Here is a 144,179-nt window from a genome sequence, read left to right as displayed (position 1 = left end):
GAATCAGATGGTCCTTATGGTGCCTTATGCGGCAAGGCTCCTAGATTACGCTGATACGCTTCGAGTTGTAAAACCCCGCTATTTCGACTAATTTGCGTGCAGCGGTGGAAGCGTTGCCTTCGGGCGGGTCAAAGTTGGGAAACTTGCGCCTTGCGTAGCGACAGAAGATACGTGATTCGCCCTCATCCTCACCATGGAAACACAGTGGCAGACCAGTACAGGACAAACGCTGGACATTGTTCCCCGCTGCGAGAAACGGGGAACCTGATACGAGTAACCTTGATTGAGCCGAGCGACGGGACGTCCAGTCGCCGTTTCCACACTTAATGCATGTGTCGTACGTGAGTTATCTTGCCTTTATTTCTTTCCCCCCTTCGCTCTCCGACCGCGTCAGTTACACAGATCCGCCAAACGTCCTGCACGCGGCCTGATTTCTTCTCCCGATCACGACCCGCGCACTTGCTATTAACATGGCCGACGCGCCGCCGCTGGTGACTAGCTGTGCATAATGCACCGCTCTCGGATTGTACGCACGCCGCTCCTTACTGCATGTCCCCGGCCCTGCTTCCTCGTACGCAACCCGGTGTGGTAATTTGGGCGGGCACACGCCAAACGAACTCTGAAAGCAATTAAGCTATCGTTAGACGAACGCCGATACACGCTACGTGAGTCTGCCTCCACTCTGATATGGAACCGGTGGTACGATGACCGCGAGGTGACACTAGTCTCTGACGACGCTAATCGATACCTGCTGTGTTACTGAGACGAGTTGCGATTTCGAATGTGCCCGCTGCTTCATGTTTGGCAGCCACGATTCTGCAGCTGATGGAAGAAGAAGAAAAAGGAGAAGTAGCTGCAGGGGCAGCCTTATAACTATTAGTAGTAGTTGTAGTTAAGCAAACATACGCAGACTACCGCAAACATGTTTCGCCGCAAAACATAGAGTCAACGGGAAGATGCCGACTTAAAAACAATTTCGAGACTAAATTTCGTCTTCACCGTTATGCAGCGAATACATGTTGGCTAACAAAATGTTTAAACCTTATCTGTTCAAGCGATCTGCGTTTTGTTGACGAGGACATCAGCATCGTTCACACACACAAAAAAAAAAAAAAAAAAAAAAAACAGTATAAACGACATACGCGTGGTTTCGAAGAGTAGTGCGAAATCGGAGAAAATTGCAAAAGATTAAACTGTATGTGAAGAGCACAAAGTACAAAATTTGTAGTAGTATACAAGGTAGTGTTTCGATGTGCTACCTCTGTGACGTGGGTACCGCGTACACAATAAAGTTTCTACGTATGAGCCGTGCTGAAAACCCTCACTGCGAAGGAGGCGGGGCAAATGAGGATGTACAAGACCTTCCTAAATAGAGCGCCCCAAATACATTGAACCAAGAAATCGACTGATATATAAACTGATGAGGCTTGGTCAAATACCAGTGAGCCCAAAGAAGCTGCTGGGACCGTGGCCAAGAGCTACACACGCTCGCGGCTCTTAAGGAGTTTTTGGAAGTCACTCATATTGCGGATAAAAACTCCGCGCGCATTTTTGCCTGGTGAAAATGACATTGCATGTATATGCAATACATGTACATATGACATTATAGGTACTTTTTATTCAAGACAGAAGTTCAAAGGAAGATGGAAAGTTGAAATGATGAGGAGGTAGTCAAACAAGTAATGTCGCTTAAAGCCGACGTTTCGACAAGAGGGCTTGTCTTCGCTTCCCTGACAAAAACAAGTCCAATTTGCTGCCCTGACAAAGACAGGTCCCCTTGTGGAAACGTTGGCTTCAAGCGGCATTCCATGTTCGACTACTCGTCATCATTTTATATGTACGAGTACTTTTCTCTTTTGTGACATCTTGTATGTATCTGCTGTGCCTGTAGTGTTTGTGAAACTTAAACTGTATTTCTATATGGCGAAATTTTGGGCTTTGAGGACTTATCGAAATGTCATTTTGGAATGTGTCCTTTTTACCTTTGTGATGTTGTGTGACTTGTGACACATTTACACGTGAATCATGCGGAAACGAGTAGCCGGTGCCGCCTTTTGGTTGCCAATATCTCTTTATTTATTCACGCATAAGGAATTTCAAGGCAGTGTTTATGTTAACCACGAATATGTAGCACACGCTGAAGATATGAGCAGCTTTTTTAATCTTGTTGTTCATGAGAATACGCGTATGTTCAGATGTAATAAGCAGCTTAACAATTGCGATTGCATGCTTAAAGATATCTTCTCGAAGGTGGTTGAGGTGTGTTTTATTTACAGGCTGGTTTACCCAGGCGATCGAGGCCGGCAATTGCTGCGCCGGAGCATCTTTTACAGTATCATCGGGGTATTTTTACCCGTTCAGGAAGTAAGTATTTCTGAGCAATGTATGAATAAGGCGTGAAGCTACCTTGCGGGCCTATAGCGGATCCTTCTTGAAACCCAAGTTATTTGACACTGAGAGTTTCGTATTGTATTCGGTGTCGGCGCATTGAATCCAACTTGTAGAATGCTCATTGTTTCATTATCTAACGACTTAGTGAGGGGTCGTCCCGTGACCAGGTCAGTGAGACATCTGGTACAATTTCAGGACTATATACTATTTGACTGAGCGGAACAGCGTTACGTGCTCAGCAACATGTGTCGGGATTGTTCATGGTCGTTTTTTTTTTTTTCCGCAGTTGGAGGCAGAATAGATGCCTACGGCACTGACCATATGTTATCCGGATGAAAAAAAGAAATGTTACAGAAACCACGTTGCGTAAAATGCATTATTTCCGATGAATGCTTCAGGCACAGTGTGCAATAATTACATCATTGGAAGGGGATAGTTATTAGTTCAGAAAAAGAGTCTTTCTTTGTGTTTTAATCAAGACCAAACGGTGTAGAAAGAGCGCGCGCGCGGGGGAGAAAGTCGGAATGGCACGAGCTCCACATTTCTTTTCTTTCTTCGTTTTCTTTTCTGAACGCACTAACTTGTGGCGAGTGTTCGCAATCGGTCTTCTTGCAATTCAAACAGATTGCTTTATGGGCTAAATGTCGGCGCGCTTGAACTACTCTTGGCGCTCTCATTAAACATATAAGAAATAGAGAGAGCAGAAAGCTTTCGCACTTGCGAAAGTTTGAGTCGCTTTCGCAACTTATTTCGTTCTCGTGGATGAGCAGATGTGTGCTGAAACCAGAGCCTGAATTGCTACACGTAAGTTCCCGAAGCCTGAGCGTCTTCATTGGTAGTTTTCTACCTGGGGTTCTTTTTTTTCTTCCTTTTCTCTTGTCCCTTTTGCCCCCACAGACAATATCTTTGTGACCTACGTGATCCTTTCCAAATCTAAAACTAATTTCTTGCCACTTAGAGGTTAAACAGGTAGCATTTCCGTTGTGCTCGGGCGCGGCAGGCGTAAATCACGCCAAATTTACGCGCTCAAGCAGCGCGGTACGACATGTTGGGAACAAACGAGAAACCATGTGTTCTGGCTTTCTTTGGTAATCGCGGGGCTCCCTTTTTTCTTTCATTTCTTTGTTTTATACTCTTATTTCCCTCTCTTTTCTGCGTGATCCCGCTGCTCGGCAGGGAGCCTGCGGTTGCATCGGCTGAGAAACGTGCCGACCGTATTGGCGACCACACGCGAGCGACTGTGACACCGCCATTAATTTCAGCGCGCGCGGTGCAACCTGCTCCTTCGATTCTCCCGGTTTCCGCGTCTCTGCGACCGTCTGTCCGTGCATGTACATACGTGTCATGTGCACGCGAGTGTGTGCACGTGACGCTCGCGCATGCGCATGAACGTGTGGTTTCGTTATTCTAACCGTTAGTTCCCCGCGAGATAACCGAGAAAATGACGATCTTTTGACGATATTTTTCTTTGCGAACATTGAAGGGGGATTAAGTTTGATGTTTATTAAAGCGCGAAAATGTCGTACGTATACAGTACGTTGCCGCTGAAGTTAGTTTTCCACTTAGCCAAGGCCGGCAATATGGTTACAACACGCATCGCTTAGCGACGAGAAATGTTGCCTTTGGTAAACAAAGGGTCGAGCGCGTGACAGCGTGTGGGCAAACACTTGGCATAAACTAGCGTTACCTGGCGGCTCTTGTTGGTACTTATCTATTTTGTAGGCCGTTGAGGCCTTACACATTTGTAACCTATCTGAGTGCCAGTGACCACATCACCACCACAAGGCTTTACGTATATATCCGGTCTGGCGGCAAGCGCTTTGACCTGACAGCTTTTGTGACGAATGCACGTTCTTCGTGCGATGCCAGGAAAGAGTGTTGCAAGGAGGCCCTCGTAAAACAGAATGCTTTTACATGTCGTATTTTGTAACAAGAACGCGACATGTCTTTGAGTAGGCACTTTCTTTACTACGGAGTTAGTTCTAGCAATAGCGACGGTTTTTCGAGAAGTGAGCATTTCAGCGAAGCGTACATGGAGCTCACCGCTACAGTCTTTGAGTAGGCACTTTCTTTACTACTGAGTTAGTTCTAGCAATAGCGACGGTTTTTCGAGAAGTGAGCATTTCAGCGAAGCGTACATGGAGCTCACCGCTTGCTTGTCTGTGCGCTCGTCCAAGCGTGACGCGTGTTGCGCGCCTGCTAAATGTTTCTGGCTCGCATTTGCGTAAGTACGGAAAGCCATCAACTTCTAAGGAGAGCACATTTACTGGCTTTTCAGTTCAGTACATTTAGCCACACTCTTTTACTTACTTGGTCTTCTTTTTTTTTAGAGAACGCCCAGTCTTAACCTCGGTTGACACGACTACTTGTGCGTCTGCCTGGTCGATTACACAAGAGAGTCGAAAGAGAGATATAGACACGGAAGGCGAGCCAATAAGGAACATTTGTAACCCTGGTGGTCGGTTAGAGCTGTAGTAAACTAAGTGCTATTAGGAAGATTATAATGTGCAAAATAGTGGAGCGCTAGCGTTTTTATGTCTGTTTGTTTGTGGGATTGGTTCAGATCACTGCCTTACAGTCGCATATGTACTCCAGTCTTTAGCGTCAGTTGGCAAAAGTGGGCCAAAAAGAAGAAAAGGCTGCACTGCCACCACATCGCATTCGTTGACGTCACGTGCGTATACCTTCGTGTGGCTGACCTCACCGCCAGCTAACGGTTGTCGTTGTATATATAAACTTCTGGCGCAGTGTCTGTCGACCATCGTAGCATTTTCCTTTCTGGCCTCCAGTTGTCAGCTGCTGCGGGCTGTACCCGAGAAACGAGGCGTTGAAAAGATGTATTTAGCTGCGTTTGCTTTTTTGCATTGTGAATGAAAGGGTTTATCTATATTTCAACTGCACATTTCTTCTGTGCATTCTAAAGGCCACAAAAGCGCTACTACGATTCCTGAAGGCAACCGGACCGAGTGACCATTTGTGACACAGCGCTTCCATTACGTCGGCGACTCAAGTGCCCACGAAATCATGATCCCTAGTTCCCTTCCCCCAGTGAAGGGCAGCCAGTCGTGCTCAGCGCTGGCTAATCTGCCGCCATTCCTTTATCCTTTCTTTTCTCCGTGATTTTTCTGCGCATTTTATGTGATTTATGTACAGTGCTCAGCGGTTCAAACGCGATACTCGGAGCCGATACTTGGAGGAGGACATCCAGCTGATGCATTGTAGTATACGACGAAAGCGAGAGCCGTTGTTGCGCATTGTGACTGCATTGTGACTGTCGGCAATCTTCAAGCGCACGTCGGTGCGCAAAAAGCGCCGACCGCTATGCGGTCGGATTCTCGCGTTACAATCGCTGAGCGCTGCACATTGCGCGCACTTTACTGTAGCGCACCCTGCCGGAAGTCTTGATGAATAATGAAAAAAAAAAAAAAAAGACAAGAATCAAGACCGTAATGCCGAAAAGAGCAGCTTTAGCGAAAATGACGTAGTGTTCAATTTTTTTGACAGAAAAGAAGAATCTATGGCAAATTGCCCGCGTACTAGTACCTAAAATCGCAAAAATATCTCCCATTTTTTGTTTCAAGGTTATAGTGCGTGGCGTGTGTCACGCGACGCTCATCCTGTAGAAAATCTAGTTACGTCACCGCCTTTTCCAATCGCCTTTCTCGGAAAACGAAGGTGGGGACATCGTCCTCTCGCGAAGCATCCGAGTCCCAAGGGAAAGAAAACATTTCGCCGTCAAAACAGCGCGGGCTCGTGCAGCCCTCATCTCGTCCGTGCGGACGCAAGGGGTATATACGCGGCGACCTTCTTCATCGGTGCTCTCAGTCATTGTATTCGTAATGGATGACCAGCGAGCCACCGTGACCGGCCCTATAGTCGTCGAGCGTGCTCGAGGATCCCACGTATACCTGGACTGCGACCTTGCACGAGGATCTATAGCTGCACGATGTCGGTACGCGCTCCGTATGCTCCGCGCCGTGTATTGCGTTGCGGAGGTTATTGCACGCCGTGGTGTGATGTGGCCGGTGAAAACAACTCCGAAAAGGACCTGCAGCGCTGGAGAAAGTGGAAATAGCATGCGCCGCAGTCTGCGACATTATATATCACTGACACGAACGCGTTGCGATGGCATAGAGGAACGCCCCCGGTGGTTGCAATGGTTCTTTATACTGAAGCTTGTTGTGACTGAGTGCTGCGTTAACCTGCGGTGAGCAAACAGCGGTCTAAAGACAGTCAGACATTTCTATTGGAATTCGAAAAAAGGCTGAGGCCCCCGAAGGACGTTACGCCAGACTCTCCTGTGTACAGGAAAAAAGGTTATGCAACGTGGTGAAGCAGCTTCATCGTAACTGAGCGTGGTGACGCTCTAAACACGACACAAACAGTTTGCGGCGTTATGCATCGCTAGCACGAACATACCTAGCGCTTTATAACGAAAAGCTTGCGGGCTGTCGCAAGATATATATTTAGCTGATGCCGTGTTACGCCAGGAAATTGCGGTAGTCCGTCACGGTACTCCAAACATAACTCAACACTGTCATTCCGATTGTCGAGTGCCAGTACGGTAAGGTGTGACTTGCCTTGGACAAAACTTCTTAAATCAGCTTTTTCTGCGCATATAAATCACCGTTTAGGTTTTTGTAGCGTATAGGCTGGCGACACACTATCCGCGCTGTAGAATGCAAAACCGTTGCATTAAATTGCCAGTAGGAGTACTGGACGCACCGTCACATTACAAAGTTCGTACTGTGCAGAGAAGCCGATATTTTCAGCGGAGACGCCGACTGGCAGCGTCTCCGTAAGGGCGTAACGTGACGCTGCAGTAGCGGGGAATTCGCATTAAGCTTTGCGCTAGGAAAGACTTCGAGTAATAAAAAAAAATTGATAAGAAAAAGAAGGAAGCTTGCGCACGCAGACTGACGCACTACATTCTAATGCTCGAGTGTCAGTTCGAGCGTCAGGTAATGTTTGATTTCGTTATCTTTACACTAAGGTACACATAATTTACTGGTCTGTTAATGAGATTACAATTTACATTTAATGCTATTTGGTGAATCAGTATGCTAGTATGTGAACCTAGTGAGTGACCTCCATATTTTCGCACATCGAGTTCTATTTCTGCATCAGAAGTGTCACATTGTCTTAAACGACTCTCGTTTAACGACGAATTATCGTTTACACGACTAGTTCCGAATGGAAACTGGCATTATTGCAAATAAATAAATAAATAAATAAATAAATAAATAAATAAATAAATAAATAAATAAATAAATAAATAAATAGAGACCATAATGCACGTGTTAATGTCTACGCCGTATTTTTCTTAAGGCTTTAAGGGACCTTAACGGAAGAATGTGTTGGTGAAGCGTTTTTATTTGCCACAAATCTTGATGGCAGAAGCAGTGGGGCTGGCCTTGTAGCTTACATACGGTGTTGATTGGTGGGGGTGAGTATTGAGTTCCGAATTAAGTTTCCTCACGTTCTTCAAGTACGTGTGCAAAATTCCAGTGCACGGAATTTTTTTTTTTTCTTGCATCTTACACTTGTCCGAACGTGGCCGCTATATGACAGGGGATTGATGGGCAGCAATTAATGCAGTTTCTAAGGCTTTTCCCTTCCCCCAGTGTATGGTAGCGAACCAGACCCTTTTATGTTAAACATCCCTATCTTCTCTCTTTCTTTACTGTCTCTCTTTCTCTCTCTTTGATGATACATGCCGAAATAAATTATCAACAGTGAGCAAACACGAGAATCCTCAGCCTCGAGCCAACGTATCAACAAGGGACAATTGCCTTCGCCGTGATAAAAAGACAAGTCCTCTTGTCGAAACGTGGCTCCGGGCAGAAACATTTCGCCCACTGCTCAGCACTTCAAGTTTCCACCTTCCTGGGAACCATATGTCATGCCGAAATAAACGAACAATCGTTGCTTCGCAACCCTATACGTTTCAACGGGTTTCGTTTATTGCCTTCGACCTCGTTTCGCCGCCCTACCTTCCGTGCAAGCCCCTGTGTACACTTTGCGCTCGCATATTGTATGCAATTAGGCTGACCTTTCCATCGCCATTGATCAACTTACACATCAACCAACGGCGTGCGCGAGAAAGCGCATCATCACGAACTCGCCGAAGCGCGAGCGCTTCGGTTGTGGCCTCCCCGACTACGTGCTCACGGGCGGCAAGTTCGGTAGCGGGCAGCGATCGTCTCTTCTCGCCTGGCCTCCGGCTCCGCCTGCTTCCAGCGGCAGGCCCGCCGTTGCCGCCGAGTCGATCTTGGGAAACGCGTGCGGGCCGAGATTTATGGAGACGCGCTTGAATCCCGACTGACCCACGACCCGCGTCTCCCAGCGTCGAGGCCGGTTCACAGGGGGCAGTGGCGGTAGCGGAGTGGGAACGGCTACGACCACTGTAGTCGGGGGTCGCTTGCTGCCTTGCCGACGCTGATGCAGCGCTTTCTTCGTACGTCGCGGTCGCATCATGGAAGAGGCGATTGCTTTCGGTGTGTTGTCGGCGATCCAACGTTGGTCCTCGCTGATGCTCCTGCGTGACACGTCTTTTGCAAGAGGGAAAGGGAAAGAGAAGAATACAGGGTGATGATTCTGACAGCGTATTTTGCAAGAGGAAGTGCGAGAGAGCGAAATAATAAAAGCACATGGAGGCTACATGTGTACATATTGAGCGATTGAGTTTTGATTTGCAGGCGTTATTTACGGACCTGACGGAGCTTGAAGTGACCGTAAATCACATACACGACAGTGTAAAACAAGCGCTCTGCGTGAAACGTTTACGGCATAGCGCGATGAAGATTCTTTTCACTATTTTGACTTCCATTCGGGGCATAACGACCACATGTCGTATGCTGTGCACTGAAGCAACGCGAAAAATTTTTGTTTGTCTTTAGCTAAAGTTAAGCTTTCTGCCGCTGGTATTTAAGTGTTGCGCTTATCTTGTACCGCCGGCACCTCGGTAGCCGTATTTGGACGGCGAATTGATAGAAACCTACCTCCGCTAGGGCATCGTAAGAGCAATACATGCTAAAAGAAAGTGGATAGCCTTCGAAGAAGCAATGTAACATGCGCTTCCTGTCAGTCTCAGCGACCCCCGCATAAGCCACGTAAGCGCGGTGGTTGAGAAAACACCGTCTGCAGGCCAGCTACAGTGTGCTTCGAAAATAAGTCTCACCGTGAGTCATTCCGCAGTTCTCGCGACATTAATGCCACGCTGGTGAGTTACGGTCGCTTTCACCTTCCTTCCGCAACAGAGGACGGAACAACGCTGGGTCAACGAACATGGCTGGCCTCGAAGCTCACGCAAAACATTTCTGCGGCACCTCTATACGAACGGAAAAAGAGGGGCGGGCGTATTTCTGGCGATTTCTTTTCTCTATTAGCATCGCCGCTTCGATGAAGGGCACGTGCTCATAGCATAATCTTCCGGACAAGGAAAACACTGCATGCTTTGAGTTGTGATGCCACACGCGAAGGAAGTCAGAGAGGTAATGCATTGCAATGGGGGAAGAAAGCTAACACTTAGCATGGTAACGCTCTCATCCTGTTTCATTATGTAGGGGAGGACTCCTGATAAAATTTGGCCGCTTCAATTTTAATATGTTAAGTGTGGTCCACTGTTAAGCAAAACAATTTAATGTGCAGCTCTCACTTTACTGTTTCTCAGGCTGTACGTGCTACTTGAGGCTAAATAATGCACTGCACAGGTGGCAGCACCACCGTCCGCATGTCCTATGGTGCAAAGCTAGGTGATTGTACAATTGCCACGGGGAAAAATATGCAGGTGCTTTGAAAATCATGTGTTCCCTTTAATAGTAGAGCGGACTGTACTTCTCTACCAGTACCTGTACTTCTCTACCAGCACAGTACTTCTCTGGTAGCAGTACCAGTGGTTCTGCGCATGGATGCCATCGGTATGTGGTCTTCGTGGCCAGGAATCGAACGTGCGAACTTGCGCTCAGCGACAGAAAGCCGTAGCCGATGAGGCACTGAAGCAGGTGACTCACTTTGACATTCCAACACGATCAAACAATATTAGAGCAGTTTTACTAGGACTTCGGCACAGCTAGAAGGATCTGAATTAGTCGAAATAAATTCGCTGCAATCTACTGCGGCATCTTCGTTAACTATATAGACATTTCACATGCAACGAAGATAGCTGAAACAATAGAAGTCACCTGCTGTGCGCGGCCACTCATTACCCTAATTTCGCTGCCCGAATTTCAATGCTTTAGCCTTTCAGCCACCAAGACTTGTATTAATGCCACTTGTCTGGCCGTTATGTGAGATCTGTATAGTCAGCATCGGCTTCAAAAGTCAGTGCTCTTGTTGATCGAATTATCATCTCATCCCTTGCGCTGTAAAGACAGAAACGCCCATCGACACGATGCTCCTCGTCGACTCCTTCGACCTGAGGTCAGCGCCGTGGTCGGCGTGAAATGCGCTTTACTAGCACACGTTGATGATTATCATAACTATGAGTTTTTAATTCGTCACTTCCAACGTCTACGCGAAGACACTGGAGTATAGTAGCGTATCTCAAGCCCCGTCTCATGAACGAAGAACGTTACCGCGTAGCAGCATTACAGTAGTCGAGGGGCGTGGTGGAGGGGAGACGTCATTTGGTGGCGTGGTTGCGAGTACAGGGAGCAGAGTACAAATCCTGACCTGCAGTAGTACACGGCAGTGCTGTTGCGAAGGTGCTACTCACATCGGAATCGTGCGTATTCGCTGACTAAGGCTACGAGCGCCATGCAGTAGCCGGCGATCAGTATTGTGCCGTGACTGAACACGTCCGAGAGCTCGATGGCCTCGAAGTGGCTCTGCTTCACCTTGGGTCGTATGGGCTGATCTTCGCGTTCCCACTTGAGAAAGTGACCAGACTCGACAAGCCTCCTTGATCTGCGGACAGTACGAAGTTCAGTATGAGTTCCTGCTAAGACCCCGTCCCTTGGCGTCCATTCAGTTGTATTCAAACGAATCCGTATTCAAATGCAAATTTAAACTATTTTGTCATGGCGCACACGCTCGGGCGCGTGAAGAACTCGTATACTCTGCCTTTATTTTAACGGAAGTTGCAACTAGAGGCGATGGAATTACGAAATAAGAGAGAAAAATTTAGGTAACCAGTGACAGCGTATTTCGTACCCTGAAGTATGCGCAAGCATGAAATGCATTGTTGTTGCTCATCGCTTTCTTCCTCTACTACGACGGAACCAATGGCCACCACTGTCGCCCTGGCTTCGTTTGTGCGGAATATACGGTTATCGCATGAGAAGCAGGCGGTGTTTCACTATGAAATACCAATGGATACCGCCTATTGTTGGTACCGCTGCTAATGAAAGAGCTCATATGCTCTCATAAACGAAGCAATGTAAAGCTTCCCGGCAAGTTCCCTTGTTTACTTTCCGGAAGCGAAAGGAAACAATATAGTTATATGTGCTATATAATTACCAGCGTATTAAATAGACAATTCATGGCTGTTTCTAGTCATCTCCGACGTCAAGACACAAATCCTGCTTTTTAAAAACGTTGAACAGCACATAAAGTACACTGTATTATTCCTTCGAAGGATTGCGTCTACACTTGTAGTACATGCTGAGATAATAGCTCATATTGACAACTAGCGAAAGTTACTTTTGAGATGTGATGTGTGCCTCTTAGGATGCTTCTAATTAGACTGGTGCTACAAAACTCTTTCTTACTGACCCAGTGTACTAAAAGAGGATTTGTAAAACGTACGTTTGAGTGCTTGCAGTTGATGCCAGTACATGTGGCCATGTGACGGGTTCTCTTCCTTCGTGGTTTTTGAGAGGGATGGTTCGTATCAGGCGAACTTATGAAATGAACGGTTGTTTCTAAATTATACTGAACAGGAAATGGTTGACCGCGCTCCTAGGGCTGAGATATTTCAGGCGTTCAGAAGTGAAATTTCCATTTGTGGACACATTGTGTCGATCGCCAGATAATTCGAAATTGTCTTCCTTCTTTGTGTTACTTATTTTTAGAGATGCTAAGTTTATAAGAAATGTGGTAAACCGAATTTTCAGAAAGCAGAATTAATTCGTGTTTGAAAGCAAACACGGAAAGTGGCAATGTACTCTGCATCCAGAGTGCTCAAGACGAGTTGTGATCATTCTGGGCTCCGTGCGAAACACAAAGTTTGCAGCGCAAAGCATTTGATGTAACCGTGCTAGTGCTGCACAATGGAAAGCCATTGCAAGGCAGTATTCGACTACCCAACTCCTCCATCTATGCGTGCAGCAACTATACATTGTACTCCCACAAATCGTAAGCATGAATCAGATGGAGGTTGCTATTTTCGAATTTCTTCGCGACTCAGGATAGTCTGGTACTCCGCGATACGCGTTTCTAACTTCCTAAAAGAAGCGCTCTGCCGAGCAAGGTTGCCTACCCATAGTTCAAGGTTGAACATTCCTGTGGCAGTGTCACGCACTTACACAGTAGAGAAGGCGTTGCGGTAGAAACAGGTCTTGTGCACGGCCAATGACATTATTGTGGTGCCGATGTGACCCGTGGAGACCTCGATACTCGTGGCCTGCCGGTCGTGCAGTGCCGCGCGCAGCCCGCGCTGCGTGTCGATGTAGGCGTAGTTCTCGCGCATTGCCTTGTCCAGGCCCTCCTGCTTGTCCGGTACCAGGCGGTCCGGGTGGCCGACCATGCACGCACGAACGGTGGCCAGCGGGCCTTCGCGGGACTCCTGCGGAGGGACTCGGTAAAGCGTTGCCTTGGGCTAATTTGTAACTCACGGTAACATATTAGCAGCGCAAAGCAAAAGACAAGGACAAAGAAAGTGACGGGACGAGCGCTTACTTCCAACTATATTTTTGTCTTTTGCAGGATGACGGTATATATGATTAAAAAAAGAAGCATGAAATACTAGACACAAGAACCACATGCACAATCATACAAGCAAAGAAAAGCAAAGCAACAAAAGAACATCGAAAGAGCAGTAAATTTTTTTAATCACACGTAGAAGCCACGTAACATAGACGAAGATCTCATTTCGTTTGCTGGTTCTGCTTGTATGGTTACGCATGCTTCTTCCATTTGGTTTGTCATGCTTCTTCTGTAGCTATACGCACAGTCATCCTGAAAAAATGGAATAGTTGGAAGTCAGCTCTGGTCCTGTCGCTTTTTCTTTGCCCGTGTATTTTACTTGCGCTGTTAACCTGTTACCATGAGGGACTCCGTTACTTGGTACGCTATGGGGTCGTTGGCGAGAAGGAATAAAGACACAGTTTTTCACCGGACTGCGGTACACTTACGCAGGTCCACAAAGCACTGTGATTGGGCAGTGAGTCGAGTTTCAGAGCACTTGAAGCAACAACGAATATCCTGCGTCCCAGAGGTAACATGCAGACTGTCTTTCGCAGAAAGTCCTAATCACCTATAGCATGTCTCAGTTGATTTTATGCTTATTGGTGATTAAAGACGTTTGCGGCGGGGTACTCCAAAAAAACTTTGCACAGACTATGAATAAGGTGCCTGGCTTCAGTGAGAAGAGAGAGAAAGCGAAGAGAGGAAAGGCAGGGAGGCCAACCAGACGAAAGTCCGGTTTGCTACCCTACACAAGGGGTAAGGGAAAGGGGGAATAAAAAGAGGAAAAGAGGAAGAGAGTTAACATTGTAAAGCACCATGACACCAAAGTCAAGTCCCATAGCTGGTGATGTGCGTTGAAGACATCTGACATGAACCAAGGGCCAGTGGTCGTTGCGTGAATAGGAGGCTGCGGGTGAGCCATGGGGCTTGCTCGAGACTTGCAAGCACTGGATTAAGAGCATCCAGTACTTGCACTGCAATTCGCGCTGACGGAGTATGCAGCTTCCTTGAGAGTATACGAAGGGTATTTATAAGGGACCGAAGCATCACAACCACTTGCCGGTCTTCTTCGGGCAATTTATCGGAAGTCGGCATTGTGAACTCTACCGCGGTGCACTGTATCATTTGATGTGACTGTGGTGCCGGCTGTGGCATCGGTTGTGGCTCCGGCTGTGGCCTCGGCTGTCCCATGTCGGGACAGGCGGCCACTGTGTGCACTTCCACGGGCTCGTTTCAAGCTTTCCAAAAAGGGAATCTATTTTCTTTCTGCCTTTGCTGTAATAAACTTACGAAGGTTTTATCAAATAGCAAACTAATCGTCCTCGAAGAGATTTTGTACTGATGAACAATGATCCATTTACTTAATTATCTGATACTCACGTTTTGCCATACCGTCTCTGAACTGTGCTCCAAGTGTTAGCAAGGTCTGTGTTAGCAAGGCGCACAATCATCTCTTCCGTATTTAGAACAGGAATGACCTGCTAGTGTGAGCGATCTATATGAAGTATGAATAGTAGTCCCAGCAGCGTACCATGATTAGGGTGTACTGTGCGGTGCCGTTAGACGTGCCTGCAGTGTATTTCCCAGCCAGGATGGCCTCTTGCAGTCGCTCGGACGTGTCGACGCGCGGCGAGAAGGCCGGTACGCTCATGAAGGACAGCAGCAGGCAGCTGTACGAGTTGGACGCCACCAGCGACAGCACGAGCCACGCCGTGAGCAGGCAGCGGAAGCTCAGCGTCCGGAACTCGCTGCCCCAGTCACCTGGGTGGATGTGTAGGTTTCCATTTAATCATTGCTTCAATGAGTGCAAGAAAGAAAGAAAGAAAGAGAGGGAGAGAGAACATAAGTAATAAGGGAAACATGGAGAGCTTATATAACCAGGTGCATCCCCGTTGTCTACCCTACGCTGGCTACCCCCGAGACTTTGTTGGTGTAAAACAGACGCATGGAATCTGGCGACGCTCCGCGCATTAAACCCGAACTACAAGAAACAGATTTCTGACGAATTGGCGTCTTCGTCATCTAGAACAACTGCAACGTCGGGTCAGGTTCGATCGGTGCCAAAGTCTGCCATATCCAACGACGCCAATGTTGGAAGAGGCTCGCGAAGCAACAGACAAGTTAATTGCATAGACCGTGATCTGCGAGAAGATGCAATGCGCAGGTACGGCTGTTGCCGTGAATATACGGTCAGACCTGGAGTTAGCTGATCTCACTATAGATTCTCCTCGTCATTGTATTGATGACTCTGAGAAGCTCCCTTCACCCGGCTCGCAATTTCCTAAACGCTCCAGCCGAGTCGTGCTCCCTAAAGGGTTGCAGAAAATAGCGCCTCGTCCTCTTCACAATCACTCTCTCTCTCGCCGACCGGAGAATGCCTGCTATGGACCAAGGTCAGCTCCCTGTTCGCAGAAAAGTAAGTGTGCACATGCAGCAACGTGCCCAGGTATAATCAAGGAGGTTTGGGTATAACAAATGTCGAGATGACCCCTGCTGATGCTGAGAATGCCGGCCGCGATTAAATATGGCAAGCTTGAAGCCGATGAGCAAAGCGTCCCGACACCGACGACAAACTGACGACGATATGGCTGAGTGCTTATACGACGTTGCCTCCACTTTCCCATTACCCTGTGCCGTCATAAAAAAAGAGAGAATATATATATATATATATATATATATATATATATATATATATAGAGAGAGAGAGAGAGAGAGAGAGTGCCTCAGAGGGAAAGAAGGCCCCACCTGATTGAATAATGCTTAGATGGTGTGTTCGTAAACTCAGGATTCTAGGGGGTGCTCGGAAAGCCTCAACAACGGGATCCAAGTTTCGCTATAAAGGTGGGATTCTTTGTTATCTGCCTTGCTTTCATGTACATACAAATAAGTAAACCTAGTCTTTGCATGCATATTCCAACCTGGTCTCTTTCTTGGTCTACACGGTTTTATGGTGCACCGAGGACTGGCCTCGCTAACCAAACATTTCGATCATTACACTGGGCGTGATCTCAAAGGCGAAGTCAAACCAAGGCCGAGCTCCCCATCTTGCTGCCCTCGAAATGTTTTAAATAAAAGTGAATTCCATGCGTTCCCGCTTTGGTTTCATGCGGTGGCATTACATCAACGGCTCAAAAAGTCAGGCGTGTTTGAAGGATGCCGCCCTGTGACCAGAAAGACGGTTGTTCCGAAGGCTCAAGAAAAGAGAGGTTGCCCACTTTGGCGAATGAGCGTGGCCAGCAGGAGCCAAATATCAGGTGCGTCGCCGACCAGTTTCTCCCGGGGCGTCCAGCGGCGCAGTATGACCACACCTGCCCACGCCACGAGCAACGAGGCGAAGAGTGCCATCCATACCTGCGCATTTGTCGAGACCGCAAGATCTAAGCGTTTTAACTATATATTTGTGTTAGGAATGCTAACGCATGAAAGGCTATTTAAAATGATAAAACTGCCACTGCTTGCAGTTTTCGCTATACTATGATTACGGGTACTTCTGTGGGAGCCAGTTCTTCCTAGAATGACTAAGGTTTGAACTAGTTGGTTGTGCATATTGGAAGAGAAACGCGCCAGCGAGCCACGAGAACGAAGGGCCAAAGGACACACATGACTGCTGGACAAGCGCAGACTGACTACCGTTTAAGAAAGTATCCCTTCGGCATATCGCCTCACCTACGTTCAACGAAGTCCCACATCGTCTTTATCCCCCAAATTAAATGCTACCTCATGTTCAGAGAGTACAATAGATAGTGCACTGATGCATAGTAAAACAGCACCAATCTGCTGCGTGATAACACCTTCAGCGATTTCTCTTTCCATTGTTCCTTCTTCGTTCGTTCTAGTGGCTCACTAGCGCGTTTCGTTTGAACATGTATGTTTTCCTGTCTATCCCGGCCGGCCGTTGCACTAGCCCTGAACGCGAATAATTTATTCTAACTTGCTGGTAACAAAATATCGCAAACAAAAACCAGTAGATGCGGCATAACAAATATCCAAGACGATACCTTCTACTTGGTTTGTGTAGTCAGCGCGATTGTATTTGGTGAGAAGGAGGAGGAGGAAAACAAGAGGTGAAAGGCAGAGAGGTTAACCATGTTAAGTGTCCAGTTGGCTTCTCTGCGCAGGGGGACGGCCGAAGTAAGAGAGAGAGAGAGAAAGGAAAATATAGACAAGGAGGTTAGCCAGTGTAAATACCGGCTTGCTACCCTGTACTGGGGTAAGGGCAGAAAAGATAAGAAAACAAGAGAAGACTTAAAAAAAGGAGGGCACTACTTATAAGAAGAATTGGGGACTTGTACATGTGTATTTTGGTTATATTCAATAGATAAAAGTATTAAAATCTTGTCATAATCAAAAACTTTCTTACTTGCGCGGTCATCGGAAGGAGTTGCGCGAACAGAGCAGGGTTGTGTGTCTTAAAAGCAGGGTTTGTCGAAAGGCATGCGCTGTCTCTTGCCTGTTGCTGGAAAGGGTAGATGATGGCTTGCGTGAGCGGGATCCGTGTGGGCGCCTTGGAAACGAAAGCAAATACGTCCGTGATGTACGGGTAGACGAAGTCGATGAACAGGAACCGGAAGTAGAAAACGCTCAGTCCGCCCAGTGCGATATCCACGTCCTGTGCGGGGCAGAGACAGATAGGCAGGTTTAGCTAGCAGAAACTATGCCAAACAACAAGACCTCATGCAATGAGGTCTTGTCTTCATTTGACTGCATACTTGCGCAGTCAAAGAAAATGACTTTCTGCAACAATACGTGTATTACAAACACGAGCATGCATTGGTCTTCTACATTTACGTTGTGCGCGGACACGCACAGCTTATTGCCTAAGTGGGATAAGCACATGAATACGATACGGAGATCCCCTATGTACGTTCACTCTACAAAAAAGATTCGCTAAGAAGTCAACGAGGCTGGCAACCTTGCTGTGGGAAGCAACTCCGAGCAGCTGCAGCAGCAGCTATAGATGCAGGAGCGCTGTCGAGTTCCTGCAATTGTGGCAAATATGAAACCCGAAGAGCGCCATTGCACAGAAAATTAAAAAAAAATATTGTAGAGCGAATGCGTGATATTGTTAAGACTGTGGGGTAACGCGAGGTGAAGTTGTCTGCAGATGTTTTCGTCTTGTATGAATGACTCAAAGAAACTATGGAATAGACTAAACGTTCTCATGAATTGAAAACAGAGGAGTGATCCAATTGAACAAATTAGTTTAAATGGTAGATTGTTGGTAAAGGAGGGTTTGGCAAACGCCTTCAATGACTATTTTGTACACAGAGACGTTGACTTCAATTACCCCATGCCGCATTATGTGCACATTACTCCAAGCGCAAACGCAATATTTTTTCAGCCACTCATGCCTTCGGATGTATGTTCTGTATACCTAAGACTCAAAACATCTCGCAGCTGCGATGCCGATGGTCTATAGATTCAACCTATAAAATTTGTTATATATGATATAGCCCCTATTTTGACACATAGTTATAACTTATGTATTTCTACAGGCGTATTTCCAGAAAATATGAAGGTTACTAAGGTAGTAGTATTATTTAAAAAGGGTGATAAATTAGATATAAAAAAGCTATCTCCCGATATCGATCCTGTCTGTTTCTTCAAAAGGTATTGAAAAAATTATTCCAAGTCAGTGGTCTTCATTCTGTGAAAAATACAAGATAATTTCAAATGCTCAATATGGTTTGGGTAAAAACAGGTGCACTTAATTAGCTCTTCTCGACCAAAAAGAATTTATATTGGAGAACGTCGAACATAAGCTAATAACAATAGTCATATTTGTCAACTTTCCACAGTCGTTTGATCATATTAATCACAACATTTTATTCTACAAACTAGAGAAATATGGAATGAGAGACATTCGACTTCAATTATTAAAATCTTATCATAATAACAGACGCCAGTTAGTTTCTGTAGGCATTAATACATCGGTAACTAAAGAAATATTTTGTAGGGCCCCACAGGGCAGCATTTTGGGCCCGTTGCTCTTCAACTTTTACGCTAACGATATTACTTCCATCTACGCAAAGGCGAAATCTTTAATTTACGCAGATGAAACAAGTGTTTTAATCTTGTCCGGTTATTGCAGCAATTTAATTACTATGGCAAATGACTTCTTGTGCAGTCTATCCCATTGGTCCATTAAACAGAGAACTGTTTAAAAGTAAATACGGCGAAAACAAAGGCTGTAATTATTCATACCAAACGCAGGAGTCTTCCTGCAGATCTAACATTAGCGTATAGGTCTACAAATATAGAACTTGCTCATTCTGTAAAGGTGTTAGGGGTACACTTCAGAAGTACGATGCAACGGGACGACCATGTAAGCTCTGTACTACAAACACAGCCGCATAACAGGTGTTTAAAATCACTACAGATATACTTTACCCGTCTCTGTAAAATTATTAACTTATAATGTTTTATTTGTGTGTCACATTCATTGTGGGCACCTGGTATGGGGCACCACGACTCAGTGTAAGTTGAGTAAATTATTTTGTATGCAGAAGAAAATAATACGCGTCATCGGGCTAATGTACCGTATGCCGCCCATACTGAAAACCAGTTTGATAAATTTAACATTGCTACAGCCCATAACATCTATAAATGCAGACTCTTACGCGAGTATTACCTTAGTACCAAACGTAACAATACCTTACTTGTAGAACTTGCAAAACTATCCGTCAATTCATACCGTTATTCAACTCGTACACCTGAAGTATGGAAGGTGCCGCGCTCTAGAACTAACTACGGTTGTCAAATGCTTTGTAATAACCTTCCAAGATTACTGAATTCATATGATAGAGCAGGCTACAATTTACAGGATTTATCGCTGTCGGAATTTAAAACTCTATTGATTTCACCTCTTCAGAGCGCGTTTGTGAATGTTTAATAACGTATGTTTTTTTTTCGTGTATGTTGCCAAGTGCATATCGTTTAATTATTTCAATGCCGCCGTGTGTTTGTATTGTTATTACTTGTGGAAAAGTTTCATTTTTTTCATATATTGTATAACTGCTATGCTTTATCGCCACTATCTAAATAGAACATATATGGTGCTTCATGCGTTACTCCATGTAGCCATATTATACCTAAGGGGGTGAGGTTGCCTCAAGCCGCGTCTGTGCGGCTTTTTTCCCTCATCCACCTTAATTTAACACTCCTTTGTACGTGTGTGTGCGTAAATGGAAATCAATGAATCAAATCAAATCAAGTTCACGCTTAGTGATCGTTGATTACAGGGAAATAAATCACTTTTGCGCACCTTTTTGTACTATTGCCGTCATTCGATGACCCAGTTTGTAGCACCCCTACGACTTCTTTGAGTTCCACTGTCTACTTTAGGTATCTTTATCGTGACGAGTCGCACAGTTTGTAACGTACTGCTAAGTAGGTTATCAAGAGAGAGCAATTAATATTCAAGGTACCACAATTTATTGAACCTTTAACAGCATTGTGTTAAAGAACACTTGGCTGGTGGCCCCTTCTTAGAGCATAAATTTCAGGGAACAACTATGACTATTGCTATAGTCGTTCGTATATTTTCGTATTTTTTTTTCATGCAGTGTCGCAAAATACATAGAATTTAAACCCTGTGCTGCACATGAGTGATTGTATAATGTTACAGCAATATGGCGTCCTATCACGCCATCGACATCTCCATGAAATTCGTCACATGATTATCCGTACGTATCACGACATTAAGCTCTACCGATGGTGCCTGTCAGCCGCTTACTCCTCGTACCTTTGTCTACTCACGCTACCTGCCTACTGCTCGCGACCTTGTGATCTACTGATTTTGTTTACTTGTGTTGCATCATATATGTCTCTACCACAGTGGTTATTACACACCATACTCAGAAGTGCACCAATAACACAACAATACAACATCTGCAGTTGGACGCACGAAGCTCCTGATTGAGAGAGGGTGGTATTTCTGGCGTTATCTTATTTTGCTCTCACTTACGTTCCCAACCTCGCCTATATTTTATTGCGATAGCAATTATATGGACACTTGAACCGGATTTCTGCCGTCGGCGTCGTCGTCGCCGTCGTCGTCGCCGTCGTCGTCGCCGTCGCCGTCGCCGTCGCCGTGAGGTTCCCTATAGATAAAATCTTCGCCGCGCGCCGTATGCCCGAGAGGAAGCGTGCGGAGACGCGCGCTATCACGGAGAGCGAACGCACTCAATCTCCCACGCGCAAGCAAGGAAGCAGGAAGCCAGCGCCGGAGGGAGCAGGGGGGGGGGGGGGGGGGGGGGGCGCACTTCTCTGCCAACAACCGCGCTCGTCGCTCGCTCGCACCGTCTCTTATCTCCACACGGCTCTGACCTTTAAGTGCATTCGCCGCTCAGTTTCCGTTGAAGCGATAGACCGCACGTACCTTCGCCCGCTGCGGCGTATGCTTGCTGCCAGCGTTTTGACAGTCGTTGTCTGCTGTCATTCAGTGTGATCTCTTCGTGTTTGTGCGCGCTCACACCACGCTTGTTCATTCAGTTCGTAATAGTCGGGCCACATTTTCCAACGCACGCTACACACGCAATGCTGCCCGGATCGGCAGTGCAGCGCTACAGGTGTGTCCCTTCGCACGCGCTGCCCACGGGAAGCGCTTCTCATCAACACCACCGTTTCACACGCGCCTTCTCGTGGTCATCGAGTCTCTCTTCATGTCGGTCTACTTACGCCGCAGCACACCTGCTTACTTAATCAGCTCATGTTTACTACAATTCATATTGCTACCAAAGCCGCTCACCTTACTTCGTATGACATTGCTGTGTTGCTATCGCATTCATTGCTTCGCCCTTAGGGCGAAACTGTGACATTTTTTTTTCGTGCCTTTGCTTTTTCTCTCCGCTATTCTTTCCGTCTTTCATTTCCCCCATACAATTTCCCCAATGCAGGGTAGCAAATCAGAATCTCTTCCGGTTAACTTCACTGCCTTTCCCACACGGTTTATCTCTCTCTCTCTCTCTCTCTCTCTCTATATATATATATATATATATATATATATATATATATATATATTATTTTGCCGTTGGTTTGTGTGTGTCGCCCTAAAATCCTTGCGCGGATAACTATGACGATCTGATGACGATCTGATATGATTACACTCCGGGGTCGACCCGTTGAGAGTTTTTTGTCGGTATCACGAACGAAGGTCAGGTGAATGTCCTGTAGAACGCTGTCACATTAAATAGCGTCAGTCTCTAGGGGCCTCGTTTGGTTGCATCGTCCGTAGGTTTAATTCTGGGTCGCAGTGATGGAAAAAACGGGCTGCTCTGCTTCGCGTGCCACACACTCTCCTCATCTGCCTGTTCGCATACGTTACGACTTTCCGCATGAAATGCGTGGTCTCCTGCATATTACTCAGTTTTGTGTAAATCAACGTTATACTCCAGTGCTGGCAGGTACACCACCTGCCTGTGTTTTTTGTTGAGTAAAAGAAAAACGTGATGATAGAATTTCGGCTCACGTTGCCAGCTTCATTCTTTTATTGGAATTCCCGAGCGGCATCAAAATGGATTTTAACATGCATAACATTTATATCTCATTCAAAATTCTTTGCACTCTATGCTCGTGTGGTTCTGGTGTGTGAACTTTGCACCATGGTGAAGAGTACTTTAGGCGTACTTGATAAGCCATAGGGAACATGTTTATTGAGGGTGTCTTTGCACGGTAGGTCACATTAGTCGCTAAGAGAAGTCCCGAACTGTTTAGTGGGCATGTGGAAGATCATTGCTACTTAACTTAATGTTTCGAAATTTTAGGAAATGCTTAACTTCAATCGCTCAGGGCGAAGTTAACTGCAATGAAGTGCTGAGGGAGAAATAGTCGAGGAACCGATTCACGTAAATGCATTTGACGACAACAGATCCCTGACTCGTGTATAAGCTTACGATGATTAGCGCAGTCATGTTTACGACTTGCGAGCTCCGTCATAGCCGATAAAATACGTTTTCTCCAGCTTGCTGTTTTTATCACCCGTTCGACTTACATTCAAGGGACGCCCCCCTCCGCCATTTTTTTTTTTTTACATTCTGATTTCTTGGTGATGCCTGAAATTTTAGGCCGGTGTTTCAAGTGAGACTGAAATTATCCCACTACCATTTTTTACAACAATAAGCACAAGAAACTTGTAAAGTTCAGAATAGTACGTATGAGCATGTTTGTTCTCTGCAAGATGCGGCTCAGCAGACGAACCTTGACCTTAACCGTGCGTATTAAGCCGCTTACGGAACGGTGACCTCATTTAATTGCTAAACGTCTTTCTTTGTGTGCCCATTCTCCTTTCGAAACATTGTACAAAGCCCTTAAAACTGCGCCTTTTCAAAAGACCCAATAAGATATATATATATATATATATATATATATATATATATATATCCAAGAAGCAGTTACTCCTGCGTGGCTCACTCTTTCAAGCTCTTGCTGCGATGATAACAGGTCAAGAGAAGCGGCAGTGCTTGAAAAAGACGTAGTGTGACCTTGACACATTGGGTACAAGTCCCGCAGTCGAGCAGGCGTGGGGAATTGCGATATTACATTAACATGTCGAGAACGCGCGACTTTCTAATTGAACCGTCACGTAAGTGAGACAGGCTTAGTCCTGATGCTCAGCGGGGTGGCCTGAGTGGTCATTTCTCATGCTTCGCCTGGCGCACGTGCGCATGAAAGCTAAGTAGCCGCGTCGGGGGCAGTAAGCCTTCATTGTGCACATTAATAACCGCACCTGGGGGTAGCTGACGGGATCTGCGAAGTTTTGTTGAGGAACTTCCCGGCCTCTTTTCACCGTCCTCGCGGTTGAAGGCCCGTTGAACCGGTCCTTGAGCTTCGAAACATTTCTTGGGTACTGAACGAGACCACCTACCTGACGTACGCTCTTTGACGAAGGATGCTGTTGCCTGTTTTTGTAACGTTCTTTCACGTTGCACAACGTTTTCGCCAGGGTCATAGCATGGACTGTTGATGTCATCTTGATTTACGAACTTGGAGATATGAATGGAAATCGGGTGAAAATTTGTTGTTTTAACGGCGAAATGATACTACATCGTGACTCGTCCAACAAGGTTAACCGTGTGCAGAAATTCTGGACGTGCACACCGATCGCCTCAAGCGAGCTGAAGACAGCCGCTGAAACGCGGTTTTTCGCGAATATTTGATCACAGAGGCAACAAACCGGAATGTTATAGTCGACCAAGTAGATTCTATACTCCTGGTTTCACAACATACATGCAGCGGTATTGCCCTTTCGGAGGCCGACAAAAGTGCTAATGCGCTTCTTCAAGGCAACTGGGCTATACGAGCGCTTGTTGCTAATCGGTGAGATAACATTCATCTGCGGGTGCGCGCACACTGATTCGCCTTATTCCTTCGTATCTCTCTTTCCCCCTTTCCCATGTCTAGTGTAGCCAACTGGGCATGACCACGGTTAAACTCTCTACCAAATTCCAATTATTTATTTCTCTCGTTTCCACATTCGCACTTTTGACAGCACAGTCGCAAAATCTAATGAAGATGTAGTACGCATAAACCTTTTTTGGACGCCGAGAATCGCCGCCTATATAAAATGTCAGCGTGACGCGCACTTGACATAATATTCGACGTTTCCACATTATAGAAGAATGCGCAGGAAGATTGCAATTTTTTCGCGAGTGTGCAAATGTCAGCAAATGTCAAATGTCATTGCCTTGCGATGCACTTGGCCGATCATGCCGCTCCATTTGTCACCGTCCAGTCCGCCAAACTTGCTTTCGGCGTCCGGGATGACGTTATACCTGCAATAGTTTTGACGACATTTGGCCTTCGCTTTCAGCATATATAAGAGCTTGGTACAAAATAATACTTAAACATGCCAGTGATGCCCACATTTTCCCTTGTAAGTCTTGTAGCTCCTCAGTTTTATATATGTAATAGTGTCAAAGTTACTTGTTCCTCATAATAGTTGACTGCTGGGCCAGTTGGTGCAGCGTGCTATACTGCTGAGCGAAGGACAGGAATAAACGATGTGGACAGGACAAACGTGAAGTAGACAAGACAAGACCGGACAGAGCTTCCGTCTTGTCAACTTCATTGATTTTCCGTCGTTTCCTTTCCCCTCAAGAATACAACTTACTCTTTCTTTATCTCTTTTTTTATGGTTTTTTAATGCTACATGAGCTATGCGATTGCAGCTTGCACAGACGCTTTAGGCTTCATAACCGACGCACTGGGCACTTAGCTAGGTAACTTTTTGGATTTTGCGCATAATCTCTGCATTTGTACCGGGATCTTTCGAACAGTCGTGTCCTAAGGAAAGTTTGCTTTGGATGGTTTTCTACAAGTCTCGTATTCCGGGATATTCATCCCAAAATTTGTAACTTAGTGTTGGTGTTGCTAACTCTTTTCCGTTTACACGGGGACGGCAGAGGCACGATGTTTACGCAATATTACTATGTTACCAAAGGATTTGGTACCATGATGCTTAATCAATAGAATGGTTTTGAATATATTGCCTGCCCTACTAACTAAAGGGGGTTACGTGCCATCTAGACGGTGAAAAGTTTCGTGATGCAGACCAGCGGGAGTCATATTTATTTGAGGAAACGTTGACAGCTGTTCACCACAAACAATAATTTGAAATTGACTTTTGTTTTCCCTGCGACGAGGAACAGGCGGTGCCACCGAAAGGCGCTAACCTATCATGTAATATCATAACCTAAAATTAATTATTAAAAGATGTGACGTGATATGAAAAACGTTCCTACAATCTGTTTATGCACGTTTACGAGACGCAGACCTATCTTTTGCGCAAGATTTCAGGAACATGCAAGTGTGCACGGGGCAATATTGAACCGTGCCATAACACACAGTGAACCGGAGTGAGTAATTGATTGAGAGACACATGATAATTGAATCACTGACAAAAATAAATACCGTACGCATAACCACACGACACTCGCAAACGCAACGACCCTTAACAAACAGCTTGAGCTATGTGTATTTATTAATTATTCCATTTTCGCCATCTCCACTAGTGATGAGTAGTTTGAGCTGTATAAGTCAAAATTCTGTAACCGCGGCCTCTTTTATCAAAAGGAAGTTTTTCAAGGTCTGTTTCGCGAGCATCTCTAAGACGGCTAAATTTGCAAATGCAGAAACCATTGCAGCAAAGGAAAACGTCACATTGGCTTGCGGCGCGTTCAGAGAATGCGCGCTCAGTGTATGCCTGCTTGAGCAACACCACCTTGATAGCACAAGGCCCACGCACTCCTATCCATGACGTCATGATACCTGGCCCGACTGCCATAGAATCTAATGGGGATGCTCCCGCGTGAGCAACAGTGATTTTGACGTCACCGCTTTCGTCACGCCAGCCTTGGCAATGGAAATGTCGGGCCAGATAGCACGACATCATAGATCAGAGTGCGTAGGTCTGTGCTATCTAGGTGGTGTCGTGCGCGAGGTCATCATAACGGTGGGTTTGGATACTTATTTAGATTCTCAGTTTAGATTACGCAGTGTACACGTGCGTCGTAGGCACGGCGTTACGTAAGAGCATTCGCAGTTTAACCTTATCGCGACAACTTTCAAGCGCCTCGAGAAAGCGGAATTTTTTTTTCATCCGAATACAACTAAATTTAATCCCACCCAATTCTTCGAACACTGGCGTACGATTGTTACTTGGCATTTCTTCATACTATGGGATCATTTTGCCATTCCTTCCTACGTTTCTTGTTTTGGATATCGTTCTCAATAGGGCTTCTAATGAAGTAGGCACATGCAGAAGAATATCACTGTTTTTTTTTTTTATTGTGGATATTTTAAAGGACTGCTGCATCAGCGCTGCCAAAATATGAAACAGCCGGGTGCGGTAAGTTCAGAATTTGTGTTTATAGGAAAAAGAGGAAATGAGAATAACACGTTAAAGGGGCAAATAAAGTTCATTTCACCTCACTTTCAAGGGGCGATTCTTGTGCCATGTAGCTTTGCAACGACTTCGTTACAACTGCCCCGGAATGCAGAAAATAGGGAAAATGTTCACAGGGGCATTTTTGGGTGTGCATATTCCTACTTAATTGTTCCGAACGCAGTCCAGTAAGCTCATATATACTTTCCATTCTGTTTTTGCGAAAACGAAGGTTAAGTAGAAGGCTTTACTTCAAGGCTCAAATATTCACGGTGTAAACAAGTTGGGGCAAAAAAAGCGAAGGAACGTCTCATACGACGACGATGACGACAATGACAACAAAACAACAACAACAACAACAACAACAACAACAACAACAACAACAACAACAACAACAACAACAACAACAACAACAACAACAACAACAACAACAACAACAACAACAACAACAACAACAACAACAACAACAACAACAACAACTATTGCGCTCGTCCTGTCCCGCCTTACACAGAAGCGGGACAGGACGAGCGCAATAGTTGTCTCAATGGCAACTGCTTACGAGTTCAAGTCGCATCCTCCCAATGAAACCTCTGTGTAAATAAACCATATTGTAAAAAATATTTAAAACACTAATATAACTTAATAACACGAACACCCTCTTCCCAATAATGGGGGAGGGGTAGGCGACGAAATTGTGCAGATCTATATTGGTCTTGAGGCGCAATAGTGCAGCCGATTAAAAAGTGTTTGCAGCTGTTACGGGTTGCGGACTCAAGTTACTGTTTTGCATGACTGATTTATCTTTTTTTTTCTTTCTTTTTTTTCAGTGGAGAGACGTGCCTTAAATCAGACACTTGCAACATTTTCTTTTTGTTCGTGTTGAATATGGTCCTATACAAGACTATTCGTTGAATTGGTGCCCGAGTTTCTGTCGTGCGTATATGTTTTTTCCTGGTCTTCTGACAACTGGCGCATGCTTCGAACTCCTCAAGTGGTAAACCGGTCACAATTTCTTAAATTTGAGTTTACAGAAATTTTCTATATTAGAAAGAAAGAAACTCATTACGTACGTGAAGTTGAAGTATTGGGACAAGGCGATGACGTAGGCCTGTTCTATCCCACCATAGCTGTCAGTGCCATTTTGTTTGGGAAAATCTCGGAGCCTCCAGTGGGGTGTGTTCTGTCGGGACGAGGCAACTGAGATCAATGGCAGATGGAACATGAGTTAACTTATATTACTCAGCCATCAGCAAAGAAGCAACCGGCAGCGCTGAAAGTACCAAGTAACTTCGCCTTGGGTATTCAGTATTACAAAACAGAGAAAAAGTTAATAAACATATCTATGGAACACATTGTTCGGTGCCTTGCGACTCCAAGACAGCCCTCAAGTAAGTTGTTGATTCGAGGCACGTTTCCTGGTGGCTTGAGCCTACAATTTAAAGAATTTTGTGCGACAATGTAGCACGTTCACTGCGTTCACTGTTTCGTCGCCTTTTTTAATAATCATAATACACATGTAGTGACAAAAATTCAGACTAAATATAAATGTGGTCCTGCTACCACTAATTTCGGGATAGTGTAGTTCGTGCCACCGGAGTGCTTACCTAGGAGTACTACCTATAGGCGGAATACTTACAGGAAAAAAAAAAACGAGTCTTGTCGGATGCAGGAAGCCGATGGAAGTGCTGTTTGGCATCGTTGGATGCCGTAATTTAGGCACACCAGTAACGCGAGAACCAGAACGACAGTTCCTAACGACTGCTCTTTTGGTGCTCGCTTCAGCAGTCGAGTGCAAAAAGTACGCTTTTAAAAGAATTTAAAGCTGGAAGAAGCTGGCGTCTTGTGTCTATGAGAAGCGACGCGCTTTGCTGCATTTCATTCAAGCGTTGCGGCGAAGAGCTCATATGTAGGTGGATGCTGCTGTGCCGGTAAGTGGCGCCATCGCGCGGTTCCTCTACACACGGCGATGCGCTGGTGGTCATACACGAGAGGAACATCTGGATGACGTTTTTGCAAGGAGCAAACCGGGGTGCGCCGCTGTATGAATGGTAGGAATGCTGGAAAAGGGTTTTGTGTTTGAATTTCCGCTTAAGAGAATTATGTTTTCTCGTATATTCAAATTACGATTCGACGCTATCACGTCTGTAGTTGTGGTTAAGTCGTACTTTACTATTTTTCTGACGCATTTTACTTTTAGAAATTCAATTAGTTTACTAACGCCTCTGCACCACGCGGAGGGCCTGCGTGGTCGGGGTGGTTCGGGATGATTTTTTGGGCCGCGGACGCCGATGCCGGATTTTCTTCGACACGGGGTCTTTAACGCTGTCGTGTTAGTATTGAGCAGGCGGAGTCTGACAAGGCAAGAGCGGAGGGTGAAAGCAAAAAAATAAATAAATAGTAGAAATAGTGTAAATAGTATAAAAGGCGCTCTCCTAAAAGGCACCCTGAGAACTGACGTTAGCATGGTGTCTTAGTGTTGCCGCCGTTGGCTGCCCTGCGTTTCACGCGACTACAGCACACGACTGAAATACGAGAGCAGAAATACGAATATACTGCTCTTGCTTCGCCCCTCTGTGTGTGAGCCCGTAAGAGGGCCTAGTACGCGTTCTTTCTGTTTATAGACGCGCAGACAAGGGCTCAAATCGCGAGAGCTACGCCAGAGAAAGCACTGCAGGCTTGCCAGTACACTTCTTAGACGTCTCAGTGATCGTGCTGTAATCGGAGACGATGTGTGCATGCTTGTATAATTAAGGAATGCGTACTGAATTAGGCACCATGACAGCCCCTAGTCGGAGCAGCGGAGCGCAGCAAAAAAAAAAAAAAAAAGACGATATGAAGAAATAGGGAAAAAGTTTGGGGCGCATATGTAGGTTAAATTGATCTACTAGCCACTGTAAGTCTTGCCAATCCGATATGTGCGCAAACAATTGAAAATATTAAATTAATGAGTACAATGTACCCCTACGTGCCTGGTTCGCCCTTTCGATTTAGCGTGCGTGGCGGTGAGCTCTTTTCATTATTGTTATGCTTCACCGCAATGATTTGTGTCTGTTTTACCGCATTGCATGAGTGTATTGCTGTGAAGCTTACTAAAACACATTTATTGTCATTGCGAGCATAAAAGACCCTTGCTGTGATCCGCAGTTCATATCTCACCGGCTCTTTGACACCAATGATACTACTGCGGCATCGATTATGAATCTACATTACGCAATATCCGATCAAATAATGTGCCCTTTAATTTGTAGGTAGCCTGGCTTGTTCTTTCAGGTAATAAAGTAAATAAATGATATAAAGCAGAGTTTACTTAAGATACGTTTGGTTTCGCCAAATGTATGAGCTGCATAGTGTGTGTCATTCTAAAACAGAACCAGTTTGTGCAGCCTCGCGTCATGAGGCCGCTTGAGGAACAAGACAACTCTCCAGTTATCAATTATCAGCGCCGACGATCGCCATACAGGCGAGACAGCCTTCAATCTCCTCACATGTCTAACTTGTGCAGGGCACCATAATAAACTGCCGCTGCGTGTTCGAGTCCCTTCAACTATAGGCCAGGGAAGAGTAGTGAAGTTTCAACAGCTGAAGGCCGTTAGCGTGAATATGAATGCAAACTGCTACTAGATTGCATTGCACAACTTGCATAAAAACATTGTGAATGAACGACCCGCGTGTGCATATACTTCCGTCTAATGTGAGTGCGACACACGAAGATGCCTGTCACGTGCTACGGTTGCATCATGAACAGTGTTGTGACCTTCTCGCGCTGTGCGCTTGACTACAATGGCTGTGAATTTCGCGCCACTCAGCTTTTGTTACTGAACGTTATTTGCCACATTTTAAGTTTATATGTTCAGACGTCTTGTGAAAACTCTAAGAGGAATCATTCCACTGCTAGGTTGACGTCGATGCTGTGGTAGACAAATGGTTCAAGAGGTAATCCATCGTGTTATAAGGCTGGCGTAGGTGTGTTTGAAAGCAGTCGATGGCTACTTGCGTAAAAACACCCGTGCGTTCTGCTTTAGTCATATACTGCTTTGTTCATTTGTGTGAAACCTGCTTGCATATACCTGCGCACTCTTTGATTCGTCCTATAATGAGCACACACTGGCGCATCCGGTCAGGGGTGCAGGCTTGATATTATCTAGAGGCAGTATACACGGAGCCATTGAGATACGCAATAAAAAACAGTATTTGAAAAGTATTCGCTGTGTTACCTTATGTACCTCAGCAAACAGCGCAAAAACGGGACACAGAAATGGGGCACACGACACAGGCGCTGTTTGCAAGCCCGGCTATAGCCACTGTTCTGAAGTTTACCTTATGTGTTTCGAGTGTCCATCATCTCCAGTAAGAAACCGCTTGCCAAACATCGCGATGAATGAACCGGGCGTTCAACCCCGTCAATTCATTTGATGCAGATAACTTTGCGCGCCGCAAAACTGACAAAAACAGCGCTTTGGAACTCACGTGAACGGCTCCGACATTCAGGCGCAATCCGCTCAGCTTCGTGTACCACTCGAGGCCGCGGTGGTTCTGAATTATTCCACACTGGCTGCAGATGGATGACTGGTCACCCATTGCCCACAGCCGGAAAACGTAGTCACTTTGTTGTTCCTCGACAGCCTAAATGAGAGAAGTTCTCGTACACGTTTTCGTTATCTACTGGAATTCATATCCAACAGTAATTCTCGTTTATCCACTGCGAACAGTACAGGTTCGCAGTGGACGAACAGTAGCGTAGTCGTGGGGCACAGAACATACACTTTGCTTAACGCACATCATCTGTACACTCTTCTGTACTATGCTAAAAAGTGGAACCGTATTCACAAAGTTGTTCGTAAGGAATCACAGTTCGTAGGAATTTGTCTCTTAACTGTAATGGCAAAGGAGAGGATGGGTATATGGTGTCACGTAGTAGTTATGGTGAAGAAAACAGTACTAAATCTGTGAATGACGAAGCTGATTCTTTATTGGGCGATCCTGTGCCCAGCAAAGAAATTAACGCACTTTACAAGATCGACGAGCACAATCGTCGGTCGTCGATAAAAACCTATCAGCGGCCAAACGCGTCGGCTTTTATACATGAGTCATCGAAGGTTCCAGCATATGGTTCCAGAGTAATCCGTGGTGCCCGCGTGTCTTCCAGAAAGTACTACGCAATTCGCGTCGCTCGTACAATCAGATTACATAAGCGTCGGTGACCGCAGACAACAGACAGAAGCATCGATAACGTTCGAGAAGCTTCCCATACATACAGCCGCGTCCTGCGCCGAGCGATAAAGTTTAACATTTGTTAGCCGGTGAAAAGCGGTCACCGGTGAAAGATAAACAAGTAGTACATGTGTCAATAGGGCCGAGAAATGGTCAGCACTTGTTGTTGACAAGTCGGTAAAGACACCAGTGAAACTGAACAGAATTGAACACCATTTCTTTTCAGAATACGAGATACAATTGCATACCACTTCGTGGCGGTTCCCGACGGCGTCCTCGTTGTCAATTACTAGCACATTGCATCGGCTGAATTCCACGGGTGAGTAAACCGGGACCTGGATGTAACTAGCGGTCTTGAAACTCAGCTGGCAGGCCATGCTGATCTGAGAGCTCAGGAGGCTCTATGCGTGCGTAGGAAAAATATGTAAGCAAACATGTGAGGTATCCATACGACAGGTTAACAAAGTAGGCCAATACTCTGTACGCTAAGCCACGAGGACAGCAATAATATCAGAAACTGCCCATTCGCAAAACAGCAGAACTGAGTAGAATGGAGCTTGGTCTAATGGAAGAGTCCTTGATCTGCTGTACTGGGAATATTCTGTCGCAGCTGTCGTCGCCGCTTAATTACTCAGTCCAATAGTGGGTGACGATCATCGTCATGCACGCTATGTAAGTAGTTTTCATTGCGCGGACGAAATATTTGAACAGTAATCACTCACCGTCTGTTGCAGCATTTCCTGTAGTTTTTCGACGCTTTCCCATAGCAACAGGACTTTGTATCTCTTAACGGGATCCGGGAACAAGACCAGGTTCCAGGGCGGCCCTTCGTGCCTTTCTTTCAGGCTCTCTATATTCGCAGATGCTGTCAGGCAGCCGCAGGAGTGAAACATCTCGCCGATGGTTGCTGCGAAGAACATGTGGGCCAAGTATCACGCAGTTTTGCTGGCATTCCACTATGACTATCGCAATCCATATTGAAAACCTGATTTTTTAGAATATAATGTGCCGTGTGGGTGTGCTATCTAGTTTCTTGCGCAGTTAAAGTTCATGTCACATTCATCAATTAGGTTATTACATTGTGAGTCTATAAGGTCACATTAGTGGCTCACTTTGGGTAGAAACTGCCACAAGCACTCCTTCAGGCGCTGCGGAAATGTTTACCGAGTGGTTAACGGAGTTACCGTTTGCATCTTGCGCTGTACTTCCAGCTTATTTACATGAATCGGTACACGTTATCTTTAAACGCTGTGTCTACGTTGCTTGCCTGCTAATTTAGCCGGGAACTATGCAACCCTACTTCTGACTAAAATAGAAGGCTAGGCTACTATGTGTTTCGGCATGTTCTTTTTCCTTTGTGTCCGTGCTCTGGATTTGCAGAAATGTTAGCAAAAACTATTTCTTCGACCTACCCATAGCTTCGTAATTCATTGCATACAGGGTGCCAAGCGTGGGTGGACTGGTTGCTGCGGTTTGCGGTCTAGCTCAGGGCCATATCTGCTTAAGTGACAGCAAACAAACATAGTGCCGCGATGTCTTTACTTACCGCTCGTCTCCTGCAAGGTACTGTTGCTCGGTATCAAGGTTACCTCTTGCTTCCGGCAAAAGTCGCAAATGATCTCGCTCATGCCAGAGTAAGTAGCTGGTTGTGTGGCTTCATGAGCAACGTTGCATCTGACCACTGTTACGAGAAGACCAAGAAATGGGAATAACATGGTGTCAAATAAAGCAGGGCATCAACAATTCAGCTGATGTGATTGTAGAGCTTATAAGTAACTTCGGGACGCAGCTATACTGACCTGACGTCCGATACATGCGACACGTGTCGAGATGTTAAGTATTCTCGTTTTATGACCGTCCTCTTGGTAGGTCTACATTTGAGTTTTACAAAGGCAAGGTTGCTGGTCAGAATACAGCAGCACAGTTCAGGAACTGTGCGAGAACAGTTCACGGCCCGTACTCAAGTACGGTTACTTCATTACCCTGATTGAACCGCGGCTCCGTCTGCGTTATAAAATCCAAGGTGACTACTTTAAGCTACAAGAGAGACAAAGAGAAAAGTTTCTCTGAGAAATACTACTGTGGCCATTGTGCGCCGGGATAAAAGGAAGGAGAGAGAAATAGGGTTATGAGTAATGACGATGTGGGCAGAAAGGTGTGAATAAACAGTCTTTCAGAATACTTTCGGTCGTGAGTCAAGCCCCATGCTGCGCAGGAATGCAAGGAAATACACACATTTCAATTGTATTTGTGATCTCGCCAAGGTCCTAGCAATACTCCTTCAGTAAGCGGTCTATTGCCGATTTCGGATAGAGGATCTGCCAGCGTCTTCCGTTCATGCGCGTACAATACACTCATGGGAAGTATGTACTTTGGAGGTCACTTACACTCAACGAACGTAAGGTAACAGAGAGCCCTTTGTAGCAACATACTTTCGGGTACTTTTCCACTGAGATTCTACAACGTGAAGCAGCCCGTTTGTTGCAGAAGTCTGTACTTCCCTCGCTGCCACTTTGTATCGTTAGCGCAACCTCAGGGTGTTATCGAGCAGTGCAGAGCTGCTGACGTCGACTGGGGTCGACAAGACTCTTGTACGCGAAAAATGCCACTCCAAAAATAACATTGTCAACGAACTTGCCAGCAAGGCGGGACACATGCTTACTTTTTGAACCAGGAGATGCAAGACTCTCATTGGTTATCGATTCTGCCAGCATCTTCAGCAGCAATCGGAAGCGTCCGCGCTCCGGAAACGACTCTTCCCTCGCGAAGTTGCAGAAAAATGATTGCACAAAATAAGCGGGTGCACTACCGAAGGTGTCGCGTAATGGGACACGTGCACGTTTCGCATGGAGCTTTTGGGTCCCGAGAAGGCGTCTAAGTTGTCCCCGGCTGTACGAAATGTGCGGTGCAGGTGCATAACTCACGTTGTTCCGTAGAGGGTGCGCGTTTGCGCGCCCACTCGGTTCGAAGCTTTTCTCAGTGGAAGTGCTTTCTGCACGCGAGCGCGTCTTGCTTGAATTAGAGCTTTGTAGATCGAAACGAAATTCTTCGATGCGTGGCGATGCTTTTGAGTGCGTTGGCGATTAACACATCTGGACACCATTGTTAGGTCACCAGTTTTTTCTAGTTCTCAAAGTTTTGTTGAAAGAAGTTCAATATCGGCTGGAGTGCTGTACTTGGCTTAATGCTTCGGAAAACGCAAAAAAAAAGAAATGCTATGTACGTTCTGTGGCGCTTCTCTTAAGTTTGCGAGGCACGGAGTTATAACTAAAAAGCGCGCCAATTACTGCTGCGTTCGCGCCTTACTTTCTTACTTTTGTTCTCTTGCTGCGAAGCACCTAGTTTTTTGAACAAAAACTTTGTCTACGTAGACGTCGCTGCGTTGATATCTCACACTGCGCAGCCGCCTGATTTGGCATTTGCATTTCAGGATAGTTTGTGATTGGTATGCGCATAAACATTGCATGACATTCAATTTGTGACCTTTGAGGTTCGTAAACATAAACATTACATGTGCCAACACGTTGTATAGTATGAAAGTAAGTACAATAACACTGCTTTACTAAAGCTTCTCTTTACATAACGCAACATGTGCGTTGAATCTGCATCGTTTTTAAAAGTAGGTTATATTTACATGGACTTCCGTTGTGAGTTCCTAATGTAGATTAGCGTAGAAATAACATGGCGACACAGCTGAAATGACTGACCGTAGTTTGGCATAACCGCCGGAAGACGAAATCGACGCCACTTGATTGTTAGAAATAACGCCTCTTAACTAGCATAAGACGTAATACTGCGGGTCTACCACCTTTTGCCCAAGACTGCAGTGCTCAGTAAATGGTCTTGCTTGTTTTCTTTTACTGAAAATAATGCTCACGAATGAATAATTAAGCTTCCGCATACTTTTTTCTGAATAAGGTCATGTTCTCTTTTCCATGCTCTACTTGAGCACGAGTAAGCTTGTCAATACACTCATCTCAGTACATTTAGTCTGAATATACAATCTCCATACATACGTAACCGTGACTTGCAATGCAGAACTGCTGGACAAAAAAAAAAAAACTTTTTTTGTATAGCTTTATAAGTACACTGGAAAAAAATATTTGGTCTTGTTAAGCAGCTCAAAACACACAAGCGGATAAAGAGCGAGCAACCAAGTTTACCTCGTACCATATAACGTTTACAGTTTATTTCTTGCCAAACATCCCGTATTAATTCTGCAGCCAAGAGCCTGTTCTAGTGCGTCTGTGAGCCTCGCACCGTGATGCGACCGCCGGGCGTCACGGTCACCAGAACGTGCACTTTCTGGCCGGATTCATCGGTGACGATGTCTTGCACTTAAAGGCGTCCGCGAAGGCCTTCATGTTCTTCAAAGGCGCGTTGCACCGTTCGCGAGACACAGTGGACGCCCCACTAGCCACAACCGGTCCACTAGTCTGCGTCGCGGATCTCGTTCCCGCCGCCGCCATGCTGCAGAACTTGAAGCAGGACACGGCGAAAAAGGCCTGCTTTTCGGTCAGGTTAGTGGACGGCAAAGTACGGCGCTGCATTCGCGCGGAGAATGTCTCGTAGGCGACGTGTAGGCCCACGAGATCCGCAACGCCGCTGATTCCTGTCGTCCAATCTGCGTTGGCTGCGCCGTCAGCGTCTGGAGCTGAGGACAAGGACTCGTTGATCGGCGAGTGCTGCACACACTCCAAATGCGCCTTGTACCGTTCCAGGTCCGAACTGCTATTCTTGCTGGCGCCGACCAGTCCATTATGGAGCTTGCGGAGCATTCCATGCGCTAGAACGTGTCCGAGGCCGCCGAAGTTGGTCGAAACCAGGCCGTCAGTGGAGAAGAGCGGAAGCAGCAGGGCAGGGGCCGGCAGCAGGATCTTGTTCGACGTGGTGGCGGCGAGAGTCAGCGCGTTGGGCATCAAGAGGTTGTCGAGGTCGAGCCCACTAGCATTCCTCTGCGTCTCGTCGGCCAGTTGGCAAACCTTGATCCAGGTGTCGAGGAAGCTGTCGTCTTCGCGAGCGTAAGGATAGGCTCCATAAAATGCGTCCAGTTGTTCCTTCGATCGAACACCCGAAGCAAAGAACAGCGGCGTCGCTTGAAGCTCCTGGAACTCGGAGAGGACGGACTTGGGCGCGGAGTGCCAAATGAAGGCCTCGTTGCTGAAGAGGGCGTTGTACGTGGCGCGCAGCTCCTTCGTCATCTTGAGAATCTCTTCCGTCGTGTTGGGAGCTAGCTTGTCGAGCAGGTACGCGGCGACAGCAGGGACCTACAGGTAGAAAATGAGGGCAAATGTGCAGTATAGTGAGAAGTCTTTACTATGTGTGCGTCCTTCAGGAAAGTTGAATGAGATACTTAAGGAACAAGCTGCTGCAGTATGTAGCTAAAACCTCGTTACCTTCTCATTCTTTTTTTAATTAAGAGCAGATATTGTGCCTTGGTTGTTTAAAGCCTGGTCACAGTGAGAAGTGGAGCTATTGAATGCAACAAAGTAAAGGAGAATATAACCACCGTTCCAGCTTGACGATGCATTCGAAGGTGAGCTTGCACTGTCTGCCGGGGACGCAGCTGGTGCGAGGCAACATTGCGTCTATTGTTTCTAGTGCGTATACGCTTTTCAAAGGGGACAGGGCGTCGTTTTTCGCGCGTCTCGCTTTTACCGACTTGCATAGCTCCCGCTTTACAGTGACGAAGTGCACAAAGCCAAAACAGTGTCATCAGTCGCCAGGCAGTCGAGCTTTCGAACGAGGGCCTCTTATCGCAGTCCTATTCGCCCTCCTGTCTTTTATGCCAGAAACAAGCTACTGTTAGCACTTGAACACTAGCAAATGCAGTGAAATAAGATGGTGAGAAAGGTTGGTAGGTAATGAAGTGAGAGGACTCAGGTGAAAAAGTTTAAATTCCTGGTGAATACACTACCCAATCTACCTACCGCACAAGTACTGGCTGCAGCTTTCACGAGATAAACACATTGGGTTGAGCAGAAACTGACGGCCGCGTCGCCAGAACGTTTGTGGCCATGTGCTCTACCGCAAATCTGACTTACAATTTTAGAGCATCGTACGCATGTGCAATTTTTACATTTATTCTGCCTCCCTGTCCACATTTCTTTATTGTCTATCCCATTTTAGCAATGAGTATGCACAAAGTAGATGATTGTGCTTCGGAATGTTCTTTGTTTCTATGCGTCCGGCAGGCCACTAGTGAATATTCGCGTCAGAAATCTGCTCCATCTTTTTCAATAAACAAATTCAGTGCATTAAAGATCGCGCTTTGTACGTTCAGTGTATCAGGGATTGCTATTTGTAAGTACATCTCGCTGTTCTTTTTGTACGAATATATACTCTCCATGTTTATCAAGATAGGCTAACTGATTGTTCGAATTTTCTTTGATGTGGAATGGTGTTCATGCGTTGTGGGCTTGGTTAGGTTAGGTTAGGTTAGCACAGCGCAACTTTAATTATGTGTGGTCTCTGACCACGTAAGTGCACGCCTTTAAAAAATGCGCGGACTCTGACCCCGAGGCTGCGCTGGACGAGACTCCAGCAGCGGCTGAAGCGCGTGCCTCCCTCTGCGGGCACAGTGGCCGGGGAGACGAGGGGTGCCATGGTGCGCACCACGTCCCACGACACCAGCAGTTGAAGCGTCTCGGATGGCAGCGACGACCGCAGGCTCGACAGGAGCGCCCTCACGGCGCCATTTCCGTAGTAGTGGAGATCCTTCTCTTCCTGGCGAGAGGACGGGCAGAGTGTTAATGAAAAGAAAGAAGAAGAAAAAAGAGAAAAAAGAGGTCATATTTTGTTTAACGTCCTTAAGCAACTCGCGGTTTATGAGACGCCATGTCGGTGCTCCGGGTTAATTCATCATTCGCAAAACTTTTGAGCGCCAAATGAAGTACGAAGACAGATGTGAAATCACGTAGACAAAACGGAAGAGCGTTTGTCTTGCCTGCCATTTATTTACCCTCTCTTCGCCTTCATTTCGAGCTCATTAATCTTTTGAATAGATATGCATGAAACAATTAGTCCTGCAGGGAGAAATCTTAATTTAGTACGTTATGAGTTGTGGAAGTTGCATAGTGTGCTATGAGGAACAAGTTAGGGGAAGGCTCCCGATTAACGTGATGACCTGGGTTTTTTTGAGCGTGTACCTAAATCTAAGTGCACGAGCACTTCTGCGTTTCACCCCCATCGAAAGGCAACCACAACGACTGCTAAGCGAACTCGCGACATCGTGCTTAGCAGGAGAACGCCATAGTCACTGACACAGCATGGGCGGCCCTGATTAATTTCGACCATCTGTTTTTAGTAGCGATGCTGTTTAAGCCGGTGGTTGTGCCGTTAGGTGTACACCGAAAAACCTCGCCGAGAGATTGTGTCACATTCGTTGCCTAGCAACGCCTCGCACCAGCTGCGCCGAGCCTCGCAACAGCTGTGGGAGCCGAGCCATGACGTCATCGCGCGCACCGCATCGCTTCGCCTTAGCTTTGCCTAGCCATGACGTCACCACACCGTGCGCATTGGTCGCCGCTGTGACGTCAGGGTCCCGCCGGGTATATATAGCTCCGCGTCGCCGCAGTGTTGACATCGCTGCGGAGGGGAATGGGGCGACGGAAGAAGATCGTCACTCCCGAGGAAGAGGAAGCGCGGCGCTAAAGACAGCGCGCCGCTACTCGAGAGCGGATGAGACGACTTCGGGCCGATCTAGAGTGTCGCATCGGTGAAGCGGCGACTAAACGACACGGAATGGCATAAGATCCAGAGTTTTGAGCCAACGATAGGGAGCAAACCCGTTTGAGCAACCAGAAGCGTCGCAAAAACGATCCGGGCCAAAACGAATCTAACGCCTGCCAAGGTGAACAGTTTACTAAAAATACGTGCAGTCTACGCGCCCCAATGAACTTCATTGTGAACGCGACCATATAAAGCCGACAGACAATGAAGCCAAGAAAAGCTTAGGGGAAATTAGCTACGGGAAATTAGCAGTTGTAAATCGAAATGTTGAAAATATGAAGAAAATGAAAATGAATGAAAAGATAACTTGTGGCCGCTGGGATCCGAACCCACAAGAAGGCTATCGCGTCAGGAACAAAACGTTGAGTTTTGAAGAATTCAGTCATTTTGGGGCAGGCGTCAGTTCTGTTTTCTTCATGACATTGTGACGAATAACGCCGTGCACAAGGACTTCACAGATGAACTGATAGCGGAGCAATTCCTCGGAGTTCAGGCACGTCACGCTTGTCTGCCGACATGAATAAGCGATCCAGCCCACCGTGAGGACCCAGCTTTAGAGAATCGAAGGTGGTGCGGATACGTTGGGAGCTATCCATTATCGCGTCTCACGTATCTCACAGTGGAGGATATACCCCACTTCTGTTTGTGCGTATTTTACCGTCTGTTAACTTTCAAATAACGTAGCTACTCAGCTAATGAAGTTATTTTTGGGTTCACGTACGTGCGTACGGCCCGCAGTATAGTTACAGGAAGCGGCGATAAACATGTATGTTACGGTATGTTTAAAACAGCAAAATACTGCAGTAAGAACGCGTTCTTACCACAATGAGTTCGTGCGCCGATGCATTCTTTTTGGTCGCGGCATCCGCTAGTCGGCGCACCACGTTTTCGGTGTCACTTATGCGCTGGACGACTTGGTCCGCGTTCTCCACCTTGCCGTAGACGTCCAGCAACACGCGGTAGCTGAAGGAGACGTTTTCGGGCCTGTCTGCCAACCACCAAACGTAGCGCTTGTTCACCGATGCCCTGAAGGTAGCATAGTAAGCCTGTTATAGCCTATAAGAGTGTTAAAATCAGACCCTCCATGCTTGCACTACGAAATAGTTCTATCTTTTTTAGGTATTATGTTGTGACACAAAAATAATCATCTCCCTTGCGTGCATTTCCTTTCTTTACAGCTGATTTAAACCTCCTTGATACCAGCCATTCCCTCGTGCAAGGCGAGAGAGATGCCTTGACACGCTTGACGCGTGCGTCACGTCGCATATCGACAATTTATGTATAGCAGTGAGGGCGAGCCAGTTTCCTCCACCGTTCTCTCGGGGGAGCTAGCCGTTTCGGACGCTATGTGACAGTCCACTGCCTTCGTGATCGGTCTAGGCCAGTGGCTGGAATGATGTTCTCGGCGTTGCGTGTTATGATACTGTACACAACAAAGGCGATACACATGTTTACGACCAATTTCACGCAAAGACGCGCGTGTCGCTGTGATGTCTGCGCTGGATTGCCAGCTGCAGTCACGCAGAACAATGACGCTTAAACTAAACGTACAAAAAAAAAAAAAATAGAAAAGAAAGCGCAGTATGGTACGAAACGGTATATGATTCGCTTGCTGTGACAATCAATCTTTGATGATTTCTGCACAAATTTGTCTAGCATTCATTCAATAGTTTCTGCAAAAAAAAAAAGAAAAAAAAACTTTGGTTAAGAATTTTGTTGGAAATTCTCGCGAACGGACGGGCTGGATACATTCAGACCCATTTCCTAGCTCATAACTGCTGTTCTTAGTTAAAAAAGCAGAAATTCTGTAATAAGGAGACTTGGTGGTACAATGTTGAGGGGGCCTCGCAATGAGTTCGTTAACAAACTTGTTAACAGCACAGGTGGCGTTGCGTTCTGCTGTATACCTTAGCAACAAACCGCGAGGCTGAGACTTCACGGCGAGCAAGCGTGCGCTGAGGACAGACTGCACGTCGTACAGGTACGAGAGCCGCAGCATGGTCAGCAAGACGTCGGTCGCCGGGACTTTCCCGGGAAATCCGAGTCCCTGGCTGTCGACGAAGGCCTTCAGTGGTGTAGTGGAGTCGTTGACGGGAGGCCGGAGGCAAGACGCGAACAGAGCCTGAATTTTGTTCAGGATGGAATGATGCGAGGGCGGGGGCGTGGTTGTCACCGTAGCAACTGCGACCACACAGATCACACATGTTGGAGATTCTTGTTGCAGCACCATGAATCCGACTGAGGCGTGTCGTGAAGACTTGTCGGTGTAAAGTTACCTGTCGGACTCATTTGAACTCTAGCCATTTGGGTGGAAAGCTGTTATGTTCACGTAAACGAGCCTGTAGAGAAGTGTGTGTGTGTGTGTGGGGGGGGGGGGGGGGGTCGCTTTAGCTTATCGTGACGTCACGAAGCAATATTGAGAGGTAGCAGGTGCGCATGCGCTGGTGCTCGAACAACACAGTGAAACATGCTTCATAACTGAGTAATCAAGTTTTCTGGTGCATAGGGACAGTTGTCATTGCGATGGAAATACTCTGCATAAGTATGGTGCATTTTAATCTGTGCGAAGCTAGGCAGGTTTGGCAGAGGTACTCGTTTAACTTTAACGCGCACATTATTGCCGTCGCTTTTCAACTGCGTTTTTATTAACACTCTGCGTGGTAAAACAACCATTACGATTCCACGTGGATGTGCCTGGCCTGCTGAATATGTACCTTAAACAGTTCAATACATCTAAATTTCGCCATAGGTTCAACGGTGCAAAACGGTAGATGTCAGAATATTATAAATCCACTTTATAGGCTAGCGTCTTCAACTATACGACAAGCGGCTTCCACTCCTCTGAAAGCAGACTACGACAGGTGTTCCTTGCGCCAATATACGTACAGGTCGGGTCAGCGCCTGTGACGACCTTGTCTTTGACAAGCCTCCACAGTTCGGCCTTCATGTCGCTGAAGACGGTACCGGTAGCATGCATTCCGGTGAACCGTCCGCACACGAATGCGTGAAAGTCGTCGCAGGGGTCCAACTCGGGCTGCAGACTGGAGATGAGTGCCCCCGCTAGTCGGTCGCATGCCATGCTGGCACACAGATTACCGCCGGATCCTGCAGCCACTGCGAGCTTGCGGTGTTTGAATACGACCACGACCATGACAAAGAACAGTGCGCTCGCTATAGCAATGCTAAATATCTGGAGAAGGACTACGCCGAAGCTCTTCTCTTTGACGACCGGCGTAGGCGCAACATAAGCTTGCAGCTGAGCCTGCGGCTGAGCCTGCTGCTGAGCCTGCTGCTGATGCTTTGGCGGTGCCTGTGACTTTCCTTGTGGCTGAACCTCTGGCCTAGACTGCTGCTGATCCTGCGGCTCGGGTGGCGGTTGCACATGTGGCTGTGCCTGCTGCTGCGCCTGCTGCTGCGCCTGCAGCTGATCATGTGGCTGATCTTGTGGCTGAGCCTGCGACAGATCCTGGGTTTGAGACAGCTGTTGATCCTGCGCCTGCTCATGTGGTCGAGCCTCTGGCTGGTTCTGGGACTCAACCGTTGGCTGATCTTGGAAGGTGGCCTGCGAACAAAATATTGCTTAGTATAGCAATATCATGTGCGATATAAGCAACACCGTTGATGTTGCCCGCACACTATCACATGAAACTCGCCGAAGATGACGGGGCCGACAAGGCTACCTAGACAGATATGCGTCTGCATATGGAAACAACGTTCAAGCCAGCAGCGGAGCGCAGAACCGCGGCCGCTGGATGGCAGAACACGCTGCCCTGGCCCCGCTGTGTAGCCGATTGAGCGGAACGTGACGCGGTGCATCGACTCGGCTTCGTCGTTTTTGCAGCCAAACGCCCTGTGCATATGTTGCGTCTTTGTCGCGCCGTCGATGCCGTGACAGCACGACAGCAGTGACGTTGCCGACGGCGTGAACGTGCCTCGAGTGTCCGCATAATTGCTATCACAATGAAAAGCTCTTTGACCTCCACTTACATCTGGTGCACTTCCTGAGGCCATCACGATTGGCGGGACTCGCGGCTATTGACGGAGCAGCACAAAAAACCTCGAAAGGCGGGAGGGCCGGTACTGGTATGGTATGGTATGCCTTATCTGATGGCGCATACCCACTGCGGGGGATTGACCAAGATTTGGATGAAATTAGGCAGTCTTTTTAATACTAAAATCGGTAAAGCTAACTGGAGAAAATGAACAAAAATAAAATATTTAAGAATTCAAGAAAATCTATTTGAAGCACTTATAAATTCCTCCACGGCAGAGCAAACATCCCTGTGGCACTTTCCAAGAGAGGAGGTTCCTAAAGAAGGAGGGCCGCTACAGAACACGCGTCTTCCTTTTCTTTGCGATTCGGTACTAGTGGTGGTGATAGTGATGACAATCTATGCTTGCTTTAAGCGTGCGGCGCCTCGTGGGGCATTACTATGCAAGAGCTCTCGGACGTCGCCAACGGGCCAACGGTGATTTATCTTTTATTAAGCCCCTCGCTACTCACTTTTGCCCTCCAATTGAGTGGTCAGAACTTTTTGAGGCTGCAGCTGAGAAAACATTCTTTCGAGTTACGCCTAACATAATGGCGTGTTGGCAGATTGAAGTGCTCTCGCCTTTTCCGCAGAATTCCATGGTAGAAATCCTTACGAGAAATCTGGTGCCGCAGTCCTTGAGCGAATGCAGTCATTCAACCACTGTGGGAATCATGGGTAGTACACACATGAATTTTTCATGGAATCGACGATGCGACGTTAATATATTATATTACGGCTTCTTTAATGTTCTTGGGGCTACACTATGGTTGTGTGATATTTTCTGAACGTTTCTTTAGAAAGAGAAAGAGAGAGAAAAAAACTTGATTTTAAAACAACTCCCCACCCGAGTCGTCGCTGTTTTTTTATAGCTGCTATGTCTTTGACGATGACAAAAAAATATCATTTTAAGTAACTTCCTGTGCAGAAATTATTGGCGTCACTTTTGGGTGTATGTGTCGCTAAGTATCGATATTATTTGAACAGCCACATTCACCAAGGACGAGTTTTACCTGTTGAAGAGTTCATTTTGTTTGTAATAACCTGAAAACAGTCTCATGGCTGAAAATAAAGGGTAATTTCGGATGAAAAATTGCCGTCAAGGATGTCGTTCGGAACCAGAAGGATGAAGTCTACAGAGAAGGGTAGAGAGAAGCGCATGTGTTCTTACACTCTTTCTGTCCTTGGTTATTGCGCTTCACTTACGAGAAGTCTAGAGAAATTCTGGTTCTTTCTTCATTTTCATGATGGATGACTTGTAGCGAACGCATGCGATAACGGCACATTTCGCTCTGCTATTCTTACCCCTGTATTCTCAAACTATCCTCGACTCCACTCCCTAGATGGATGGATGGATGAATGAATGCTATGAACGTATCCTTCGAAACGGGGCGGTGAGTTGCGCCACAAAGCTTTTATAGCGGAGCTTTATATGTCAAGGCGAAATCGTATATGGCTAGGCGAAATCGTCTGTGTACAGAAAATTATCAGCATTGGCTCGAGCGTCGTCGTCTTCTTCCACAGTTGGCTCGTTGGCGCCCCTCGGTTTGCGTGCGTGCTCATGCTCAGCACGTGCTCGTGCCAGTGCTCCTGCATTCGTCGTCGTCTTCTTCTTCCACAGCTGACTGCGTTGCCACTAATCATTCCAGCGTAGAATTTCCCTTCTCTTTTGTCGTCGTAATGGGTAGGTCACGTTTACGGGGGTATGAGCCATTGCTTAAGCGGGTATGAGCCATTGCTTAAGAACTCATGTTCTCGCGTTGGCCTTCTCCAGGTATTCACCCTGCTATTCGAAAGATACTGCACATGTTAACAGGTAAATGAACATGTAGGGCGTCAACGGTGATTTGTTAAGTATGTTGCGACAGGCAGGTACATCAGCTGCGAAACTGACTATTTTCGCGGAATGGATTTTCCATAATGCAACGAGCGAGATTGAGCAATAGAGCCGCTAATGGAACTTGAACACCTGCTGCTTCGATTCACCGCATTTGCAACAGCCCGTAAAACGCTGTTACATGCACTAAGAACTCCGCCCGATTTCTCCTCCTAAACTTCAATAAAGGTTTTGTCTCTCTCACGATTGTTGGTGGCCAAAACCGTGCCGCGCGCCGCATTTACTCAGTGGCTGTAGCGGTTGGCGGCTTTGTTGACGTTGTGGATTCGGGTTGCAGACCACGGTGGCCGGATTCCGACAGGAGCGGAGTAAAACAACGCTAGTATGCAGGAGATTGTGGGCTCGTTAAATAACCGAGGAGGTCGAAATTATACCAAATACCTATGCCTCTCCCCCCCTCTCTCCCCTACGCCATCTCTCATAGCGCATCACTTGCTTTGGGACGTCAAACATAATAACTTACCAAAATCGTACCAGACATGCTTCAATGCTATATTTTGCAGAGACCTACGAAATAAATTCAAGTTGAAGGGGTATGCCTATTGAAATATTCAAGGCAAAATTCTAAATAGCATAGCCAGCGTTTCCTTAGTGTTTTTATTGACATTGTAAAACGGAGATTTTGGCACTCGGATTAGGTTCCGGAGATAAGTCACATGGGGTGCTATAAAGTCTGTAATTCTTGTACATGTAACATGTGATACGTACTGTGCACATCGACACACACACATATCATGCGGCGCATATGCTATAAGATGCCTAATATTAATGCATTTTTCTACATAACAGTGTAAAGAACACAAAATTGCAGAAAAAATCTCAGTATATCAGCGCGAAGCGAACAGCGCTGCCGCTTAGCACACAAAGCGCCAAATCACAGTAAATGTAGAGCACTCATACGAACAAGACTCCGTATGGTGTGCGTAGATCTGTTAATAGTGCCGAACTATGCCACTGTCCCCAAGAAATTTCTTCAAAGCTGTTGGACAGCTCTTTAGCATCGTATATGTTTTGGTTAGCATCAATACAATGACACTTGAACCACAGGTGAAGGACGTTAGTGGTGCCTGTCGTAGGTTTGAGTACCAGAATATCAGTGTTTCTCACTGCATGGTGCCATAAGTCTAGCAGTACTGCATCGTTGACGGCTTCGTATTCGTCATTCCGCTTGTTTGCATGTCCCAAAGACTACAGCCAGAGTCCAATATTCTATGCTTTATTTCAAGAAATAAAATGAAAAGCTCCGCTCTGTCGCTCTGTTCCTTCAACGTGAGGCACCTCACACGCTTTTAAATAGAAAACGTAATTAATGTCATGCATCGGTATTATTAAAATAAGTGCGACACGTAACTCTTTTAAAAAGACACATACGAATTCCTCAATCTGTTAACTTAAGACTCTCAGTTGCGACAATGTATCAAAACATATGTGATACATTTTATCATGGTGATAAAATAAATTAAGTTGTACCTGGTGGAGAACTTCAGTTTACATTTCCCGAATGTCTATGAAAAATCCCAGATGTTCTTTTTACGTAAATATTAGACATTTGTTGTTAGTATATGCTATTACTATTAGTAATCGTGTATTAATTCGAACTGCTGTTACTGTGGTTCGTTGTTGACTTTTAGTTTTAAGGCTTTTAAGCGATTTCTTTTTGATACCTCTATGTGAATAGGAGTAGCCGGCGCGAATTAAAGGCGGCATCGAATAAAGCACCATATAATTAAAGAAACTTCGAATGTAGCGCCCACAACTGCAAATGACGTAATGTTACCATGCTCATGTTATGTGACTGATTAAGGTGACGATTTTCAACGCGCCTGTTTTTTGTAACTACGTCGAGTGTTTCTTGAAATGTTGTAACTGCTGGACTTTCCGAATATTCTTGTGTCCGCTCGTGCTACCAGTGTGTGAGCGGCTACCCGCCAAGCTGCTTTTGGAAGGAAATGTTTGTGGTAGCCTCTGTCCTTGTGTTATTTGAAATAGACAAACAAACAATATGTATTTATACTTCTTGCCACATGCGATGGCCTTTGGTTTAAATTGCTGGATCACGTCTTGGTTATTGTAAGATCGTAATAAATTGTACTATACTTTGTCTTTGTGTGGGGAATTGGGTCAATGTTTGCTGCACGGAAGGAATTTCGTAATTTAAAGAATCACTTCTTGTACTAAGGTTTACATGTTTTTGTAGAAACGGGCTTATTGTAATACCCCAGATCATGGTCTATCTCCGAGGTGTCCTCTTCCCGCCTTTTCTGTCAAAACACCGAGGGATCGTTCACTCGCGCTAAAGTCCAGCACACTACAACGTGTGACATCCCACTCGCGCACATTAGGCACTAAACTTTTTAACGCCCTTAAGAGTGTTAAAAGGGTGTTGTTAAACATTGCACCCTCTAATAACCCATTTAGTATCCATTTCGCTCAACACATCCTATAATAAGGGTGTGAGAAAATACAAACACAATAAAATATTACCACACTACAGGAAAAGTGTTTGTACACATACTAGCACGTTTGCTACCATGGAAAAATGTCCATGTATCTATTAGGATGTTAGGTTTCAAGCTTAACGAATGCATTTCCTGCGATGGAAGTTGCCATCTTAAGCAAAGTTTCCGATGAAATAAAGCAGTTTGAGATTGCAGACAATTTTTACATATAGATAGCAATATTTTAAGCACTGCAAAGTGGATCCTGTGTAGCGCAGTGGATAGCAGTCTGGCTTCGACGTGAAATTCCTGAATTCAAATCCACCTCCGCGATTTCTCTTCGTGACCTCTTTATGAATGCATTCCTTCTCCTTTGATTCGGTTTATGTACTAATGATAATAAGCTACACGTAAACTGTTGAAACTATAACGAGCTGGGGGTGACATTTTTTTTGTCATTTCGCTCCTACTTCAGCCAAACACCTTTTCTGAAGGGTGTTAGTCAAATAAGGGTGCTTGTATTATCACCCTAAGAGGTGTCCGTCTGGCGGCAAACTGATTTACACCCTTAAAGGTGTTAATTTTTAGTGTGCTATTGGCCAGAGCGCCTTGCGGTAGCCACACGGTCTCATTTGCAGCCGCTCATGAAGCATGATATAATTATTAGTCGTTATCTGCAATTTCCCACGCTCGGCTCATGAACTTTGATACTTCTGCACATAAAGTTGCTTACTCCCTTTTTCTCACGAATGTCGTCCATCAATAGACGACATTCGTCCATTACCGGCATGTTGGCGATGGGTGATTGCAGAGAATTACAACGCGGACCCCACAGTGAGAACAAACAAACGCACAAACAAACATAACCAGGAACGGCATTGTCAACGGCGACTTAGCTTTGGAAGGTCTGCTGCTTGATAAGCGTGTAGTAGAGGTTGTTTCATATTCATTGAAACTTTTATATTCATTCTAACTATACACGCTTGTTGCACAACCAAAACGCAGGCCTCTTGTCGTCATCATCTCGTACCGTACAATGCACGCCGACGTCTCACAGCGAGTCATTAAGCGTCTGAAACTGCACCCACGACACTCATCAACGACGCCAACTCTTAAGTCCGTCATAAAGATCACAAGTACGGCGCCGACTTCTAGTGTGTCCATAACGAAGTTATCTGGGAAGGCTTCAACCAAGAGAGGGTTTTGTTGCCTTTTCCCTCGTCCTCTCCGCCAAGGACTTCTGTGGTGTGGTCCGTATCGTTTCTCGCCATCTCCTCGTCGTACCGCGTCCAGGGACTGTCCTTGACGTCCGCCACTCTGAGGTGGTCCCTGTAGGGCTCGCTGTTGAGTACGTACAGCACGTTGTCCGGGCGGTTCGTGATGATCCCGTCAACGCCGTGGCTGCATGCACCGGCCAATTAAAACAAATATATATATACAGGGTGTTCATTTTCAAGTTTTACGGAATTTTTAGAAATCACCTGTGGCAGGTAGCATAATTCTTATCGTTGAGCTGGGTTATTCGATGAGGCGGACATTAGTAGCGCAAGAAATCTAAACACATATTCAACTAATTAATAAAATTCACTAATTAACTACTTAGTTAATTAATTTACGACACATATTGCAATTTGCGAATTGTAGCCGGTGACCTTGTCAGGCGTATCCACTTGGAATGAATTTCCAGAATGACACCAGTTTGGAGATATGCTCCATCAAACTCGCCCTAAAAATGCACTGTTGTTGGACTTACTTTTTCACCAAAATGCTGTGTTATACATTGAAGCACAAAAGTAACTGGAACGTCCATATGTTTCGTCCCACACTTTGGGAAATATCTCGAAACTGTTGTCATCCTGGAAATTCATTTCAAGTAGATGCGTCTTGCAAACTCACCGGCTACAACTCGTAAATCGCAATATGTATCGTAATGTAATTAAATAAGAAGTTCATTAGTGAATATTTGTTAATTAGTTGAATATGTTTCCATTTCCAGTGCTACTAATGTCCTCCGCCTCTTCGAATAACCCAGCTCATCAACGATAAGAATTATACTACCTGCCACAGGCGATTTTTAAAAATTTCGTAAAGCTTAATTTTGAACACTCGGTATACATATAAAGAGAAGAGTAACAGTCGCTCCACGATACATTCGATACATTCCTCGTGAACGGTACATACCGCGCGCCGGAACTATCATTCACCAAGATTTAAAAATATGCAAATGCCACCTAGCTGCACAGAACCAAGGTAATGTTGTTTGCCGTCGCTTGGAGATGCACAGGTTATTTTTTGCCTTTCGCCTAATTACACAATTAGTCTTAATTAAGCAATCCACTTTTCAATCATCCGCTAATCAACTTTTCAACCAACAATCATCCGCTGAGCCCGGAGGCTGGCTCCCCGGATGGTTGTGTGATGTGTGGTGTGGTGGGGTGTGCCCTTGCGAACATGCACTATACCCATTTTGAGATTGTGGCTAATATCATTTCCAAGCAATCTGCTCTGCCGGCAGCCATTTCATGCTTACATCTACTCTCGATTATGTTTTATACCTCCTGGAATTGCCACGCGTGCGCGAACACTAAAATAAAAGGAAATATTTCTAGAGAGTACTACAAACTGGAGATGGATTGATAGCAATTATATTTCTCAAGAGCGGTCCTTGTTTTGCCACCATTAGGGCGCAGGCAAGTGTGATACTATAGACATGAAACAATCTCAAGGACATTGCAATAGCGTTCTCGCTGTGTGCTCTACACGGCGCACGTGTGGTGGGGCGTTGCGTGCATACCCTGTCTTCTGGATTTTGCATTTATCACCTAAACACATAAATGAGCCTTGGGTTGGATGAAATGGCGGTGTTTAGAGCTGAAAAAGATTTCGCGCGTTCCATTCCCGGCTGCGGCGGCTCCATTCTGATTCTCGCGCTTGCAAGAACATTCCCTGAGGTGTTACCATAGGTCAATCTCCCGTCGCAGATGCTTACTCGACACTTTTCCTAATGAAGTGCGGCAGGTCGACGGTCCAGTGGTACACCTTGTCCATGTACCCTTTGTGACTGTCGCGTGCCTTGACCGCCTGTAGCAGTCTGTCAACAGGCACCAGGAAGCGCACGCAGTTGGAGAGACCGTCGCCCTGCCACCGATGACGCTTGATGCCCAGCTGCTTGTACATGACCGCAATCTTTTCCAGTGGGTCGTTCATGCCCACGTCGAAACCTGCGTAGTGAACCCGCGTTATGTATATTCCTATGGGCGTCCTTGAACGCGAGCTTCCTTTTGTGCACCGTATCAGTGATATATAATTAAGAAAAATTAAAACTATGCACGCGACGAGGATTGTGAGAAACGGTGATTTTGTGTGTACAAAAATGAAAATGAAGAAACACTGCAGGGCAACGCGTTAGTATTGTAGTGTTTATTAGGGTTCTGGTTGTGAAATGCGACTATATATTTCTTTTTTTTTTCACTATTTACAAGGCGTATGCGCCGTTTGAGAATATCGTGTTTTTTTTTTCTCGTATTTGAGGTGCCATGTTTAACGTTAGTTGATTAACGTATGCCAGTGTTCAAAAAAGTACCGCTGTATTTAGACGACAAAATACAGTGAACTACAAAATAATTGATTGTGTAGGTCTTACGGTGCAATAAAGCGGAGGTTGATCACACGTGAACGCACCAGCCTGGACTCCTGAATTCATCGCAGAAGTGTTTCATTTGTTTCATCAAGGCGAGGTGTATACCAATATATGTCACACCATCGATATATTTCGCAGGTCTGCATTGATATGAACAAGAATGTCTTTTTTGTGTTACAGTAAACATTGGCACGGTAATGACGTTTATCTGAAGTGAGCTCCAATGAATAGGACTTTTTTAAATGTTGGATTGATCGATTGTTGTTTGAGCATATTATACTGCGATGTGGTTCGCAAGAAAAGCCTTTTTATCTGCAGCTGAAAGCCTGTGGGCTTGTTAAAGCTGCGGCAAAGTCGCGAAGATATTTAACAGCAAGTCCAGAGAAACTGAACCCTGTGGGAACCTGCTATTAGAGCCAGCTTAGTCCCAATTGTTATCGTATCACACCGTGAGTAGTTGAGAACGACCCGAAATATTGTTTCAAAGGCGATAACCTTGGCATTGAACTCGAACAGTTTCCGTAGGCGGCGACTGTCAGTTCGCCTGTTAGACTGTTTGACCGTTTCTGTAACTTCGTTCAATCAAAGGCACAAGGCAGTGTTGGTGCCCGCGTGGTTTTCTCGTGCTACGCATTGTTTAGGTCATAGCTGCTGCTACCGCTTTGACGAGAACGATGTGGTCGGTGTAGAAAGGAATAATCCTGGGAGTAGTAATAACGAGACGACAAAGTAAACAGTAACCTGTCGATGACACTGACGTTTAAGATGTTTTAACAAATGTTTGTTGTTAGTATGGTTGGTTCGTTGGGAAAATAAAACTCAAAGTACACTAAACCACCATGAACGTAAAAATCGCCGAGGCAGACTCCAGCGCATGACTCAATAGCAGATAATAATTGATGTTGTAGTCGGCCCTGTCCACCGGGACATGATACATCTTTATCCCTGTGCAAAATCTGCTTGCCGCTTCTGTCATGGATCCCGCTTTGGAACGCGCCCTGTGTTTAACGCTAGGTTTTAGGGTTAAGAGTGGGCACGCGATAGCCACCACTGCGGCCACATTTGTGGCTACAGTGACTGCATGCTTGGCGCATTCCCTGCTGAACCTCTGACATACCGCGCGAGATCGCAGTCGCTTCTGCGATCCGTACACGCACCGTTGGTGCGGCGAAAGGTGTACATGCTTTGGTTTCCCAACATCCACCCACTCCGCCCGACATATTAACGGATGCACTGTTCTACCGGTGTGTAAGTTAACTTGTGTAAACGTTACGTTATTCAAAACAGCGTTTGAACACTTTCTCTTTTAGTAGTTTGCCAGTGAAGTAGCTGTCAAAAAGAGAAGGAGGGGCGCGGGCAGGAAGGGGGGGGGGGGGGACACCCTAATAACGGTCATTGGTAGTGTCTTAAGGTATGCACATATGGAATGCAGACCTACCTATTTTGTCCAAGACGTGTCTCCTTCCTTTCCTGTTGAAATATGCTAAAACGCTTTTTAAGACTCTCTTGTCATTCACGTACCCAATGGAAAGCAGGACGTTCACCATGTTCTTCGGATTGACTGATAACGGGGAAACAGAGAAAAACAAAGCAGAAACAAGGGAACCAACGTGAATTACTTATTTTGCGCTGATAACAAGTAAAGTGATAGATGCACCAATGTTTACGGTGGCTAAAAGAAGTTTACAGAGGTTCTCAAAACAAATCTTTATTAGCTGCAATGCGGTCCGAGAAAGACGTAGCAGCTAAGTTCATAGTTGGAGCACCCAGTGTGCTTGAATGTCATTAGCTCAGGGCTGCACGTGAAATCTTTTAGACAGGATTTTAAAGGAGTTGTTGACGTCCTTGGTGGCATCGGTTACTACTTGTCTCATGGCAAACAAGGAAAGTTGCAGAAGTTAGCGTTTCGACAAGGGAACTTGCTTTGTAGATTTTTTTGAATCGCAACGTCGACTTCAGTTGGAATCATTGTTCTATCATTTTTAATCACTTGAATACAGTCAAGGAGCACGAATACATAAAAAATTCTGCATACGAGCCCAGTAAGCCACAAAATGGTATGTGGTATACACATTGTAATGGTATACAAGTGGTTATGGTATGCACAAATACGTGTATAAGCACGTACTGTTGTAAATAAAAATAAGGTCACTTGAAATTGTCCGAGAACGTATGCAGAAGTCCATAGCTTTGCGGACAAGCGGACAATCACATATTTACCTGACACTCCACATTGCTACATAGCAGCATATAACAAGCTTATACTTGCATGACATATCTATCATCTGTGCTACTGTGATTATTATAATAAAGGACACTAAAATTTATTGAATGAACCTAAGCACGTAAACGCTACGTGCGCCGCATCAGCGAATATGCTAATCGCTTGTAACTCAAGTATGAGTCGGTTCGAAAAATTAGTCCTTTATGAAATTTACCCTAGCTCACGTCAAAGACTACAATTAGAAATCTTGTTCATATGCCTCGTGTTTCAGTGATTGCTTACAAAAAATAGGTTAATGAGGTGTAGCAGGAACAAAGGGACATATTTTTACAATGTACCCGAAATATTGTTGGTGCTAACAGCATTCTGTGACGCGCTGTAGTCCAGATCGTGGTGCTCACACGTTTTCTCCTCCTTAGCCTGCCTTGTTGTTCTGTTATAAGGCAGTTGGCGCGGAGAGATTGAGGTAGAAAGTACCTTAATTACTAGATTTGTCTGGTTTGTACAAAAAACAACACAAACATATAAAAAGTTTGAAATTAAGAAATGGATAATGCAGATAATAATAAAGATGCGTTCCATCAAATCAAAGTGTTCCATCAAATCGAACTTCTGCCCGCACTGTTGCACAAAGGTAGTTTACCCGTTGGTGCAGTAACCTTCCTTGTACTGGGATGTACGCCATGTAATAGCAAGTCCACACACACATTTTCGCTGTTGGAAGCGCGACCGCATAACCACATCAAAAGGCACATAGACACGCGTCACCGGTGCCACTAACAACCTTATTTAAAGCATAGAGTTTCGATTCACAACGGGCAACGGGCGCGGGGCATTTATCAAAACCCGCAAAACGATCTGCAAAATTTAAAGAATTTGTGCTCCATGTTACACAATGTAACAAAAATCTGACTCACATATGCATTACAATATTTTACGTGAGAGAGATGTCCGTTGCATTATATAACGCGGAGCATAGTTTATCTTAATATTGCAAACGATTTTGCTGGTTTTGCTAAACGTCCTGTGCACTCTGTTTGTCGTGGTTGTTGAATCTGCGCATCGGGAAACTATATAGTGTAGTTATATCTCGGCGCTTCTCGAATGAATATTGTTAGTCGTGCCTGGGACACGTGTCTATGTGTCGTTCATTCTGGCTGCGTCGTCGCTCTGGATTATGCGCTTTTAAGCAAGCGACAACTAAGCCAGCAATATGTCCTCATTGCCGTTCGCTGCACACCAGAGGCCTAGGATGATGCACTGAGGCCACAAGTAGGAAGATAATGCAGCGAAGGCATCCCGCGTATTCAGCCGCCGCGAGAAAAGCGTCTATGAGTGTTTAGGACGTAATATGAAGTCATTGTCTTCGAATTCGCAACTCGTATACCGTCGTTGCAGGAGTGAACAAATAATAAACGAACGTGCAGCCTACAAGCAAAGCAGACGCTCACCGCCTTCCCACAGGTGTTCCCAGAGATTCATCGCCAGCGTTAAACCTGCTTTCTTTTTTGCTGATTGCCCTAGCTTGGCTGTCTTCAAGTCCAGAAGCAGTAGATTCAACTTGTTTTTGTATCTTGAGTCGTCTGTAAATATACACAAGTATGCCTTATCATAAATCTACAAGGAACAGGAGTTTGTTGAGAGATTGAAAGTAAGGAAGTCTTGTACAGAAACTTGGCGTTACACTCTAATACCAAGCATGAATTCTTGTTTCGTTAGAGAAATCACTCTACTATAACAAAAATACAATTTGAATTTCAATATTCGGATCAGAATCGATGCAAGTCTCCATATCGCGAAGTGTGTCCTAAAGTTATTGGACTGGAACTGGTCAGTTTTATGAATTCATCAGTCCCTCCAAAAAAGAGCTGGCTGCTCCTCGTATCAGTGGCAGTTGAGCAGGACATCAAATAACCAAACAAGCCTGCATACGTCAGGCTGCCCTGAAGACTAGTTTAACAGGACACATGGTTCATTCAAGTATAAAACATAATTTTTCGCTCTTGGAAGCAACATCAATGCCAGAAGCTGTCAGCGGAGGTTTAATGTCAGCTGTTGAAGTTTTCTGAGGTAATGCTTGCGTACTGATGAGAGAAGTTAGCGCAACAAAAGGCAACACACACTGGACTAGCTAACTTCCTTCATCAGCAATACAAGACCAATTAGCCTGAACAATTAATTCTTTTGTTTTCTAGAGTGATGCTTGTGTGGTACGGCGAATGAGCATGATTGTTCGAGAATGTTCTCTGATTTGTCAAAGTCGTCTTTCATATGAGCTGCGGAAACGGGTTTGTGAATGCTTAGAACATCGAGAATATGTGATAGCGTGGTGTGCGCGTGATATTAATCGAATTTGTGGGCCTGTTTCTTCTATGACATAGAAGTGATGCACAACAGTACTTGTCTATGCTGAAGAATGAGGTATGGTCTTCAAGGTTCCACCCATGACAACAACGATGAACAAATTCCTTTATGCGAGGTGATGCTCCTCATTTTACGTGGCCCATCCGCATGTGACCCGACAACCACTTTCCCGGACGTTGACCTGGCCACCGTGGTTCACGTGTCTGGCCGTCAGACAGCGTCTATTTGACACCATTGCGATTTCTTGCTGTGCGTGGGGAAAGCAGGGGGTGGGGTGTTGAGGCACAGGTGAAGAATGAAGTACTTCGAACCGAGCTGCTGTACTCTGTAGTTACGTCAACCACGAATCCGAGGTACCTTGAAAAACTTTTCCCCAGAGTTTGCATAAACTCGCGGAGAAGGCTGAGGCTTATTACGAATTTAAAGGTTACGCAGGCTATGCTTGATATTTGCTTTACGCAATCAGATTTCTTTCAGTAAATTTCGAGGTATATATTTGTAATTTATAACGAAATACACAAGAGGTGCTGAATTACCTAAGGCCCTGTATATACTAGTTCACTTGGCGCTTGTAGTACTGCCGTGTGTCCTGCTGTGTGCGCGCAGTGCTCGTTCTCTCTTTCTCTCCCTCTTGTACTCTGTATATCCCCCCTTTCTTGTGTCCCCAGTGTAGGGTAGCTAATAGGACGCTATTGTGTTTGACCTCTCTGCCTTTTCTCTCGTTGTTCTCTCTCTCCCTCATGATGTATGAATGTTTCAAGAGATAATTGTTTGGGATATCTTATATTTTTTTTTCTTGTGAATTTATAATATGCTAATTTAAGCGCAACTTTTGAGTCTTCCTGTCTTGTTGATACTAGTGTTAGTGGCGAGGAGATTGTCTATCTCATTTTTGCACCTCCATTTTCATTCTGTATTAATGGGAAGCAAACATTGTTAAACTCTTGTGTCAGAGATTGCGTCGCTGCGCAGTTAAAAATGTAAATTTTAAGAGAAATGGCTGTAAAATAAAGCGAGCTTCACATGTGTGTTGAACGCTCTTGATGAACATGCCAATTTGCCTATCAAATATCAGAAAAAGGGCCTTTATCCCCCGCTCGGCTCGTACGAATTTAACGCGCGGAAAGTTACGCTCTAGTTTCGCTGAATAATATAGTGCCAACCAATATATTACGAGAAGCTTGTCAACACCGGCGCTAATAATCGAGTTTATTCTCCGTCAGATTTCTCGCAATGGCAGAACGCAAGAAGGGTCTAATCCCTTCAGTTTGATAGATGGGAATAAATGGGTTTCTGGAAGGTAACTTCATGGGGACCGTTCTTGTATTAATAAATTCGTTGCCTGAAAACACGGGGCCAGACTCACTAGCGACACCAAACTGCAGTCGACATCGTTCGCACTTCAGTCGACGCTCCGACATATGCGCTCTAGGACAGAATAAGCTCACCGTAGCCAGTTGCGTCTCGAATGTACTCCAGGTAGTCCACGATGCTCTCACGCTTAAAGCAGCCGCGGAAGCAATCGCACGGGGCGCCGTGGAACGTGCCCTGCACGGTGCCATCGTCCGCAAACTCGATGTCAGCCTCGAGGGCGTTGGCCCCGCCCTCAACAAAGTCGTCCACCTCTTCCAGTGAATTCACCATGTGTCCAATGACGTAGAAGGGCCGCCTGTGGTCTCTGCTCAGCTGTACAGATGGAGTGGTAGCGATAGCAATTTTCAGGCTCAGTTCTTCAGTGACTATTTTGCGAGATCACGCACTGATGACACCGATTTGACGCGCTCACTTGCCTTCAGAGATAGTCCGAACTATTCAGGACGTCGATGCACAGGGTATCGCACGATCAATATCTCTCGCGCACGTCGCATCTTTACCTTTGCTCTTTGGCCTAGTGACGATTTTCTGTCAATGGGATCCTAAATGTTAATATTGAGACGGATGTTGAAAACTTAAGTCCCTGACTTTGGCGATGGAAAAGCGAGGCCTTGGAGATCTTAAACTCAATCATACTGATTATCAAGGCTTGGTGATTGTAACAACAAAATAGTGGTAGATGTTTGTTAGAAAAAAACTATGCACTGATAACATCAAGGGTCATACTTCTTGAGGATTCATTATTATTTCCATTCGTATCGTTCGTCGCACCGAATAGCCGACCCTGTGGCTTATGGCTGCGTAGATATATGTTCGAGCCAGTAATGAGGAGCGAAAACAAAAGTGAAATGCATAATTTAATAATATTGCTCGCTTCTTATGCTGCCCTGACTCAACTTGCTTATATAGCTGTAGCTTCCGCTTCGATTTGAATAAAAGCGTAAACCGCTTGCCAAAAAAAAAAAAAAACAAGTGCGTTAGAACTTACTAGATAACTGTGTACCGCGTTCGCCTCTATTAGCATATTATTTTGCATGAAATAAAACGACCTTACCATCCCGTTATACAAACGATATGTAATAATGATGTTTTTTTCGATAATTTACCTGGTCTTATGCATTTTAAATGTTATGACTCCTGATGCAGGTGATTCGTCCGACTACGTTCGGTCACTCATTGGTTAAAGTCATCTTGGAGGCTGGAAATGGGCTAAGAGTGCAATTCTCTACCTGGACTCCTCTGAGAAACAAAATGAAAACAAAAGAAAAACTAATGCGAAGTAAGCAGCCAAGACGACCCCAACTCTCACACGTGCAAGACTCCACAGCCGACATCGTACGTCCTCTGCGACTGCCCTGACTATGATAGAGAACGCCAGACACTCAGTCCCGTATTGTCTCGTCGTTGGCCTTACCGGTCTCTTAAAAAAACGAAAGATACTGTAATCGCGGAATGAGCTCTCAGCGTGCACTGCGCGCAACAACAGCGCTCTTGACATTTTGAAAACAATATCTTTCTTGGCGAGTTACCGCCACTTTTCCTCATTGGGTATGTCTGTTTCTAACGTCTATTTCCAGCATCTTTCGTGGGCCGATCCAGAATATGGTGCAGTCTAAAAATGTGAGAAAGCTGATGACGTTGACTCATGAGGATGAACCATACAATTTATTCTGAGAGCCGTGCTGATGACGATGATGATGACGATAACTGAGGACAAGACCTTGGAAGGTGATTCAATCTCTAGCTCATGTCGTTCAAAAGTTGTCGCCCCAGCGTGGCTCTCACAATAAATTATACGGTTCATACACCACATTCTCACCGCCAACTCGCAGCGGAAGACAATGTCCTTCATCGGCTTTAAATCGCCTACCAACTCTAGATGACACCGTTTGCAAAAGTTCAAGCCCGATGTGCTGTGTCGTGTTGACCACGCACGGGCTCTCTCTTACACATTTATCTTCCTCCTCTACGTGATGCAACAGCCCAGAGAACAGCCCAGAAAACAAACATATAAATTCTTTTTTTTCCTGCAGTCATTTTGTCCCTATGCTTTAGCTCACTGCTTTGGTTCACTGAGGGGTCAGTTTCAATGCCCGAGAATTACAGGTTTGCCATGTGAAGGACGCGGCAGCGAATGGACCCAGTTTAATTTTCGCGACTAGAGGTTACCAGCGTTGCAATCTGCCTCTCTGTAGCCAGCAATTCAACTTGGCAACTCGTAGCTGACTTCCGTATAGCAATGCGCTAGCAGCTCGCAACAATCGCGAGTTTTAAACCTACCCAACGCGGAAACTCGTCCGTCCTTCCGTCCGTCCTTCCGTCCGTTACGTTAGACGATCGCTTTTCGAGATAGGGCCCACAGCAGCGAGCGAATTCGCCCTTGTGCTACCTTCGCTTCAACGCGAACTAAGCGGCGAGTACAGCGCACACGAAGCTATCAGTACTCGGTGCACCCTTGTCCCCATCGCAGATCGCTTTCAAGATAGGGCCCGCGCGGCCGCGCCATGCGCAGCCGCCGCCGGGGTACGGTTGATCACGGTTCATAATGGTTCGACGCGGATGGATAAGGCGCTAAAGAGCGATAACGGCTTATTATGATCAGAACGTCATCAGCGTACCTGGGGCCGTAACCTGCACTAGTTTGCTTGCGTCATCAGATCACCTTGCGCCGCCGTCCGCAGCCGTTCGTGTCGCCGCAGCGCTGTCGTTTGTACTGGTCGGATCAAGTTTCATAATATTGGTAATGACACCGGACTGCTTGTAGATGATAAAGTGGAACAATGCTTACGCATACGGAGATAACTCCCAGAGGAGTTTCTGCGTGAAGTTTTTTTTTCTCCTGTTGTCAGCAATAAAGAAAAACATTACTAATACAGGATTCGTGCCTTCAACATCTATTCCGAGGATTTTATTATCTCAGAATATTACTGATTGTTTTTTTTAGTATTTTCGGGTAAAACGCAACGATAGAACGATAAAAAAAACGCCATCACATTCGAATTTGCCTGAACAAATATCCTATACAGCTCTTGATGGGCGTGCAACGTCCGAAAATGTGCAGAAACGTCAGATGGCCTAAATTGATCAAACGATCCATGATAATTACACAGTTCGGACATTTACATTCTAGCATGTAACTCACCTGTCTTGGTGCTTCATCTGAGGGATTTGGTTGTAGACTATGCTTTATAACGTTGCTTAATACAGCAAAATAGAAATTTATCAGCAGGAAGTAAAGGAAGAACAAGTTCACGTTCATCGATGTCATAGCGGCGGATTCTGGAAGAAAACAACCAAAACGAGAGAGTTTCGCTATTTATTTTTTTGCACGCGAAGTTATACATGTCAATATGTGCTGCCTATACAGTTGCAGGTTTGGCATTGTTATTAGAGATCGCAAACAATGTACAGAAAATAACCGGTGTTTCATCGAAATGTCAGAACAGGACAAAATAAGAACAAAGTGTCTTTGCTGTGCAAAAAAGAAAAAAAAGAAAGAAAGAGAAATAAAGATGACTAAGACGAAAGTAAGGTGCTATACGGACGGTATCAATATCTATACGGTAACTGTGTTTCTGAATAAACGTTCACTAACGCTAAGTGCACAAGCATTTTCGGCCCGTCCGAATACGACCGCTGCTGCCGGGTATTTAGCCCGCGATCTCGTGCTCATCAGCTGAAAGCCATAGACCCTGAACCACTGCGGACAGCACGAATTCTTCTACAACTGACGAAGCGCTGCCTCCGAGGAATCAATATTGGTTACGATTGCAGGTCTCCTTTGTAGGGTGTATGACAACATTCCCTTTCTTGCTGCTTTGCCGTTACTTCCGGCTTTTAACAGCGGAGCTATTTAAGCTTAGCAAAATTCTGGTGTGCAACGCTAAAACTGGTTGAGCGGTGAGGAGCCACGTCTCTCTCGAGCATAGCGCGCGGCTCGCGAGAGAGGAGCTTGGACATTGACGTCATAGCTGCGCCGGGCACGTATTCAGCAGAGTCATGTGACCGCGCTAATGAAAGCGTGCACGCGCCTGCGCCCGGGCATTTCTCTGCTCTACCGAGATATGGCTCGACCTGAGCGCACCTTGACGCCGGAAGAAGAGGCTGCCCGACGACAGAAGCGACTTCAAGCCACGCGGTTAAGGAATCGTCTTCGTGCCAATCCAGCCTACCTCGCCAACAAAGCCGTCGATATGCGACGTCGCCTTGCCGATCCGGAATACCGAGAACGCGAGAATCAAGCCAAGCGTCAACGCCCAGCCTTGCCCTGATAGCCCAACCGTGCCTAGAAAAAGCCAAGTTAAGCCACGTTAAGCTTACGTGAACTAGATGCTAAGGAACTTCGCCCAGATCTGCTGTTTCCTCAGACTTGGCATTACTAGTGTCAAGCTGGCCACATTTTTTAAACAGCTAAGCTGTTTAAGCCAGCCGTAATTTGTAGTTAGTGGTTCGTATCAAGAAACTATCAAGAAATAAATTTCTTGCCGAGGCGGCATTCGAGCCTGCGTACCCCCGGTCCCAAGGCGAGCGTCGTAACCACTAGGCTATGCAGCCACGCTTGCCGAACATGCATTTATGCGAACGATATGATTGCGTTCCAGCGTCGTCGTCTTCGTCCACAGCTGGCGCGTTCGCACGCTCGTGCTCTGCGAGGTAAGAGGTTTTGCGCGCTATGAGAGCGCGCGCGCGAGAGAGAGAGACGTATTCACGGAGCGGGTCTGCTGGAACGCGTTGTCGGCATTCCAATGCGGTGTCGGTGTTGCAAGCTCCGCTGCAACGCGCAGTGTTGGCCGTAAGTCCGAGACACACGAAAAGAAATTATCATTGTGAGTAATAATATGAAAAGTTAGCGCGCACTTCCGGAAAATGCTGGGCTACGATCGCCCAGCTTCGCTGTTTCAAGCGTTGCGCGGCCGAGTGCAAGGTTAAGCGTTTTTTTTTTAAGATAAAAAAGAAGGCTGCGATGTTAACCAGTCAAGAGTTCGATTGGCTTCCCTACGCTAGGGAAAGGGAAAAGGGGATAAAAAAAGGGGGGAGAGAGAAACAGAAAGAAAGAAATGCGGTGAATGTGAGCATGGGCACGGAAGGCGCTACACAGTGAAAGGTGCTCGCACATGTGTCAGCAGGTAAACGAATAACGTATTAGAAAGTATTGTTTTTATACAAAGTGCGTTTTTTGGACAATAGAGATTTTTTATAAAAAGGCTATAAGCGTAGCGACCGCGGCGGCGCTTTTGCGCAGGAGCTCGGGGCCTAGGCGAGCTGAACATACTTTGCCGCTAATGACGTGAGCTTCAGAAGACTAATTTAAAAATTTATTAACTTCTTTATTAGAGCCTTAGGGAAAGTTGTCTAAATGACGAAATTGAAAGCGGTCACATTTTAATGCATCCTCATTTTTAAAGAAAATCTGGGAAGTCGCCGTTAATTCGAGATTCTTATCATCGAATTTGAGCGGTAAATCCAGGCAATATCGAAACCGAGCACAGAAAAGGCGGCCCCGCTATCATATCAGACCGAAACGCCCCGTGACGGCAAGCGCGCGGAAGCTTGAAACCGAACGTCTAGGGCAGCCGCTGCAGCTACTGATACCGCACGCTTTGCCGGGCAAGCATGCGCGGCTGTTTGTCAGGCCAAGATTTGCCGCGGCATGCTATCATTCAAACTTCACCCCACACTTCTGACACGTCTGACGAGCAGCTGGGCGCGCTAACTCTCGGATATTGCCTCGATTGAGCTTTGAGATTTGATGATGAATATCTCGACTTAGGTGTGATTTTCAAGATTCCTAAAAGATGGGTGTGCATGAAAACTCTACTGTCTCCAAATTTGACCCCCAAGGCACTAATGAACAAGTTAATTAGTGCCTTGGGACACTAATTATCAAGTTAACAAGACTAACAAGTTAGTCTTCTGAAGCCCAGGTTATTGGCGGCAAAGTATATGTCCCCCCTCGCCTGGGAACTCGTCCGCAAAAATGCCGCGTTCCCTGCGCTCATTACTTTTTTTATAAAAAAATATGTATTGTCTAACAAGCCCTGTATATTGTATTCTTGTGAGCTATTAATGTTGGGCATGTGCATGAATTCCTTCCGGTCACACTGGCTTCCCATTTGCAATCTCTTCGTCTCAGTGTCACGTGTAACGCAGCTAGCGATTTGCCGCAACTGTCTGATTAGTATCGAGGGCGAATGTATATGCGGGAGTAGAGTGAACTTTCTGTAGGCAACGTTCCCAATGCAGTGCTTTCTTTGTCACAATATCCTGCGTATTATGCATATAGCTTGGTCGTAGAGAACCCCAGCTTACTGGGTGTCCTCTTTCCTGCTTTTTATTTCAAACTCTTTTTGTTCTAGTTTGTTACGCAACGGCAAATCATATTATGCCAGACGAGCGCAGACCTATTATCTGCCGGCAACGAGAGTGGGCTAACCCTCTTCATTTATTTTTCTTTTAGTTGCCCCTAACAATTGTGTCTCTCCAGGTTTTCAGGACAAGAACATTGTTCCAGTGGCCCCATTCGTATTTCTCATGATGATGAGCCTCAAAGCGTTACGCAGACACGAGTACTATAGCGATGATAAGAAGTCCCCTGCCGTGACTAAAATGTTCAATAATTAATATAATTTATACTGAACATCGACTTCCCTGTCACCTACATCAGGGTTGATAGGAGATTATTTTATATTACATGAAACAGTCCGTTCTCAGCTGCCTGCTTTATTCAGTGTTAATTAGTGGACTCAGATTGATGTGGAGCCCCACTCAGATCTATGCTATATGCGTATCCGCACCGCACGTGCAGCTTATATTGCTACACAAATTCATTCAGTTAAGTTGCTTATGTCAGGTTTTACGTTCTTGCCTAAACTATTCCTCATAATTTTGAGAATGGCTGCCCACAAACACATGTCAGGAAACATCGTTCACAGCGCATGTATTTTATCTTAATTCTTCTCAGACTGTTAAATACGAAAAGAGCAAAACAGTGCTAAAACCTGAAAGTGGTGTAATTTTCACTGTCGCGGCTTTTTACGGGCAGAGTAGTGGCGCCTTTGCAATGCCATTACAGGCCTTACCCGGCGTGTTAAAGAAAACTTTTAAGGGTGCCAAACATTTTGGCGCAACCGCGTATGTTGCGTCCGTCTTAGTCGGACCCGCGTATAGTTGGAACACCGCCCGAGAAGTTCAAACGCAACGCTAGAGCTTGATATCGCATGCAGTCAGTAAGTCACAACTTTTTCGCGTAGAAATGAGCTTTGCTAAGAATTACTGAATACTCGTTTTCTTCCTATTTTTATGCATTAAAAGAGGATTGTAGAAGGTTTTCCCGGCGTCCTCGGTCAACTAAACATCGTTTATATTTCTAAAAACTAAGGAGCATGCTATTGGTAAAGTGTAGGTGAAATTCAAAGTGTGCGTAATTATTACAACCTTTGTTTACTGTAAATTACGTATGCAAGCGATCCGGAGCATTAAGTTTGTCTCAGGAATGTTTCACAATTTAGCCCGCTGTCTCAGGAGAACGATAACTGCCACTAAGATCAAATTTAGTGAAAATTGGGGTAGTATTATGGTCGTTGTGCACAATAAGTTAGGTGGTTGGAGATGAATTAGGTTCTTTGTACAAAAATTGCTTCAGCAAGTGCTCAATAGCGTTACATGGCCGTTATTCGCGCGGTTTCCTAGTATCCCGAGACAACTGTACGTTACACCTAGCTGACATTTGGTAAAAATGAGGGTCATGCTTAGTGTAATGTATGACAAAACATTAAAGTTTTAATTATGAGTTTCGCAAATATTTAAAAAATTTTTTATTTATTTAAAATACTCTCATTGCCTGATGGCGTTACAGAGAGAAGTTGAGTAAACAGAGAAGAGTGAACCTTGATGTTCTCCCATTTTCATGCGTTATACAAGGAGCCAGCAGGTGTCCTCGGTCAACTAAATGAGCTACATTGTCTATATTATGTATAAACATGGGGCAGGGTAGGGTAGATTTGTAGGCAAAGTTCAAAGTGCGAGGCGTGATAACAGTCTTTGTAGTAAATGACTTATGCAAGCGCTCCAGGTCGTTATTTCTATTTTGAGAACAACGTAGAATTCAGTTTTAATACTTAAAGAAACCGTTAAAACCATCGTGATAAAATTCTGTGAAAATAGGGAGAACATTATGGCAGGTGGGCGTGCGATGTTAAAACTCTACAGCCTTTGCTAAAAGTTTCTTAAGCAATTTTTCGAAAGCGTTATATGCGGACACCATTTTAAACGGGCGAGTCATATGCAGGAAACGTTTTCAAGCGCGTGGTTTAGTTACAGGGAAGTGAAGCTCAGAACGCAACTGCTCCAACAAAGCAGCTTCGCTGGAAGGTGGCCTGAAATTCTGCTAGGTCGCACAAGCTTGCTGTCTTTTTATGACTGGAAAAATTCCATTTAAACACTCTTCCTGAGTTTACCTAATACGGGCATGTTAATAAAGAAGAAACCACTTTATTTTCACGGAGAAACAAGTATTTGTAGGTCAAGCATCACTTTTGCGCAGCCTACAGATGAGTTTTATACAGTACGCCTTTGTTTCAACAGCTGCACATTTCGGAAGCATAGGAGTTGGCGAATAAAGAATATTTCATCTGCCCGCAGCTGCTACCAAAGCTTCACCGAGGTTTTAGGAGCTGCTTTTTATAGCACGAAAAGACATCCAGCACAAAGAAACTAAAAAAAGTGACCGCTTATTTGATTCAAAGAATTGCGGCGTAGATAGAAATCCAACGCAACCGTATAATCCAGTCGTTGTTTTTTATTTTAACAGAATTTTAAGGATCGATGGGATGTGGCAGATTCTACTCCAATTCTACTTCCTGAGACAGATTACTCCCGAAGATACATACCAATTACACGAGAAATAGCTGCAAATAATGAGTGAATTTGCATATTTTTCTTGAATAACTTTACTCCCTTTAGGCTACTTGTTGCAACTGTTGAATTGAAGCCGGTGATGGAGTTTTTAAGGCCTGTTCAGTTGGACGGAGTTACTCTGTAAATATTGGAAGTTTATTGCTGCGCAGTTTTTTCACGTGAATCGCGGCAATGAGCATGGCATGAAATGAGATATGGGGCGCTCTAGCGTAAAATGATTCCAAACGGTTTTGATTCCAATTTCTGCAATCAGTCTCCACGATTGGTCAAAACATTTTCGGGCCACTCCCCAACTTCGCCTGTCTGTCACGCGACGTCACGAAAACCGCGATAGCTCCCCATCTGATATAACGTGTACACACTGATCATGCATGATTAAACCGCACAAAAGAAAAAAATAATCATTCCTGATTCGACGCCTTTTCACCATTAACCCTCTGCTATTGGTCCAATGTTTTCTGGCTACGCCCACTTCGCCTGTCTGTCACGCGACCTCACAAAACCGCGAAAACCCACCACGTCAAAATGACGTGTACGCGAAAAAAGAGTCATTAATATGCCGAGCAAAACTGCATTTTTTTTCTGAATAGTCACAGACTGCCCCGTTCCGAAAGGAATAGAAGATGGCTGCCCGCCAATCGCTCAGGCCCTCGCTACTCGCACCTGCCGGTGAGCAGGTATTTATTTGCGCATGATAAACATTTTTGCGTGTCAGTAAAACGTTATCGAGCACTTTCGGCATGCATATGACATCGCTCTGCCAACGCTTGCTAAGGATCTGTTTTAGCGGCATTCGGATCCTCCCGTTGCACGCCGCCGCGATTTTCGACCAGCCACCTCAAGCTTAAGTAAGGCGAAGCGGACCAATCGGAGAAGCCGGCACCACCCTCTTCATGCGGTTATCTATTTTCACTGTGCTGACTCGGCACCATCGAAACCCTCTCCACTAGAGTGTGCTCCTCGCCTCTTGTCAGCCAATTAGATAAGAAAAACCGCTGAGTGTAGACAATGTTATTGGTTTTGAAAGCGAACAAAGGCGACCTCCTATAAATGAGGAGAGTGTTTGATTGGGCTGTTCAGACAACGCTGCGGGTCACAGCCCTGATGCTTGCGTCGGTGGTTACGTAAATTTGACGTCAGGAGTTTGGAATCAAAACAGTTTGGAATCATTTTACGTTATAGCGCCCATGCTTTTCCACTGGACTCGATCGCCCGCCACTTATAAGACTAGTAGAGTTTGGTCCATTGCAGTATATAAGCTTTTCCGGTGAACTCGCCCGCCAATTCTAAAACGAGTATATTTCTATACATTGCAAATCAAGTAAGTCGTTTGCACCATGGAGCGCGCTGCAATTTATTAGCGACGCCGCATTGATATGATAGGGAAAACAAAATGCATACGTATATCTAGTCAAGCCTCGTAACATAGCAATCGTTCTGCGCATGCTACTGTTCATTAAAGAGCAAACGCACGTCGCTCATGAGGAAATCATGATGGCGTTGTTTATCTGATGTGGCATATGCAGAAGCTCCTATGGGGTAGAAAGCGCAATATTTCTTACCTGAAAAACTGGATTCGCGTAAGAAAAACAGTGAAATGGGATTTGTTGTCCCTATTGCTATAGGAAAAGCTCTCTGTACCTGCAGCCCTCTGTACCTTTCGACTGTCAGTGGGCCGGTCACAATAAATATCGCCTATTGTGATCGGTACATAAGTAAGCTCGTCGCGTGTATTGTTTTCGCCTCTCTGAAGGGAAGAAGCCCACATGTCTGGAGACAGATGTTGCAGGCCGTTTGCATATCTTCCTTCAACTGTCATCCCACATCTATCTCCTCTCTCAGTACTTCACTATACAAAAGAGCGATGTTTGTGCAGCTGTAACGATGGCCGTAAGCTACGCCTCTGAGTGCGCACAAACGTTTAAATGCGAAAGTTTTAGCTTTGAATATGTGTTCACAGAGGCCCTACGTGGAAAAGTATTGCCCCGCTGTGAAGACTGAATCTTCCACCTGACGTCAGTTCACGCAGTTTCTTGCAATGGCCGTCTTCTCACTGTTTTCATCGGTACGAATACGGTGACCGCTCCGATGAGCTCGCCGCGTTTTTTATTCGCAAGAAATTGGCTTGCTAGCAGCCTTGTGACGACGACTACCTCAACGCTTGGATAACAATCGAAGAAGATGACGCTTTGGTCGTAAAATTCTTGTGGCTTTCTGGGTTATCTTATTGTGTAGCTAGATTCACCACGTTTATGAAAACTGCGCTTCCTCTAGGAAACAGCACGTACTATATTAAGCATTCGCATTTTATCACAAAAAGTATGATCGCTCTTTTAACGTTTGCGGGCATGCCTGGCGCCGCGCGTTTGAGTTTGAACGTTCACGCGAACTTTGAGAATCCCAGGGCCTTTTCCTGCGAAGAAATGCTGCCCACGAAAGTGAACTTAGTAGCAGGCAAACTTGGGCTAGTTGGCGAACGTTCAAACTTCACAAAGCAGCAATTAAAACAGGCAAGGAGTAAGAAAGGTAGGTATAGTAGAAGCATACGTACCCTAAGCTGAAGGCGACAACAACAACAAGTACAAGCAAGAACGCTGTCGCTCAACTGACGAGTGCGCAGCGCTCACGTCTGTGCCCACGTCTGTGCCCACCTTTCTTCTTCGTCCTCTTTTGTTTTTTAAACGCTGTTTTGTCAAGTATGAAATAAAAATAGTAAATTATTGCATTTCGTCAAGAAATTTTCTTACCTTCGCTATTGTTTCGACAAGCACGGCACATCTTGGCTACTAAGCGGTGAGGCTGCAGCCGTATTATAGATAGCTGCTAAAGCCATCAACCCCGTGACTGTTACGTTCAATTCTATCTAATTCAGATACTTCGTATGTAATTTTTGTGTGGTTTCTGTATAATTATTTGGAATACTACACAAAACCCCGGATGTTTCCACGGCGGGATGAGGGATTACCAGATGGAGGATATTCGGCATCTTTCGAAGAGGTTCGGGTACAATTTATGAGACATGGAACAGTTTCATTTAGAAGGTACTATAGGGCTGGTTGTTGTTGTTGTTGCCTCAAAACATGGCTCGTACAATGCTAGGATTCCTTTTGCCTGGTTCTATTCCTCTCTTATCGTCTACTATTCACGTGCAGCCGATCTCTGTAACAAACTGGTAGGTTCGCTGCTCGAACCAATGACGAAGCGCAAAGGGGAATAGCATTGGAATAGAATCTGTAGATTATCCTGGCCTAATATTCCTAATGTTTTGGGTAGATTAACACGATGGGCCGAGGTCCATGCTTTGGAATAGCGAGAAATACTTTGGTTACTACGATTGATTTTTGTAGTTTACACATCCCAATTTTTTATTAAACATTGCGTTGATAAAACGCGGCGTATGACCGGGTACAGCTGGAATTCTGGCTCTTTGAAAATTTATGCCGTGGTTGTTGTTTCCCTAGAATTGTATTCAGTGAGTAGGTTAAACAAAAGAAAACAGCTCTGCTTGAAGGATACAGCCAACGTGCTGTCGAAAACAAACACACACACAAGGACAAGTAACAATGTTTATTTACAGTCGGTTTGGTCAAACTCAAAGTCATGCACTCAGCAAAAGGATCTGCAGTGCGGATGTTGCAGGGCAGTCGCTAGGACAACTGTCCTGTAGTTCGAGCCCTAACATGGTAGCTGGAGACCGCATCGTCGTGTATTGTTAACGCCTTGTTGGCAGACGCTAGTTGCAAATCTCGCTGTTCAGTGAGAGACAGTTACCTGTTTGCCATGATTCGTCGCAATAAATATAAAATAAATAACTGTACAAGGGGTCGTAAACGAAGCGACACAAATAGCCTGTTCGTTGTCTTGCGGCCTCTTCGCAAAGTAATCACCTAGCCACTACCGCCAAGACGCAGCTGCCAATTGCTTTCATCCTGTGACCGATGACAGGAAACTCTACACTTATGCGTTTGCGGTGAACTGTTTCTTCCTCAATTTAGTTATCCCATAAAAATGTGAATCACACACGCGAAATGTAGCGCGAAGAAACTGTGAAGAAAAAAAAAAAAAACATTTCTTCGTAAGCTCAAGGTTCATTTACAAGTTCGGGGCAAGTTGCAGTGATACATGTATCGAGCATGTGTTCTATATATTTGCTAGTCGGCATCTCGCTGAGTTAACGTAAAGCAAAATCGGAACCCCGTCTTGGCACTTGCCGCTGCGGTCGGGCTCATCATGCTTGCCTTGCTGTCATTAGATGACAAACTGTGAAATACGAGACAACAGAAAAGTGTAATTTCTCAGCGATTAATTAGATGCACAAGTTCTAAAACCTCAATAATGCATCTTTTTTATGTTCCTTTGTCCTTTGGAACTAAAAAACAGTTTTGAAATACTTTCCGAAAATGCGCCGAATGCGTTGTACTGTCCAGTACAACGCATTCTGCCGATCCACCAGATGAGGTGCAGAATTTTCGACCCACCGCTGAGCGCGCATGAGATGTTCGTGCAAGCGTAATTTGAAGCTCACGGTAATGTAGGGGCCATGATTTCCTCGGTCGCCTGAAATTAATTTAGAGTTTTCTTGCGAAAACCTTAATAAAGACGATTTAGAAACAAAATATGGGGCTTTTCAAAGTGTAAGCGTGCATAGAAAGAATGTTGTTTGCCAACATAGAGGCTAGTATTCTTTGTTAGCCACGTGAGACTTCTCGGCGCGGCAGCGCAGTTAGATCACGGATAGATGACGTCACGCTGTCAGAAAGAAGCATTCTAATACCGAGTAAGCGACAGAGAGCAAGCAGTAAACTGTAAATGCAAATATTTGTGCCGGAAGGCTCTCTTCATGGTTTACCTAAGACCCCTCTCTGAACAACGAATTATCTGAGCAAGTTACAACAAATTATCTCACTGTCAGGGTATACACCTGGAAGAGCGTGCAGAAGCAAATGTCGAAAATTTTATAAGCTAGGAGCAGAGGCACCCCGAAAACCGAAAAAAAAATCTACTGATTAGTAGCACTGCAATGCGCAGACGTAGCGATATTTGTCCGAAGTGTTAACTTAAGAGGAGCCAACTCATGTATGTGCACATGCAATCTTACACAGGAGCCGAGATCTATTCTATGAAGGCACCATCGCTCTTACGAAGCGCCCTGAACAAGACAGTAGCAGAGCGCTTTACGTGCTCACCCACCCACCTCCATCAATTATTACTGCTTTTGCTTACTTCCAGTACACGCAGCACATATGAAACTTCATAGTAAGTTTTCTCATTTTTCACTAATTGTAAATTATTTGCGGACTGTTACAGCCATCGACTATGCTTTCGTTGTTTTTTGCAACGGTACAGCAGATACTGAAGCAACTGTACACCTCAGACGTTAGTCTAGACGCTAGTTACATTACGGTTCGCTGGCGTCACGGGGAGCTACATTACACGGGAGAAAAAAAACAAGCCGCTTTTGAATAGCGGCAATCGGTGTCGCTGAATGCGATGCAACCGGCGATCGCCGTCTGTCATGGGGTGGCTTTTGATCGTTCGCTAAAGGCTACGAGACTGCGTGACAGATCTAGACCACTATAGAGACCAGCGCGGCCCCACTAGTGCGGCCTATCGGGCGAGTCCGAGTCGTAGTATTGCGCACGCCGTTTCGTCTACAGTCGTCGCACAGCTCAGGCTAAGTTTTTGTGAAGCCACCGGTAGTACCGCTGTTCCTCCAGTTCCCGAGGACTCATGGGGGGGTCTGCCTCGTTGGCGTCATAGTCTCGAGAGCTGCGCCGGCGGAAGATGTGTCCCGAAAGCCGCGTCACCACGTAGGCCCAGAACTGCTGCAGCACCTCGGACACATCGCCCAGGACGGTGGAGATAGGACCTCCCCCGCCGCCGGGCATGAGCAGTTCGACGTTGGCCTTTTTCCAGGGCGTGTCTTGCGGACTAGCCAGCTTGACGGCCCGCTTGAACGGGTCCTCCATGAGAACCGTCGACACTCGTTCCGGGTAATTGGTTATGATGCCGTCCACTCCAAGCCTGCATGCCAACGGCAAATATGAAAACTATACAGAGAAATGGCCGCCCTGTCGCTACTGCTTAGACACCATTACAACCACATTTCAACGAAGAAGGGTACGAGAAGTAGAGTAAGAAAAGTCAAGCTCGTTGGCGAACGCAGCCCTGGGAAGCTCACGCATGAAGCACTGAAGGCTTCCTAAATTACTCAATGTTGCACGTAAACCCATTTACGTAACTTTGTCTTAAAACAACGCGAAACGTATTTCTGGTCCCGCGTGTGCTGCACCGACGGAATCGTTCGGGAATAAGCCATACGAAGCGAAGATGATCAGGTGAATGAAGATGATAGGCTTTCCAACTAAAACAGGTTTAGTGCGCTGCATGATTTCGTATTCCGCACGGTTTTCGCGCAATATACAACAGGTATAATTTACAGTAGGTGCTGAAGACGCTAGCAGTGCTTGAGGCAAACTGCCCGTGACCTTCAGTAGCGGCTTGTACCGATGTGAAGCGTGAAAATATCCGGTGTGTTATGCATGTCCCATTCTCCCCGTTTTTTTTTTTCGCCCCTTTATAGCGTTACCGCCAAATTCAAGAGCTACGAATTTCCTCGATATACGAAAATAATCCCGGTTTCGTGACAAAATTATAATATATACACTGCTGCTCATACCGTATGGAGTTGCGGATGGCGGAGCTGAGGTCGATGGTCCAGTGGTACACCTTGTCCGCGTAACTGCGGTCAGTGCGGGAGTCGCGGTAGCGCAGTGCTTGCTTGAGACGGTTGGCCGGTCGGAACAAGCTGATGCAGTTGGACACGCCGTCGCCCTGCCATCTGTTGTGATCAATGCCCAGCTCGCTGTACATTTTGGATATGTCTTCCAGCGGGTCGTTTAGGCCCACGTCAAAACCTGCACAAATTATCACAAATCCATTGTCTAATTTTTTCCGTTGCTTCGAAGACGAATGTTGCAGCAAGTAGGAATCTTCTGTACACCACACTACATGACCGCAAAACGTCGAGTTAATTATTATTACCAAGTAAATTTTTATTATTTTTATCATTATCATCATGATCATATTTAAGCTGACGCAGGGTCATGCGCATGGACTGTTGTTGTTTTTCTATCTGCATAAAACCACACTATAATTGAGAGAATTTAATTGATATCATTATTTTAATGAATACAACTACATTATATGAAAAGTGTGCCTAAGGACAAGAAAGAACTCAAAACATGAACGTAGATCAACAACCCAGATTTACTAGGAAAACACATTGCTCGCCTTGAAGCGATTTCCATGTAACTATAGCATGCGCCCGCAAGCTCTGTTCTCTACCGTGTTGAATATTAGCAGATACATTGTGCCGCCCACATGTGAGATCAACAGCTGTTGAGGAATAACAGGATGTCAGCCACTCACCTACTCTTTCTGCTATGACTGGATCGCCATTCTTCATCAAGGTCTCCACGACACCTTTGAATACGTCCTTATCACTGACGTGTCCAATAGACAGCAGCACGTTCACAGTGTTGTTTGGATCGACTGCGAGAAGGGCATCAATATGAAACACCGCTGTGAATTTATAAGTCAAACTTTGGGTACCGCGATATGCGTGTGTGTGAATGTTTACAAAGTCATAGAATAGTTTTCTGCAATAAATGTGAAGTACGGGAAGTTAGGAAATAGATAAGGCCGGGTATCCCAAAATCATAGGTAGAACATACAGTAAAGAAAAATATAACGAATAGGAATCTATACAACACACACACACACACGCACACGCACACGCACACACACACACACACACACACACACACACACACACACACACACACACACACACACACACACACACACATATATATATATATATATATATATATATATATATAATTGCACATGCAGAGCGCCTTGCATTGTTGTGTGGCGTGTCACTAATACCGACAGAAAAGCTCTCGGTAACATCGCTGTGAGGGCATCTTCTGTGCTTTAGAAGCGCCGAAACTGTGCCGGGCAGATATATTAGCCTCAAGGTATTCCTCTCTGTTTCAACGGAAACTGAAGTTTTATACACTGCTTCAGCATTGATGACGTCTTCAGATATGTTGTTCCGAAGGAGTGCATCACAAAAGACATGACGGTAGCTCTGCATTGCGCTACCGAACTCATTAGTTATAGTTTCACTCATGTTCCGACATTGCACTCACTGTTTGCAAAATACGTAGAGTAGTCTCTGGCTGATAGAGACGCAGCATACGGAAAGCAGTTCGCTTGTGGGCATATAACTAAAGATCTAGAAGCAACAAATTAAGGAGTGAATACTTCAGGACATAGACGCAAGCTTTATGGCGTCTTGCAGCGAGAAGAGATTTCGGGTTTCAGTTTCGCTTCTACGTGTAATAGTTCTTGCGTATTCTGCCTGTTATTGCTGCTTGAAATCTTTCAATCTGTACTGATTTTCCCAGACTTCACTGTTTATCAGATTATGGAATGTCAAAACTATATCGCATCACATCAGGTATCAGATAAAATGGCGTGCCCCCGTGCGAGAATATTTGTAGAACTTATGCAATACAGACGTTCGCAGGACATTTATTAGCTCCGAATTCGGTGTTTTAAATCGAGTGCCATATTTGTAGACGCTACAGTTAAGCTCGCGTCATGCGAGTCATTGAAGACCTGTTGTGATACGATTATGCGCAATTCACATATAAGTAAAAAAAAAGTGTATAAGCCTCATTGCAACAAATCCTTTGATGGCAAAAGCAATGAAATGTTTATCTGCTGGGCACTTCATTGTGGGAAGATGAGTACCCAACTGCGGGATAATATATTTACCCGTGGGCGGTCTACGAGAGATCACAATGAAGCACTATATGCCTGGACCGAACCATTTCTACTCAATCCTAAAACCTGTGCTCGCTTTCATAAAAGATGAAGGGAGAAAGAGAAACAAGTTAAAGAAAGGTGTGTGGACCAACCATAGGTTGTATCGGTGTTGCTCTTCAGAAAAAAACAATTGAAGGGAAGAGAGAAACGCGCTGTGAGTACCTAAATTGTACGCACAAGCGTGATTACCACTGGTCTAACAAGAGATGTGTCTGGAGCCATTGTTTCGACAAGGCTTGTCTCTTCTTCAGGGCCCTGACGAAGACGACCCCTTTGTCGAAACCTCTCCAGAAACAGCTCTTAGTCGACCAGTGATGATCATATTTAAAATCATCATTTTTCTCTGAACATCTGTCTTGTTCAGATATTTACGCACAAGCGTTGTGTCATGAGTCACCACGAAACTTTGTCTAAGAGGCCTTCGAACCGCTGAAAGGGAAGTATGTTAGCAGCATTCATCTCGAGCGCATGTGGGGACTCCCACTCTGGCGCCTTGTTTTTCTTAAAAAGGGGCAGTTGTCTACACCGTCATGCGCACTATACAGTACCTGCGTTTCCACAGTGTAACCGGAATAGACACAAGAAAGGTACGAGATTGCCTCACCACAACCAGAAGAAAAGGGTTTGGAAAAACAAGAAAGCGTCTTATAATAGCCAGGTAAAACCAGTGCACTCATAGAGACTGTTTTACTACTGACGTAGTCCTTTTTTGGCGGACATGTATAGTGTTTTTCTTTTGCGATTGTAGCATGCAGGGTTGTTCTTAAAGTAATGTCAACAAAAAACACCAAGTATACCGTGTGGGGCACGAATAGAACATGAAATTAAAAAAAAAATTCTTAAGCTTTTGTCCTTAATGTTAGAAGAAAAGACAGTGATAGCTGCATATAATGTTGCATGATTTGACAATTGTATGAATTACACAGTGATATTTCTATAATTACAGTGAAGCTACTTCGATCGTTACTGTTTGCCGCAGTTCTCCACAAATACAACATGCAATAAAAAATTCCTTGAAATTTTGCCCGCAAAGTGCGAACAAGTGACATTCATAGCTGCGTGATGAATGATGTGAAATCCGTATGAATTATACAACTGAAGCTGTAAAATTTGGCCCCAACTGCTTCAATCGTTGGTGTTCGCTGCGTTTCTGACATCAATCGCAGTGATCTTGCTGTGGTCCTCAGTGAGATTTAAGTCCAGGACAGTCATCTGAAGCATCTTTCGGAACTTCTTGCAAGGGAAGACAGGTCTTTTGAGACTTGGGGTTTGTTCTTGCTGTTGCTATTATCAAGAACCTGCTTAATCGGTTTGTTCATACACGGAATAACGAAAGAAAGAAGATGTATAAAACATTAAGGGAAGACAGGTATCCTCTCCAGTATTCGCGCACAAGATCATTCACCGCGAATACGGTTCGTGCGTCGACCGTTTAATAGTTAGCATGCCGTATACCGTATTTTGTAAGTGTCAGGCTTACAGTGGCTCTCCTATTTATTTAATGTTTTCAACTGTAACCTGAAACATTGCGTTACTCGGCAAAACGTGCATTCAGGCTGTCGCATGGATTGTTGCATACCTGAAAAAATATATAGGGCCAAATCCACAAAAGTTCTCGTTCGCAGGAGCTTTTTGGCGTTGACCAATGGTCTTCGTTAATAATTCGTCAGCAGCAGGCCACGAGTGGCAAGCAGGTCCCAGCCATGATTGGCTAGGACCTGCTCTTACGATCAGTTGTAGTGTAAGAATTTTTTTCTTGCATGGGAGAATACGGACAATGCGGACCCTGCAGACCCTGACGAATGACACCGTTTTCAAACTCAGTTGGCTATCTGCGTTAAATTCATCTGACAATATGTTAGACGAAAAACACACAAGAGTATTCCTCAAATAGATATATCGTAATATCTAATGCTTGCAGCGCTAATACGTATCTTGGAGCGTTCTGTCCCCACGCATAATTCAGTTAGGTGAGTGCGTTGTTGACTATAACTTATAGTTAACAACCGCACTCACATAACTGAGTTACGTATTAAGTCTTTTTTTTCTCAGTGCGCCAGGGCCTAATTCATGAAACATGCACTACAGAAATCGCATTTGCATCATTTCTGAGATATTCGCAACAGCACGCTTACGTAAAATATATTGACGTCTAACGTGTTCTCGTGCATTAGATACTTATAAAACTATCTCGCAAGCCACGAAACCTTGCGACGTGGATCTGTGAAATACGATAAAATGCTGCGCCGATATCCGCAGCGACATGAAATGCCGATATCGGCAACGTCGCACGAGTTGGGCTCTGTGTTTTGCGCGGCCTGGCGATTCTAGACGACCCTGCGCCGTCTTTATGGCCCCCTAGTGAGGAATTTCAGTCCTAGTCATGAGGCCACTGACCGTGAAGCATTTCTTTTAGATAACCAAAAATCTAAAGTATCCGCATGCTGGATGACGTAATCTAGTGGCGACAGCGATTGTTGTCCCTCCTACACTGTATTGTGTCCCCCACTGTGGTGTCCCTTTATTTCATTGACCTGTTGTGGTTGATGGCGCTGGCTGGCTGGCTTATTTATTTATTTATTTATTTATTTATTTATTTATTTATTTATTTATTTATTTATTTATTTATTTATTTATTTATTTATTTATTTATTTATTTATTTATTTATTTATTTATTTATTTAGAATAGCCTCAGGGCCCAGGAGGCGTTACAGAGGTTGCCACATCATTGCCATTTTCTCCGTTTTCGCATAGCTGCACAAAAAGGCCTTCGAAACGTGGCGCTATCTTTCGTTTGCCTACGCAACTACAGATGGGAGTAGTTGCAGAGCAGCAACATAGATGTCGCTCTTCATCAAACATTTAAAACGACAAGCAAGAAATTGAGAAAGAACATTTGTACAATAACATAAATAGCAATTATAGTCTTGCTTTTCTGAGGTCCAGTCGGTTGCCGGGGGGAAAAACATGCAGGAGCAAGTATCCGTACCAGGGTGATGGTAGAAAAATCCGAAGACGACTCGATCAGCACAACGTAATAAAATGCCACCCAGCCCAAGGCGCAAGAAACGTCCATCTTGATGAAGCAGCTGGGTTCAAATCTGATGGGAGCGTTAAATGGTGAGGGGTCGAGATAAGCAAGATATGTTTTAGAGAATCCGTGGATAAAACAACAGGGAAAAGATGGAGCTGTGGTTGTTACAGGCATAGGTAACGTAACAAGGTAACGTAGATATAGGCAAAATGCTGGACTGCAATAGATATGTACAGCAAAACGTGACTAAATGACGCAGGTTAGGACGCAAAATAAAGTGAAATGATAACAGGACAGGAAAGAATGCTCGTTCTATTACTGGTCTTATTTCACTTTGTTTCCCGTGCTAACACCCCGTAATAAAATTAAGAACCAACTAGCCCAGCAAGAAGTAGTAATAGGTGACTCTTTGTCGCTACCCCGTATAAAAAAGGATGCCACTAGAACTTATCAGCATCATCATATTCAAGGATGGCGCGGCTGCCTTATAATCCATGGATTGGAAAACGACATGAATTTCTCAATCTACATGACAGAGGGGGTTTTGTCCACAATGAAGCAGAGAAAGAATGAATGCATTGGTGTCAACGTAGGGATTTGGTATTATAAGTGGGCCAACACAGGATACAAGGTCTGCATTGTCGAGAAGAATGCACACATCGCGAATGAGATTTTAACCGCCTGAGTTGCCATGAGCCGTGATCACACTTGAAGAGACGTTCAGGGAGAAACTTATTAAAAGCTCTAATGTTTGATCACATTTGGCGTGCTTAAGTTTTTTTTTTCAGTTAATTATTTTTCGTTTTTCTTTATTTATAGCTGCTTAGCAAAGAATAACAGAAACTTTAGTAGTGTGGTTTGCAGGGCCGGTTGGTGCATGATGATAGTATATGGGGGTTCTAGCAATCACAGGCGCGAGCACAAGAAAAAGAAACGCAAAGGACGACGCTGGTCCGTAGTACAAGAAACACGTAAAAAGGAGCCCAAGGTAGAAGAAAAGCAGTTTAGTAGTGTGGTTTGCTGGGCCAGTTGGTGCATGATGACAGCACAGGGGGGTTCCGTGCGTTGTCCTGTGCGTTTTTTTTATTGTACTCGCGTCTGTAATTGCTGGAACCATCCTATACTGTAATAACAGCAACATTTCAGGACGCATGGACGTTGCCGAGTTTTACTGATAACATGAGCCGTAGACTCACCGTTATACCACAGATGTTCGAGAAGCTTCTTGGAGATGTCCTTTCCAGCCTTGAGCTTGCTTGGTGCAGGCAGGTCAGTCACCTTCAAGTCCAGGAAGAGCAGCGACACCCGGTTCTTGTATTTCGCGTCCGCTGCTCAAGTGAAACAAAGTCGAAATTAGAATCTTTGCCTCGTGCAGTCTTTCTTGATACAAATTCGCACGTCGCCGTAGGTGCAAGGGTAAACGAGTTTCAACATTATCATTTTTGATCATAAGGACTATACAGCTGCATTTCACGAGTTGCTTTCAGAGTCGAAATACTGCCTAAAGTCTCTTATTGTTTTAGTATTTAACCAGGCGTTCGATTTATACACTTCCAAGCTAGGCTTTCTTCCTTTGGTCCTGCCAAAAACTTATTAGGATGGTTCCACTTTATTGTGTTTGGGACTTAATACTGCCACTTGATTTGGGCGTCTCCTACGCAAAATAACCTATATAAAATACAAGGTTTACAAAAACGGTTTATGAGAGCGGTTACCATAAACAGAAGAGCTGTCTCTCAAATATAACATAATGTTAATAGCAAGAGCTTAGGACTATCGCCTCTGTAAGTAATCTAAACAATAAGTAAAAAAAAAATATTATGAAAGCCAGACGAAACTAAAATGCCACGTACTTGCATACAACACACGAAACGTTTAGCCTTGAAAAGTTGGAAAGTTGACGGACATCTTATGTTTTAAACATGATGAACAGGTTAGGTGGTTAAACATTAGATGAGAAATGCATGAAACCTGAAAACATGAATTTTGAAGACCTACGGAGTAATCACAACGGGCGTTAATGCATAGTGTGGTATCCACCTTGTCATGTAACAAATGTATAATATCTGGAAATGTTTGTCTTTCTAATGGCTTTTGACTGTTTATTGTGCGACTTCCTGCCATGCAAATTGTTTCACGTGAGAGTATAACATTATCACATGAAACCTGAGTACATTTGTTGTATTTATGCTATCCCTTACCTTCTCTTATTTCGTGTTCTGTATTTCATTTTGTCTTTTTCAATCATACGTTATTCTACATACATTGATTTAGAATGTGCAGCAAGGGCTCAAATATTTCAGCGACTATAACTGAATAGAACAAAGTTGTCATTCTGACAGCTTTGTGCACTGGTCTCCGGCATTGTGCATGCCTTTGCATGATGCAAATAAGGGTTATGAATTTTACTAGCAAAGCATCAAGTATTTTGATTTCGTATTCTGTAGATTATGTACCGTTGTGTAATTTACTTGAGGTTAATGAACTTGGTGTACTCTTTCATACAACCTTACATGTTCCTGTCCAGACTAAATGTGTCGCAATGCGGGGTCAGTGCTTTGTCAGCTTTGTTTGCAGACTATCAAGTTGCAGACTATCAAGTTGTACGTAGCAACCTGCCTTCCTCAACTTAATTACACGTCTGTGGTCAGGAATTGCACTTCTAAATCGAACAGTGACATCTATGTACTATTTGTAATCACTTTTACGTTTGCAATATGTGCCGTAAAGTAACTAATTAAAAGTTATTATTGTAATTATGTTAATTATTAAATTCAACATTTTGATTTCTCGTAGAAGTAATGGCCGCCTCATCAAGTAATTTAGCTCAAGGGTGAGAATTGTGCTTTCTCCAACAGCCATTTTTTTAATTTGGTGCAGTTGAAGCAGACTCTTGTAGGACGGGTCCATAAAACGTTTCTGAACATATACCACCATGGCTTCGCTGACATGAGCACTGGATCTTGTTCTAGCACTGTTGAATTATTGTCATTGCCCTCAACCTCGTTGCCGACGTAATAGTGCTGACTTTCTCTTTAAACACCTTCATGGTATCCTCACCTGCCCCGAACTCCTCAGTTGTACCGTGCTTCGAATTCCACGTAAGATTACCAGGGAGCAAGGACCCTTTTATGTTCCTGCCTCCCATAGCCAACAATCAACTATCCGCAGAATAACAGTCTTTATAGCATTTATTTTGTTGACCTATATACTTTTAATAGGTCGCTGCGATTGTTTCTGAGCTCCGCCTCCATTGTAGTACCATAGTAGCTTTCCCACATTCTTGAAGTCTTTTTATTTTTGTCACGAAGCTATCTTGCCATTTGTTTAATGTAAACTGCCCTTTTTCATAATTGGCCTTTTATATTTAATGTGCTTGTTTTCTGGTATTGCCCATTTGTTTCCTCTTATTGTTGTTCTTTTCCCGCTTTTCTTGTTACATTGTTTTGCAGTTGTTTTTTTTTTCCTTTTTTTGTTCTTTACTCGTTCGCCAGCATTCAGACCTTAGGTTTGTTCTTGGGCATTTTAAATAAAGTTAATTATTATTATTATTATTATTATTATTATTATTATTATTATTATTATTATTATTATTATTATTATTATTATTATTATTATTATAGCTGTAATAGATTGTAATTCACTAACAAAACAGCAATTAAGTACTACAACCTTCTTTGTCTACGTTTATGTCGAGTATACAGATACGACTTACGCCCATATTCCTTTGTTGTCATCTTGCTTATTGGATCAATTTTATGCAATTGTAATGCTGAGTTGCAAATGCCATGCAATGTCAGATTGTCTTCATTCCGTTCATGTTTACCTGATATGTTCAGTCTACAAAAGTTGTATGTATTTTATACGCGTAATTTTTTCGAAGATCTTGTATCTGCCGATTCCCACCCTACTAAATTTCCGAACAGGGACTGTAGTATTCAGAAATAAATTATTACAAACGAGGCAGCGAACGTGTGGCTTACCCGTTCCGGTGACCTTGCGGATGTACTCGAGGTAGTCGACGATGTTCTCGCGCATGTAGCAGTTGCGGAAGCAGTCGCAGGGACTCCCATGGAAGGTCTGCTTGGCTGTGCCGTCGCTCTGGAAGGTGACGTCAGCCTCGATGGCGTTGGCGCCCAGTCGGAGGTACTGGTCGACCTCCTTGATGGAGTTCACCATGTGCGCAATGTTGAAGAAGGGCCGCTCCAACTCTTCCAGCCGGATGGCAGTTGTGGGTCCCGCTACGGACCTCTGCATAATAGGAAAAACCCATGTTTTTTCATGTTTCCACGAACACAAGGTGACACCGTTACCATTACATTTGACTGGACCAGTAGATAACTACTTCCACAGGATCATTTTCCCACCGGTGCAATAAAAAGTAAAGAAAAGAAGAAATACACAGTAATAAAATAACATGATAAAAGAGATTTACCAATAGAGAAAAGTGTAGACGATCGAAAGCACTTCACATTCACGACTGAATTTTATGGCGCACAAAAACTGCAGCATTTCATGACATCACAGATTTCGTGCTTTTTTCCTCCCATCAATTACAGGAAAGGCGGGTCAAACCGTTAATGTTGAATTTTATTTTGCTTTCCAATGTAAGGTAATCACTATTTTAATAATAAACACACCACTGCCTACGATGAGTTGAACCTGTAAGTAAATAGCTTGGGAGAGCAGTAAAGTTTCTTTTGAGATTGCGCCTCGTGATACCAGAGATATTTGTACCAGTTTGTACAGACACAAAAACAAAAGTGAGACTTAGATCTTTATAGGATATATTGAAATTAGTAATGCGTTGATGCAGTTCAGTAGCACGTGTATTAATGCGATAGCGTTAAGGGCCCCGTGTCGCAGAAAATTTGGCGTCGGCGCCGGCGTCGCCGGCTGAGAATGTCATCCCCAACCACGCAGGCTCTCATAATATATTTAGGTATATGTATATGCCACGCCTTGCTATATGACGTGCGTTATATGCGGGCTATATTGCCACACCATTCTATCACTAATGTTGCTCATACCTTGTCTTACATTCTTGACAAAGCTATTCCTCGGAATTTTGGGAATGACAATCCACAAATAAATGTCATGAAACAAAACACCCACAGCGCATGCCTTTTATGTTAAATATTCCCAGACAGAAATATTAAAAGTGAGAAACAGTAACGGAAACCTAAAATGTTATTTTTTGGTGTGGTTGTGCACTATGTCCGAGATCGCCCCACGCAAGAGGCCGCGTTTCTACCAGAAAGCTCGCCTTCGTGCATAGCGTTCGCCGCCAGCGTTTCCCGGTAACCATTATGGTTGCATAAGCTGCAGTTGTCTGGAAGCGTGAGAAGCAGTCAGGGATCTTTGAATGCTATCGCATTATACTCTTAAAAGTGAAGCTTAAGCGTCCTCCAAATTTTAAAAGTAATTTTGTTAACTCTGCACGAGTATTTAATAATCCAGCTTCGTTCAGCTTTCAGCTGGCTTTTGTTTCTGCCATTCATTTTTTCGGCAGTTACGGGGAGTGATCTGCAGTGAACTTCATCACACCATGCATTTGACTCATCAATACCGTGATATGATCCATCCTGTTTTGCTCAAGATATTCGATTACAAGTCCTTATATATATATATATATATATATATATATATATAATTTTATTTTTACATTAACATTAATACATTAACATTCATTCTTCTGTGTCTTTATTAGTGACTTAATACCTCGAAAAGGGGAACCACATAAATGGTCAAGCAAGATCGACAAATGATGGCGTGATTTAGGTCAACATAAGATGGGAAGCATAGCAAATGCTTTCCTATTAATGACGAACCTCAACGTTAACAAATGAGAATCTGACGCATGCAGACTATTTACTATAGGAAAGCTTACCTTTGCAACGAAACACAGCAACGCGGCTGCGATGATACGGCTCCTGCTGGCCTGGGCCATAGCTCTCTGGAGAAGCCCTGCGCATAGGGGATTGTCGTTGAATACCAGGAGTCCAAGAAATGTCAAAGCACGCTATCGCAAAATATGATGGCGAAGGCCTGTTTATCCTCATTACTGTACAGGCGATTTGCATTTTGTTTCCTTAAAGCGACAGGACAAATTTAGAATTTCGCATAAGCGCTTCCCGACTCCGGAATCAGCATGGTTTCACAGTACTTGCGCCGTGTACTCAGCGGTGGCAAAGGCGTTACGCCTGCTTATACTGTTACCAAATTCGCCAAGCATTTGTACCGCCTAGACTGCCATACCAGCGGCATTGTGCACCGAAGTCTCAGTTGTAACTTGTATATGTGGTTACAACATCTGGTTACATCTGTTGTAACAGATGTAACCATTTGCTGTGGTTAAATATGTTGTAACAGATGTAACCACGGCAAATTCAAACGTTCAAGATGCCTTTGTCGAGATTGTTGGCACTGGGACATGTTGGCGCTGCACCTTCCGCTGAAGTTTTCCACACTTGACAGAAGCGCCAAAGCACACAATCTAGCGAGCGGTGGAAGCAGAATAGAAGGGACGCTATAAAGATTCGCCGTGACATCTAGGAAACTCGCGCGACCCAATGGACCATAATAAAGTTTTTCCATCCATCCATCTATCCATCTCCGATCGCGTAGTACGACGCAAGAGTGTCCGAGGTCTGAAAATGTTCTAGTGCAGACAATGATCTGAGACAATGAGCTATATCAGACAATGAGGTATACATGCTGAAAAGCCATTTTCAGCTTGATATGCAACTACAATAACGGGAAAAACTGAATGCGCCGTTTATAGGACACCCTATAGGGCACGTGGCTGGTGACATAAACAAGGGCGGTAAGCTTGGCTCTGCGTCATGCGCACAGTACAGCTGAGTACACAAAACAAAAGAGAGACGCAATAAACAAGCATTTCTTAACTACTTGCAGAGGGCTCAAGGCTAGCGCTACAGTTATAGAGAAACTTTATTACTGATGGGTTCCGGAAAAAAAATGACCTTGGAAGAAATGGCCCCGCGTGTAAAGCAGGAATAAATGACCCCAAAGGCCATATGACAGCAGCCAAAATTGCCGTAATCAAACGTCAAGCGAGCATATTAGAATCCACTACAACATTACACGAAATATATTGGCATCCGAAAGATATTTTCCTGTAGAACTGTAGACAAGACGATGGATTTCTTACGTTTATGTGGATGCTGGACGCTCTCGCGTTCTTGCCACTTGAAAACGTCAAAAATGGCAGTTGTCTGTTGAAATAAATAATGTCACAGGAGAAATAATCATCCCGAAGTCTGGAAAAAGCGGTTTGTAAACCTGATCACGCGCAGTCATATCAGCGTCACAGTGCGTAAGGCAACCAACTCCTTGTAGTGTGAAACAGCGACTTCGGCCATGAAAATTGCACAAGACTGAGCTAGTGCTCTCCGTAAAAGGATCAGCAAGTCGGCGCTCGTCGCCTTACAACGCCGTCTCCAGAATTTGCAGAGTACAATCCCGGGCCGACAAGAACAGATTTTGTGCATGATCTTGGACAAACAACTTGGTTTTAAGTAGCCTGTGCGCAAAAACAAAATTGTTCGCGCAACATTTCGTGAATAGCATATCCGCTCATCTTCCTGACGAAAACCGTTAGCTATCTTATCTAGCGGTACTTCTGTTGATGACGGCGCCACCCGTGGCTTATCGGCTCTTATAATGTGACGGCGCGCAGGCCGCTCTTGTAATTTACTTTCTTGTCATTGCCAATTTAGCTCTCGCCCATTAAAAAAAATGAATTCTGGGGTGTAAGTGCCAGAACCACGATTATTTCCTTGAGGAGTCATTTTTGTTTTACCATGGGGCCATTTTTTTCCTGCAAGTCTTTTTCTCGAGGGCCATTTCGTCCGAGGAAATTTTTCCTAGACACATTACAGATAGCTGGCCTTAAGATGTCGTGTGAAAAAAAATTCAGCAGGAAGCGCAAGCTAAAGCAAACAGTCAGACGTACTAAAGAAAGACGATATGCCTTTAACTTTATGCTATTCTTATGTATGGCTCTGCGACAGAGCGGTTGCGTCGATACGAGTGAACGTTAAGATTGCGCTGAGCTACTAGGAAATGTGCGTGACAAGTTATCATGGCTGTCCACGTATAAAGATAACACTGATACAAAGTCCGCAGGGACACTCCTCTCGCTGCGCATGTGCTCGGAAATAGTCGAATGCGTTATTTTGCTTTACGACTCGAAGACAAGCATCCAGGTAACATGCGACGTACAGGTTTTGCTGCGATGGCCGTGATATCCACCTCACGGCAATGCCGAACAGCGTCACCAAAATGTACACGGAACGAAATGTCTTAGCTGAGTAACCCTCCAAGCGTAAAGGGGAACTTATCTCCATTAACATGAAAACACGATTCGCGAGCGTGAATCAGTCCATTGAAAGGCCATACCTGATCGATCAGTCCCGGAAGTGTACAGTCTCAAGGTGCGTTCGCCAAAAGTTTCTCAATCAGAGTGAATATAAATCGCGCCTCGCAACCTGTTGGGAACGAGAGCAGCCGGTGTTCACTTAATCGGAGTTGCTCACGCTATACGCCAACGCAGTGCGGCAAGTCCGATTTTGTAGGGTGGCTGACTATCGCAGTGACATGCACCGTAACGCCTTTAGACGCACAACCGTCCTTGAGATTTTTTGATGAACGCCGGCTGCGACGCCTCTGCGCATTTCTGCACAGCGGCACTTCGCGTGCGCTTCGATGAAACGGCCACCCATCCACTCGGAGAACCCGGTCGCCCGTGTTTCGCGGAACAGGGAACGGCGCCCTTCAATCCCACTCAGAGCATGACGTGTCGTCCGCGGTGGTGAGTGCATAACCGCATGCACGCTGGTGCGTTTGCACTCACCACACACACAGAAAAAGGCGTTAACCTTTTTTTTTTGCTTGCAGCGAGAGTATATATGTATATATAGGGGCGTGCTCGATACCTGGCTTACGGTCACTGAAGCGGTGGCCGAGAGCTGTAGGACAGGAACAGGGGGCGGGAGTGGAATCCACGTGTCAGTACGGAAGCAACGTGGGAACTGTTTGTTCGTTTTCGCGTTGATTATGGAGCATACCCACTATCAGAGTTTGGCCAGGATATGCGTGAAATCCGAAGAAGGCATTCGGTTCTGACAACAAAGCAACGGTACCGCATGGGCAAGAATCAAAGAAACGGGAAATACTTTAACCTATTACACACTTAGCAAGAATATCGCCTTGAAACAAACATTCTTCACCGGCTGAGCACGCACCCCCATCACAGTATCCAAGAGAGGTGGCTCCCTGAGAAAATGTCAGGAGCTGAAAAATTCACTCCAAGTTGACAAACAGTATACTTCCAAAATGCCCTTTTAAATGCGTAAGCATTTCTATGGTTACCCAACGAGAAAACTGTCTGAGCGTCCGTCCGTACTCCGTGTAAGACGATCGCTTTCCAGACAAAGCCAGCTGCGGAAGAAAACGACGACGAACGCGCGAGCTGTGACACGAGCGCGTCTCTGTAACCACGTGACGTGTGCAACCAGGCAAGCAAGGCACGCCTATAAAGTAAGCCAGAACTGTCCAGCACCCGTGGCTTCATATCGGAACGTCGTCAGCGCACCTGGCGCCGCCACCTGCACTGAGCTGTTTGCTTGCCTCATCAGGTCACGTTGAGCCGCCTTCCACAGCAGTTCGTGCCGCCGCGGCGCTGTCGCATTTACCGTAATGGCGCCAAGAGGGCCGCAGCCACCTAGCACTGCTAGGATTACCAGCAGAGTTGAGTGTGAGCACTGAACACCAGGTCGTTACTACGAAGTGCTTACGCATCTGTCAGATAACTCCCTGAGGAGATTCTACATAATTTTCTTTATTAAGGAACTGCGCCAAAATAACAACAACAATAATAATAAATTGTGCAGGTCCAACGCACATGTTGTCAACGCATATGTCAATCGCTTTAAATTTGTTAGTATGAAAGAAATTTCTGAGCCAAGGGTGTCAATACTCTCTAAAATTAGTTATAGATGACACACTTCGTCATCGTCGCGGTTGTTGTTGTTGTTTTGCTTCTTTTTCTTCTTATTCTTATCCTCCTTCTATATTACCCGCCAACACTCCTGATTCTTGGGATCCATATACAGGGCGTTCATTTTTAAGCTTTACGTAATTTTTAGAAATCGCCTGTGACAGGCAGCATAATTCCTATCGTTGAACTGGGTTATTCGAAGAGGCGGACATTACTAGCACGAGAAGTCGAAACACATATTCAACTAATTAACACAGATTGACTAATGAATTTCTTAGTTAATTACTTTACGGCACATATTGCAATTTGCGATTCGTAGCCGGTGAGTTTGCACGATGCATCCACTCGAAATTAATTTCCAGGATGACACCAGTTTCGAGATATCATTTCCCAAAGTGTTGGATGAAATACATGGGTGTTCCAGTTACGTTTCTGCTTCAATGTATAAATCAGCATTTTTGTAAAAAGGTAAGTGGAACAACAGTGCATTTTTGCGGCGAGTTTGATGGCGCATATCTCCGAACTGGTGACATTCTGGAAATTCATTCCAAGTGGATACGCCTGACAAGCTCGCCTGACAATTCGTAAATTGCAATGTGTCGTAAAGTTATATTCACTAAGAAGTTAATTAGTGAATTATGCTACCTGCCACAGGCGATTTTATAAACATTCCGTAAAACTTAAAAATTGAGCACCCTGTATTTGAGGTGTCAGCATTGGGAGCGAACAACGCTAAAAACAGGACACACCTTTCACATTTGTTCTATCTTATATAATTCGTTTTGCTCTCATTTGTTCCGTCTTGTTCTGTGACCCATCTTTAGCGCTTCCCAAAACGTGTACCAACTAGCTCCCCTAGTTGCGTTTATTGTCATTATTGGGTTATAGCGTAAAGTCGTATATTAGGATGTGAACGGCTTCGCGTAGATTTGTAGTCGTTGTTGTATAAGCAGCAGTGTACTTCTAGATAGGCATGGACAAACGATGAAACAAACACAATGCGCTTGTGTTTGTCTGGTTCAGTGTTACCTCTTGTGTATAGATCTGCAGTGCTCCTTCTGCAAGAACAATGACCAAGCCGCCCAACACTTCCTTAGTGAGTATAATAATTTGGTAAACTAATGTCTTTCTTTGGCCTTATTTCTGCTGCGGGCAATTACATCACAAATGTGAGTTTGAAGAATAAACGAAATAATAATGCATACTAACATTATTCTTTTAATCCTCCTCTCCCCAGGCTGCGTGGGTACGCGTTATTTCTAGAACAATGAAGGATCATAGGTGTGGGCGGGCGCCGTGCGGGTAGTCTTAATACTTATTAAGCTCGCATAACGCTTTGCTGTAATACTTAGGTATTTGATTATTCACATCTGCAACATTAGACACCTTAAGTCCCATCTACAAGATACTTATTTCATTTCACCTAACTTTCTTGAAAAAAGAAAGAAAAAAAAAGAAAAAAAATGATAACAGTTTTTTTTTCACCGCCCAATTCATGGCCGATCCTCCAGAGTGGGTTGCGCCATTTCACTAGAAAACAAAAACAAGAATGCGCCACCTGCACCAACTGCACAATGCGTCCCCAGTGTACAGTACATTGCATCACAATTTGGCGACAGGGAAGACATGAAGGAACATGTTGAAAAACGAAATCAATCCTGAAATCATGGCTGCTAATGCATAATCTGAATATTTCCTGTTTATTCACAGGGCGTAAGTGTCGACCGAGCGGAAGTACAGTCAAGGAATATTTGAAGAAAAAGCTGATAGGCCTCGCACTTGGGCATCGTCGTGATCAGTAAAGACCTTGTTTTTCGGCCTAGAAAGGGGTCAAAGGATAAGTAGTTGCCTTCAGGCGAGCAACTTGTTTTGCGAAATGATACAAATATATATATATATATATATATATATATATATATATGTAAAAGAAAACTCCACTTTAACGCACATAAACTAAGGGAGGCAAGAGCAAAAAATGCGGGGCCCCCTTCCTCTGTTCTTGCATTCTTCACCCTACAAAATTTGCATACTGTTTCCGTGCGAGCGCATTGCATACGCCTGTTTCCGCACGCAGCTTTCAAATGCTGCTTTGTAAGAAAGCCGTCTCATAGGTGGACGCATTCCATGAGATGCAGCGACCACCCTGTAATGAACTGTCCCTCGCATTTTTGATGGACGCTGACAAGTGGTGCATTCGCTTATGCTCAGCCAAGGGTAATGCATCGTAACCGCAACGTTCTGTTTCGCTGTACGTCGTTTTTCTTTCTCTTTTTTCTTGTAAGAGCCGCTCTGTGTTTGTTTATATCAATCGCCGTGGGATCAAAAATGGAGGAAACGGAATCTCGACACATGCTTCTGCAATGACTTGGCTCATGCAAAGATGCGTCCATAGCGCCATAGTTAGCGGCAGCCCTCCTCGATCTATATATATTTTATACGTGTGCATCTACAAGTACCGCCTACTCTTTCGCGAGACTCTGTCGTTGCAATGTACACGCTATTGTTGTTGAGCACGCCTGCGAACTCATCGCGTGCGCGTTACACACTGGCAACTGTGAAAGCCCAACTTGTTTATTCTGCGCAAGCAGAATTTCGTGGAGGACCTCACCATTTCCCCTTTCGTAAGCGGCTCAAGCAAATTCTGTAAAAAACCTATTATTTTGCGGCCCCAATTGTTCGCGAACCGCGGACGTCGCGGCCACTGATCTTCGCATATACGACTCACTTCAGCCGCGAAAGCTACTTTGGTTGCTGTTAGTTTTCTGTGTTTTTGAAGCTGTGCAGTCTGTTTAGCCTTCTACGTGGCAGTTCAGTCTTACGTGTTCTTTATGCATCACTTCTCGCCCTATGGCCCGAGGGTTGCATTGGCGTACCTGTGTGCGCCCGCAATCAATGCAGCAAACTGGAGTTTTACAGTATCGGCTCCTCCCTTCCCTTCTCCTAAATAAATAAATAAATAAATAAATAAATAAATAAATAAATAAATAAATAAATAAATAAATAAATAAATAAACGTTTAATCCGATGCGACATTTATCAAAACTGACACAGTGCAGTGTTTAGGCTGCTGTGCTTTAACACAGTAGATCAAGCTGTCGCGGTGGCTAAATGGCTATGACGCTATGCCGCTGAGCACGAAGTCACGGGTACTAATCCTGACCGCAGCGGACAGGCATACCGAAGGGCGCGTAATGTAACACCATGGGGCACGTGAAGGAATAAACCAGGTGATCGAAAATAATCCGCAGCTGTTCATTATATGGCGTCTTACATAGTCCCTCTGTTCGTTTGGAGTATTCAAGCCAGTCAAGCTCACTAGACAATACAGGCCCCGATACTCCAACGTAGGCTACACTTTTCGTGGAACATCCTCTACATCATGCATTGCGTCCTGGGAAGGTAGATGTAGACAATATGGTAACAATTTGTGTCCTTATCTCGGAATGCCTTGCGGAAGAAACAGGGAATCGTGTGGACTATAAACGCAGTCGCTGCAAATGCTTCCGAGCAGCATGAAAGAATGCTCCATTATTTCATAAGCCCATGCCCATTCCACGCGATGGTCTGTCGCCGTCGGGTGCGACGCAGCGGAGCGCGGCACACATCGACGTCGCTGAACCGCGGATGTCACCGTGTCCGGCGTCGTCGCCCGGTCAGACGAGCGGGCCAGCTGGACGGTTCGCTGCTCATACGGTCTAGCCTCGAGTCACCTCTGCTTTATCTTTCTTGTTGTTCTCTGTGCGAACAACACCGACCCGTGCGACCCAGACCCGAATCTCTTATCGTCCCGTCGGCGCTTTCCTGCCTCGCTTCCTTCCTCTTCTCACCCTCCTCCTCCTCTTCCGTATTTCTACTTCCGCTGGCGGTGCCTCACCCTGCGGCCCTTCCCCGCTTGCGTGCCTCGCCGATGGCCCACAGCGATTCCGGAGAGCGCCCCCGAACTGCGCTTTATTCTATCTTTTGCCCCGTTCCCCGGCGCGGACTGTTAAGGCCGTTTAATGATGTGCCCGTGCGGCAGTAGTTCCCTTCCGCAACCGGTCTCAGCAACCCTCTCCTGGCTTTGTAGGAGCGCCATCGGAGAGCCGGGCTGTGCCTTGATCCCTCGAAATCAATTTCGCGCGTAGCAAAGCTGCAGTGAATGGCAGCATGATTGTGCGCAGTTCGGCGCTTGGCAAGTGGCCACGCCATGCTGAAAGCGCTGGTTCTTAGGTGAGATACCGATGCTTTAAACATCGTTGAGCTCGGCCACTCCTTGAGAAGGAGGCCACCTAGAAACACCGAGTGTTCATGGCTTCTATTCTGCTGCACAATAGTTCAGGTTTTCTGCCTTCAGCCAGAGAGTAGGTAGATTTAGCGTATACCGCTACCGCTTGCCGTTACTGCTACTGCTAAGACCACATGTCTGCCAGTATGTGCTGTTGGTTTGAATGCGAGTTGGTTTGACATTGTGCCAGGAGGGACAACCGGATAGTCTGTGCCGGCGCTGTCTTGTTGATCCGGTTGTTCTGTCTTTGCGCTGGAAAATAGCACCTCTTCGCTCGTGCTATTTAATGTGCGCCAACTACAAAGGTGAAAGTATATGGTCTAACACTCGAAAAGCTGACGGGTTGCGGGGCACCGTAGTTTCAACAATAAGCGGTAGCACTGCGCTATCGATAGTGTTCATGTGACGTCACGCAGCCATATCTCACCGCGCTGGTACCCAAAGATGGCGACTACGATGATGTCAGTGCAACGTATTATCACGCGCAAACTGTTTTGCTTTTTCACGGCGATTGTTTTTCACCGGTTTTTCATTGTTATCGCTCCGACGTTCGACGCAAGACGCGCTTTTTGTTGCTGTCATGTTCCTTGCCTACGTCCCTTCTCGACCTGCTGGTACCCAAAGATGGCGTCCGCGATGACGTCCGTGCAACCTATGTATAGGCACCCTGCGCTAAAGCTTTACAGAGTAGACAGCAGCGCCAGAACACACAGCCTAACGAGTGGTGGAAGCAAAACTGGAGGGACGCTGCATACATTCGCCGTGACACTTTGGATCGCTTATCACGGGGCGAGAGTGTCCGAGTTGTGAAAACGTCGAAATTGCGCATGCGCAGGGCATAACACTCAGACGAGCGACGAAATGACCGCTATCGTTTGGAATGTCGTATCATTTTCATCACCTCTCGAGCGGCCGGTGTCGGCGACGTTGGGGTGAAAAATGAAAACGTCGTAGCGCCCTCTGAACAGTGCAGGGTGCCCATAGCTGTCTGGCGTGATACCAGCGAGGCCGGGGTGGATGATCCCTCCACCGATCCTAGGCAACGACTCTTCGCAGCGATTAGTAGCGAGTGGCGGTGAGTGGTTCAACAATGATAAATGGTGCTATTGAATGCGAATCCTCGGGAGACAAGTGAGCCCCTAGACACATATATACTAGAAGGCTATTCGCGTATTATGCGTGCCGGACTCGACTGAGTTCGCGATGTGAACACTTGGGCGCGCTATACGATCGCAAGGAATAAAGACTAGCGAGAAACCGAGAAACCTAGCTGCGTTCACGCGTGCAGAGAAGCTTCGATTGTTGGCGGCCGCGAATCCGCTGAATCTCCGAAAGACGCAAGCGACGCAGACCGTTGCTCATGCTGTCAACGTAAATGAACACGCCCTCAATGAAGGAGGCACGATGCTCAGGAAGGCGTCGAATTGTTCGCCTTATTCCCCTAAGACCCCTTGTACAATATTCCTTGCGCATTGTCTGGAAAATTTTCTCGAAATTCACTCGAAAGTGATTACGCAATATATTCATTCTGGGTATGAAGTACGCTGCACGTGTAACTGTAAAGAAGCGGTTTACTCACATTTTTGTCATCCGCTTTCGAGAAATTTGGCACTAAATTGATCTAGACATCTGTATCGTCCCAGAAGGCCGGACGCAACCGTGAGGTAGGTTTCGAAATCACTGGGATTTCGTGAAAATACCGGACGCTGCAGCAACAAGGCAATGTATACTACACGTAAATCCACCTTCATCTCTGCGTTTAAGCAATGAAATGCAGTTGTTACCATAGCAACGCAGCTTTTGGCATCGAACAGCAGAATATAAATTTTAAAATTGTTTTTCACGTTCGTAAGATAACAGTAGACAATAAAAACCGCCTTGAAGAGTGTTTACGTTCCATAGTTGTGTTCGGGTCTCAGGAGGTTAATCGAGGCAAACCGCCGGCGTGCCTCCTAGACCTTGAATTTTGCTGAGAACTTTCTGCCAACTTTCCGAAGGAAAGCGAATACATAGCGGTTAATTCTGTAGAGTGTGCTCATGTGTTATTCCCGAAAGGTGTGTGACCGGGAGCAAAAATGTATGGGAGGACTTAGGAAAATGAAAACCGCTAAGGAAACGAGAATCTAAATAGCAAGGCGTGTGAAGCATTAATCGCCCGAGCGTTTTAATTGAGGTAGTGATCATGAAAGCAGGAGAGATCTGTTTGTATTATGTAAAGGCTGAACGTTACACTTTTTACAGCTTTCTTTAGAAGGCATTCTCTGGTTTTTTCGACTTCTTTCTGATTCAAACTGCGGTCACAACACTTCTTTTAGAGATATTGACACCATCCCAGAAGTACTTAGAACATGAACACAAAGTTTGCAATGAATGTGGCCTCCTCTTACTGAAGTGTTCCACTGGCCTCACTCTGTGAAATCAAACTGTACATTATAAAAAATAAATAAAGAAAAATGAAAAACAGCTTTAAAGTAGGCTAAGCTTAAGCGGTCTGCTAAATATTTTCGCATTACACCCCACAGGATAAGTACATAGTGAACAGAGGCGCGTCGTGCGTTGATTACGCAGTCACGAGCGTCGACAAACAGAATGCGAAAACACAAGACATTGTTTAACGAGAGCCTCAGCGCGCGCTTCTTGGTGCATTATAATCAACACTTGTTTGCTTGGAAGATGATACCGCATAGATTTCCTCACCTACGTCGCTAATCAGACGGCGTCACATTGACGCGTGCACTTGTTTATCCTTTTTCCGGGGACTGCATTTCACCCGCTAACAGGTTAAAGTTAGCACTCAGCGCAAGACGCGCCTGCATGATTAGGAACTTACTCGAATGTTATCGCTGTTTCTATCTGTGGTGTATGTTCTCGCTAAACCTTGTGTGATCAGATTGTATGCGCGACGCGGATAGTGTTGTAATTCTGGAAGGTATACGAGCATCAGTGATTACCCTAGAGCCTTCGACGAGTCATGTATAAAAGCCGACGCGTTTGACCCGCAGATCAGATTTTCGACGATCGCCGACTGTGCTCACCGCTGTCGTTGTACTTTGAATGTCACTTGCTTTTAGGGGCACAAGTTCGCCTAAGAAACAGTTAGTTTTGTGATACACGTTTTTTTTTTGCTACTGGGTTCTTCACGGTCACTACTACGTGACAATATTGGTCAGTGGCTCTTTGTAGGAACCACAAACGAGCGTCCCTGCGCAAGAAAAGTTATTTTACGTGCTGCCGTAGCACTGTGGCTTAGTCGTACTGTACGAACAAAGGTGAAAATTTTTATGCTGCAACGGCTCCTTTCAGCACAAGGGACATGCACTAGTGGTCCGCGCGCATGCATTTAATACACAGCGCCTTGGTACCGTTGCGAGAATCCGCCTCTATTTAAAAGAGCGCCGCTGAGACAGCGTGTTTCCGGTATGCTCAGGCCGCTTTAGATGACACCACGTTATAATTTCTATCTCGAGGACAGGCCTTGCTGAAACGCTGATGTGATATGATGGGAAATAGGAATGGGAGGAATGTTGCTTACAAACGCTGCTGAAAACGCTGGGACAGGCTTCCTGCTTTTAACACGAATGATTTTTTTCTGGCGAAATTGCCTGAAATTTTATTTTTCCGCATCTTCGTTATTACTCGATACATCTTTAATAATGGCAGAAGTGGTGGAACCGCCCATTACTCTACTTACTCACTAACGGCCGCTAATTATACGCGTAACGTTGAAAGAAAACTATGAGACTTTGCGCATTGCGTGCGTTATGCATTTTTTCTCGGTGTGATCTTGTCTGTTCAGTGCAATTGTACCGCACACTCAGAAGGGAATGATGTTCGTAAAAGGGGCGCCTTTCTTTTGTTCGTTTGGTGTAACTTCGGAAGTGCCGTTTACATTATGATGCTGTCTGAAGGGACACCGCTGATCTAAGATTTACGATAGTAACTTCACTTGATTTCGAGAAGTAAAAAATAAAAGAAAAAAAAAACGAAAAAGTCGGGTAACTAAACGTAGTGATTATACCGAGAACAAATTATGCAGAAAGGTAATGCGGCATACGTCTCTCATTATAAATGCATGTACGTTTGTGCAATTAAGCGAGAAAGAAGAATGAAAAAAATTCAGTTAATGGCAATATTAAATTGTAATTCGTCCAGCCTTAGTCTCCAGGGTTTCTGGTATCATCTGACGCTTAAGTGTCAGCGACTTATGCTGCGCATATTCAATATTATAACGTATAAAAACAAACGTCATTTAACCCACCTTCTTTGCCTCTCACTTGCTTGTGCACCGTTATGAACTTTAGAAGGACAAGACCGTAAATCCAATTGAAACGTAGCTATTTAGGCACTGACGTTAGTACAAGTGCCGTGGATCGCCCCTTAACTGTAAACGACGAGAGATTCTGCACGCGTGCTAGAAGGGTGCATTTCTACGAATGGACGCTTTTCCTCACTTTCTTTCGGCATGTCCTTGATGTTAGATCTAGAACGGCGAGATCTACAACGATATGGTGTCGCAAACAAGCCGTCGTATCTGGGTTTGGCTTCAAGTAAGACGACACGGCAAGCGATACTCGGCTCATAAGCCACGCAGAGTGGCCGTGGACGTCACGCGTCAGCTTTATTTTCAGCTCAAGCAAAACCGCGCATCGCCGTGGAAAAGAGTAAAGAAAGCTGGAACCTTGGAGTAATATCTAGTCACAAATTTCTCTCGCTCTCTGTCTCCCTGTTTGCCTCTTCTCTCACACATTGCTCGACAGCAGTAAAAAAAAGTCACCAAATGAAACTGACCGCTGGTCGCAATAGAAAAACAGCGAAGTGCGCAACGAACTCTTGCACCGGTGTGTTTCAAAGCACTGTGCTTGCGACCATAAGAGCTGCAGCCTTTAACAAAACCTACAGTCGCATTTCTTCGCATTTCATTGAGTACAAAAAAGGAAAACGAAAAAACAACGAAGAAAAAGAAAAACGAGTTAGTGTTGACTGAATGCACGTAACCCAGAACGCACCTCGCACTCTAGCATGCAAAAAAAAGTAATAATAATAAAACTGCATTTTAAGGCATAACTGAGTTTTAAGAATTGTGATCCGCAGAAATAAAATAAAGGCAGTCGATATATACTCTTGGTGGTGTTCAGTGTTCCGGGGCAAATCGGAGCAACGGTGAAACTGGGTGTTTCTTTCTTCTGCCATTAATAGTTTTTTTTTTTTTTTACTATTCGAGCGAGTACCTGCGCACGTTTGCGAATCTGCTTGATTGCTTTGTTGAGTTGATTTTACCTCATGTTGTTGTCACTTTTTAGTCGTTCCACAAATTAAAGCTTGTGGACTGGCAGGCGACAAGACAGTTGCTGACATTCATTCATTCATTATTCATTCATTCATTCATATTCTGCAAAGGATGGCACTATCCCAAGTTACGGTGGCGTGTACAAATGCTGCTCGACCACGCGGATGCAACGGCTGTAACTTGTCGCAGAAAGCGAATTTTAGAGCGCCTATCGAAGGGGTTTACAGGAGTTCAAAACCATTCAACTCGTCTCGTCACTGCGGTAATGCAAACGATATCACATCGTCATGACCTTATGCTATGTTGACAACTGTCCTTGCTTTATATTTTCAACGAGCAATAGCTTACGAGAAGAAAAATCTAGTTCCTTAGGTGTTTCTTTCGCGCAGCAAATTGTCATATAGGATATTCTCCCTAGAGCGACCCTATATATGGTGGGAGAATCTTACAAAAATTGGCTCCTGTCATTGTGTACTGTATATGTAGGGATGGATAGTTTTTAGTTCTTATTGTTTGAAAGTGCATAAAACGACAATAGTGTCCCTTACTCTTGTACAGGTCAAACCTCATTATTACCCTCATTGCTACTAATGAATAAAATTACAACATACAGAGCGAAGAGAGAGAGACAGAAGAAAGGGGAAAGGCAGGGAGGTTAACCAGAGGCGAAGGTCCGGTTTACTACCCTACGCTGGGGAGAGAGGTGAGGGAGAGGTAAAGTGATAGGATAGTAGAGATAGAGAAAGAAAGGGGGCACAGATACACAATCACAGTCGGTCACTGTCACCGCATACAATCACTGCACAGCACAGTAGCACTTGTAGCACTGTAAACATCCGTTCAGGCTACAGCCGCTTGTACAATTCTGTAGTCGTTAAAAACTGCAACAGAGCTCTCGTCGCCCTCCGCTGCGATGTCTTGTGATGGCGGCATTCTAAAATGGTTTCCTCTGTTAAAGGTCTTTGGTCCAAGTGTGCTATCGCGCTTGCGAGCGATTGTTTCTGAAAAATGTAGCGAGGACAGTCACAGAGAAGGTGTTGGAAGAGTCTCCTCGCTACCACAGTCATCGCAGGAGACGTCGTCGGCCCATCCGATTCGGACAGCAAAGACTTCGTAAAGGCTACTCCTAGCCATATTCGATAAAGCAGGGTAGCTTCGCGTAGGCAGAGACCAGCAGGGATGCGAAGGCGAAGAGAAGAGTCTAGGTGGTTCAGTCAGTTGCTTTGAAAACTACGTGTGTTCCACGTGGATAACGTCATGTCGCGGGTGAGCATTCGAAGTTTTCTAGCGGCATTTATACTTGATAATGGTATAGACTCTTCGTTGTCGCCTTGAAGAGCTGACCGAGCAGCGTTATCGGCGTGCTCGTTGCCTGTGACGCCGCAGTGACTTGGAAGCCACTGAAATGTTACGCGGTGTCCTTGCTCAGCCAAGGTATGGATTAGCTCTCTATTCTCGAATACTAGTTGTTCGTGTGGTCCGCGCCGCAAGGCTGATAGTAAAGACTGCCGTGCTGCCTTCGAGTCACTGAATATGGATAATCTTCGAGGTTGTTCTTGGCTGACGAAACGAAATGCAGCGCGAAGAGCTGCAAGTTCCGCAGCCGTCGATGTCGTTGGGTGACACGTCTTGAAACTGATGGTGGTGGCTCTCGATGGTAAAACCACAGCTCCAGAGGAACACTGGATGAGTTGCTGATCCATCTGTATAAATATGTACGTGGTCGGCGTACCTCTCTTGCAAAAGGAGCAACGTTAGCTGTTTAAGGGCAGTAGATGACAGCGCAGATTTTTTTTTCTGATTCCCTGGTATGGTAAGGTGCACTGCAGGTCGAGTGAAGCCTGATGGAAGGCGGGTGTAATAATCCGAAATCGTAGTACAAAATTATGCCTGCGGCCTTTCTGACGGTAGTATTGCAAGATGATGGGAACGAGCACGGGCGAAGTGCCTGATGTGCACTCTCGGCACTTGCACCGCAACGTGTGTTTCTGTGGGTTGATCTCGGGCAATTGCATTAGTAGCCACTGTTGATGCGCATTTAGGCAAACCAAGCAAACTCTAAGAGCCCGAGCTTGAATAGCCTGTAGAGCACGAAGATTTGGCCTGCAAGTCTTGGTCAGTACGGGCAAACTGTATCTCAAAAGGCCCAGAAAAAGTGCCCTGTACAATTCCAACATTGCATGCACTGACATTCCCCAAGTCTTTCCACCCAGAAACTTGAAAAGCTGGGATATTGCTGTCAGGCGCTGTTTCAAGTAGATGACATGCGGGCTCCATGCATGACAGATCTCTGTCAATGATTATGCCCAGAAATCTGTGAGTCTTCTCATAAGAAATGACCTGACCATTTATAAAGATGGCATAGGGTGTCATTGGTTGGCGAGTGAATGCCACCAGTGCACATTTGCTTGACGAGATTTCAAGACCTGAGTTGCGGAGGTATACAGCTGTCAGAGTAGCAGTTTTTTGAAGTCTTGCACGTATCTGAGGATGTGTTACACTTGAAGGCCATACACATATGTTGTCTGCGTACATTGATGTCTTGATCGCTGCTGGCAGATGTTCAACGAGACCATTAGTGTGATGTTGAATAGTGTGGGGCTTAGTACTCCGCCTTGAGGAACGCCTCGGTAGGTATAGTGTCGTGCGGTTTGGCCATCTCCGGTGCACACAAAGAACGATCTCACACATAGATATTTAGAAATTCATCGAAAAACTCGACCCCCAAGTCCAACCATCTCAAGAGCATCGAGAATAGCCTCGTGAGATACGTTATCGTGTGGCTTCTTGACGTCTAAGAACAAAGCTGCAGATAATCTTTGACATGACTTTTGATGCTCGACATACGTAGCGAGATAAACAACACTGTCTATTGATGAGCGATCTCGACAAAAACCAGCCATGCAATTTAGAAACATGTTATAGAGTTCCAGGTACCACTCCAAACTTGCAAGGATCATTTTTTCCATTATATTTCCCAGGCAGCTGGCCAGCGTTATCGGGCGGTATGAGGTCAGTTCAAGCGGAGGCTGGCCGTGCTTCAGGAGAGGGACCGAGCGGCTGGTCTTCCATTCTTCGGAAACCATGCCATCTTGCCAGGATATCTTGTAGAGATCTAACAGTTCTCTCCGGGCGCATTCACTCAGGTTGCACAAGGCGCGGTATGATGTTTCGTCTGGTCCTGGGGATGAAGAACGCCTGCATAAAGCAAGAGCCGCCTTAAGTTTCTCCATTGATACAGGAAGGTCCATGCGGCAGTAACGCGAAGCAGGGATGTCATTGGGGGCTGGAGCGCCTGGACCGGTTGCTTGGTCAGTGATCCTTCCGCAAAAGTCTTCAGCAACATCAAAATCCAGCCGCTTCTGAAAGAGCGCCAGTGCTTTGAATGGGAAGCGTTGTTCAGGGAGGGAACGCCGACCACGTACGGTTCTCCAGATGTGGGAAAGTGGCTTCCGGGGGTTTAGTGACTGGCAAAACTTTGTCCAACGTCGAGATGCCAGTCTATCCATGCGACGCTGGATTTTATTTTGTAGTCGTCTGGCTGTCCTAAGGTCATCGATGGATTTTGTACGCCGGTATCGCCGCTCCGCATGGCGACAGAGTGCACGAAGCCACTCCCACTCTATATCCAAATCCGTGTGCTTCGACGAAACCGTGACCGTGCGCGTGGCGTTTCGCATTGCACACTTGATTGTTTCCTCTAATCCGGAGGACAAGCCCTCTCGACAAGAATCTTTCATGGCAGAAGTAAAAGTAGTCCAGTCAATCTAATGGTGTTCCGTGGGAAGGACCTGGACATCCCTTTGATGATAAGGTAGGTGGGAATGTAATCACTCCCGTGGGTCTCGATAACCAAAAACCATTTAACGCATCTTGCGAAAGAGCTGGATACAAAAACTAGGTCAAGACAGCTGCCATAATCCACACCCCGTAGGAACGTTGGACTGCCATCATGCAGGAGCGAAAGGCCTTGGTTGCAGGCGAAGTTGGCTAATCTTTGTCCTTTTGCATTTATCCTTGTGCTTCCCCATGCCCTATGGTGCGCATTGAAATCTTCGATTATGACCCATGGAGCAGGACACACCGTCAAGATGTTCGTTAATCTCTTGGAAACAAACTTACTTGAAGGCGATATATAAACGCCTACAAGTGTAAACATGACTTTGCCCTTTTTAACGGTTAGACAAACATATTGTCATCGCGAGGCGGAATCGGCTGGCGAACCTAGGTGAGTTCGCGACGAATAAAAACGATTACTTTGCTGCATGCACCAGTTGTTGTGGCCATAACATCTTCATATCCCGATAATCTGACTGGCTTTGATACGTTAGGCTCACATATCACAATGATTGGGAACATATTAGTATATATGAACTGACGAAAGTCTGAGAGGCGTGATTTTAGTGCTTTTGCGTTTCACTGGATGATTGATGCTGCCTTGACTTCTTCTCGAAAGGATGGATGATGGTATGGCCATGTCTCCATTCGAGAGATTGAAGCACTGGGCTTGAGGCGTCCAGTACTTTCAGTGCACTTCGAGCAGACGTGGTTCCAAGGTTCAACAAAATCACTCGAGTGGCATCTGTGAGGGGACGCAGCATTGAAATAACTTGACGATCTGCTTTGGGCGTGTCATCAGCGACAGGAGTAGGCTCCCGAGCGGGCTTGACAATCTAGTGGTTCTTTGGAAAGTTGCTGGCTCGGAAGCGCAGGCCATTCTTCTTCAGAAAGATTCCTTTCATCTGACTTTCTCGTGCTGTTCAGCCCTTTTGTGGCCTGACTGGGATATGTGGGTGCTACAATGGAAGGGCCACTCTCCTTTCGTGTCTCTGCCTTTTTTGAGGACGTTCGGTGACGCCGACGCTGATGCCGGATCGTTTAAGCAGCCTCCCTGTGTGACGAATTGTCCCGAACCATTTGCTTGAGAACTGCGAGCTCTTTCTTGATGCGGGAGCAAGTCCTTAGACGAGGCAGCATGACAACCATTACAGTTGCCGCACTACAGGACCGTAGCCCGGCAAGCATCATCCGCATGAGGTTCAGCGCTCGGGGATACAGTAACGAGTTTGGACAGACCCCCTTAACATGTCCAAGCCTAAAGCACTGATGGCATTGAAGAGGCTTTTGTACGAATGGCCGAACCGGGTGTCGGAAGTGACCGACACCCTGGTGACTTTGACGTGAGATGGTATGTAATCTCCTTTAAAATTCAGTTTGACACAGCGCGTGGTTCTAAGGCGGCTCACATGCGTGATGATCACACCCTCACTTGCAAGTCCGCGTTGGGAATGGCGACATCAGTGTCATAGATTACACCAGCTGTGGATGCATCGTCCATCGGGATATAGGAACGCACTTTGATGCCTGTTAACTCCGTGATTTGTTAGTTTTTACAGTCCACTACCGTTGAAAACATCGATTGCGAGGACATTTTTTTGCGTATTTATCTGGCTGTCCTTAATTTCATTCGGCACGGCCCCTTCCAAGAAAAAAGATAGTGCTTGCCCGTTGAACAACCCTCGGGCACGAAGACGATGGCTTGAGGCCAGCGTTCAGGGCTTGACTTCATAGTCGTCATCTCGCTTGCGTTGATGCATTCGCGTTGACATTCCTCCTCTTGGCCCTCTTTCTGCGGACAGAGATGAAGCCGTCATCCGATGAGTCTTCACCCGACACGGAGTGCAGCTCAGTGTCCTCGGTGTCGCTGAGCAAGCTTCCTTTCTTCCTAGCGAGGGACGGCCGTGATGACTTTTGGCCAGGAGGGCCTCTGGGAGGCTCCGCGTCCATGGCCACAAGACAGGGAGCCGTGGCACCAGGAAATTTCGAAGATGTCACCAGAAACCAGAGAACACAGACAGAAGCGTTCTGCCAAGAAGACACTTCGTCGATTACAAGTACGCCGTAACGGAGCACATCACAGGCAGTGCCAAAAGAGAAATTTTTGGCGTCTTCTTTTCACGCGATGGAAACAAAAAGACAACAGAAGTGATATTAAGAATCGATGCTAGATGTACATGCCGCGTTAGCCCAGTGGCTATGGCGTTGCTGAGCTCGAGGTCGCGGGCTCAACCCCTGCCGCGGCGGCATCATTCCGATGGGGGCGGAATGCGAAAACGCCCCTATATCGTGCATTTAGATACTATATTTAAGTATATTGTCGCTACATCTTCAATGTAGCAGGTAAAGTTTTCGCCCTTTTGTTGGACACGACAGCGAAGCTGTTGTTCAGCCCGAAGTTTGCGCACAGCAGGGCGACCGAAGACTTCTTGAAGTTTCGTTCGGAATGCTGTCCAGGTGGAAAAGTCAGCCTCATGGTTTCGGAACCAAAGATGGGTGACCCCGGAAAGGTAGAATGGTACGTAACCAAGCTTGTCAGCTTCATTCCATTTGTTGTGGGTACTCAATCGGTCGTACGATGACAACCAGTCCTCTAAGTCATGATCGTCAGTGCCATTGAATATCGGAGGATCCCGTTGACGTGGCGCATCAGGACAGACGACCGGAGGCGGTGCCTGGGGTAGATCGGAAGGACTAGTCTCCTCAGGCACGGGAGATGTGACAGGGATCGTCCGGCTTCGGAGTTCCAGGTCTGCAAAAGGTCCAGCACCTCAACGAAATGTCGTGAAGCACTTCGGGAAGTAAGCGTACGCGACTAGAACGATAGAGCAGCGAGAGGTAGCACAGCCGATCGAGCACCGAAACAAGTTATGGTATGGTATGGTATGGTTGTTGTTGTTGCCTCAAAACATGGCTCGTATGATATGGTATTCTTATCAGGTTATCTCTCTCGTCGTCGTTCTCTCTCTCATAGCCACATCCCCACTGCTCCTTATTTTACAGTACAATATCAAGTATATCACCGTCCCAAGAATCTGCTGGAATGCCTGGAAACTTGTCGTAAACGTCCTTTTGAAGTGCCGAAATCCTGCTGTGCGAAAAAGCACTCATCATGTGCTGCATTCTACGTTCAAAAAATATTTCCTTGAACTGCTACTTCATGCGACGTTTACAACTTTTCAGATTACTAGTTGGAACCCAGCTGGCGCAGCAAGGGTGCAATGTTGTTGACTGCGCACGGGCTGCTATTTCCAGAAACGTGATAGTGGCTGCTCCGCTTGAGAAGAGTCGGGCGTCACCATGCGTGTCGGAGATGCTCCCCTTCAGCACGTGTGGATAGAATGTATGACACATCGTTTGCTCAGATTCAGCGTCCTCGAAGTATGGTAATATCACCTTCGCTACGTACGCATCAGAAGCTATCCTTTTTCTAGGAACAACAACGCTTCCTACTGCTTAACCTTTGATGCAGTAATATGTACAGACAGAAACTACTGCATGTCTAAACCTGAGGTTATAACCAGCCCGAAATTACCGTTCCTTTAAAGATGCTTAGTAGCAGGACTAATAAATACTATATCGGCGAAGATGACATCATTTTAGTTTCGCTGCCACACATGGCACTCGGCAGTAGTTGAACTGACGGCGCTCCACATCAGGTCACGGGGCTGTGCCTATTAGTACTTGTCGCAGTGGCCATATTCCAGACTGGTACGGAATGCTCAATACTCCCGTCTTTTCAGATGGCTCTTGATCCATGAACATTTGGAACAGTAAAAGCACAAGAGGTCGTACAATTCTCCTACAGTAAACGCCACGCTGCCTTGATATAGTTGGTTACGTAGCCGTTGTTAGAGTAGATAGTACCTACTGGAATTACTAAGGGTTCTTGGAGAACTTCATTCTCATTGAAGATGACGTTTAAGTTTGAAGTGAGAGATTGCAGTTCTGTGCTGAAGCATGCGCTGTCTAACTGTTTTTATCGTACTAGTTGAAAAGATGCTTTGTAAAAAAAAGAAAAAAAGGAAAAAAAGGTAGAAAGGAGAGAAAGAAAAACCTTCAGAGTAAAAAAAAAAACAAAAGATTGCCTGTAAGAAATTACGTTATTTGCTTGAAGCATGCGAGAACGAGGACTGGTTCATGCACTGGTTTTCGTATAATCTTCAGCTACAAACTTCCCGTGGCTTCGGGCAGTGTCAATCGGGCACGCACACATACTATGCGGTGTTCGGCGAATTTGGCCATGCAGGTTATCCACGTGCGCGTAGCAGTGTTCGAGGGTCGCTTGCGTCTGACACGTGACAGTTTTGTTCTCTCAAATCCGCGCCTACCCCCCACCGTTATCGCTTCGTAAGTCAAGATCTCGATACCGACAGGTTTTGTCAGCACGGAGTGTTCTTTGCGCTGTTTTCTGTACTTTTTTTTTTCTGCCGAGTGTCACCTCGACGAGCACGGGAACGAACGTGCACAAATGTTGCACCTCGAACGTGTGTCGAATTCGTTCTGAATCGACGTGCGCTGTTGGCTGACACGGTGGCTCGTACGTCTTATCTTTTGCTGAGTGTGTGTGTCACTATTATTGCGCTGCATTTTCGACATGCTATCTGAAATATTGGAAGTTTACTGCGCAGTTACCGCTAATACGAACATACCGCTCTTGCGAATATTTCTAACGGAAAAATCTTATTGCGAATACAGGTCCAGGTATTTAGTGAACGATAAACGAAGCTTTACAATATGTGGTCTTATTATAGCGAGTTCTCTTTTATATGGAGCTTTGCTAAGTGCTATAATTGTGCACGGCATGTTGCATAAAGCGTGACCTAAAAGAATAGAATGAAGCGGAGTCTGCTATGACCTTATCGCAGTCGCGCGTTATTTACTTCTGAGTTTTCTTCAAGTGCTAGCTGTGATGTAGAAGAAAAAAGAAATGTCACAGTTTTGCCCGAAAGGTGACAGCAATAGCGAGGTATTAGACTATTACTCGAAGTAAGACTCGTAGTTTTAAGGGTAGTATACACTGCAATAAACATTTGTTTATTAACTAAACAAGCGCTGGTGATACGTGCACAGAGTTCACTCGGTGACCGCGAATGCTCGTGGACACAGAGCTGGCGTTACGAGGACCGCCGGTAGCAGGGAGCGCGTACTTTTCCTAAAGCGAACGCTGCGCGTGCAGCTGCTCCCTTTACTATTCCAACTGTGCGGCGCATCCAAAGCTCAGAAGATTCACCGCCGTGTTCAGAAATGCATCTTAACTTGAGGCCCACGCTTGACTTGATCTAGATGACAGCTGTCGTGAACGCGCCGAAGGAAGCGCAACGAGCGTCCTGGCCACGTTCACGCTGCAGGCGTCATTTAGATCAAGTCAAGCATAGGCCTGCAAGTTTTAAGATGCATTTCTGAACACGGCGGTCAAGTGACCTCACATACTGCGAGCGCGGGAAGACGGTGCACGTCATGCCGTCAGCTTTCTCAGACACAAAGCAAATCATGTGACGTCCGACGCAAAGCGTGCGCGCGCGGGCCGCTTACGCTCAGGCACCCGAAACAGTATGGTGGCACTGCGAACGCGCCTCGAGCTGCCCCTCCCTTCGACCCCCCCCCCCCCCCCCCACACACACACACACACATCGCAATAAAAACAAGATTTTAAACAACATAGCACAAAGAAGTGCAGAAGCCGCTCTTGGGTATTGCGTTGTGCAGTTCTCCGTTTCACGAGTCCCCGTTCACGCACGCAAGGATCAAGGTCAACCAGAACCAACCTTACGCAACGTACGCGTTTTCGTAATAAAACCGTATGCTTGTTGAAAGGTAACACCGCCCGGTCACTGCACGTAGTTGATATTTTTTTTTCTGTTTTTTTACTTTGGTAGCGTACCACCTTCCGCGTAAAATAAAATAAATTAGAAACTTTGTCGTCCTTTTGTTGCTCACAGGGCAAACATCAGTGTTCATACGTAGAGCGCACACCACTAACTTGAAGCTTTACCGGTTACCGCGCCTAAGAAAAAAAAAAACATAGAAGAACGTAATTTTGAACACCCTTAGCACACTAATTGGTGCACAAAGCAAGAAAGAGTGCCCTGAAGCGTGAGGGCAATTTCTGGCACATGAGTTCATTAAGCCAGAAGTCGCCAATAAGCCCGCACATGCTGCGCATTTGTAAAGCACGAACACGCGTTCAAAGAGAATTCCGAATTTACGAAAGCAAGGAAAAAATATATAGAAGCAAATTAAGCAAAAAAAAAAAAAAAGCTTCCAAGGACGGGGGCGAAATATATAAAAAAAGAGCGCCTGATTCCGTAGCGATTTAGCCCGTTTAAAGTAGTCCATTATGAGAAAAACGTCATTCAGAGTGACGACAGACGCACGCACAGACAAACTCAAACACACGCACAAACGCGCACATGTGAGCACACGCTCAGCCGCACGCAACAGTACACACAGAAAAAGAAACTTGCGACCTGCTATAGTCTCCCGAAGTATAAACACGCCCCCTCATAAACAAAGAACTCTGTCAGCTTGTGCAAAATGCTGATAAATCTACACGGGCACCATTATTACCTCTTTCTGCGGCACACACACACGTAATTGTACCCGCCTGCAATTGGCGGAGCAATCTGCAGCGCCGGTTTTATATGCGGAACGAGGAGGAGGAGGGAGATGCCGCTCCGCTGCTTCCGGGTAGCCCCGCGTGCATTCGGACGCGCACGCATTTGTTTCGTGCCCGGAAGCCGGTTTCAAGGTGAAGACCCTAACATGGCAGCAGCGCGGTATTCAATCATCATTGTACGGTGGTCTTGTTGATTCCATTGCCGGTGCACTTGAACTATATATAGGGCCGCTGGGAGAATCAAGAACGCTAATGTTGGGCAACACATTTCGTATTGGTTGGAGATTGACAGAAGCTCGCTGTCTCGCAAGAATGCATGCCTCCTCCCGTTCTGTCGCTCTACAAGCTCGAATAATAGTAGTATCGGAAAAGTGAGGGTTGCTTGGCACGCGATGTATGCTGAGTTCTGCACGATCTTTTTTTAACGGGAACCATTGTTACTGTTAACAAAATGATGATTTGGGCTGGTTGGTACATCTTGACAAATGGTCGATTTTTTGAACACCGGGACACAGGAGGAAGAAAAGAGGCGCTGGACACAGCGCTGACCTACAAATAAATGGTTTATTTGCTGATATTTTTCTTCCTTTTTGTGTAACCTTCTTCATGCTTGTATATGCCGCTTTCGAACATAAATCATTTGGTTGCAAGTCAGCGCTCTGTCCTGTGCCTCTTTTCTTTGTCCTGTATCGCGCTTTTAAAGAAATCCGCTGTTCCTCGACGCTCCTCTTCACGCCAGAGGCAAGGAGAGAAACAAAAAAAAAGGAAGAAAAAAAGCCGGACAGATCCCACGCTCTGTCGGAATCGATGTTATGCGAAGCAGTGTGCGGGGGAGCCTACCAAGTTAACGAAATCGCGGCCACGGCGGCCGCATTTCGATGGGGGCTAAATGCGAAAACACCCGTGTACTTAGATTTAGGTGCACAGTAAAGAACCCCAGTTGGTCCAAATTATTCCGCAGTCCTCCACTACGGCGTGCCTCATAATCAGATCGTGCTTTTGGCACGTAAAACCCCATAATTAAATTTTTTACTAAGTTAACGAAAAGACCATGAGAGCACCAAGACGTAGGCGGCAGTTTCATGACCTGCATGACACGCATGTCATGACATTCATGTCATGACCTATCATTATTGTTCGTCATACACTCTTGTCATACTATGGGAATTTTGGTACCTATGAAGTTAACGAAGTTTGACCATGAGAGCACCAGGACGTAGGCGGCTAGATAGATAGCTAGATACCGTCAAAGTAGCAAAGGTTCGCCAAGAAATGCTTCGCATTTCAAAAATAAAAGAGCGGAAAGGCAGGCAGGTTACCACACGTACGTCCGGTTTGCTACCCTGCACGGGGGAAAGGGGTAAAGGGAGAAAAGAGAGAGAGAGGAGATAGAAAGATAGATAGAGAGAGAGCACAGGTTCGCGTACATTTGAAGGTTCGCACAGAGTCTCCAAAACGGTTGCCAAGACCTGTCGACTTGAGTTACTGCAATAACTCTTGACGCTAGCGTTGTCAGAGCTGCGGGGGAGCTGTTTGCTGAGCTGCGTCGCGCCCGCGTATACCATCCGAGAAGTCCAAGCGCGGCCCTAAACCTTGCTATAGCTGTCAATTCTTCGCCCTTCGGTCGATAGTGCCAATTTTTTTTCTATGACTAAACGTTTGTTCCTACTCCTTCTTTGCTGCTTCTGCAGTATCCCGTTTTGCCGTTCACAAGGGCGGCAGCTCTTTCTTGAAACTACACACGGTACACAAATTGCAGCCTACTTTGCTGCTTCCCTGACAGCAGCCTCCCTTTCACGTGGCGACTTTATTTATATATATATATTACTCAGGCATTTACACATATTTTGACGTCTAGAGAGCACGCTCCATGCGCAACAAACATGTAGCATTTGCACCATATCGGTACACAGTATATCGTGGCGGTGTGGTCATCGCTGCTTCAGTTAATCCTCGTCGGTGAGTGTAAAGCAGAATACTCAAGCTGATGACTCGATCGTGGTGTTTTCATCGACCCAGTTCCTGTCGTACCATTCTATTGCCAACGCATGAGAGCATCTATGAACCTGCTGTGGTCGAAGTTACATACGGCTGACGGCTTGATAAACACAGGATATTATAACATTCAGCATATAATAACAAATGTTCGTATCTACGGTCAAGTTTTGCTTATACCGCATTGCGAGATGGCATGCTTGTGTAAATGAAAAAGGTCATCAGAAGTATCTAAAAATAAATAAAAGACACACTTTTCATCAAGAAGCATATATATCGGGAGTAAAGGCACGAAACAGCGACTATTGTATTTTTTACGTTCGCCTGTTTGGCGCCCGCACAGCAAGAGAGCCGAACCTCTTCGCCAGAGAGAGAGAGAGAGAAAAAAATGAAGCCCAGTTCAGTTCACTGACCCTGGTCTACTTGAACTTAGTGTTACACGACAGCAGTCCTCACGTTCGCACAGTGAATCAGTTCTATCGCACTCAAGGCGCGTTAAAGGTATGCGCTAGTCGCCTCTTGCCATTTAACTGCAAACTGTAACTGTATCCTGCCTCCTGCGCCTGTCACTAGAAATGGCTTTTCTTCTATATACGTTTACAGAAAAGGAGGCGTTTGAAACTGCCAAATTGTGAGAGGCTCCCGCAATTTTAAGTGCGTTTCGCGATAAGAACACGCGCAAGTTCTATTTCGGCATTTCTTTCAGTCGCTCTTACTGGTAACGGATGCTGTTCGGTTGGGCGAAGATCTATTGTACGGTTAGAGAAACGTGTTCTAGATAAGCAAAGGATAGCACTGCAAAAGTGAACTTCGCTAAATTATGCACCCGTGCGCTGTAGGCGCAGTGTATACGTGCTCAGAAAGCGGAATGTAGTGAACATGTCTTTCTTTTCCGGATTTTTTTTTCTTCTCCTTGTTGTTGTGTTGTTCTCTCTAGCACTTTGCTTTGCTTTTATTATTGCGAGGGTCGCCCGAGAAGAAATGAAAGCTTCTTGTTTGTCTAGACACCGTTTCCTTGTTTACCCCGCACTTATCTTCTCAGATCTACTACCTACTTTTGCGTTGATATTCTGTCCCCTGAAAGGTTCTCTTTCTTTTTTTTTTCAGAATTTTTGTCAGAGCTTTCTGCCGGATCACTTTCGCTGCTACTGTGGCACGCACGCTACTTCAGTTCACTGTGCGAGTTCTTGCTAAGAACACAGTGCAATACAGTCGCTTCATTGTCCTAATGGTTTTCTTCTGTCGATATATACGCCGCGGTAGCGCAGTGGCCGCATTTCGATGGAGGCGCAATGAAAAAAAAAAATCCTGTACTTAGATTAAGTGCACGTTAAAAAACCCAGGCGGTCAAAATTAATCCATAGGGCCCCACAACGGCGTGCCTCAGAGTCACATCGGAGTTTTGGCACATAAAAATCCCCAATTTATTTAATTTTCTGTCGGCACGAAAAGCTTTCATGGGCTTGAGTAAAGCTTATTCGTTATGAAATAGATCCTATAGTGTTGAAAGTACATCAGTGGCAGTTTAATTATTACTTGTACATCTTAACTTGGTTCTCGCGATTTCTTTGCTTTTATAGGTTATTCTTTGAGACTCTCTTCTAGCCTATTATTAAGGGGAAAGGATCAAAAAGATAACGTATATAATAACATTGAGTTTCGCGTCTTGATTCTTGAAGCAGTAATAAACAGGTGTGACTTTGTCACTCCATGTGAAGGCACTTAAGTTCTTTCTCTGCTCATTGCAATCGATGCTTAGAAACTTCCAAGAAAACTTCAGTAATGTTCATCGCCTTGCCAATTATTGCTAATTAAGAAGCAGTGAAATTGAATTCTAGAAAGAACAGCGAAGGAAGGAGGCAATAAGTGGATGTCAAGGAGAATACTGGCAAGACACGTCTTTCTCTCATTGCCTGAAGGACTATACTACATAGCTGAAAGAATGTAAGTTTTGGCTTGTTGGTATTCCATTTTAGCCTATTAGCGCACAAAGGTGACAGATAAAGCATTCACTTCCAACACTTGCTCATATTCAGAAGCGTCAAATATATATATGAAAATAAACGAATGCTATGAAGTGAGCGCTTTGACAGTGTCTGTTGCATTGTGAAAGGGAAAAATGTAAGTTTGACAACAGTACCTGTTGGATTGTCCTTGTGTCGTTTGTGCTCTAATATAGGCGAAAACTATGACTGAAGTTCGGCGTTTAGTGCATCTTAGCCACGTCTAGATTTGGCGCCGACAGATATCCTACAGTACAAGCAAACAACTAGTCCCGCTTTCTCGTTTGACTGTGTACTTGTCCCTCGTTCTAGTTTGCTCATACGTAACCTTGAAATTTGAGCAGGCTGTGCAGCGCGTGCAGCGCAATACGAAGGATGAAGTCAAGTACTTCCTCTCTCTCCTCTCTTTCATATCTCTCCTCCTCTCCCGCCCCATCGTGCAGTATGCGAACGGTGTCCCGCCGCCAATGCGGTCGTCGTGCTCGCCCGCGCTCTGATTTTGTGCGGTGTGGCAGGCACGGGTCGGCCTTTCCTGCCACCTCCGGTGGAAGCTGCCTCTTCCTGCTACACTTGCGACGCGCGTCCCCGTCTATGTGCCGTGTTGCCACTCGGGGAGGGATCACGATGTTGCTGCCGCGCTGAAAGTAGTCCACGCGCTGCGACTCCGAACAATGACTCGATCGTGACGGCGGCCCGCGCTCCAAAGGTTGCCCCCCGTTGCCGCGTCATGGCCTATCATCAGCTCGGGCTGCTTGACACAAGCTGAAGGGGACCAAAGCACCGCCAATGTGGCATATTCCACTCATCGGGTATAGCTTGTGGGTTCGAAACGTATACCGGTAACGCTTGCAGTAAGCAGCCGGATACGTTCAACGAAGTGTGTTGGCGATGAAAACCTCTGTGAGCCATGCCTTTAAGGAAAAGAGGCTTCGGCTCTGCAAATCTACACTCAACGGCAAAAGCTTTAGGGACACGCAATTCGTTAAAACAAGAAGTCAGACTAAATGCCGTCGCAGCCAACGCGTTGAAAACGTTTACAGCCAGGGGCACATGACCGGACTGGTGTTCATATAAGATTCACCAGCCAAGAAGGACGGGCGTTGGTGTCTTTTGCTATAATGTACTATCGCGCTCAATATGAGCTGCAACACGCGGGCCATGCCCGCACCTACTCTCTGGAGAAAAAAAAAAATGGAGAGGGTTTCGCATTCCCGAAATGCACATACCCCGTGCTTTAAAAAACAAAATAATAATAATAAAAAAAACACGAGGTTGTCGTTACACTTGGCGGCAGTGTATTCATATCTGCATGCGCGCACAGCTAGGTCTTGAAGTTTTTGCTTTAGTTAGGCGTTGCTGAGGGATTAACAAATGCGAAGCTCACGGGTTTCGACTTTTTTTCTGCAATATGCCAGCAACTGCGTGCGCCCCGTACTTGCCGACATATTGTGCCGTTCTTCTCATGAAAACTATGGCGATTTTTGTGAACGCACTTTGACCAAGAGACAGTGTGAATAAGTTCGTGCGTTATACGTTTAATGAACATTCATGCAGTTTCGCGCTATTCCACTGCTGTATGATGTCTAGTATGATGAAATTTTGTCTGACGCTCATCAAAAGGCACAGAAATTGTTGCTGCTTCGGTGCATATATTGCGTAGGTAAAGTCTCACTGTGGTGTGCCATTCTATAAGGCGACGAGAGGAATCACCATTCTTCTCACATGCGTCTTTCTGGAGCACCACACTCCCCACATGTTTTCGCATATATTAAAGGTTAAACTGACGCATAATATAGCTATCGTGGGAAAGTAGCTGGAAAGCACAGAGCTTTATAGACCCATATAAAACGCTTATTCACTTGCTATGTCCTCATGTACTTTTCCATAAAGTACTTCAGTACCGCATTAACTATCATGCCGCACTAAAAACCAATCCGAAGCATTGAGAACAAGGCTGCTGTACGCTGCCTATAAACATTTAAAAGGCATCCTCTAAAATAATTTCTAAACAGGAGCACTACTAAAAGGACGAGTAAAGCAATGCCGCAGTACAGGGTGAACTTTAGCGATGTTCCGACTACGAAACTGTGGAGCTTCCTTCGGACCGTGAAGTAATCGTATCCACAACAGCTTGCCTCTTATGTGACTCCGATGCCAGGGCTTTTTTTTTTCTTTTCCGAGAGCTCAGCTGACTTTCTTCCGTTATTCTGGTCTGAACACAACCAACAACAGGTAACACACTCGATTGGTGGTAGAATATGCTGGTTAAATGCGCTCTGCTGGAGCTCCAAGAATTATACCAGAAGATGCACATTATGAAAACGGATATTTACGACATGGGACATGGACTTTTCAATTTTAGTGGATAAAAGTTACGCGCTGAGGCACGGAACTCAAGAAACAGAGCGGACAAGAGCAACCATCCTGCTCTTCCGTTCCTGTTACTCGATATTTGTATTCCTGTCCTCTACCACAGCTAGCATGCAGGTTCATTTCGCGGGCAAATTTCAGCCTAAAACACACAACTTTCGGGAATGGTAACATGAGGCCAAACACAGCACCAGCATGAGTTGAAGCACAGTATGGACTGAATACATTAAATATTGCAAATAAAATAGACAAGTGACAATGTTATGCGTCGTGTTCCATTTCCTGTGCCTACTAAGGCGACAGTACGCTCTCTAATTCCGGCTACACATGTTGCACTCCAGTCAATTTCGGCTGATAATCTAAAGTCTATATTCCCAAGAGTCTAGAACGAAGAGCCTAGATTCTAGACTCTTAGTTTGTAAGGGATGGCGCAGGTATATCATCAACCTTATTTGAAGAACGAGTCAGATAAGTATGAATCACTTTTAGATATGATTATCTTGGGACGACAAGCATCAGCACTGCTTAGCGGCCGCTCGTTAAGCGAGCCATAGCCCTGAAATTACGGGAAACACAAAGGCGCGTTCTCAATTTATTCGGCCTTACTTACAGTTCAGATTGTGGTGGTACGGTAGCTCCGACACATTTAACGGTACTGCAGTACCGCCACGCAAGCTTCACGTCTGAGTGGGAAAATTTCACGTATTTCGCGTATTGTAGCAGCTAATTAGCTCGCCTTGTTACTTTATGAGAAATACTTCCGAGTATAGGTCACGGCTGCATCGTATTTTCGTGCAGCTATCGAATGCCGTTCACGTTCGGACACAAGGAACACGTTCGCAGCAGGTTCACTGACGCCGTTCCCGTGCCTTGCAGGAAAGGATTACGCGGCTTGTGTTTGTACCGCCGCCGGTAAGATGGAGGAGAGAGAAGAGTGTCAGAGAGAAAAGAAAAAAGAAAAAAAGAAAACGTGGCTAAATGGGCGAGTGAATATCAAATCGTTCGCCGGCGACGACGACAACTTTGGGAACGGCAGAAAGACCAGAAGCGGTAGCCGGATGCTGCCCCAGATGTATTAGGGTCAGCGCGGTCAATTAAAAGAAAGAGCAGTAGCGTACATGGTTGGCAGAAACGACGCATTGATAGACGAACTCGCGACGCCAGTACATAGAGAGCTTCACGTCCGGAACGTTCGATTACAGCGAGCGTCGGTGTCAACATCTTCGCAGCACTTTGCTTTGCATTAACAGAAAATTGAAGCAGCGTTACAACTGGTCGTCAGATATGGATCTTGCGCATCATTTCCGTAACGCGTCCACATTTCGTGTTGCTGTAGCCTGGAGACGCGCTTCAACGGCTCCAGCTGTCATCTCACCCGCGCCTTCTTACTATTTCTATACATTCATTTCACGATAAATTTCAGCGTGTCTTTTGGCACTGCTAAATAAGACTTGCTTAAATTTCTTGTTCCTTTTTTTTTTGTTCATGTGGTGCGCCATTCGTATGTTTCAGTCTTAGTCAAGCTTCCGAGCGCCAATCGAAGCACGATCGAATGCTTAACACCCGGTCAGAATCACGCGTGCTATCAAAAGCGCCTGCAACATCTCGGCTTCCGGAACGGACTACGTTTTACTCAGCGCTAAATCCCCGTAGCAAAATTAAGGTAGGGCGACCGGGAGCAGAGCGTGCAAATGCGCTTTATACGTACGTGTCTTCACGCCTCCGGGGGCGAGTAGACGGCCGTCGTGACTCGCCAGCACCCACAACCAGCGGCAGTAGCAAAGGCTGCAGGAGGGTTGAAGAAACACTCGAAGGCACTAAAGACGAACCCCACGCGGTGTCGTGGCCAGCCACGGCCGCCAAGTTCCGGTGTAGGGGTTAAGGACGATGGACTACGGTCGGCGGGCGACGGAAATGTTAGCGGGCAACGCCGGCACACGCTGCGGCCGATTCGATGCGGACCGTCGCGGCAGGTCCCTTGCCCCGAGCGAGAGATAGTATCCTCCGTGTTGTTGGACGGTGGCGATGCTCTTTCTGCCGCTCCAGACGGGCCGGCCAAGGCCACCGCCGCCTCCTCCGTGGCCGCACGGCCGCACGTCCTCCTCCTCCTCCCCCCGCCACAGCCCTCTTCCTCATCTTCCTCCTCGGCCCACTCCCATCCCCCCACCGTGGCATGGCCGACAAACAACGGCTTCATCGGCTGCCCTCCCCCCATCCGTAGTTGATCGTCCTTCCTTCCTTCCTTGCTTGCTCTGCGGTGGTGGAAGCGCCCGTTGGCTTCACCCCTTGTATTTTCGGCGAACCTGTCCCATCGGAAGCGGCGGCGGCACCTTCTTCGGCATTCTTAGCAGGCTAGTCGGACAGCGAGAGGCCGCTTGGGCGAGGGTTCCTGCGAAAATCTGCGTCCGTTACGTATCACACTGCTCCTGCATGCTGTGCGCACGAAACACTTAAGGACTACGCTCAGCGACGACGATACGAGAACGCTTCCCGATGATTATTAGATGGGAGCTGAGCTGCGTCTTCCGCGTGTACATAGAGCAGAAGGACTTATTGATACGTGTGATACCACTCAGGTCTTGTTTCCGTACGCCACCTCGTTTTATTCGGTTCGTCGTAGGTAACTGTCGCTACTGAAGTGAAGCCCGTGCTTGAGTTTGTTGGAGCGAGTATGAGACAATTGGATGCTTGTACGAGATGTCAGCATCACCTTATAATTATAAAGCCCGTTGCAGGACTTGATGCTGCGTGGAAATATATGAAAATAAATTAAAAACTAAAATTCAAGTCAGCTTCTAAACAAACGCTGGGGCATCAAGAGGTAGTTGTGCGTATGGTCGGTACCAATTCAGGATGCTCATAAACGTATTTCTTTCTTTCTTTCTTTTTTTTTTACTGTTCACGCTAAAGCAGCAGAAAAAGTCGTCGTGAGGATGGCCACATGCAGGATGGCAAGACGCAGCCGCTAGAACTAAGGTGCCCTCCTATAAATTCCTCCCGAATCTTGCCCCACCTTTGTTATAATAGCGCTATCAGCGACGTAGGACGATGTCCAGGTGTGTTCTGTGTCACAGGCTTCTGCTTGGCTTTCGGTGACGATAACGAGGATGGAGAAGCCACGCACTACAAATTTGACCTCAATTGAGTGTGTTGTTTGTGCTAAGACGAGAACATGGTTATAACGGCAGCTATGAAACTTATCATCCGGACGGTTCCGGCACTCGGAGTGCAATTTTCAGCTACTGCAACTCGTAGTACGCACACATAGGGCAGTCACTAAAGAGGCCAAGTTTATCTACGCCCCAAGGCGTAGAGCTCAACTACTGATAACGTAACTGCTGTCGTGCTGTAGGGATAACATCACCACTATTATGATAACATCACTACGGAAGGACTGACTGTTGGGCTAGTTGGTCTATCATGTTGACTCGAAGACAGCGCAAAAAAGCTCGACACAGGCACAAGGAACATACGTGGGCTAACAGACGATGATGACACGTTCGGCCTCGTCTGTGTCTGTGTCTAATTTTTTGCGCTAAGTTTTCTAGTCAACATCGCTACAGTAGTAGTGATGCTGCAACATTAGTGATAATATCAGTACCGTTGTGTTTCCTTTAAAACCTGAAAGTGGTCTGTAATAGACGAGCTAATATGGCTGAAGGAATCGTTGGAGGAACGCCGAAAGCAACTGGCTTCCACAACCGGTGACATTCGTGCGAATCGGTATATAGATGCGTATTGGCGGAGACAGCAGAACCAGACACAGGCGGAGGAAAGAAAAGGTCCATATCGGCGCTGGCTAATGCACTGTTATCTTTTGCGAGAACAAGGGACAACAACACACAAGCGCGGATCCGACTGCATGCATAGAACAGATTTCACGCGAAACTGCGAAATATAAAACAAAGAAAAAATTCCGGCACAGCCCATTTTATGACGACTGTCGACGTTAATGCGATTATCATTCAAGCAATGTAGTGATACACGGTATAGCTGAAGACGCCTTTACTTACAATGTTGCTTGGTTTCGCTTACCAATTGCACAGATGAGGGGTCTGTGGATGGTTAAGTATGACTAAGTTATATATATATATATATATATATATATATATATATATATATATATATATATATATATATATATATAGTCTTGATTGACGTCAGAACTGGGGCAACCTGCAGCTGTTGCGTTTCTGTATTGGGTAACATTGCAATTGTTTCTTGAGTTTAAGCGACATTTCATGGGTTAGATAAGAAGACAGCAGAAGCACGCCAAAGTTAGGGAAGTAGACTAACAACCCTAATCGCATTATCGCTATTGAATCGCGAGCGAGAGTGACGTTTCAGGGGCTAAACAGCAGACAGCAGCAACGCGTCAAAGGGAGGGGAAGTGGGCTAAGAATGGTGGTCGCAATTATATCAAAGAATAAATATTCAGTGCCACACTTGTTGAAGGACGTGCTTCACGGGTATGGCGCCCATCAGATTCAGATTAATTATCTTTCCCTAAAGGGATGTTTAATAGGAATACTCATCAATTAGAGGAGGCTTGGAAAGCCAGAAAAGCCGCAAAAAGGGTAAAAAAAAAGTGGTGCCGATGCCGCTTTAGAGTTAGCGCGCCAGTTCGCGGTATCGTGATGAACTTTGACTGCATCTATGCTAGTCCAGCCAATTTTTTATCTGTAATTAAGGACCTGATTTCATTACAAAGGAAGCGAATAACTCAACCTGGGAAATTATGGACCAGAACTGCCAAATACGAGTAAGTATATAGTTAAATTCGTAGCGTTTTGCTGAAGTACTGGAAATAAAGAAGGAAAGTCCGGCCCTAATTTGGTTCCAAGTGAATTAAACTACAGTTTTAAATGCGCAAGCCTTTCTATGCTTACCCAACGAGGAAACCTGCCCGTCCGTCACGTAAGACGAATCCAGTGACTCACCCCCCCCCCCCTCCCCCTAAAAATGGCTCATACCCCCGTAATCGAGCAAAAAATGCATTGGTTCATACCCGCGTAAGGCAGAGGCTACAAGCGCTCAACAAAGTGAAGCGAACAGCGCATACATTCATTGAAATCACCCACGTGCAAAACACAGAACAGCATACGTTTCAATAAAGAACAAGCTCAATAGAAGCATCCGAACCATCAATAAAGCATTGCACACCCTTCTCAGCAATTCTCAGTGGTGGTTTTGCAACAGCTTCGCTGGACATCCAGGTTGATAAGGATCGATAAGAGTCGATAAGGGTCGGTTGGTGTTCGATAAGGTTGATAACGACCGATGAGGGTTGATAAGGGTTTATACTGGTCGGATCATGTTTCATAACGTTGATAATGATACCGGGCTGCGTGGTGATGAGCGAGTGGCACGATGCCTACGCATACTTAGACAACTCCCAGAAGAGTTTCAGTGTGATTTTTTTTAAGAATGCTTCAGCAGACTAAACTAATCCAGTGTTGCTCCATGTGTTCTATTGCGACCCAAAGGGCGCTTTATGGCCGAAGGGCAACTCGTGACAATTTTGATCGACCAACTCAAGAACCGTCACCTAGGTGGGACCTTTCTGCCCGTCCCACAAACTCGCAGGACCTTTCAATAACGTTCTTTGACAGACTGAGCCCTGCAGTGCTGTGATCTACCTGCCTCGCTCTCGTGTCGGGCGAGCGTAAAGCGGGACGCGAAAATAACACACGATGTACTTCCCCATCCGCCTCACCGCGCGTGCGCTGTGACGATCTGTACAAGATCAGGGCCACCACCGTCGAAACGTATAACGCCTCCTTGTCGAACTTCAAGCAACACCGAGTCAAAAAGAGCTCACACTGAGGCATCTAGTGTAGGATCGATGAGAATAGAAACAGCGGCAATAAACAAGAGAGGGAACGAGGAATCGTTATCGAGTCAGCGACGTGACTGCCAGCGTTACTCTTTACATGCTTCTCTGCTTTCGTATCGTCTTTGTTACTTGGCGTTCGGCCGCTGTCAGCTAGAGGTGTGGTCCTGCTTCTCGTGCTGATTTTCGCACGTCGGATTTCACGGCCATGGGAGCTCAGCTCACGTAGAAACAAAAGGAAGGAGGGGAGGGGGAGAGAGAGAGAGAAAGACGAAGGAAGCGTGCACGGTAATCTTAACGCCGCTCAAAGAGGCCACGACCTTACGTGTCGCGAGACCTGTCCGTGTTTGAGCGCGTGTCAGAGCTCAACCTTTGCGAGAAGAGAGGATTTCGCTGAGCCGTCAAGAATATCCTGACTCTGTTGGGAGAAGAACCGGTCGCAGGAAGTGTATTTCAACACACCGAGAAGCTTTAAAGGCGGAACCACACTGTTGCTCAAGGAATTAATATCACCAAAGACTACTGCATTGTCTGACCTTTTTCATTAGGAACGTTCGTAAACCTGCAGTGTATGAAATTTATGTAAAAGAAAGATAAGTAGGTCCCTTGTGCACATTTCCGCTGATCAGCCGTTATGTTGATGCACTGATCGACGCATACTGGCACCCTGGCTATGTATGCGACGTTTTAATTAGCAAAACGACCACGGTGTGGTAGGTGGGGGCACAAAACGAAAGACACACACGACGCTAAGCCAGCGCCATGTATATCCTATTGTCTGTACCCTCGTCTTCCGCGCTTTGCTTGTTTCGCCATGAATAACCTACGCACCCAATCCTCTACCCTAGTTAGTTTGTACTCGACATGGCTTAACCGGACCAATGCAACTCGCCGATTAAGCGCGGCGTTCAATATGCTAAAGTGTTCATGCGATGATCAGCACGTCTAGCTATCAATTATGATTGACCAAACGTGGTAAATTATACGTTTTTACAAATAGTATCGTTAGCGAGAGCGGGGCGGGAATTGCGGTGGTGGGGTGTAGAGGTGCGGAGGGTGATCGATCACTCGTAGTGAGCTGGCACAATTGCGCTATTCTGAAGTATTTCCCGTACTTACGAAAAAGATTGGGGACGTATTCACATAACTTATACGTAAAATGGTTTCCGAATTCACCGGCGTCTCGGCACATGCCACTCAGGATAGAAATCGGTAAGATAACCAGCCGTTTCCTACAGCGATGGTCCATCACAATCACTATTTACGTGAGGGAAGCTTTGTGAATGCCGGTCCCGGAAGCACAGCCTTGAAATTAAGTCCGATACGTTTTCTGAAAAGCAGCTTCTCGCGTACAAATCGGGCTTGAGAAGATTTTTATGAGATCTCTATAGGTGGTGCAGAAATATTAAAAATGGAAGGGTTTGCCCGAAATCCTATCAGGCCCGGGCCTCTCCGAAACAGCGTTTACTACACACCATTATAGTGTCTCGTAGCACCGACAAAACTGTCGGTAGCGTGATCGCTTCCTTGCGGTTAATGCTAATGGCTTGTCAATAACTGTCTGCAGCGTCAGTCACTGTTGTCCGTTGTGAGCCTTGTTCTTTGTAGCTTTAGCAGATGTTAAAGCGCATTCCTAATGTTTATCGCAATTTAGAACCAATTTAGAGCTTCCTTGCAACAACTATGATAGTTTGGTACTTTGAAATGAAAACGAATTATATGGGAGGATAATGGGATCTAATCCAATTTCCACACAGTTTATTATGGGAGCGGTAACTCGAAAAAATGATCAAGTTTTACCCGAGTGCGCAGGATGGTCAGTAAACTACTGAATCGCCAGAGCTGCCATCACTGTTACTTGCTATACTATATCTCAAGGTTTTCTCATCCACTATGGTACAGTCCCAGTGGCTGCTTTTTCAAAGTGCCTGACTTGGCCAATTTTAGGCCCCAAATAGATACCTTAATTCGAGCTTACTGCGTACTTCAAGATTAGGCAGCTCGACAGAATGGTTTAGAAAATTTATTGTTTTGTATTCCGGATCTCCTTAACGCACAAAACTGTGTTCGAAAAGATTATGACAGCTTTATTTTAAATTTTACCTTGAGAGGCACAAGGCTGGGTTAAATACCGAGAAAATAACTTACTACCCAGTGAAACAGCAAGCCATGCTTTAATTACACGTATGCGCCTCATGTGACCACAATAATGTTCGTCTTGTTGTTAGCTAGATTTGGTTGACTTTCGTTAGACAATTTCGTTTATTTACAAAGAATGTAAAGGTTATTTCTTTCGCTTTATTTTTCTGTTTTCGTACTTGAGGCTTTCGTTTGTATTAGTTATAATTATGGGCAAAAAGCGTCAATAGCCTGCTTTTCCGTATTGCCCCAGGTATTATTATTATTATTATTATTATTATTATTATTATTATTATTATTATTCGCATAACAATATATATAAAAACGCATAGAGAAAAGAGCATGCGGAGACAAATACATATAAAAAAATTAAAAATTAAATTCTGGGATATTACGTACCAGAATCACGACATGATTATCAGGCACGCAGTAGTGGGAGACCCCAGACTAATTTTGACATGGAGTTCCTTAACATGCACCGAATGTACGGTACACGGGTGTTTTTGCACCCTGCTTATATGCTCATGATGAAAACACGATAGCACAGTCCTGACGCCAATAGTTAAAGGGGCCCTGAACCCACCCCTCGGGCTTGGTGAAATAACGTAGTCCGCGGGTAGCATACGCTGCTGTGAACATCTCAGCCAAGTTTTGCTGTCGTACGTGGTGCGTGGAGGTCGCAAGCGGAGCGCGAAGTCACCTTTCTCTCAAACGCCCTCGTTTCAAAAGACGCCACGATCCTCACTCTTTTCTGTGTGCTTTATTTCGTAATAAAGCACACTCCAATACACGGCTGCTATTGGTCACTCCGGTCGGCTACACAGCGGCCGCCGCGAGGTGCCGCCACGAGTCCACTGGCTAAGCGCATTGCGGCTCTCTGAGGACAGCCGCGTTTGGCTTACGTTTAGCGCGTCGTAGGCACCAAAGTCGGAAGTCGAACATGAAATTTGAACTGCGCGCCACGCTGACATTTCGAAGGCGGAGCGTTGTGGCCACGCCCCACCTCGCCGTAGCCTTCGCAGTGCAAGGCATTGAAGAAGGGAGGAGAGCACAGCGGAGGCCGTGTTTGATTGCCAATAACTCCGATTCTGCTGAACGCATTGAAGTGATTCTTTGCTGCAAAATATTTATGAAATAGCCTTCTTTCTGGGATTTTACGTGCCAAAACCAGTTCTGATTATGATGCACGCCGTAGTGGAGGGCTGCGGATTAATTTTAACCATCTGGGGTTCTTTAACGGGCACTACAACGCAAGCACATGGGCGTTTTTGCATTTCGCCTCCATCGAAATGCGGCCGCCGCGGCCGGGATTCGATCCCGCGATCTCGTGCTCAGTAGCGCTACGCCTTAGCTGACTGGGCAACCACGACGGGTTTATGAAATAGCCTATTTCCACTTCAAATGTCTTTCACCACTTCAATAAAGAGTGGCTCAGGACCCCTTTAATATGCAGTAACAGTGAGGGAGAAATGTGGTGTTCGCAGAGTATTCGCACTAGTTTATTTCTGCTCAGCGCTGTCAAGGGAGTGAGAGCGCACGGTCTTGAAACTATGACGCGCCAGTTTTCCTTTTCTTTCTTTCTTTATTTGTTTCTTTCTTTTTCTTTTTGTTACTGCACGCTGTGTGAAACGAGACGTGACCTGACACCAAAGAATTCGCTCGCTAGGCTTCGTGAAAAAAAAAAAAAAAGAGTAAGAAGTCGAACCGAAAACAATGGCACCCTTGCGTGCCACATTTCTCGCGTCAGGAACGCCTCCGACGCGTCCCGGTAACATCCTGCTACGAAAGTTTACGTTCACGCACGTTCCATTTGGCGATTCACCCAGCTTGTCGCTCGATCATTCCATGAAAAGTGCCTTTTTAGATAGCATGCTGTTCGACACACAAAGGCCATTTATATCTGCATTTTTTTTTTGCAAGCACTTCCAAGTGATTCTTAGGAGGTGTTTCTTGCGAATATTTTTATGCAGCAGTGCCGACGAAAGCCGAAGTTCTTGCTGTATTGTGGAAGAACAAGGGAAAACTTACGCAAGCGTTCATCTTCCGAGAACTTCGTCCGCCATCCTGTGTTGTGAGCCTATCGTTATAAGCGAACTTTAACAACTTCTATCTAAAGGCAAAGTTTGCAATCACCATGCTTTTCTGCCCAGGAGTACGTTCACATCAGCAAAATGCTAACGAGTACAGTGAACATTTTAGGGCTATGATTCTCCGAAGGCATGGTGGTCATTCATATTGTACATTTCTTCCTTTATGTAGATTGCGGGCTAGCGTACCATTGTTTTAAAGTATGTGCTCCACGAGCTTGGTTGGCTAAGTGCTCATCCTAGGTATGAGGACGCGGGTTCGACTACCTGTTAGCGAAGGCAGCATTTTCGGCGGGATGCAAGAACATTTGTAATACCAAACTTTTTGAGCATGTTAAAGAATATCTGGTGGTTGCAATTAATCTACGGCTCCGCACTGCGGTGTATAGCAGTACCTGGGCTTCTTTGAGACGTTAAGCTCCATGAGATGAAGGGGGATAGAAAGCTATAAGAAGAAAAAAGGGAGGTTACCGGGAAGAACGCCTGGTTTATTAACTTTGACCGGAGGTAAAGAAAAAGGAGATAGAAATAGGCAAGGAAATAGCGTGAACTCTGTGTGCTCGGCGAAGCATAGACCTTCGGTTAGAACAGCAAGCTTAAGCTAAGCCCGTCCTCTTCCGGTACAGCATTGCTGAACCGTCTGTAGCTGGCTGGGAGTGGCGTTCTCTTCGTATTTTGAATGGCCCACAGATCAACACGTGATGGCGATGGATCACAGGAGAGGCCTGAGCAGCTGCTTCTTCGTACAAATCTCGTTAAACCGGTTCGGCTCCATAACGTTTTCTGCTGGGAAGATTTGTGTGACCGTGGGCATATCCGTCGCTGCCGCGGTAACCTATTCGTCCCCCATTGCATGTTCGGGACTTCATTGGTCGGAGTGACCGCCTTTAGTAGTGCTGTGCATCTTCTTGTGCATCCTCCCGCATCTCGATGGGGGCGAAATGCAAAAAACGCCCGTGTCCCGTGCATTAGGGGCACGTTAAAGATCCCCTTGGTGGTCAGAATTAATGAGACACTACGGCGTGCCTCATAATCAAATCGTGGTTTGGCACGTAAAACCCCCGAATTCATTCATTCATTCATTCATTCATTCATTCATTCATTCATTCATTCATTCATTCATTCATTCATTCATTCATTCATTCATTCATTCATTCATTCATTGTCCTGTATAACATTCGGGCATTAATATTGCGTACGTTGCTTCTTGACCAATGCTTCCGAGCGGTTGTGTGCGACAGCAACAAGACGACAGCAACAAATACAGGAGGAAAACGACTTACAAGTTCCTGTGGACGCAGAGGTTTCGTTGTGAGTTCAGGACTCGCGACGCTGGAAGCAAGGGTTCAAGAAAAATAACAAAATAAAGCCACCCCAGAGCGCGCTGCTTGCGGAGTGCTATGTTTCAAATGTGGAAGCAAGACGCGTGCTTCCAGATACCCAACCGCTGCAGGACGCCGAGTTGATGTTTGCACAGGCGCCTGCGGTCGAGAAAATAAATAATAGGAACGCGAGAGGAGCACACGAGATCAGAGAGTGACCTTGGCCTTGGCATCCTGTTCGTTGCCGGCCGCACAAAGAGCAGCCCGAGCGTCCGCCAACAAGCCTTTGAATATCGTGAGGAATAACGGTGCCGAGTGGCTTGGCTCGGCCACGAATGACCGTGACGGGGCCATGCACTTTCGATCAGAAGCGGACGGCAGCGACCGGGCAGCGCCGCACATACGCGCCGTATTGTTCGCCGTAGTAGGTCATCCGCGTTTCGTCGTTCCGTTGGGGCTACGGCACCGTGCCCTCCGCGCATGTGTCAGCGAATTGTCAGTCCGAGATCATAGCGGATTGCGAAAGCACCAATGAAAACCGAAATGCAAGTGCCCCCTTTGGAGTTATAGCTGTCTTTTTATTTTATTGTGATTTTTTTTATTACGATGTGATGGGGGCACGATGAATGGGAGGAGCGATGGGTACAAGATGAAGGTAGAGAGGTCAAACAGAGGACCATTCGCTTCGCTGTCATATACGCTGACGGAGGAGTACCGGAGGAAGAGGAAGATGAGAGAGATTGAAATGCAGATTCGGGAAACACCTACGCATGCAACCGACAACGATACGCACTCACAGGTGTTCAGTCAAGGCAGTTGACCGCACAGCACCTCGGGGGCCACCCAAATTCATGAATGGCGATGTCTGTGTCTTTTCTTGGTACCTTGAACAGTGGCTGATACTGTTTATATGTCATAATGAGACGGAGAGCTACAGTGACTACAGTTAGGGATAAGCTATCACAAACAACAAGGATGTAAAGTGTCGATTCCCAAGGTAATCAGGGAAAATATCCAGGTCCCCATTCTGCCCAAAAACATGCACCCCGAACTTGATCAGGGCAGGAGGGAAAGCAGAGCTAAAGCTCTACTCAAGGCATACGGTAGAGACAAGGAGGCGTTGTTCGTGGACGCAGCGGAGTACCTGAGTCACGAATCCTACGTCGCGGTAGTAATAAACTCCGAGCACGAGTGCATAAGCGCGTGCTCGATACGCTCCAATAATAGCGAAATTGCGGAGGACGTAGCTCGCCCAGGCTTTAATTTCCCCCAAATTTAGATACATCATCAACGACTCGCAGTCGGCCATCAACTACGCGTGAGGAAAAATATCACCCGAGGCCGCTAACATACTCCACGGGAAAGCCTAGCTCGTATCATCAGAGGAATTCGAAGAGAGATACATCATTTGGTTCCCAGCCCACACCTCCTGTGAGTCCCCCGCTTCCAACCTCAACGAGGAAGCCCACCGTGTCGCGTGAGGTCTCATTTACCGCGCTCGCGAAGAAGCTTCCCCCGAAGGAACGGGAGGGGAGTCCTGGAAGGAGAGGGACAGAACGTTCAGATTCTGCGACATCACCCGCTTCTACTAAAAGTCGAGGTGGAAATTCACACCTCCTAGCCCCAAATTCAGATCTCAGACGGTTCACTGGAGGCGACTTAAACTAGAACCTTCCCTCCCCAACCCGGTGCACCTAGATCGCATGTATGCCCCGAACTATACCAAGATGACTTGTGTGAATTATGTAGGACAGAACACGCCACCCTAGAACACATTCTATGGGATTGCGCACATGTACAAGATAAAAATGCAGTCTCCTCAGAACAGCTTGGGGCGCGTTGGAAACCGGGCTGATCAGCTCAGATCTGCAATACCAACTATAGGCCATCCAGCGAGCTCGAGAGGCGGCCGGGAAACAGGGTCTCTCTACTGCTCCTGGCGCGGCCTAGGCCCAGACCTTAGTCCACTGGTCTCAATAAAGTTGTTTCACTCACTCACTACAGTGACTTTGCATCGAGTAGGGGGCAGTGGCGCACAAGATGGAAATGATTTGCTTGTAAAAAAAAATAGAAACTTAAAAGCTGACGGACTTCTCAAAAACCAGAGTGTAGCCTCTGCGTTGGTATTTTACGCAGTCTAAGTACATGAATAAGCTACACAGGTCACGCGTCCTTCGTACAAGGCAGGCAACTCGCACTGAGCTAGACTTCCGAGTTAGGTTGTTGCCGAATCTTCAGTAGCTTAAAAGGACTTCAGATAAACAATATACCAGTACCTTTCAAATTCCGTTTCGAAAGATGTAGCCATGGTGTTTGGGGAGGATCTTCGAGGAAGATGTTTGACCATTACAGTTTTCTGACATCGTCGATATGTGCATCACATTTTACTAAACTGCCCACGGCGTGATGCGTGATTCTACAAAACTTCTGCAGATAAAGAGTTCATGACATCAGGCCGCAGGAATAAATTACAGTTGCTGGTCTGCGCTCGTGTCGTGTTTCTTTCTCGTCCCTTGTTTTTCGCGCTATTCTACGTCAGGATTCTCAGCACTGAGATGATTTAAGTTTCATGGCTAGCACGCCCAATGTAAGGACGAACACTATAACAGCGCAGCTAAAGAAAATATTTTAGAGATAAATCATCTCTTATGGCTGATAAGGTATGGGCGGGTTTCATATAATATACGCACCAGGGCCGGCGGTGTATTTCATATAAACGTATGATTTTAACACGCCTATAATTTGCTTTGACACTGACGCGCGTACCACTTTCATCTTAGTCATGTGCTCCCTGGCAACGTGAACTCACGGGCCACGTAGGCGAATTGCCTGCAAATTTATTCCTTGTGCGAAAACTACCATTATTGTATTTATTTGAAGGAAGTACAACGCTGTCGTACTTCCTTAGGAAGTCATATCACTGTAAATCTTCTTTTTCTTTTCTTTTTGCTTACATGCAACTGAAATGAGAAATCGACAACTATCAAAGTGAGACCATGGCGATTCCAGATCGTTTATGCATGCAATCCGGAAAATTGATTTGTGATCAATGGTAAAGATACCCTTGGCACCGCAAAATTTGCACTTTCCCCAATTCGTTGCTTTCATTTAACGCATTTGAATCTTTCTTTATCTCTTAAACAAAACCGTGTCAGCGCAGTCAATACTGGTTATATAATGCCCAAGTTTCATTTATATCTAGATTCGATGACGATGCATAACGTTTTTCTTCACTTACTTGCAACTTCACCATTCGACCTCCAGGCCTTGTTGGCTAGCGTTCGCACTTCGTCGACAGTGTTGAAGCAGATGGCTAAATACAGAAGTACTCAAGAAGGGAAAAAAAAACGTCCTTCGCGTGTAGAGCCTGTCGCTGTTTTCGCCTCATTTGGAGACATCGATCACAAGTCATAGTTCGCAGTGAAGGAGAAAAAAAAAAGTCAGTTTAGGTGACTACTGCCTTTCGTTCGAATAACCTAGACAGTCACGGACGGGGTATTGTCTGTGCGATCGCATATTTGCGGGTCTCTTTTATTACTCGTTTGTTTACGTTTCGTTTTCATGCAGAGCAATCTTGCTTTCTTTTTCTTTTCTCAGTTCACTCGTTTTCATGACAGACGGGAACGGCAAAGACGAAGACGCGGGAAGCTGCGCTGATGGATGAGACAGAGCTCGGAAAAAAAAAAAAAAGGCGTCACATGTGGAAAGTTGTCGCCGTGTAGTTCCTGACGGCCGGTATGCGGCATATGTCTCTTATGCGTGTCGTGCTTCCTTCCGGGTGCTCAGTACCACGCTTCCTATATTGATATTGCTGTATATAATAAGACCGACACCCTGGCTATTTTCATCACACGCATACATCACATACTCATTCGGCGTACTTGATTAACAGGCTTGTGCATTTCCTCATGTGCACGTGTGTTAACGTAGACAGTAGCTTCGAAATGCTTCGACCCTCGTATTTCAGCGAGGATATCGGTGCCTAACAGGGAGGAGGGGGGGGGGGGGTAAACAGGCGTATGACTTGCTCGCTGGCACTGACTAAGAAACGGGCCAATCTCTTGACATAATGCACATAAACCTGTACAGCACGTATTGGTCATTGTGCTAAGCGCTAAATTGTCGAAAAAAAAAAACAGGCCAGGCGGACAGGACAGACGCTCACTAGCAATTGAGGATTTATTGAAACCTTCCTATCTGTAAGTAGTACGACCTTTTTTTATCTAGCAATCATATTAAAAAAAGAAATATATGCCCTAGAACTCGCACGCCTAATAAATCGATATGATATGGAAACATACCGGTTCCTTATACAAGACTCCATTCGTTCATATGGGGTTATTGGAGAGGAGGGTTAAGGGACAAATTTTCTTTTTTTTCCCTCTTTTTTTAGGAAAGAAAAGCCAGTGTCGGTGCGGTGTCCGTCTTTTGCAATAACGACAGACAATCCTTTTTTGGTACCGCACAGTCCTTAGCGACACAGTCCTTAGCGACACAGTCTCACTCATTCTCGTTGTGTGGTAAATTCCGCACGCGTGGCTTTCTCCAGAGACGCTCCCACACACGCCTGCGCTGCATACCTCTCAGTGTTTTATCCTCCTTTGCAAACCACGTGCTTGTGCAATGAAATTCTTGGCCTGAATTTGCAAGACATGTCGCAAGATCGCTTCATCGTTGGCCAGAGGTCGGGCCGGTGCCACTCGTAATGGAGATCGAAGACATGACAAGACGATGACCGTGACGGTGCCGGAGTGTGGAGTGTATAGGATAACGATAACACACGATAAGTTTAGTGATTACGCGCCCTTTGCATCTGCTTCAGTTTGCCTCATTTACCACAAAGCGGAACAACACGGCACAATGGGGCATTCACTGCTATACTCTATGCGACTACGAAATTAGACAATGACGGGGGCAGTAACGCACAGCATTAAACTTATGGGGTTTTACGTGCTAAAGCTATGATCTGAATATGAGGTACGCCGTAGTGGGGGAGCATCCGGATTAATTTTGACCGCCTGGTGTTTCCTTAACGTGCACCTAAATCTAAGTACACGGGCGTTCTTGCATTTCGCCCCCATCTAAATGCGGCCGCCGTGGCGGGGATCGAAGCTGCGACCTCGAGCTCAGCGGCGCCATGCAATAGGCACTGGGCTTCCGCGGCAGGTCGGGTTCCGATGTCCACACGCGGGCGCGCTGCCTCAGAGATGCCTAACACCCTACCTCGCGCTGTTCTGGCGATAGCACGGACTCGTAAAGTGACATTTCCGTCGTCCCGGACTGACCGAAAGAGTGCCTAACAAGACAGCTAAGAAAGCGTAACAAAGCGCGCACAGTGAACCGGACAAACCGTCCAATTTAGGCAGCGTAGTACGTTATTATAACTTAATTAGGCGGTATAACCTTATCCAACTTTCACAGATACGTTTTGTTTATCGTTATTTAAAATCAGCATACGGGGTGGCGCATAAGTGAGTACTGTCGCAGATATTATTCAGCGTTCAATCTTCGGATGGCTATCAATTGGGCCATCAATCACTGCACTTCGAGGTGCAGTTTCCGAAGGAGGAAATCGGGTTCTCATTATAATAACGTAACGGCCAGCGACCTCCACGGACCGAGGCCGATGGTGACCTCGTCACGGCCTTGATGTCGACACGAGAGTGGTCCACGATCGGCTCCTCTTTGGCTGCGGCCCGAATACGCAGCAGCGATTCCGCTTCCTGAAAGCGGTTCGGCGCACTAACGACGCTTAGTCAATGGGGGTCACTTCAACGCGTCGCCAACGCATGGCCCAGGGCGAGGCGACTGACGTAATAGTGGCATAGCTGCTATATACAGTGCGCGATATAGGCATTCTTACGCTGAAGAGCTGAAGAAAGACGATGCGTTTGTCATGTGTGTTTCGATTGTAAAGCAGGCAAATCTTTAGTACTGTGCTTCTCGCCAACATTTCTGTAAAGCGATGATGCTCTGGATTCTTTGCTGGCTCAAAATGATGTCGGTTATTGATGCGACTGAAATCAGTCGCAGCTAAAAAGTAAAGCCGTATGCTAGATTTAAACTCCATTTCACTCAGCTGTCCACCCAGGATACGATCCAGAGTCTGCAGCCCATATGAACCGTTGCCATTGTCACTATCGCCCACATCATTTTTTTTTTCGCCGAAGTTATCGTTGTGAAACCAGCTAACACTCTTTTATCGGAGTGGCTTGCGGTTCTTTCGAGTGACTCTCTATTTTTTTTTCTTTGAAACAAGAAGTTTCTTCCTGCATAGATCTCAAGCAAATTCTTGTCAGGCATTTTAACTGCGCTGACGTCACGTCCACCACAATTTTGTAACATTGAAGGCGGTCTAAGGAAAGGTTCTGCCAGAAAATTGGATCACTGGGTGCAGGCCGCCATCAATAGTAACAAAGCTCACGTCTAACCCAGAACATATTGGTGGACACGTCCGCTTTTCACTAATTAAATTTGAATTAACTGAGGTCATCCTAGAAAGGCCGTCCAGTTGCTGCTGCTTTTCACTTCACCTCGGTTGAATCTGAAACCGTGTGCATTTTTTTTCTTAATTTGATTGGAATTAATGATTATGCTTTGGACCTTTTTCACTGTGCATCTGTGGTTTCTAGACAAGATTTTTGGAGAAAGGCTCGTAAGCAGTTTTTTGTAGAAAGACAGAAGAAAACAAAAAATAGGGTGGACGGTGTTCGCGGATTTATGGCTTCGGGTTGACGCCGTCAATATACTCAAACGCCACCGACCTCGATCGCTACGCAGAACTGTCGCTTACGCGTAGCCAGGCTGACAGTATACTTCGTGTCATCTGCGACAAAGCACATTAATTACGAGCGTTATTCTTTTCTTCTAACAAACGCGTCTCAACGCGTTCGCTGTGTATCAATTTTATCACTGAAATTCAAAAAAGAAAGAAATACAGTGTGAACAAATTTGTTATGAAGATTTAGGCGCTTGAAACTTGCCTTTGTTGACTGACTTCGGCAATTCGCAAACCCAAACAGAGGATTTAGATGCCACTTCCGTGCACTCTGTCTGAACTTACCTAGAGGGGTATAACAGGGCACTGCGCGAAGGGCGCTGCGATCGGCTTTTAGGCACAAATTGTGCATGTCGTCTCAAGAGGGCACGCTTGCGTTGGGCGAGATGAACGGCAAAATTCGCGCATCCGTTATGTTGGGTTTTGCGGTCCGATGGCTCGAAGAAAATCACTCACTCTAACGGAACGGAAAATAAAGGTCACCGCGGAAAGGTTCGAGTCTTCGCATCGCGTACTGCAGCTCCGGCAAATTGGGGGTCCAGTGGTAACGTGAACGCGGCTACTCAGCGCTGTATTTTGCGCACCACTGCCTCCGTTTTTTTTTTTTTTTTTTTCTAACGCAAAACGTGCTGTTGACGCGCTACTGAAAACGCAATGAGGCTTCCCGCAGTTGCGTAGCGGAAGTTAAAGCCCTGGTCAGGAGCTCATTGGGAGCGTCGACATGGTTGATGGCGACTCGTATAGTATTTACATGAATTACGGTGCACTTGAGCTTAAGTAACTACATGCGGCTCCGCACATAGTCCTCTTTCCTGTGCAACCTAATCCACCTTGCGCACGCTCACTGCGCTACGGGCCTATACATATTCTGCTGCTGATGGGTTACGTTACTTCGCGAGTTTGAATTGACCCTTTTCGCGGCGCTCGCGTGGGCGCTGCCATGTTTGATCACGTGGTGACGCGTCCATTACTTGCCTCAGCTGCCTCCGTTGCCTCCGCGTTTACAATGCAAGCGCGTGACGCCGGTGCGGCGCAGCAAACCTCCGTTTCGAGGAATATCGTAGACGGTGGCTTTGTGCACGACACGAAGCTTTGGCCACAGCTTTACAGGACATGTAAGTGCTTTCAGAGCTCATTACGCCTTGTCCAAACGGCGCGAGCAGCGGCCACTACCTGATTGTTTATTTTCAGCCTAATCGCTCGCGGGTATGCTCTGCACAAGGCTTGGAATGTAAATGTTCTGTACTTTGCGGTAACTTGTAGCAAAGACGCATTATCGCTAGTCCCTCGCTTACTCTGTGGATCGTCGCGAAACGTTCAGCTTCCAACAGTCCTCTCTTGTCGGTGTAGTCGCGGTCACTCATGCTTCGGCACATTGGTTCCAAGTGTGCGCCCATTCACTTGTTATTGATACGTTGGCGATAGGGTGGGCGTAAGTTTGCATGCGAGTCGATGTGTGTAGTCATCGATGTGTGTAGATAACGTGCGAGAACCTTACTATGCCACTCAGTGGCGCTACTTCCTTTTGTAACGAGCGGCTCTCCCTCTTAAGTGCCGACGTTCAGGAGTTGAAGTTCTTTCTTTGGAGGTTAGCTATACAGCGTTGGCGGATGAACTATCTTTTTTGATCCTTGAGGAAATCCGTGCATCGCGAAGGGCCGGCAACACAGGCAGTCCTTATGCAGCAGCGGTGACACAGGTTGATTCCATTCCTTATATGTGAATCACTATTTTTGCAGCGAACTACCGCGCACTTCTTCCCTTTATCATTACACATTTTGCAGCATGAATTGGACGCAGTGCATTAGCGAACACCCAGTTTGCATTTCCGACAGCTGATCGCACAGTAGCAGGGCAGAAGCAGTAATGGTTTCGTATTCGTGCGCATTCGCTGAGGTAACGTATGGCGCGCCGCCGAAAGCGCCATCTCGTTCCTCTAGAGCAAACTGCTCCGCGAAAAGGGTCAATTGATTTTAATCGTGCCTATATTTTGGCATCAACTATTTTGCGGCTGTTATAACTCAGTGACACTGTACATTTATCATAAGGTATAGAAGGCGTGCGTGTGTAAAAGGGGCTGACTTGTACGCGAAATGATGGAGAACAAGAAAGGTGTTGCCTCGGTCCGTGGTTCCAGCGTTTCGAAGGGTTGTTTTTTGCAAGACCTTCACGAAGACAACTATTTTTTTTCTTGCCGTAAAATTGGCATCAGAAATATGCCTGGCATATTTATGACAATTACGGGTTATTTCGGCTTTCACCAAGCAGAAAAAAAAAGGTTTTGCTGCTGTGTTCGAGCGTGAGCTGTACCTCAGTTTTTTGCTACATTCATGCATTTCCATAGGCAAGAGGTAATCTGATGCAGTTAAAGGGTCCACCGACAGGCCCTGCGGCTAACTTTTCTTTGGAATCCCTGTCAATCCCTGCGGCATAAGATAAAAATGGGGTTTATGCGTATGCGTCCACTTCGCCCAAACAAAATCGCCTTAATATAAAGGGGATGAGGGATGTCCGCGCTTTTTGCTGACATACGTGTCAACGAATCAGGCTGCGGCCCTCGGTGCTCCTCCTCAGCCCAGCACTGAAAGTATTTAAGTGAGAGTACCCGATACCGTAAGCTCAACTGTGGCTGCGACCGGACTGGTAATGTCATCGAGAATTGCGTAGGTTATCATAACTATCCGGTACTCAGCCAGTCTAGGGTGATGAGTCTGATGACCGTAGTAAATCAGTGTGTGAGACGAATGCTGGATCATATGGTCATTTCGGAGAAGGAGCCAGAGCGCATAAAACATCGACCAATTATTACCGCGATCGCGTTAAGGGCTCCGTGTCGCAGACTGAAATCCGGTGTCGGGGTCGGTGACATTGTCCGTTAGAGAAAATTTCCGTATGTATTTAGGTATATGTATAAGCCACGCCTTGCTATAGGTTCTTTTTAATTGACATGATATACATGCGGGGTTATATTGCCACACCATTCTATCAATAAAGTTGCTCATACCTTGTCTTTCATTCTTAACAAATTTATTCCTCCGAATTTCAAGAATGTCAGCCCACAAACAAATGTCATGAAACAAAACACCGACAGCGCATGCCTTTTATGTTAACTCTTCTCAAACTGAAATATTAAAAGTGCGAAACTATTACAGAAATCTGCAAATAAAGTAATTTTTTTGGTGTGGCTGTGCACAACCTCCGGGATCGGCCCATCCAAGAGACGGCGTTTCTACCAGAAAGCTCGCCTTCGTGCATAGCGTTCGCCGCCAGCGTTTCCCGGTAAACATTACGCTTACATGAGCTGCAGTTGCCAGGAAGCGTGAGAAGCAGTCAGGGATTTTTGAATGCTATGGCGTTCCACTCTTAAAAGCGAAGCGTTCTCCATGTTTGTCACGGGTCTTTTTACGTGATGAAGTGTATTTTCTTCAAGGCAGCCCATTTATAAGACGACACGCGTACGCGAACCAGTGACCTGGTCCCATCGGAGCAAGCTTTTATTTCTTCTTTTTTTCTTTTCCTCCGTCGTGTTTAGCTACCTTAAGAACCCAGCATTACGAATGGCACATTTAACAGCGACATCAGCCAGCCATCAAAGCACTGCCCACACGAACACGGTCATAAAAAATACAAAACAACAAAAGAACAAGTAGCAATGAGGAAATAAAGGAGCTGCAGGGCATTTACCGCTCGCGTTACAAAACGATCTGTGATCGGGCGCTTCTCTTACGAAACCGGCTTTTTCGGTGTAAAGGCTGAATCCTGGTGTTCAACGATGCGTGAATTGTTTCGAGGTCGCGTACGTACAGGACGAAGCTACGGCACGGAAAGCCCACATACGGATCGGCCCAATGGGCAGCAATCGGCAAAGTCACTGTCTAGCCTTTCACTGTACGAGTATGACTCTCCGCGTTGAAAGGCGGACCTATACATACACGCACCCTCAAGGTGCTCAATTCTTTCATGCAAGACTAATTTGGACTATAGTATAGAAAACTCAGAATGATGCAGCAGCAGCACAAGCTTTTTTGTGTGGCGGGAGAGAGATCAGTAATATAAGGTAAAGGCAGGTAAGTTAACCAGATCGCAATGTCCGGTTTGCTACCTTGCGCTGGAATATTGTGCACGTTGTATAAATAATGTATGTGCCGTGCACATTTGACATAGTCATATGTAGCAATATAGTGTAGTTATATAGTGTAGTTACATGTGCTGTGCAGCTGTTTTGTTTGCAAATCTGTCAACTGTGTGCGTGTTCTGGGAAACTGTCGCGTACTTTCGCTTCGGTACGAAACTTCGTAGGTCTTTGAGTCCCATTTTACGCTTTTATTGTGCCTTCCTTTACTCGTGTGCGGAACTTTGAAAACGTCCGCGCATAAAGAAAGACAGAAAAGAAATAAGAAACAGAGATGGAAAGAAAGCAGTAAGAAACAAATATACATAAAGAACGAAAAGAAAGGCAAGAAAGAAAAAAAAAAAAAAGGACAGGTTGGGGGGGGGGGGGGGGGGGATGTAGAATATACCCACCAGCCTGCGCCCAAGAAATCAACTATGGCAATTCAACATTAGTTCAACTTGTTACAATACCATTTGAAATACTGGAACTGCGTGTATATATAATTCTATTGTATCCGATTCTTATTGCGCGTCACACAGAGTGGAGGAAATTGATGGTAACATGTATGCGGGGTGGTTACACAGCAAAAGGTGAAAGGTAAAGGGAATGCGTTCGCTACAAGAAGGGAATGGGTACACTTTGCTACTTCGGCGCTGCCGTCAATTTTCGCGTTTATAACACTGTCATGGGTTGAAAAACAATATTTGCCATTCCACTTCTACGGAAATAAAAAAGAAAGAAAGAAAAGAAGGTACCAGAATCACTTTCGAACCTGGAACGGTCCTCTCTGGCGGTTGCTTCAGCTAACGGCGCCAACACAATTCTCGCCCACGTATTACGCAGAAATGTCATTCAAGTTTCAGTCGTAACAGAAGTAATGTGGGGGCTCACGAGGCATCTGTCCTGGTAAGTGCCATAGCCAGCATGTGTAGGTTAAGAAGTGATGCGATAAAAATTGCACTCTTAAACGGAGCACTTAAGTTGTAACAAAGCGAACGTAACAGAATTCCGTAAAAGAAAAAAAAAGAAGAAATGTCATGCTATAAGTGAATCCAAGCGGGCTTCTCAGAAAGAAAACTTTGCAGTTGAAAAACTTGTCTCGAACCAGGATCGAGCACCGCTTCAACGACTTTCCGTTCTACCAGGTGAACTAACTTCCCTTTCTGTCACCCGCTAGCCTCCTAGTCAGCTTAGATGGTAAAGTGACCACGCCGGAAAAGCGTTGGTCCTGGGTTCGATCCCCAAAGTAGGACGTATTTTTATTAAACTGCGCAGCTTTTGAAGAAACCCGCGTGGGTATCGCTTGTAGCATTGTACTATTTTCGGGTGGATGATAACTTTAATGCGAAGCATTGTTGAGAGTTGATCCTCGAGTTTCTTCCGTTAGCGTAGTTCAATTCTGACCAACTCCTCGCTTTCCCTTTCCTGTATATATGTTTTCAAATAAAAAAAATAATAAATTGTGCTATTGAGCGCAACATTTTTATGTGTGCTGAAACAAAACCCACACATATCTCTTAATGGAGTAGCGCACAATATTCTGTCTCTTCCTTGATCTTATATTTTCGCTACAACATTCTTATATGTGCTACCGGAAGCTCCGGGATACGTAGCACGGAATTTTGAGCGATGAAATAGTGCCGGTAAAGCCATCTCTATTTAGTGTAATCAAACGATAAATCACGACATGACTTGTAAATATGTCGGCTGATAGCTGTCTTAAAAGCACACGGAGCTCTTAATAGAATAGCGCGTGCCATTCAATGGCTTATTTGATTGTCTTAAATTTCTTATATTTGGGCTACCCCATTCTTGGGGCACAAGGCCCGTGCCCTTTCTTGGCCAGTCCTCCAGAACGGCTATGCGCCACTGTAACACGAGGGGTATAAAATGCTACTATATATATATATATATATATATAATATATATTGTAATGGGGTTTATTGACGACTCAGAAACGCGACCGTCTCAGTTGAGCGTCGGACACCGAGAGCGCGAGCCCGTCTTCGTCGGCGGGCCGATGATGATAGTGCGTCCACAGGGCGCGCCAGTCACACAGGGCGCCAGTCTTCTTCGCTACAACTGCCCCCTGGAGAAGAAGGAGCCATCCTGGCGACTCAAGGAGAGGAGAGGACAAGGGGGTCGTAATAGGGTTTAAGTCTCTGGACGTGGACTGTCTCGCGTCCACGACGCCTCAAGTCAGTAGATGGCGTTAGCGGCTCGACGACGTAGTTGACCGGCGTCGTCTGTTCAACGACGCGGTAGGGACCGTGGTATTGAGCGAGGAGTTTAGAGCATAGACCAGGGGTGCTTGAAGGTATCCACAGCCAGACTAGTGAGTCCGGCTGGTAGGTGCAGGGAGGTCGGTCATCATCGCGACGGAATTTTTGGAGACTCTCGTCTTCCGCCGTGAACGAACGGGCCAGCTGACGGCATTCCTCGGCATACTTGGAGGCTTCAGACAGAGGCGTGCCCTCTGATAGGTCAGGCCGGTAGGGGAGAATGGTGTCGAGCGTACATGTAGGTTCACGGCCATATACGAGAAAGAATGGCGAAAATCCCGTTGTGGCCTGTGAAGCGGTATTATAGGCGTACGTAACATATGGCAAAACGAGGTCCCAGTTGGTATGATCCGATGCCATGTACATGGATAGCATGTCGCCCAAAGTACGATTAAACCGTTCTGTTATGCCGTTCGTTTGCGGATGATAAGCTGTACTGGTGCGATGGACGGTATGGCACGCGGTCAGAAGGGCGTTAAGAACTTCGGAAAGAAACGCACGCCCTCTGTCACTAAGAAGTTCCCGCGGTGCCCCATGACGCAGTATGAAGTGATGCAGTAGGAAGGACGCAATGTCGCGGGCTGTCGCTGTTTGCAGTGCCGCAGTTTCTGCATAGCGGGTGAGGTGGTCGACAGCGACAATAATGCAGCGATTGCCAGCTGATGTGCAGGGAAGAGGGCCGTAGAGATCGATGCCGACGCGGTCAAATGGTCGGGACGGACAAGGAATGGGCTGTAAAGGACCAAAAGGACGAGGAGCAGGAAGCTTGCGTCGTTGGCACGCTGTGCACGAGCGAATGTACTGTCGCACAAAATTATACATGCCACGCCAATAAAAGCGGGAGCGAAGCCTGGCGTAAGTCTTGAAGAGGCCGGCATGGGCGCATTGCGGGTCTGAATGGAGAGCAGAGCATACATCTGTGCGCAGATGGCGGGGAACGACGATCAACCATTTGCGACCGTCGGAAGCGTAATTTCTACGATAGAGAACACCATCCCGCAACTCGAAATGAGAAGCGTGGCGGCGGATAGCACGTGAAGGGCGTGTTGTTGAAGTGTCAGAAATGCAATCCATAAGTGCCGCAATCCAGGGATCTTTACGTTGCTCCACAGCCATGTTGACGGGCACAGGCGACGAAAACGCCGATTCGATGGCTGTAATGCAAGTCATGTCACTTGGTGTAGGCGACCGAGAGAGGGCATCCGCGTCGGTGTGTTTACGGCCAGACCGGTAAATGACGCGTATGTCGAAGTCTTGTAACCGTAGAGCCCAGCGCGCAAGGCGGCCAGACGGAGCTTTTAAAGTCGATAACCAACATAGAGCATGGTGATCTGTAACGACGTCGAAGGGGCGGCCGTACAGGTAGGGTCGGAATTTTCCAAGGGCCCAGATAATAGCCAGGCACTCCTTTTCGGTGACGGAGTAGTTAGATTCCGCTTTCGTTAGTGTTCGGCTGGCGTAGGCTACTACGTATTCATCATGCCCACTTTTTCGCTGTGCAAGCACGGCACCAAGTCCTACGCCACTGGCGTCGGTGTGGACTTCCGTGGGGGCCGTGGGGTCGAAATGGCGCAGTACGGGAGGCGAAGTGAGCAAACGCCGCATGGTTTCAAACGCATCGTCGCAAGCTGTGGTCCAAGTAGAAAATCGTGTGTCGCCGCGAAGCAGCTGAGTCAACGGAGCAATGATGGAAGCGAAATTCCGGATTAAACGGCGAAAGTAGGAGCAGAGCCCGATAAAGCTCCGAAGTTCTTTCAGAGACGTGGGTTTCGGGAACTCGGCGACGGCGTGAAGTTTCGAAGGATCAGGGAGTATGCCATCTTTCGATACGACGTGTCCGAGTATAGCAAGCTGCTTGGCTCCAAAGCGACATTTCTTCAAGTTGAGTTGGAGGCCTGCCTCGGTGATGCACTGCAGGACTTGTTCGAGACGGTACAGATGTGTGGGAAAATCTGGAGAAAAGACGACGACATCATCAAGGTAACATAGGCATGTCTTCCATTTGAGCCCACGAAGCAGATTGTCCATCATTCGTTCGAATGTAGCAGGGGCATTGCAAAGCCCAAACGGCATAACGTTAAATTCATATAGGCCATCTGGGGTCACGAAGGCTGTCTTCGGGCGATCAGCAGGATCCATAGGCACTTGCCAATAGCCTGAGCGTAAATCGAGCGAAGAAAAATACTCCGCGCCTTGCAAACAATCCAGAGCATCGTCGATGCGCGGTAAAGGGTAGACGTCTTTGCGAGTTATCTTATTAAGACGGCGGTAGTCAACGCAAAATCGAATTGAGCCATCTTTTTTTCTTAACCAGGACTACAGGCGACGCCCAGGGACTATTAGAAGGTTGAACCACTCCACGCTCAAGCATTTCGCTTACTTGGTTTTCAATAACATGGCGCTCCGTGGGTGATACACGATAAGGCCTCTGGCGCAGTGGTGCGTGGGTGCCGGTGTCGATCTCGTGACGTACAGTCGATGTGCGGCCTAATGGGACGTGTTGACAGTCGAACGTAGATTGGTATTTCCGTAGAAGGCTGAGAAGCTGCGAACGCTGCGTAGGGCTCAAGAGGGCATCCACTGAACTATGGAAGACGTCGTGCCTAGGCTGGGAACAATGCAAGCTATAGGTCAATGAGTTCACGTCTGAACAGGTGTCGTCAAGAGGCGCGTCAAAGATGGCAACCGAGTCGGCAGACTGAAGACATCCAAGGCAATCGCCACGGCGTAAGACGAGGGGCGTGGCCTTAGCGTTGGAAACGAGTAGTCTCGCGCAGCCACCACTGACAGTTAGGACAGCGAAGGGAAGGGAACATTGTCGGCGAACAAAAATCTCCGATGGGACAAACAGGGCAGTAGTGTCCGTGGCGAAAGTAGAGCAGGCATGCGCAATCACCGAAGAGTGCGGAGGGATCGTGGTGTCTTCTGTAACGACCAGTTTGTCGCCGAGATCGTCAAGTTCATGTGAGCGGGTGTCGGGAAGCGGAGAAAATTCAATTTCGGCGCGAGAACAATCAATGACGGCCTGATGATCGGAAAGGAAGTCCCACCCCAAGATGACGTCGTATGAACAGGATGAGAGGACGACGAACTCGACTGTATACGTGTATCCTTGAATGACGATGCGGGCGGTACATGCGGCAACAGGGGTAATGCACTGGGAACTTGCAGTCCGGAGTGACAGCGCAGATAAGGGCGTCATTACTTTTCGAAGCTTGCGGCAAAGTTCTTCCGTAACTACTGAAACGGCGGCGCCTGTGTCGACTAATGCCAGTGTGACGACTCCTTCAACAGACACTTCGATTACGTTCGTCGGAAGAGAGCGAGGCCTTGTGTGGTTCGACTGGAACGCAGTTCTCGCCTCTTGAACTGCGGTAGCTAGTTTTCCTGCTCCGATGGGGCCGGACGCCGCCGCATGGGGGAAAGTGAGCGGCGACGAGGGGATGGCGAGCGACGATCACGGGCAGAAGGAATGACGTTGTGCGTGGACGGGAAGTGCGAATCACGTGGCGGTGAGAAGGACGAAGCTGGCGAAACGTAGGAGGAGACAGGTTGGTCATGACCTTGAAGCCATAAGCGACGGCGACAGAGCCGTGCCACGTGACCAGGGATACCACAGAAGAAGCACACGGGGCGATTGTCGGGTGTACGCCAGGGTCCCGTGCTAGCTGGTGATCTGGAGGTGTACACTGGAGGGATTGGACGTGGCGGTGCAGCAAACGGTGGCGCTGAAAAAGTCGATGGGGGTGGCCGTGCTGCAACCTCGGCGTAGCTGAGAGGTACAGACAATGGTGGCGCTGCACGAGGAGACTGTATGGCTTCGGACACTTGTTCTTGGAGCATTTGACGCAACGGAGGAGCCAAGGACGGCGTAGGTCCGGGGACAGCGGTGAGTAGGGATAGCTGGCGGGCGACTTCGGAGCGTATAAATTCCTTCATTCAACGGAAGCATCGGGAACAGAAGAACGTCGAGTGAGCAGACGTTGCCGCCTGAGTTCGTCGTAACTGTGACAAAGTTCAGCGACCTCGACCACGGTCCGCGGGCTTTTCGAGAGGAGCATTTGGAATGCGTCGTCTTCGATTCCCTTCATCACGTGACGGATCTTGTCAGACTCAGTCATCGATGGATCGACGCGCTTACAAAGGTCTACAACATCTTCTATGTACTTGGTGAAGTTCTCACCGGGTTTCTGGGAACGGCTGCGCAAGCGCTCTTCGGCACGGAGCTTCCACACCGCAGGGCGACCGAACACTTGCGTAATGCGCGCCTTGAAATCGGACCAGGTGCGAAGGTCGGATTCGTGGTTGTGGTACCACACGCTAGCGACACCCGTAAGAGAGA

General features: G+C 46.0%; 4 protein-coding genes across 7 annotated transcripts; all 4 read right to left on the bottom strand.

Annotated features, from left to right (window-relative positions):
* Positions 1-8,136: 8,136 nt before the first annotated feature.
* Positions 8,137-13,106, bottom strand: LOC125946426 (uncharacterized). The gene is made up of 3 exons (XM_049669620.1): positions 12,858-13,106; positions 11,108-11,298; positions 8,137-8,942 (listed from the first exon to the last, which is right to left on the bottom strand). The coding sequence occupies exons 1-3, from the start codon at positions 13,076-13,078 to the stop codon at positions 8,551-8,553; spliced, it is 804 nt and encodes a 267-aa protein (XP_049525577.1). The 5' UTR covers positions 13,079-13,106; the 3' UTR covers positions 8,137-8,550.
* Positions 13,107-36,519: 23,413 nt separating this feature from the next.
* Positions 36,520-44,074, bottom strand: LOC119456969 (uncharacterized). The gene is made up of 6 exons (XM_037718790.2): positions 44,051-44,074; positions 42,950-43,625; positions 42,036-42,244; positions 40,885-41,109; positions 38,849-39,058; positions 36,520-37,599 (listed from the first exon to the last, which is right to left on the bottom strand). The coding sequence occupies exons 1-6, from the start codon at positions 44,072-44,074 to the stop codon at positions 36,619-36,621; spliced, it is 2,325 nt and encodes a 774-aa protein (XP_037574718.1). The 3' UTR covers positions 36,520-36,618.
* Positions 44,075-49,358: 5,284 nt separating this feature from the next.
* On the bottom strand, positions 49,359-68,751 carry LOC119456238 (dermonecrotic toxin LspaSicTox-alphaIA2iii). Of its 2 annotated transcripts, XM_037717887.2 has the most exons (7): positions 68,510-68,751; positions 61,174-61,310; positions 58,106-58,343; positions 55,745-55,876; positions 53,508-53,630; positions 51,419-51,650; positions 49,359-49,830 (listed from the first exon to the last, which is right to left on the bottom strand). In XM_037717887.2, the coding sequence occupies exons 2-7, from the start codon at positions 61,297-61,299 to the stop codon at positions 49,581-49,583; spliced, it is 1,101 nt and encodes a 366-aa protein (XP_037573815.1). In that variant the 5' UTR covers positions 61,300-61,310; positions 68,510-68,751; the 3' UTR covers positions 49,359-49,580. The 2 variants fall into 2 exon arrangements, with proteins under 2 accessions (XP_037573815.1, XP_049525575.1); XM_049669618.1 differs by lacking the exon at positions 61,174-61,310.
* Positions 68,752-70,499: 1,748 nt separating this feature from the next.
* LOC119456237 (dermonecrotic toxin SPH) lies at positions 70,500-129,953 on the bottom strand. 3 transcript variants are annotated; one of them, XM_037717886.2, is made up of 7 exons: positions 129,902-129,953; positions 84,774-84,850; positions 82,867-83,134; positions 80,080-80,211; positions 74,379-74,501; positions 73,627-73,864; positions 70,500-72,971 (listed from the first exon to the last, which is right to left on the bottom strand). In XM_037717886.2, exons 2-7 carry the CDS (start codon positions 84,831-84,833, stop codon positions 72,617-72,619), a joined length of 1,176 nt encoding a protein of 391 aa, XP_037573814.1. In that variant the 5' UTR covers positions 84,834-84,850; positions 129,902-129,953; the 3' UTR covers positions 70,500-72,616. The 3 variants fall into 3 exon arrangements, with proteins under 3 accessions (XP_037573814.1, XP_037573813.1, XP_049525574.1); XM_037717885.2 differs by lacking the exon at positions 129,902-129,953 and adding an exon at positions 116,991-117,312; XM_049669617.1 differs by lacking the exon at positions 129,902-129,953 and adding an exon at positions 87,308-87,444.
* Between the last annotated feature and the right edge of the window lie 14,226 nt (positions 129,954-144,179).

This window comes from Dermacentor silvarum, chromosome 6 (genome assembly GCF_013339745.2).
Source record: "Dermacentor silvarum isolate Dsil-2018 chromosome 6, BIME_Dsil_1.4, whole genome shotgun sequence".
Taxonomy (NCBI): domain Eukaryota; kingdom Metazoa; phylum Arthropoda; class Arachnida; order Ixodida; family Ixodidae; genus Dermacentor; species Dermacentor silvarum.
Note: the sequence above shows the minus strand (reverse complement) of the source record. Positions and strands in the feature narration are given on the sequence as shown.

Bases quoted from the DNA above. Each gene is read 5' to 3' on its own strand.
- LOC125946426 (XM_049669620.1), bottom strand. From the start codon at position 13,078: ATGGTCGGCCACCCGGACCGCCTGGTACCGGACAAGCAGGAGGGCCTG. The intron at 11,299-12,857 runs GTAAGTGCGTGA...TACTGTCCGCAG, and splicing joins CGCAACGCCTTCTCTACTGT to ATCAAGGAGGCTTGTCGAGT. The intron at 8,943-11,107 runs GTGAGTAGCACC...CTCTTGCAAAAG, and splicing joins CGAATACGCACGATTCCGAT to ACGTGTCACGCAGGAGCATC.
- LOC119456969 (XM_037718790.2), bottom strand. From the start codon at position 44,074: ATGGCCTCAGGAAGTGCACCAGAT. The intron at 41,110-42,035 runs GTGCAGTCTGTC...AGGCTATAACAG, and splicing joins GGCTCTCGTACCTGTACGAC to GCTTACTATGCTACCTTCAG. The intron at 39,059-40,884 runs GTAAGAACGCGT...TCCTCTCGCCAG, and splicing joins CGGCGCACGAACTCATTGTG to GAAGAGAAGGATCTCCACTA.
- LOC119456238 (XM_037717887.2), bottom strand. From the start codon at position 61,299: ATGACATCGATGAACGTGAACTTGTTCTTCCTTTACTTCCTGCTGATA. The intron at 55,877-58,105 runs GTGAGCTTATTC...GTATATTTACAG, and splicing joins TCGAGACGCAACTGGCTACG to ACGACTCAAGATACAAAAAC. The intron at 53,631-55,744 runs GTGAGCGTCTGC...CCCCGTTATCAG, and splicing joins GGAACACCTGTGGGAAGGCG to TCAATCCGAAGAACATGGTG.
- LOC119456237 (XM_037717886.2), bottom strand. From the start codon at position 84,833: ATGGCCCAGGCCAGCAGGAGCCGTATCATCGCAGCCGCGTTGCTGTGT. The intron at 83,135-84,773 runs GTAAGCTTTCCT...CCTATTATGCAG, and splicing joins TGCTGTGTTTCGTTGCAAAG to AGGTCCGTAGCGGGACCCAC. The intron at 73,865-74,378 runs GTGAGTGGCTGA...TAATTTGTGCAG, and splicing joins AGTCATAGCAGAAAGAGTAG to GTTTTGACGTGGGCCTAAAC.